This window comes from Papio anubis, chromosome 4 (genome assembly GCF_008728515.1).
Source record: "Papio anubis isolate 15944 chromosome 4, Panubis1.0, whole genome shotgun sequence".
In the NCBI taxonomy this organism is placed as follows: domain Eukaryota; kingdom Metazoa; phylum Chordata; class Mammalia; order Primates; family Cercopithecidae; genus Papio; species Papio anubis.
The window spans coordinates 177,928,286-178,071,379 of record NC_044979.1 but is presented as its reverse complement, the minus strand read 5'-3'; the positions used below and the strand labels follow the sequence as shown (position 1 = coordinate 178,071,379).

The following is a 143,094-nucleotide window of genomic DNA, read 5'->3' as shown; positions in this document are numbered from 1 at the left end:
GCGCGCCCACCGCCGCTGTGTCTCAGGCTGCCTTATCTAGAGGTGGGAATTCCCCAGCGAGGAGCTCCCTATGGGCACGCCCAGCAGAGGCACGGCCAGGGGGCAGGATAGGCAGGGCAGGACAGGCAAGGAGGACGCAGTCTCAGCTGAGGCTCCCCCTCACCCTGGCCCACAGGCAAGCCCCGGAGTGCGGGATGCAGGAGCTGGTCCCTCACTTCGGCTCGGGACTGTCGTCAGTCACTGACTGGGGACATCACCCCGGGGCGGGTGACTCCCTCTCCACGGAGAGTAACCCCTTTGGAGAAGACTGAAGCTTAGCGGGCGCCTTGAGATGTGCACACCGACCTGTGGAAGGGCTGGGGGCGGCGACAGCACCCACCACACTCCGCCCCCCAACCCTGCTGGGATCTCACAACAAGGTCCTCTGGCTCACTGATGGTACCGTCAGATTTTTGTGGGTCACAATTTCTGGGAACACTGAAAAGAACAGAGTTGGAGCGACAGCTATGGCTCTGGGTGGCGGCACCTCCTGGGCCCAGCATGGCTCCCATCACGCTTTCCTCTCCCATGTGCTGCAGGGCCTTGGCCGGCATCTCCACGGGTATGGGCGGCTCCCTGTGGTGCAGCCCAGATGTGTTCTGGGACCGCTGTGCCCTCACTGGGCTGAGCTTGTGCACTTGTTTGTTTACAACCAGAGCTGGCTGTGGGAGAGGCGAGGTGCCCAGGGGTCACAGGGCAGCAGCAGCCCCCACGTCCGTGTGACCGGGAGCCCATCCCTGCCAGGGAGCCCGTGCGCCCCTATGAGGAGTTCAAAGCGCTGCTGCCACTGGCCTCTGTCTCTGGGATCCCATCATCCTATTGTTCCTATGGCTGCTTGGGAGCCCAGGACTGCGAGAGCACCCCCTCCAGCCCCATCCCACAGAGGACCCTGCCAGTCTCAGGTAGAGCCCTTCATGGGTGCATGTCGAGGACATCTGGAAAAAAACATCACCAGTAACTATGATGAAGACTTCGGAACAGGTGCATTACGTGCACACAGAGGCTCATTCAAATCAATGAAAGAGTTCTACAAGGGTGGGGCGGATTCCATGGAGCTGCCAGCGAGCCAGCGAGCGTGGACCTCACTGGAAGTCCCACACATGCAAATGAAAAGAACGATGCGATACCGTCTTTCTCTATCAGGAGCAAAGATTGAAAAGAACTTTGGGTCTCCACAGGTTGCCTGAGGCTCCGGTAGGTCTGCAGACGGTGCCTCTGCACCACATTTTTGTTTTGTGGAGGGCGTTTTCTCGTTTCTTCTTGGTTGTTCTGTTTCTTAATTGCACCCGTTAGTAAGCTTTGCTGCTTTCCGTTCACAAATCACTCCTCACTCCTCCTCTGCACACAGGACGTAGGGTGGCCAATATTGCCACTCCAGACATGATACCTACAGAACAACTTCGAAATAGAAAAATGCAGACGCTCCCCTGATCGGAGCAGTAAATATTGGTAGAACCAGAAAAATTGTTAGTGACCAATGCAAAGCTGGGCTTGGCTAGGGGTCATGTCTGTGTGTGTGTGTGCTTGTCTGTGTAGTGTGTGTAGTTGTGTGTGTGTGTATGTATGTGCAACTGTTTGTATGTATGTATATGTAGTGTGTATGTGTCTGTGTGTGTGTATATGTGTGTGTGTGGTGTGTGTGGTGTCTGTGTATATGGGTGTGTGGTGTGTATGTGTGTATAAGTATGTGTGTGTGGTGTGTGTATGGTGTGATGTGTGTGTGGTGTATGTGTGCTTGCATGGTGTATGTCTGCATGTGTGCATCTATGATACGTTTGTGTGTGTGATGTATGTGTGTTTCTGTGTGGTGTGTGGGTGGTGCATGGTGTGTGTGTCTGCCTGTGTGCATCTGTGGAAGTAAGTTTATGTGGTGTGGTGTGTGGTGGGGGTGTCAAGTTTATTATTGTTATTGGTGTGGTATGTGGTGTGTGTGTAGTATGTGTGGTGTGTGGTGTGTGGGTATTATTATTGTGCAGTGTGTGTTATTATTGGTGTGTGAATTATTATTGTGGTTATTGGTTATTATTATTATTGGTGTGTGAATTATTATTATTGCAGTGTGTGTGTGTGGTGTGTGGTGTGTGTGTGTGTGTGCAGTGTGTTATTATTGGTGTGTGTGGTGTGTGGTGTGTGGTGTGTGGTGTGTGTGGTGTGTATTATTAGTGTGTATTGTGGTGTGGTATGTGGTGTGTGTGTAGTATATGTGTGGTGTGTAGTTAATTATTATTATTATTATTGCAGTGTTATTGTGTGATTATTAATGGGTATTATTGTGGTGTTATTGGTGTTATTATTATTGGCGTTATTATTAGTTATTATTATTGTGTGTGGTGTGTGGTGTGTGGTTATTATTATTATTGAATTATTATTAATGAATTATTATTATTATTGGTGTGTGGTATGTGGTGTATTATTAGTATATTGTGGTCGTAGTCATTATTATTATTGCGATTATTATTAATGATTATTATTCGTGTGTGTGATTATTATTAGTTATTATTATTGATATTGGTCAGTAATGGTGTGTTATTGCAGTGTATTATTATTGGTGTGGTGTGTGGTGTGTGGTCATTATTAGTGTGTCATTATTATTGGTTATTATTATTATTATTATTATTGTGGTGTGGTGTGTGTTATTATTGGTGTGTGGTGTGGCGGTGGTGGTGTGTGTGGTGGTGTGTAGTGTGTGGTGTGTGGTGTGTGTGTGTGTGTGTGTGCAGTGTGTGTGTGGTGTGTGTGGTGTGTGGTGTGTGGTGTGTGGTGTGTGTGGTGTGTGTAGTGTGTGTGTGTGGTGTGGTATGTGGTGTGGTGGTATGTGGTGTGTGTGTGTATTTATATGTGTGGTGTGTGGTGTGTAGTGTGTGTGTGTGTGTGCAGTGTGTGTGTGGTGTGTGGTGTGTGTGTGTGTGTGGTGTGTGGGTGTGTGTGTGCAGTGTGTGTGTGGTGTGTGTGGTGTGTGGTGTGTGGTGTGTGTGTGTGTGTGTGTGTGCAGTGTGTGTGTGGTGTGTGTGGTGTGTGGTGTGTGGTGTGTGTGGTGTGTGGTGTGTGTGTGTGTGGTGTGTGGTGTGTGGTTATTATTATTGTGGTATATTATTGTTATTGGTTATTATTGGTGTGTATTATTGATTGCGGTGTGTTATTATTATTGATTATTATCGTTATTATTGTGGTTATTATTATTGAATTATTATTATTATTGTTATTGATTATGTGGTGTATTATTATTGCAGTGTGTGGTGTGTGGTTGTGTGGTGTGGTGTGTGGTGTGTGTATTATTGTGCAGTGTGTGTGTGGTGTGTGTGGTGGTGTGTGGTGTGTGGTGTGTGATGTGTGTGTGGTGTGTGTGTGTGAATTATTATTGTGGTGTGTGGTGTGTTATTATTATTGCAGTGTGTGTGTGAATTATTATTAGTTATTGTGGTGTGTGGTGTGTGGTGTGTGTGTGTGTGTGTGTGTGCAGTGTGTGTGTGGTGTGTGTGGTGTGTGGTGTGTGGTTATTAGTAATTATTATTATTGGTGTGTGTAGTGTGTGTGTGATGTGTGGTATGTGGTGTGTGTAGTATAATATTAATGAATTATTATTGATGTGTAGTGGTGTGTGAATTATTATTATTATTGGTGTGTGGTGTGTGTGTGTGTGGTGTGTAGTGTGTGTGTGTGCAGTGTGTGTGTGTGGTGTGTGTGGTGTGTGGTGTGTGGTGTGTGTGTGATATTATTGTAGTGTGTGTGTGTGGTGTGTGGTATGTGGTGTGTGTGTGGTATATGTGTGGTGTGTGATGTGTGTGTGGTGTGTGGTGTGTGTGTAGTGTTGGTGTTATTGTTAGCGATTAATTGTTATTGGTGTGTGTGGTTATTGTGGTTATTGTGGTTATTGTTATTATTAATTATTATTGGTTATTGTTATTGGTGTTATTGTTAGTTGGTGTGGTGTGTGGTTATTGGTAATTGTGGTATGTGTGTGGTTATTATTGATGTTATTGATTATTGATATTATTATTGTGATTATTATTGGTGTTATTGTAGTGATTATTGGTGTATTATTGATTGCGGTGTGTTATTGGTGTTATTATTGATTGGTAGTTATTGTGGTTATTGTGGTTATTCGTTATTGTGTGGTGTGGTGGTATGGTTATTATTGGTGTGTGTGGTGTGGTATGTGGTTATTATTGGTATGTGTGAATTTGTGATATTATTGGTAGTGATTGTGTGGTTATTATTATTATTGAAGTGTGTGGTGTGTGTGTGTGTGCAGTGTGTTATTGTGGTGTGTGTGGTGTGTGGTTATTATTGATTGTGGTGTGTGGAGTGTGTGTGGTGTTATTAGCCAGTGTGTGTGTGTGGTGTGTGGTATGTGGTGTGTGGTGTAGTATATGTGTGGTGTGTGATGTGGTGTGTGTGGTGTGTGTGTGGCGTGTGTGGTGGTGTGTGTGTGTGCAGTGTGTGTGTGGTGTGTGTGGTGTGTGGTGTGTGTGGTGTGTGGTGTGTGGTGTGTGTGGTGTGTGTGTGTGGTGTGTGGTATGTGGTGTGTGTGTAGTATATGTGTGGTGTGTGGTGTGTGTGAGGTTATTGTTATTGCGGTGTGTTATTATTGGTGATATCGTTGGTATTGGTGTGTGTGGTGTGAATTATTGTTATTGATTGTGTGGTGTGTTATTATTGCGGTGTTATTATTATTGGTGTGTGGTGTGTGGTGTGGTGTGTGTGGTGTGTGTGTGCAGTGTGTGTGTCGTGTGTGTGGTGTGTGTGTGGTGTGTCGTGTGTGAATTATTATTGGTTATTATTATTATTATTGTGTGGTGGTATTATTGGTGTTATTATTGTGCAGTGTGTGTGGTGTGTGTGGTGTGTGGTGTATTAGTTATTATTGTAGTGTATTATTATTGGTGTGTGTGTGTGGTATTGGTGTGATTATTGTGGTGTGTGGTGTGTGGTGTGTGTAGTGTGTGGTGTGTGGTGTGTGTGTGTGTGTGTGCAGTGTGTGTGTGTGGTATGTGTGGTGTGTGAGGGTGTGTGGTGTGTGTGGTGTGTGTGGTGTGTGTGTGTGTGTGTGGTGTGTGGTATGTGGTGTGTGTGTAGTATATGTGTGGTGTGTGATGTGTGTGTGGTGTGTGGTGTGTGTGTGTACTGCGTGTGATCACGTGCAGCCCCGAGCCCGCAGGCCATGTGACCATCTGCTGGGGCAGGCACGGGCTGCAGGTTGCCTTGCCTGGCTCTGCTCCCAGCGTCCGTGTTCTGAGCTGCTCATTAATCAGCTTCCTCATCTGAAATCGCGAAATCCTCTGAAGCTCAGGTCCTGTGGCCACAGGTACGGGCCAGCACTGGGACAGGCTTTGCCTGTGAGAGGGCTGGTCTGGGGGGACATCTGAACCCAGCTCAGGAACAGCTCACAGGTCCGCCAGCAGGGCTAGACCCTGGGGGAGATCCAGGGCAACAGGGTCCGCCTGGGAGGCTCAGCTCCGGCACTGCCCGGGGCGTCTCTGCCCACACAGGACCATTCCTCTCGCCTGGACGCCTCTTGGGGTTCGCCAAGGTCTGTTCAGAAACTGAGATATGAGGGAGTCGATGCTGCCCAGACCAGCAGTGGGCCGTAAAAGTGTTATTTTGTACCAGAAAAGTCCTTTCTGGGAAAAAAAAAATGTATTCCAAAGTTTGGGTGTGTGAAAATAGCCCCGTGGTGACTGTGGTTTTCCACTAAAGATGCTTTCATCAGACAAACTGTCAACCACGCGAGGGGGGTTATGGAGACACGCAGATAATACCCTAGGCCAGCGTGGCCTGCTGTACTGGCAACCAGGGCCCTGGATGAGCAGCCAGAACCAAAAGCCTCATTTTCTTCGTTTGTAAACTAGAAAACCCTCCATTGACTGTCCCAGGTGGTTGCCAGGATCCAGCCTGGCTAACGATAAGGACCTGTGCGGCTCTGCGGTGTGTTAAGAATCCTTTACCCTCTTATACAGTAGCCTCCCCTTTGTGGTTGCAACAACCTAGGAAGGTTTTCTGTTTTATAGAAAAATTGAGTGCAATGAAATAATCTGTTAAAGTCAAATGTAGGCGGCCGAACCCTGCACCCTGCCAGGAATGAAAACTTGAATGTAATTTATTTTTAAACTGATGATTTAAAGAAAAGAAAAAAAGCAGCAACATTGTAGCCTATAAAATATTTGATTTATCTGAGGCAAAAAAATCTTAAAAATATGACTCCAGAGACTCCCAGGGTTAGGATGCCTAGTTCATAAATTCTCATAAATCCAGTGAGTCCCAGGAGCCTTAGGGCAGCCCCTACACACCCCTATCCCATGTCCCCTGTCACTTGCGGCTCCTTAATACCTCACGGACACCCCCAGAACCACTGGAAGGAAATCCCTGGCTCTGGCCCTGAGAGAATCCTGGGATTTGGAGGGAGAAGGGCTGGAAAAGCAGGACCCCGCTGAGGGAGGCAGCAGTGGAGGTGCCCGCTCCTCAGTGACCTTCTCTCCAACTGTCTGTCGCCTCCACATCAGTCCCCCAACTTTGCCTTCAGGCTTCCTCTCCGCTCTGTTTCCTTGCCTGAAACAATCAATTCACTTGTTACACCTGTTGTAAGAGGAGTCTCTGAAAACTTTTAAGACAAACTGGCAGGGGATTAGTAAGAGTTTGCAGTTTCTTCCCTCCCTCAACTCTGAACGGAGGTGGCCGGCGATGAGAGAATTTGAGGTTTTATTATCGGAGGGAACAGTTGGGTTTGGAAGCATGGGGCACTTTGAGCAGGGAGGACAGGGTGGATGGGGGCCCTTCAGTGGGTCCCAAGCACCGCAGGAAGGACCAGGACGCCTGGAGAGTTGGAATAAGGGAAGCAGTGTGCTCAGAATGCAGAGAGGTGGGCGATGTGGCTCGGCTGTGTGTCCCCACCCAAATCTCATGTTGAATTGTAATTCCGCAGTGTCGGAGGTGGGGCCTGGCAGGAGGTGACTGGATCATGGGGTGGTTTCTAAGGTTTAGTACCATGCCCCGGTGCTGTCTCCCAAGACCTGGTTGTTTAAAAGTGCGTAGCACCACCCGTCCTCAACTTCATTCTCTTCCTCCTGCTCTGCCACGTGAAGAAGGTGCTTGCTTCCCCTTCATTCTTCTGCCATAACTGTAAGTTTCCTGCGGCCGCCCTTCCCAGCCACGCTTCCTGTACAGCCTGCAGAACTATGAGTCCATTCAACCACTTTTCTTCATAAGTTACCCAGTCTCAGGTAGTTCTTTATAGCAGTGCAAGAACAGACTACTAGAGCGGGCACATGCCAACCCCAGGGAAGGCCTGTCTGACATTTTCTCCTGGGGTCCTTCGTGCTTGAGGGGCCCTAGCATGAGAGAGGGCACATTTCTTTCTCCTGTAGTTCTCCTTCCATCTGTACTTCCTGCTTCCATAACACAGAAGTTGGGCCACTGCTGTAGCCCCTGTAGCTCATCCCCACGAGGGGCTCCTGTGGGTTGGCCTGTCACACATGGAAACGTGCGTTCTGAACTCTAGACACCCATGGACACAGAATCTTTGGAATGCAACCTATTCAGACTTTTTGGTTAGTCTGTGCTCAAGCATCCAAACTTTTTTAAAAGTTTGATCAAATTGTTTTTTCCCACTTGTATTCAGTGTATAGAATAACACAACCAGGCTGTCAAAATGAGAAAATACGAAGCTATGATGTACTGGTGTCAGAAGAAGACGAGAGCTATTTTTAAATTTCTACTGAGCATAACAGTATAAAGCTTCTCCTTTCAGTCATGGTGAACTAAGCAATATGGACCAACCCTCTCTTGACAGATAGCTAGAAACTTTTGAAAAAAATACTTAAAAAAAATTTGAATACTGATGGGCTAGTGAGATAGCAAAAATCTACTGGGCCAACATCAGGAAGAAGATAGAAATTCAGACAAATGAACCCAGTATTTGGGGCAATTATTCCTTTGGGAATGATTTTAGTCATGGAAGAGATGGTTAAGAGGTGGAGCCATACATTTTTGCCATTCCGTAGAAATAAAGGACAAAATTTAGAGTCTGAGACACTCCAATTTTGGAGGTGGGGGTCTTAGCAACCCTTCTTCTTTGCATTAGAACTTTATAGAATTACATCTAAGGAAAAAAGATAAGCTGGAAATAGACAAATCATTTCAAGAACTTTTTCAGTTTTCAGATATCTTGATGGTCCAGAAAAATCTCAATTTCTAAAATTAGATTAAGATGATTCCAGATTGTGAATATACCCAGTTGCTTGGTAGTTACCAAAAATTCTCAGAGAAAGAGTGTATCAGCAAATTATTTCTACAAAATTTTTTTTTTTTTTCCCAAATGCAATGTCTAGCATACAATCTAAAATAAGCAAACACACAAAAGGAAAAGACGGTGTGGACAAGAACCCATAGAAACTAGAACAATAAAATTGAACCATCATGGGCTCCAGTTATTGAAATTAACCAGGTAAAGCTTTTATTTTTATTTTATTTTAATTTTTTTTGAGACAGAGTCTCATTTTGTTGCCCATGCTGGAGTGCAGTGGGGTGATCTCGGCTCACTGCAACCTTCGACCCCAGGGTTCAAGTGATTCCCCTACTTCAGTCTCCCAAGTAGGTGGGATTACAGGTATATGCCACCATGCCTGGCTAATTTTCATATTTTTACTGGAGATGGGGTTTTGCCATGTTGGCCAGGCTAGTTTTGAACTCCTGACCTCAAGTGATCCACCTGCCTCGGCCTCCCAAAGTGCTGGGATTACAGGCATGAGCCACTGTGCCCAGCCAACCAGGTAAAGCTTTTAAATAGGCGAGACCGTTAAACTATTTTAGAAACACATGACAGATTTGAAAAAGTTCATATACAAATTTAAGAACTGCAATATATAATTTTGAAATTAAGAACTCAATGGATGGGTTTAACAGAACATTAGGCCAGCTAATAAGAAAATTAGTGAACTTGAAAATGAATTAAAAGAAATTATCCAGGCCTGGCACAATGGCTCACACCTGTAATCCCAGAACTTTGGGAGGCTGAGGTGGGCAGATCACTTCAGGTCAGGAGTTCCAGACTAGCCTGGTCAACATGGTGAAATCCCATCTCTACCAAAAATATGTTTTAAAAAATTAGCCAGGCCGGGCGCGGTGGCTCAAGCCTGTAATCCCAGCACTTTGGGAGGCCGAGACGGGCGGATCACGAGGTCAGGAGATCGAGACCATCCTGGCTAACACGGTGAAACCCCGTCTCTACTAAAAAATACAAAAAACTAGCCGGGCGAGGTGGCGGGCGCCTGTAGTCCCAGCTACTCGGGAGGCTGAGGCAGGAGAATGGCGTGAACCCGGGAGGCGGAGCTTGCAGTGAGCCGAGATCCGGCCACTGCACTCCAGCCTGGGCGAAAAAGAAAAACCCCCCCCCAACCTGTTGAGTAAAAAAAAAAAAAAAAAAAAAAAATTAGCCAGATGTGGTGGCTTGTACTGTAATCCCAGCTACTCAGAATGCTGAGGCAAAAGAATACCTTGAACCTGAGAGGTGGAGGTTGCAGTGAGCCAAGATCGTGCCACTGCACTCCAGCCTGGGTGACTGCGAGACTCTGTCTTAAAAAAACAAAACAAAACAAAAACTATCCAGAATGAAGCATGGATGGGGACATAAAAATTGAACATTCAAAAGAGGTGTTAAAAAACGTAGAAGATACTGTAAGAAGTTTTAAAAAATATTTACTGGAGTCTGAAAAGGAGAGGTGGAAAAGAATACTCAGAAACAATACTTGAAAAAATACTGGTTAAGAAAAAAATTTTATACTGAAGAAAGGCATTTAAGACTCAATATTTCTCTCTAGGCATTGCTTTGCTGCATTCCACAATACCTAAAATGTAAGAATAAAAGTGACTTAAAATAAAATCATGGAAAAAACATAACATGGCAATACTGAGAAAAAGAAAGCTAATGTACATATACTAATATCAGACAAAATTGACTTTAGACATGAAATTATTGGAGACAAATCTATTAGAGACAAAGAAGGATGCTTTGTTCACCAGGAAGATATAACAATTCTAAATTCGTTATATTTTCATTCTATTATACATATACATACATATATAGGTATGTAGGAGGATTGCTTAAACCTGGGAGGTGGTGGCCACAGTAAGCCATGATTGTGCCACTGCATTGCAGCCTGGGCAACAGACCAAGACCTAGTTTCAAAAAAAGAAGTTAGAACAAAAACAAATACAAACAAAGTAGAAGGAAGGAAAAAAAGAACAGAAATAATAGAAAACAAATATACAATAGAAATATACTTACCAAAATTAATAATAAGAAATGAAATGTGAGTAGTTTTACACCATTAAAGACAGGATTAAACCATCTCAGATGAGGAAAAAGGCATGAATAAAATTCAATGTACACTTGTAATTTAAAAAAAAGGACTCTTAGTGAATTAGACTACAATGAAAGTTCTTTAATCTGACTAAATATATGCCCCAAAACCTACAGAAACCATCATAATTAAAAGTGAAATGTTCCTTTGAGGCAATGATGGCTGCTCTTCCTGCTTCTGAGTAAGATTGTACTGGAAGTCCTAGCCAGTGTTGACTTTTTCTGAGACGTCAACCAACCCGGGGGAATTCCTTTCTAAGAAATCCCCTTTGAGTGACTGGCTCTGAAGAAGTTGGTCTTGCTCTCATCCAAGTGCAGCTTTGTGGTTGGGCTGGGTGTGGTTACATGGCTGCTGTGGCCAATAAGCTGTGCAGCTTTGTGGTTGGGTGGGGTCACATGGCTGCTGTGGCCAATGAGCTGTGAGTGCAGGTAATGTGCATCAGAGGTCTCGGTCCCTGAGGCATGGTCTCTTCCAACCTTTAAGGTGGTGGCTGTTTCATTAGGCTGGATCCCAGAGTGAGAGAAAAGCCCCCAAAACTACTGCAGTACACATGGAGCATGAATGAGAAATAACATAAATCTTTCTTATTATACACCAGAGATTACGGCACTGAGACAGAGGGCTGTGGACGCCACGGCAGCTCCAGCCTGGATGCTAATCTGCCATGTTGGTTGATACGTGGCCCACCCAAATCTGTGGCCCACCCAAATCTGATCTCAAATAGTAATCCCCACGTGTTGAGGGAGGGACCTGGTGGGAGGTGATTGGATCATGGGGACAATTTCTCCCATGCTGTTCTCATGATAGTGAGTGAGTTTTCATAAGATCTGATAGTTTATAAGTAGCAGTTCCCCCTTCATTCTCTCTCTTTCCTGCTGCCATGTATGATGTGCCTTACTTCCCCTTCACTTTCCACTATGACTGTAAGTTTCCTGAGGCCTCCGTAGCCATGTGGAACTGTGAGTCAATTAAACCTCCTTTGTCTGTAAATCACCCAGCATCGGGTAGTATCTTTATAGCCGTGTGAGAAAGGACTAATATATTGGTGTTGATGAAGAGTCAAACTCTAAAATATGTGAAGAGATTTATTCTGAACCAAATATGAGTTACCATGGCCTGTGACACAACCTGAGAAGGTTCTGAGAACATGTGTTCAAGGTGGTCTGAGTGCAGCTTGGTTCCATACATTTTAGGGAGACATGAAACATTAATCAAATAAATGAAAGATGTACATTGGTTTGGTCTGCAAAGGTGGAACAATGGGAAGGTGGGGGCTTCCAGGTCATGGGTAGATTCAAAGATTTTCTGAATGGCAATCCGTTCAAAGAGTTAAGTTACTGTTGAAAGACTTAGGAATGTCTAGGTTAAGATAAGGGTTGTGGAAACAAGGGATTTATCATGTAGCCTCCAGGTAGCAGGCTTCAGAGACAGTAGATTGTAAATGTTTCCTATTAGACTTAAAAAGTTTGTTCTGGAAACCAAAAATAAAATTTGAAGGCCCCTTCAACCATCTGAATGGACTTCCTCCTAGGCCATGGCATTCTAAATTTAACCTGAAAGACTGGTTTAGGCCATGACAGGAAGTGGGGGTCAGACATGCCTCATTGTATCCACCAGCATGAACATCAACACAGACCTTAAGTCTGGTAAGAAACATTTAAGTCTATTCTCTCTGAAGCCTGCTACCTGGAGGCTTCATCTGCATGATAAAACTTTGGTTTTCACAACCCCTTATCATACCCAGACATTCCTTTCTATTGCTAACTCTTTCAACCAACTGCCAATCAGAAAATGTTTAATCTACCGATAACCACCCAACCCCTGAGCTTCAAGTTGTTCCACCTTTCCGGACTGAACCAATGTGTTTCTTTTTTTTCTTTCTTCCTTTTTTATGAGATGGAGTTATACTCTGTCACACAGGCTGTACAATGGCGGAATTTCGGCTCACTGCAACCCCCACCTCCCAGGTTCAAGTGATTCTCCTGCCTAAGCCTCCTGAGTAGCTGGGATTACAGGTGCCCGCCACTACACCTGGCTAATTTTTTTTTTTTGTATTTTTAGTAGAGATGGGGTTTCAGCATGTTAGTCAGGCTGGTCTCAAACTCCTGACCTCAAGTGATCCTCCCTCCTTGGCCTCACAAAGTGCTGGGAATACAGGTGTGAGCCACCATGCCCGGCCCCAACTTATTTCTTAACTATATTTGATTGATGTCTCATGTCTCCCTAAAATGTATAAAACCAAGCTGCACCCTGACTCCTTTGGGCACGTGTTCCCAGGATTTCCCTAGGGCTGTGTCACAGATCATTGGTCACTCATATTTGGTTCAGACTAAATCTCTTCAAATATTTTACAGAGTTTGATTCCTTTTGTCACCAGTTGTATCAGTAATGCCAAAAGGGAGGAGGGGATAATGAGGTATGTCTGGCTCCTGCTTCCCATCACAGCCTGAACTAGCCTTTCAAGTTAACTTTGGAATGCCCTTGGCCAAGAGGAGGCATTCATTCAGATTGTTGGGGGGCTTAGAGTTTTATTTTTGGTTTACATTGGCTTATGATTAACATTCTGGGAAGGCCTCTAAGATTTCCAGTTTATCTCCCATTCCCTGTGTAAGAGCAGCTACTCACTGTAAGTCCTGCCCTTAGGTCAAACAACCTTGACATTATCATACTTCAACCATCCGGCACATTCCTTCTGAACCACTCCTCCCTATGCTATATAAGCTCTGCCTCTGGGGCTGAGGGCTAGGGATCCACCATCTCATCTCGCTGCCACCTGAAACACAGATATGGCTTCTCTTTGTAAGTCCCTATGAAACATTTCTTTCTAAGAAACTCAATGTGTCAGCCTCTCAACTTCTTTGGACTTTGGGGCTGGTTGGCATAGACCTGCCCACTGTAAAACGTGGGCTGAGAGACCAAGAAATGTGCAAAGGGAATGAAGCATCTGTGGGAGAAATCCCAGGCAGCATGGGTCACCTTTTAGATGCATGTGTGTGAGTGCAGTGATGCCTCTAAAATGCTGGCATGCTGAAAGCAATCATTAGCTGAGAGCCGCCCATCACCCAGCGGTAAGGAAGGGTGGTGAGCAGCTACTGCTGTGGACGGCTGCTTCTAGGGGGTGCCTCTTTGGTGATGGAGCTCAGCCAGCAGCAGAGGCAAAGTAAAAGGGCTTTGGTAGGAATTACAATTGGGAAAAGGTTTTTAAAAGAGCTTGGCAGTCAAAAGCTAACTTGGTTCAATCTGCCATGTGGGTTGTATATGTGTGCATGCCTATTGCTTACTGCTTTTTTTTTTTTTTTTTGAGTCAGAGTCTTGCTCCGTCACCCAGGCTGGAGTACAGTGGTGACCTCTCGGCTCACTGCACCTCCACCTCCCAAATTCAAGCAATTCTCCTGCCTCAGCCTCCAGGGTAGCTGGGACTACAGGTGCCCGCCACTGTGCCTGTCTAATTTTTGTATTTTTAATAGAGTCAGAGTTTCACCATGTTGACCAGGCTGGTCTTGAACCCCTGACCTCAGGTGATCCACCCACCTCAGCCTCCCAAAGTGCTGGGATTACAGGCTTGCACCACTGTGCCTGGCTCGCTTATTGCTTTAAGGCCTCTGCTTTCTGTAAAACTTCTCAGTCGACTGAACCCTGTTTCTCTGTTTGCTTCTGTCTGTCCCTCTTTCCTCTTGCAACCCCCAATGACACATGAGGGACCTAAACAAGGAAATTTCTGACAGCCTAGGATCCTTGGGGAACTGGGAAAAGGCACCAGTCTCCTCTCTTTGGGAGGAACCTGTTTTTCCTCGTGGCATCCTAAGTTGTAAGCAGACAGGTTCCCCTCAGGTCTAGGACTGTGCTCTCTTGTACTGTGTTACTGGGCTCGTTGACTGTTTGTAGGGCACTAGAGACTGCTTGGCACTGTGAGAGGACTTGACCTCGATGTGTGTGATGGCTGGTGGTTGATGGCGGGTGAAAGCCACAGTGTTGGAGGTGGCTTAGGATAGTCGTGCCCTGGAAACCGTCATTGCTATGGGGGCTACTTGGGTCTTTGCACGTTTGAAAAAGAAAGTCATGGTTTAGGTCCTAAAATCTGCATGCTTTCTTGGTCCTGGTCCTTAAAGGGCTCAACCCTAAAGCCAGTAATCTAATTAAGAAACAAGCTAAATTGAAAAGACCGCCAATCTAACGAATCAGCCTTCAAAACGCTCTGTAAAGGAAATGTACATCTTTAGGGGGAATCTCCATTTGTAAGGGCATCTCTATCTTTGTACTGAAACCACTAGAAACTTTATCTACGGAGAAGACAATGGCTTAACGTTTACATAACAGATCTTGCTTTTGCTTAGATTGAAGTTCTGTTCCTTTCCACCTGTTTCCCCAGAGTCCTGTCTTAGGAGATGCAGATTTAGAATTTTCTCCCTAACATTTGTTTAGGCCATGAAACAGGCAATCGAGATATTAACAGTCTAAAGTGAGGGAGAATATTTAAAAGATGGCAAAAGAAAAATCTTATTAAATGTGTAAGATCTGCTGCTGTGTCTGCTACGTCTACATATGTGTCATGCGTATGTGATACTTCACTACTGTAGAAAGTAAAAAGTTCCTCTTCAAAGTTTCCCTTCTTGTTAAAGAATAAATCATAAGTGTTAGAAATAATAGTTTCTTTTAAAGACTAACTTTCTTCAAGCCTCCTTGCTTTGTGCTAATAACTCTTTGTTAAGCCCTATCCTATGTAGCTGTTGGACATGCTCTCAGGCATGTTCCAGTTCACAGCCTATGCCCCTTCCTTATTTGGAAATGTTATTGCTTCTTTAAATCTTTTGTAAGCAACTTCCTCCTTTCCTTTGCTCTCCCTTGCCTTTACCTAGTTAAGAAAGTTTTAGGTTGTTAGCAAGTGAAGTGTCAGTTTAGGCTGTGAGGTTCAGCTCCAGCCAATGGATGCAGGACACAGCAGTAAGGATGACCAAAATCCGTAAGGGACAAATACATCTGCTTTTCCTTTCTTAGGTGTACTCTTGTGGCAAGACTGCTGGTGAGTGTACCCTTTCTGCAGAAAGTGAAAATTGCCTTGCTGAGAGAATTAAATTTATGTTCAAGTGCTATTTCTTATTTTATTTTATTTACTTTTTGAGACGGAGTCTCGCTCTTTTACCCAGGCTGTAGTGTAGTAGCACGATCTCTGCTCACTGCAAGCTCCATCTCCTGGGCTCACGCCATTCTCCTGTCTCAGCCTCCTGAGTAGCTGGGACTACAGGCTCCCACCACCATGCCCGGTTAATTTTTTGTATTTTTAGTAGAGACGGGGTTTCACTGTGTTGGCCAGGATGGTCTCAATCTCCTGACCTCGTGATCTGCCCACCTCGGCCTCCCAAAGTGCTGGGATTACAGGCATGAGCCACTGGCCCGGCCCTCAAGTGCTATTTCTTTATGGCACCAGGGAACAAGCATTTTGCATTCCTAACACTACCAAAATATATGAAAGAGAACATTTACATGCTTAAATCAAATATTTTATCAGAAAAAAAGATGCTAGCTTGAATGCCTTTTAGCGCACGCGATTTTGGTAATCTTTGGTAAATAAAACCAGTTTCAAAATTCTCTTCAGGAATTTAAGATCTTAAAGTCATGTTATATTAAATTAATCCTAGGGTTTTCAGCAGAAATTGGGATTACTTAGAGGGTGTTTGGTAAAGGTTATAAAAGTGTGATTTTTGCTGAAAGGAAAAGCAATTTTATCTAGAATATTTACAGATTGTTTCAAAATGAAAAGAAGAGAGTGCTGGGTTGGGCCTTGGGGCTGGACCAAGCTCAGATCTGGGTCTGTCTGAGCTCAGATCATCAGCCTCAAAGCTACCCACAAAGGGGAAAATTATGCCAGGAACAAAAGAAATTACCTTTGAGACCTGTAGTTACCAAGAAGACAGTCAATGTGGGGGAAGGGAAAAACCAAGCAACTGTTGAAACTAGAGGGGAGTGTGAAGGAATTGTTCCATTTTGTACGTCTGGATCATCAGCTCCCTGGAGAACCTTTATGAAAATGGATTGTGAGCGTGACTAATTTGGGAGCAGTGTCTCTGGTTTAAAATGCTGCAGAGGGGAAGAGCATGTTTGGGTTGACGCAGGACCCATACTCACCACTGAACAATTGCAGCTGGGTATATACAATCCAGACACACAGGAGGGTATTCCTGAGGGAGCAGCCAGCCTGGGGGACCAGGTAAAAGGCACTGGAAGGTCTGTTTACCCTGAGAAGGGGACAGTCTGATTCCACTATAAATGCCAAGTGCAGCACCTCAGATGAAGCAGCTGGCTTCTTCTCATGGGTCTTACAGATGCTGATAAAACCACAAGGTTAGTTAAGAGCAGGGAAAAGGCAAAAGGAACAGTCAGAATCCATCAAAGGGAAGTGGAAATTTTAAAATGGTTATTTAAAAATAAGGCAAATAGGCCAGGTGCAGTGGTGGCTCACTCCTGTAATTCTAGCACTTTGGGAGGCTGAGGCGGGTGGATCACCTGAGGTCAGGAGTTGGAGACTAGCCTGGCCAACATGGTGAAACCCCGTCTCTACTAAAAAAAAAAAAAAAAAAAAAAATTAGCCAGGCATGGTGGCAGGTGCCTATAATCCCAGCTACTCAGGAGGCTGAGGCAGGGAATCACTTGAACCCAGGGGGACGGAGGTTGCAGGGAGCTGAGATCTCGCCACTTCACTCCAGCGTGGGTGAAAGAGTGAAACTGTCTCAAAAATAAATAAATAAATAAAAATTTAAAAACTAAAATAAAAATAAGGTAAATAAATTTCTAAAAATCGATAGATGAAGCTAAGAGGAAAGAGGAGAGAGTCCTGGGGCTTATCCCAGCAGGGTGGCAATCTTTAGATAATTACTAAGAAATGGAATGAATTGAGGACTAAGTTCTTATCTTTTATCTTGCCCAAACTCCTACTTAAGGGGTCTGGGGAGTCATGTTCTACAAACCATAAATTCTCATCAGATGGGTTTTATTTAACCCTGTATATTGTGACTTACTTTTCAATCTGACTCTGGCATAACATTATGAGACAAGGAAAAAAATATTTAACCCCAAAATACATTTTCTTGCCATCCCTTGAAATTGCCCTGCAAAGTCTCTTGTGGGAAAAATCCACATTCTATAGAGATTCCCCTTCCCACTTTGTTTTCCTTCATTTCTTTCCAGATCCAGGAGATAATCAACTAAGAGCCAGGTACCCTTTTAGGTCCGATATGAAACATTTTACAATCTGCTCTCTCTCTGAAGTCTGCTATCTGAGAGATTCCTCTGCACAATAAAACCTGGTCGCCACAATCCTTTACCTTAATCTCAACATTCCTTGCCATTGATCCCACGTCTTCAGATTAACTCAACCAATTGTCAACCAGAAAATGTTTAAATTTACCTATAGCCTGGAAGGCCCGGCTTTGAGTTGTCCTGCCTCTCTGAACCAAACCAATGTGTTTCTTAAAGGTATTAGATTACTGTCTCTTGCCTCCCTAAAATCTATAAAACCAAGCTGTGCCCCGACCACCTTGGGCACATGTTCTCAGGACCTCCTGAGGGCTGCGTCACGGGCCATTCGTCACTCAGATTTGGCTCAGAATAAATCTCTTCAAATATTTTATAGAGACTGACTCTTTTTGGCACAGAATAAAATGGAAATTGATGGAGTTAAAATAAAGGTCTTTTTTTTTTTTTCTTTTGAGATTTAGTCTTGCTCTGTTGCCCAGACTGGAGTGCAGTGGTACAATCTCGGCTCACTGCAACCTCAGCCTCCTGGGTTCAAGCGATTCTTTTGCCTCAGCCTCCTGAGTAGCTGGGACTACAGGCATGCGGCACCACACCCGGCTAATTTTGTATTTTTGGTAGAGACGGGGTTTCTCCATGTTGGTCAGGCTGATCTCAAACTTCTGACCTTAAGTTATTCACCCACCTTAGCCCTCCAAAGTTCTGGGATTATAGGCGTGAGCCACCACACCCAGCCAAAACAAAGGTCTTAACACTGTCAAAAGTTGGGTGAACCGAAGGAAGCCTCCACTGGCCCCACAATGTTAAAGCGCCCCAAACCAGTTTTCTGTATTTATCCCAGATTGGATAAATTTAAAAAAAAAACATCAGAGGGCAAAGATTGCAATGAGTAAGCTGAGGGCAATGCTGATGCCGGTAAGTCCAGATTAAAGGTTGACAAGAGAGACCCTTGGCTCAACCCCTGTTGGGAACCTAAATCTTTTTTACAAGAGAGGGAAAAATGGCCTGGGGGGTTGAAAAAAGAAGTTTCTGGTGCTGTTACAGGTGTAATTAGACACTCATTAGCAGGGGTAGGAGAGAGCTCTTCTCCCACCCGCTAGGAATGTGGTTTGCCATCACCACAGGTGATGGTTTGACAATGATCACACTGCCTCTCTAAAAGGGCTAAATTGGCAGCCGGCACCAGCGAGAGGCCATTTCCTGATGGTCTACACCTGTTGCACTACCGTGTTCATTCAATGCCGGCGCCAGGGAGAAGCAACTTCCCGGCCGTGTGCATTAAGGGACAAAATGGTGGAATGTGAGCTTCCGGGGCACACTACAGGAAAAGGGAAGAAAGCCTCAGAGGGGCATGCATACAACTTCCTAATCACACTGTGTGTGCTCACCTCCCAAAGGTAAGGAGGGCACTGTGTATGCGGGCAGCCCACCCGAAGGGAAGAACCATGGGAAAGGGGCCAGCCTGGAAAGTCCTAGGATCACGGTTAAATACTGCATTTGACCTTCATGTCAGGACCATGAAGAGACCCACTTGGGTCTCTTCCAAGCATACGTTCCTTTCTTTCTTGTTCTAAAGCCCTTTAAAAGAAACTTCCACTCCTGCTCTGAAAGTTGCCTTGGTCTCTTTCTGCCTTATGCCCCTCAGTCGAATTCGTTCCTCTGAGGAGGCAAGACTTGAGGTTGCTGCAGACCTGTACAGCTTCGCCGTCAGTAACTCGGTTACCTTCCACTGGTGACATATCCGGCACCATGAGACTCGGATATTTTCCACCCCTAACATACTTGGTGGCATGACTTAGATACGTTCCCTGGTGGTGAGAGAGCTCTGTGCCTCACCTTCTTTGGCTGGAGGCATCCGACCCCGGTGCATGGTTTTCCTTCTCCTCACTCTCTCTCCTGCTCACTAACCAAACCCCAGAACAATTCCTCTTGGCCATTAGTGACTCTGCTCCCCTTGGCTGATATCTCAGCTCACTCTGATGGCTGGCTCGCAGGTGTGAGAAGGACTTTAGGGTCTGCACCAAGCAGATTAGAGGCACTCAATGACCCTCCTAGTGAGAGGCTTGTGAGAATGGTGAGGCTAAGGCCTAAAAACCATGCAATATCTGGGGTTTCCTCGACTTTTTCTTTTCAACTAAAATTGGCTCTTTTCCCAAACCCTGCACCCCCCCCCCCCCCCCATTCTCCTGTTTATTCTCTGTGTGTTCTGAAATGGCCTTCAGCACTCACTGGATGTTCCACCTTGGGGCAAGCCTGACTCTTTGCTTTCACTTTGCCTGCTACGTGACTTCTAAACACTTCCTGTTGCCTGCGTGCCCACGGCTCTCTGCGTTTGTGCGGCAGTGAAGACACGGGCTCCCTTGCAGATATCCTGAGGTTTACATTTGTTTCTCCCAGCTCAAATGACCTTCAATCCTTCCCCTGCCTGCTGGCACACGGCTGGGACAGATGCTAATTGGAACTCTGACTCTGCCAGCTTCTTACAACTCACCATGTGCTTTTCGTTCCTGTTATGCCCCAGGACTAGGTTTTCGGATGGCTTTTAAAAGCAGCTTGTCCACCTGTATAGGGCTTTGCTCTGGCCCTTTTAGGATCTTACCCTCTTGCCTTTTAAGCTAGCACCACTTTGGGAGGAGGAGAAATTCTTCCCCCAAGCCCCAAGTCCTCTGGAAGTTAATGCTTTATGTCCACAGGGCGAATAAACGTTGCCTTCTTGAATGCAAGGGCTGCTGTTTTTCTGAGCATATGAAGGCATTCCATGAGTATTCCTCCCGCTTCCTTCCACTTCCTCCCATAGCCTCCATTTCTCTAATTACTTACACACCCTTCTCAATGTGCATCAAGACCTTCAAGGTTGTATTCCAAGGGAAGGGGGAGGAAGTCCAGTCCCTGTGGCAGTTAATGGAGAAACAGGCTTCTAAGAAAAGAGATAATCATTATATTACTAGAATCCTCTGAGTAAGGGTCACTATAATGTCATGGGGACAGGAATACAGGCTGGCCCAAGGCCGAAGAGGCAAGAGATCCACAGGACAGAGATGAAGGGGGGTCCCAGGCTAACAGATTACCATTGGAACAGAGATGAAAGGCTAGGGCATACATGGTGAGGACCAGTACATTCCGGAACCCCATGGATGGACAGGGGCCCACTGTTCACTCCAACATCTCCTCTGTTCTCAAGTGGGTAATTGTGATGAGATGGGACGATGGGTACACGGTAAAGACTGGTCAAGTCCAGAACCCAAGATGATGGGGATGCCCCATTTTGGATGATAAGAAGAAAGGAGAGATGCTTCTTTTTCCTTTTGTCCTCTTTTTCCTTCTCTGTCCTCTGTTTGCACATGGCAGATGGGTAATCATGTCTGCATACCACAGGACATGCCCCTTGGATACATCCCCCCCAAACTTGGAAAAGTTTAATTTCCCCAAACCTTAAAAAACTAATTCTCCTTTGTAATACTGTTTGGCTTAAAAATGAACTGGGAGGAAATTACAAAAGTCAGCCTTGGAACCCAGTACCTGTGTGTAAGAGGTCCTCGGATTAGCCTCTTAAGTCTTTTATAACCAAGAGTAGAGTAAGGAGGACAGGACTAAGCCTGGTGGGTGGGACAAATGGCATCCCCTCCCTCCAAAAGAAAAAATTCACACTTTATATTATTTAAGGACCAATTACCATTCTTCCACTGGTCCCTGGTAACATCTGGATACCCCACACCTCTTTGGGGCAAAAATATACTCTCTAAGATTGGTGCTCGCTTAATATTCACCCAACCTCTGAATTCACCTTTCTCTCTAATAGCCCTATTTATCCCAGGAAAGCTACCTAAATCATTAACCAAAAGCTTCAACCTGGACAGTCCTACCTCAGAGGTATACAAATAGCCCACACTGACTTGAACAAGCCCTAGCATAAATCTAACCAAGTAATCTCTTGATGGGGGATAACTTCTACAGTATGCCCACAACCTCCTCATCTGCTGTCCCTTCACAGGATGCCAGGGTCACTAGGGGTGCCCAGGGAAAGGGAACCTAGAAGCCTGTCCTGCCAGCAAAAGGGTAAAAATTCTTGCCGGCCAGCCTCCTGACTTCCCTCTCTGTGCAAACTGATTGTAGGAATGGTAAAAATCACTGTATTCTCTGCCCCTCCATGACCAACTTCTGACTTTACTTCTTGAATTTTCCTTTCTTGGAGCTACCTTTGTAGACTCTAAATCTTGTAAAAACTGCTTACCACCTTGCTGAAAATACCTCATATACTCGTGGCTAAGTCATAACATTAGTTAAGGCTTATTCGTTTCACCTGTGAGGTTACTGTTGGCAAAGTTCAAAAGCCAGAAATATTGGCCGTTCTTACTACCTGGCTAAAGTTGGGTAATAAGAGACTTAAAGGTTTTGTTTTAAGAGCATTACGGTTAAAATGGGCTTAATTAAAAGCAGATATCCAAGCTATACATATATTTAAAAGGTCTTTGTTTTTTTTTCTCTTCTTGAATCTTATTTTTTTTCTGGAAAAAAAAAAAAGGTTTTTTTCTTCTCAGTCAACTGATTGTTTTTCTCCATTTTGTCTTCTTGCCACTCTTGATGCACACGTGAGAGTACCCAAGATAATTTCTAACAGCTTAGGTCTCCTTGGGAAAAACAGGAGGTGCCACAGACCCCCCTTTTGGGAAAAACCTCTGTTTTCCTCATGGAACCCCAGGAATTGGAAGTGGATAGATCCCTCTCAAAACCTGAGGCTCTGTTTTCTTTGCATTGTGTTACTTGATGTTTTTTGACTTTTGGCAGTAGCAGAAATTACTTCACATTATGAGAGAAGTTTGGTCATAACTAGGTAGCTAATAGAATTTTATGGATGGCTAATGGCAGTTTTGGGGGGAATACTCAGCTCTTTGACGTTTGGATTAGAGAAGCACGCTCTCAGCCACCTGGAAGATATGGAAACGTCCCCCCTCCTCCACTGAGAGATAAAACCTCTCTAGGAAATGGGCTGATTCCCTCTTTCTTGGGATCCAGGATCTGGTATAAAATGGGACTCCTAATTTTGGGGAGCTGTTTTTGCCTTCCAGGTGCGCCTGTTTATTAGGCACTGGAAGCTGCATGCTTTCCCAGCCCTGTTTGTGGAAGAACTCCACCCTGGAGCCAGTAATCCAATTAAGAAACTTAAAAACTACTGGCAAATAAAAAATCTTACAACTACTGAATCTGCTGTTTGTCCATGTATTTATATGTGTTGTGTGTGTGATGTTTATGTAAAAGAACTCTAATTGGTTTAAAAAATAAGGACTTAAATATTGTCAGAAAAATAAAACTAATGCCTCTTAGTTCTTGTAACTTAAATAATCTTTGGGGAATAAAGACAGTTTTAAAGATTATTGGTAAAATAAAAATATCCTCAAAAATTTAGACATTTGGTCTAAATTATGCAAGTCAGATATTAGGTTTGCTAAATGTTTTAAGGTCATAAACTGTGTCTTTGGATTTTGAAAATAGTTTAGCCTGATTTACAGCTAGGTAAGGCTTGGGGACAGGTGGAGTTAGCCACACCCCTAGCTATGCTGGAAAGAATCAGATCTTATCTACACTTCTCTCTGGTGTCCTAGGCTCCAAACCTAGTACATAATTAAAATTACTTACTAACCAGGCTTTTTACCAAAGTTGCTAAGAGTTCTTTCTTTGGTCTGTATTTGTGTAAATATGTCATTGGTATGTTTTCCAAAATTATGGAATTCTGATATAACTTAGTGTATATTATTAATAATTAGAATTGTTATCTAAAATTGTTGTGTGCCACAGAGGTAACACATTTTCTTGTCAATTGTGTCTTTAACTGTGGGTGCCCTAAGACTTTTTGTCATCCACAATTATTATTTTAATCCTCTTTAAATGTCGGTTTTATAATCAGCTACAGAACTCTAATAGGTGTTCTTAAATGCAAGTTTCTGATAACTTTGGAGATTGTGACATTAGAATAAAGCAAAAAAACCTTTCAGGACTCTAATGGAGAGGTAAAATATTCATGAATATCAAACAGAACAGGAGTTAATGGAATGGATTGAACTAAGAAGACTGAAGTAATCCTTTTTGACTTTTTAACTTAAAATGTCACTAATCTTTGTGGTTTTTCAGAGCCAAAAAAAACTTTTCTTTTGAGCTATTTACAGCTTTTAACAATTGAGTAAAATACTTCTGTGAAAAAACTTGGAGCCTATTTGATTCTCTCTATCTGATTTCTCTAGAATTTGGGAACTATTTGTGAGTATTCTAAACTTATGGTAATATAGTTATTTACGTAAGTGCAATAAGAATGGTGTTTTTTGTTTGTTTTTGTTTTCTATTTTTTGGTTTTTTTTTGGCAAGAGGATGCAGTTGGAGAAACTGGTTATTTTACCAAGGCTTTGACTGGAATGGCATGCTTTCCTTTAAGGAATCAAACCTGACTTGTAGAGCCAATAAAATCCCCTTGGGAAAACTGGCCTCATACCTTGTCTACACACTCTCTGTACAGATTTCCTAACCTGCAATGAGTAAAGAATGTCACTTTCTAACAGGCCCAGGAGCCCCAAGTTATTTTGGAACCTCAAGAGGAGAGAAAATTTCCCAACTCACAGGTATTTGAGGGTACAAAATCATAGCTGGGCTTGGCTTTAAAAAAGTCTTATCTGAGATTCCTTATGAAACAGAGTTCCATCAAAGCCAATTTGAAAAGCGTATGTGAAACGTAATTATTCTTGCTGTGCTATATGCAAGTAATCAGGTCAAGAATAATAAGACTGAAGTTTATTCTGCAAACAAATTAGTCCTGTCATATTTGTTTTCAACAAAAATGAGGACTAGAGAGAGAAAAATTATGTTTCAAAAATTATAGTACCTACTATTAGATTCTAGTCTAATAGTACCTACTATCAGATTATAGTCTCCTCAGTTGTTTCTAAGTTTTTGTCTGCATTTTATACTAACCCTGCTTATTCCCATGAGCCAACCAGTGATCTCTGCCTGCAGCTAAGAAGAAACAAAAGGGATTGGCCATCAAGCTCCAGATGATCCTCAGTGAGTGATATCATCCTCTCAATATTCAAGAGATTCCTTTCTACATAGGACCCCTAGACTGCCATCAGTGAGGCAGGAAGGAGGCAAAATCCTGCCCCTGTCTGCCTTGGACTTGGATAGACACTGCTTTCACCAATCCTTGGAGTCACCCTTCTACCCTATCAGCTAGCCAAGACCCAGAGAACCACCACTGCCCCTTTGTCAGTGGGAAGCAGTCACAGAAGACTGACCTTCATCCATTTCTCCCAAAGATTTGCAGTCTTGGGCTGTTGAGGGGGAAAAGGTGACAGGCATGAGTGGGGCAGGAGAGGGCTCTCCCCCATCCCCTAGGAATGTCAGGTGATGGTCCAGCAATTATCACATTGCGTGTCTGAAATGGATAAATTGGCAGCTGGCACCAGGTAGAGTCCATTTCCTGATGCTCCACACCTGTTACAGTAAAGTGTTCATTGAATACAAGCACCAGGGAGAAGCAACTTCCTGGCCATGTGCATTAAGAGACAAAATGGTGGACTGTGACCTTCCAGGGGCACATCACAGGAAAAGGGAAGAAAGTCTCAGAGGGGCATGCCTACAGCTTCCTCATCACACTGTGTGTGCTCACCTCCCAAAGGTAAGGAGGGCACTGTGCATGCAGGCAGCCCACCCGAAGGGAAGAACCATGGGAAAGGAGCCAGCCTGGAAAGTCCTAGGATCACGGTTAAACACTGCACTTGACCTTCATGTGTCTACTTGGGTCTCTTCCAAGTGTATTTTTCTTTCTTTCCTGTTCTAAAGCCTTTTAAAAGAAACTTCCATTCCTGCTCTGAAAGTTGCCTCAGTGTCTTTTTCTGCCTTGCACCCCTCAGTCTAATTCTTTCTTCTGAGGAGGCAGGAATTGAGGTTGCTGCAGACCCGTAAGGACTCACTGCTAGTAACTCGGATACTTCTACTGGTAACATATTTGGTACCAAGAGACTCGGATATTTTCCACCCCTGATAGGACCACAGCATACAAAAGAAAAGTTGATAGGATTGTGTAAGTTGAAATGTTTAAACAGGCTTTATGCAAAGCCGTTGTGACTCCCTTGCCAAAATGTTTTATGAAAGTGGGTCTGGTATCTAACTGTGGGGCATTTCTCCTGCTTAGTACTATAAAACTGAAGGCACGTAGATCCACCCTTTGAGCTATGTTAATTGGAAATGCTAAATGGGAATGTGAAAGGAAAATAATGGGACCCCAAAATCATTAAGCTAAAGGGAAAAGTCAAGCTGGGAACTGCTTAGAGCAAACCTGCCTCCCAATATATTCAAAGTCATCCCTTTGCTCACCGAGATAAGTGCATATCTGATTGCTTCCATTAGAAAGGCTAATCAGAAACTCAAAAGAATGCAACCACTTGTCTCTTATCTACTGATGACCTGGAAGCCCCCTCCCCGCTTCAAGTTGTCCCACCTTTCTGGACTGAACCAATGTACATCTTACATATATTGATTAATGTGTCATGTCTCTCTGAAATGTATAAAACCAAGCTGTGCCCCAACCAGCTTGGGCACATGTTGTCAGGACTTCCTGGGGCTGTGTCATGGGCACATGTCTTTAACTTTGGTAAAATAAACATCCCAAATTGCCTGAGACCCATTTCAGATATTTGGAGTTCACAGGAACTAGTACGATTGCTGGAACCCACAGAGTGTAGAGTAGAAGTTGGAGTGCTGGTTGAGACACATTCTCCATTTGACAGCCCTTTGTGTAGTGTTTACAGGGGTTTATGGCAAAAGCCTGTGAGCACCTCCCAACTACAGCTACAAGTTTCTGGACTAGAGAATTCCACCTAAGGGCATTTATTGCCTTGCTATGGGACGTTAACTGAAGATACCCCATTCTAATGAAATAATGGTGCCTAAGAGTTCCATGGCAAGATGAAAATGGTTTACATAAAATCTTGCTACCTGGGGAGTATGAGGAGGAGATACTCACAGACAGTAGGCCTCTTCTTTTCCCTAGGACTGACTCTGGAACTGCATGAGGAGCTGCTGGATTCAACAGTGACTGACGAACAGCTCTCACCTGATGCACAAAGACCTGCTTGGCTTGCAGATGGCAGCTCCAAGGTGAGCAAAAAGACATATTGTTTGGAAAGCTGCTCTGATTGAAGAAGAGTCAAGAAAACTTTTCTCTTTTGAGCTATTGATAGCTTACAATGATTGAGTAAAGTGTATTTTTTTTAAAGACTGAGTCTTGCTCTATTGCCCAGGCTGGAGTGCAGTGGTGAAATCTCAGCTCACTGCAACTTCTGCTTCCCGGGTTCAAGTGATTCTCATGCCTCAGCCTCCTGAGTAGCTGGGATTACAGGCATCTGCCACCACACCTGGCTAAATTTTGTATTTCTAGTAGAGATGGGGTTTCACCATGTTGGCCAGGCTGGTCTCGAACTCCTGACCTCAAATGATTCACCTGCCTTGGCCTCCAAAGTGCTGGAATTAAAGGCATAAGCCACCATGCCTGGCTGAGTAAAGTGTATTTTTGTGAGCAAAATTTATCCCTCTCTCTGTTTTAGTTATCCAAAACTTGAAAATCATTTGTGAGTATTCCTATTTTATGGCAACATAGTTATTTGCATAAGTTCAGTAAGAATCTGCTTTCTTACTGAACAGGACACAATTAGAGACACTGGTCATTTTATTAAGGCTTTGGTTGGAATAGCATATTTTGAGACATGACAGGACTGAGAAACTGAGGTTGACTTTGGAGCCAACAAAAAGGCCCTTGGAAGGACTGCCGTGGTGCCTTTGTCTAACCTTCCCTTACAAGGTTTCCCACCTATGGTAAGTAAAGAATGTCACTTTCTAACAGGTCCAGGAAACTCAAGCTATCTTGGGACCTCAAGAAGAGGGTAATTTGCACAGGGATTCTAAGCACAGTGTGATGTCAAATCCTCAGCTCGGCTTCTGGCCTCAAGACTTTTAAAAAGTTGAATCCACAATTCCTTATAAAAGTTCCAGCAAAACAAACTTAAAAGTAACTTATAGAGTTGGTCATTTGCTACATTTTATGCAAATAACCAGGCCAAGTATTGTTGCAGGAATCAGGAGGATGAGAGAGACCTCAGGGTAAAGCAGGAGGATGTTTATTGAGTGCACTCAGACCTAGCGGACTTAACATCTGGAAAACTGGGCCCAGAACAAAGACAGCACTTGACTTTTGTACACGCTTCATGAAAGGGGGTGGGCTAGCTTGAAGCAGGCTCACAGCAGTGTGAAAGCAGGGATACAGAGGCAGGACAAAGTCAGTTAATCAAATTGTACAAATTGTAACAGGTTCATAACTCAGGATTACACATGACCGTTGCCAAACAACCTAGATGTCTGTTATCCAGGTTTTGCTCCAAAGAGTCTTACACTGGTTTATCTCATAACCTTCAGTATGGTGCCCAGACAGCTGTAGTTCAGGCCTGCTCAGGCTTCTCATGACCTTCACTGTACTTCTTAGATAAAACAGAATACTTGAAGTTACTAGTTACAGAGAACAAGAATTTATAAACTCATACTATAAAAGAAAGGAAAATGTGTTTTTCTCCTCCTTATGTTGAGGGAGTTCTGGGAGAGTCTCCAGAGCACATTCCTTTGTGTCCTAGCTTCTCAGATAGTGTTTATCAAGACTTTTCCTGGGTCTGGGTCTTGCCTGCTACTGCCTTTGGGATGAGTCAGCCTAATACAGGAAAGCTTAATTCTCTTTCTTTTAATTTTATTTTTCTTTCTTTCTTTAATTTCCCACCTCAGTATAATGTGGCCAAAGTTTATTATGCAAATAAATTGGTCCTAATATAATTTATTCTTGATAGAGATGAGGAAACTGGAGAGAGAATATTTATTTATTTATTTATTTATTTATTTATTTATTTATGGGATGGAGTCTTGCTCTGTTGGACAGGCTGGAGTGCTGTGGTGCAATCTTGGCTCACTGCAACCTCTGCCTCCCAGGTTCAAGCTACTGGAGAGAGAAAAATTTAGATTCTAGCCCTGACCATTCATTGTGTTTGAGTTTTTATTATTTGTCTACAACCTGGGCTAATCCTGGATTATTTCTTGGCCACAAGAAGTCTTTGAGAAAGAACCAGATTTTGGCTGGGTGTGGTGGCTCACACTTGTAATCCCAGCACTTTGGGAAGCCGAGGCGGGTGGATCACGTGAGATCATGAGTTTGAGACCAGCTTGGCCAACATGGTGAAAACCTGTCTCTACTAAAAATACAGAAATTAGCCAGGCATGGTGGTACATGCCTGTAATCCCAACTACTTGGGAGGCTGAGGTAGGAGAATCGCTGGAACCCAGGGGGCGGAGGTTGCAGTGAGCTGAGATCGTGTCATTGCACTCCAGCCTGTGCAACAAGAGCAAAACTCCATCTCAAAACAAGCAAGCAAACAAACAAAAACAGACAAAAAAACCCAGGTTTTAATTTTCTTCATGATGCTTTTAGTTGGCTCCTTAGTGGGATAAGTTCTTTTTCATTGTTCTGGCACACAAATTCTTATTTGATTGTAAATCCTGTGTGCAAATTATTAATGTTATGTATTTCTCATTGACTTCTTCTGAGAAAACCAAGGTCTTGGTATTCTGAAGACTAGAGATGATTCAGCAGGTCCTGTGAATCCCCCCCATTTAGAATCCTGCTGGGCTGTTTTCTGTTGCCAGTGCACTGCTATTAAAACAATACCATACCAAGCACCCTCCCTCAAGGCTCAGGGACCATCGTGGAAGAGGAGGGCACCTTAGATTGTAAGAGCTGGATTGGGGGGCGGAGTATGGAGGCCACGGCAACTCCATCGTGGAAGATAATCAGCCATGCTGGCTTCTGATTAACCACAGTTCCAGGAAGGCCTCTAAGATTTCCCATTTATCTACTGTTCCTTGCCTAAGAGCAGGTGCCATAAATCCTGCCCTTAGGTCAGACAACGTGGATGTTATCATACTTCAGTTGTCTCATACATCCCTTCTGAATCACATATACTCCTCCTCTATGGTATATAAGCCCTGGGTAAGGGGGTGATGGGTGGATCCAGGGGGAATCCACCATCTAGTCTCACCACCTGAGACACAAACATGAAGCCACCTTTGCAAAAATTATAACAGAAAATTATGGCAGTGAAGGAAATCTGATCTGGCCAACCCCCATCTTGCCTTTTGACTTCAAGCTGCCTTTAATTATTCCTGGGCTTGGGTCAAGCTCACTCTGGGAGACATTTATAGTTTAAGTGATAATAGCCTCTTCTCAAAACTCAGTTGTCTTTGTAAAGCTAATGAGAGACCACCAGGTTAGGCCAGGATAGTCAGAAGCTTCTGGTACGACAAGAGATCTGCCCCATTGGCCAGCCACTAGTTCTGGAGGTCACAGGTATGAGCCACTGCAACTGTCTCCAAATTACTCTCTGCAGATAGCATCACTACTTGCAGATACCCAGAGATTGGCCTGTTGTAGGTAATCATTTCACGCGGTCTTCTGCTTAGCATGCTCTAACACTGTATAACTCTCGATCTGCAATGCCCCTGACTCGACTGATTGGCTCTACCTGAACACCAGGCACAATCCACTCACTGGGTGGTCCCACCCATGAGTTGCAATTCATGCGTGTTCCTATTAAATGTTTCTTTCTGAGAAACTGGATTTGGCAACCTGTTTCTTCTGCCTCTCAGCTTCCTTGGATTCTGGGGTAGGTTTGCATAGACCTGCCCACCACAGAACAATGGCTCAATAAGGTCTTGCACTAGTAATTAAGTTTTCCAGAAATTAAATGTTCTTCCTTATCTTCCTATGTCTCAGTCCCCTTGATGAAGCCCTTTCAGAGGGCAGTCCTGTATGCACAGAATTGTCAGGCAGATGGCAGAGAGGAAGCAATCTCTTCTTCCAAGGCTTTAGAAGGGGGCTTCCTGGCGTGGGTATACTATGCGAGGCCCCAGACCGACCAGATGGTTACAGTCTATGGGAAGTCCTGGAGGTCTCACCGTGGACCAAAGGCACATGACATGCATTGGCAAGAAAAGCACCAGCTTCACTGTCAGTGGTGGTCTCCTGGGTAGGCCAGGGCTCACTGTAGGAAAGTCCATCAGAACAGCTCACCGAGGGCAATAGAGATAAAAGGACACCAGAACAATAGAGGCCAGGTGCTGTGAAAGCACGCTTGTGCCGCTCCAAATTCTCATGTTGAAACGCTAACCCCTAAGGTAGTGGCATTAGGACCAGGGGCCTTTGGGAGGTGATTAGGTCATGGGAGTGGAGCCCTCAAGAATGGCATTAGAGGCCCCACAGAGAGACCCCTCACCCTCTTTCTACCATGTGAGGCCACAGCAAGAAGGCACCATCTTTGAGCCAGAAAGTGGGCCTTCACCAAATCTGCTTTGATCTTGCCAGAACTGTGAGGCATAGACTTGTGTGGGTTTTTGTGTTTTGTTTTGTTTTGAGACGGAGTCTCACTCTGTCACCAGGCTAGAGGACAATGCTGTGATCTCGGATCACTGTAACCTCCACCTTCCAGGTTCAAGTGATTCTCCTGCCTCAGCCTCCCGAGTAGCTGGGATTACAGGTGCCTGCCACCATGCCCAGCTAATTTTTGTATTTTTAGTAGAGACAGGGTTTCACCATGTTGGCCAGGCTTGTCTCGAACTCCTGACCTCAGGTGATCCCCTTGCCTTGGCCTCCCAAAGTGGTGGGATTACAGGCATGAGCCACCGTGCCTGGCCCACTTGTGTTGTTTATAAGCCTACAGTATTCTGTCATAGCAGCCCACGGCGACTAAGACACCTGGGGTCAGTGCTTAACTGTCAGAAGACCAATGGGTGTAGTTATCGCAGGGAGCAGAAAGGTCAGAGTGGCAGCCAAATGGGCCCAACCTACAGAGTTTATGAAGATAGTTAATAGAATGTAGCACCCTTAGAGGCAAAATATATGTGGAGGCAACAAGGGTGCTACTCAGTTGGACCCATCAGAAGCAAACAAGGACAGATGACCTAGGAGATAAGGACAGAGACCCTATTAAAAAGTCACAACCTCTGCTCAGTTTCTGGACCTGAGCCAGTTTCCAGGCCTGATCTATTGACTAAAGAGAAGGCTGAGTGCTTGGGAGAAAGGACCACACAACACTACAGCAAGTGAACTTGATAACAATTTTCCCATTCCTTCCTCAAAAAGAACTACAGCCATTTGTATGGGCAATTTATATATCAGGGAGAGGGGAATATCCAAATATTTTAAGGACAGCTAGATATGGTTAGAGTTGACAATGATATCTAAAGACTCAAAATGTCATCACTGCCCCCCTTTTGAAGATGGGGTACAGCGGAGACAAGTAATAGAGTCTTGGCAAGGACTGTCTTGCAATGGGCTCACTGGGTCTAGGACTCTCACTCCCTGCATGGCCGTGTCCCTGGTTCCCATGTTATAATTAAGGTAGACAAACTTGACAGTTGGTACTTTGAGTCTCGGCCTATGGGGTAAGAACAGTCATCGTGGGAAATGGCAAACGGAAGCCTCTGAAAATGCCCCCACCTCTGGCTAAGATAGTAAATGAGAAACAATATTGCATCTCCAGGTGGGGGGAGTGATGGAAATCAGTTTTACTCTTTTTTTTTTTTTTTTTTTGAGATGGAGTCTTGCTCCTCACCCAGGCTGGTGTGCAGTGGCGAGGTCTTGGCTCACTGCAACCTGCAACTTCTGCCTCCTAGGTTCAAGAGATTCTCCTGCTTCAGACTGCCGAGTAGCTGGGATTACAGGTGCCTGCCACCACGCCCAGCTAATTTTTACATTTTTAGTAGAGACAGCTCTCACCATGTTGGACCAGGCTGGTCCCCAACTCCTGACCTCAGGCAATCCGCCTGCCTCAGCCTGCCGAAGTGCTGGAATTACAGGTGTGAGCCACCATGCACAGCCCTCAGTTTTACTCTTAAGGAGCTGAAGGATGGGGGTGGTGGTCTTCGATATGTCTCTATTTAATTTACCAGGCTGGCTTCTGCAGAAACAGAAGACTCCTGGAGGAAGAGAGTGAACTTCAGCAAGTTGCCCCAAGGAGAATCCACAGCGGCAGCTGCCCTGCCAGGCACGGGATCTCAGTCAAGGTGGGTCAACACAGCCTCAGGTGTGTGCTCTGCCCCACTGAGATGGCGAGTGCATTCTTTTCTATTCTTATGAGGAAAGAGCATCAGAAAGAGCCTGCATTCGCATAGGATGAATAACAGTGGACCCTGGCTTTGCTTCAGGGTTACGTGCTAATAACCCATGTGTTCTATGCCCTAAGGAAGCCCAGAGAGAGCTGGACAAGCTGGACATCCCAAAAAGCATGACACTGGCCCACCACATTGATTACATTGCGCTGGTCGGGTGCTAACCAAGAAGTGGCTAACATACTGGGAGTCTTGGTAAGATGCCTGAGTGCCTGCAGCTGGCAGACAAATCCTACGAACATTCTGGGAACTGCCACTAATAACACTCTTGCCGGGGAGGTCCCATAACCAGGAGCATACGGGACCTCCCATCCACAGCAAAGAGCCAATTATTGTATCTTGCATCTCCCCCGACCAAGAGAGACAGAAAATGCCAGTATGCCTTCTGTAGGCAGCACATCCCACACCCGTGAAGACCACTCTAGTCTATGTACCATTGATACGAGAAGCTGTCGGCCTTCACTGAGCCTGTAGCAGGTCGAGGCTGCAGTGTGGGCAGCCCTGTGACTCAGGCCCTGCAGCTGGTCAGACCCTGTGTTATGAGAGGTATCAGACGTGGGAAAGCAATGCTGTGTGTTCATGGCAAGCCCCTATGCCAGAATCGCAGTGCAGGCCCCTGGGATGCGGGAACAAAGCCATGCCATCTGCGGGAGAGGATTCTGCAAAACATTCTGAAAAGTCCCTGCTGATGTGCTCCTGGGGCCTGGGGGAACGGAATACCTGATTGTGCATGTGGACCTGCTCAGATGAGCTGGATTCTGTCACGCCCCTGGGTCATGAGGTTGGGGACTCAGAAATAACCCATTACAGGTGGGAGGGTGCGTGTGGCAGCAGCAGAAGCAGGAGCAGGAGGCCAAGCAGTGGCGGTCGCCCAGTACCCTGCCACGCTCCACAGCAGTCCTCAGAGCCCCAGTGGAGGAACCTTCCGGTGAACTGAGGAGGGAGGGACAAGCCTGGCCTTAGTTCATGGAGGTGTCTGCTCTGCCTGTTGGACCAGCCCAAATCACCCGGCTGCCATACTCCAGTCTCACCAGGCTGCCCTTTCAAGAGCGTGATATGGTTTGGCTCTGTGTCCCCACCCAAATCTCATCTTGAACTGTGATCCCCAGGTGAGGAGGGTAAGACCTGGTGGGAAGTGATTGGATCACGGGGGCGGTTTCCCCCACGCTGTTCTGGTGATAGTGAGGGAGTTCTCATGAGATCTGATGGTTTTATAAGTGCCTGGCAATTCCCCTGCTTGCACTTGTCTCTCTCACCCACCACTACGTAAGACGTACCTGCTTCCCCTTCCTCCATGATTGTAAGTTTCCTGAGGCGTCACCAGCCATGCAGAACTGTGAGTCAAGGAAACCTCTTTTCTTTATAAATTACCCAGTCTTGGGTAGTATCTTTATAGCAATGTGAGAACGGACTAACACAAAGGGTGATGAAGGAACGTTCTCCCAGTGGTCATCCCCTCTGTGTAAGTGGCTGTGAGGTTAGAAGATCTCTGAATCCATGGGCAATGGCCAATAACTTTGCCAGCTGAGCCCAGAACGGGAGTGATGTGGAGAGTGGGGATGGGCAGTCGGGGCTGAGGCATGGGGTGGACATGGAGGAGTGGGCAGAAGGTGCAAAGATCTGTGTGTAACAGGCAGCTGCTCCCAGAAAGCACCTGCCACAGAGGAGGCCTCAACAACCCCTAGGGAAGGTCAGGCATGGCTGTCTGGGCCAAGTGTGATGGGCTGGTTGTCTCTCTCCATGGGGCCCCAAGGCTGCCATCCTCTCTCCCTGTGCCATCCTCTGCTGCCTCTTTCCCATGGCCCTTGACCCCAAGGGAACTTCCCGATGAGCCTCCTGCCTACTAGGCTCTGAATCAGTCTGTTTGCTGGGGATCTGCCTGCTGTACTGCCACCCTTCCAGAGTAGAGAAACCAGAAGTAACTGAGCAGCGCTGACGTCATATGGCCATCCCAAGGTCAAGCTTCTTCCCCTCACGTATGAAGTTCATTCTTTCCCTCCCACCTGAAGTTCCTTCCAGTTCTGCCCGTAGTACTACGGCTGCCCTGGTGATCTAGGTGGTCTCTCCATTGTGGGTGGTGCCCAGTGGTCCTCAGTGGGTCTGGACAGTCCCTTTCTAGACTGAAGACCTATGAAATGGAAAGACAAGTAATTTACTTCTCCTGCCCGTTTACTATGAAATGTGGGAGCAGAGAGAATAGCAACCAGCCCCATTCAGAGAGAGGCAGAGTGGCAAGCACATGGCAATCGTGGAGTGCAGCCAGCCTGAGGTCCCAGTGTGGTGGAGGATGCTCCTTGATGTGGCCCCAGCTCTCCTCCCTAGGCAGGCCCCAGTCCATGTTCTCAGTGGCAGTGGCTGGCCCTTCCTTTGCTCTGTCCCCTGGGCCACCTGCATCTCAGGCACTGGAGAGTTCCCACTTTCTCAGTCTCTCTGCCACTCCTCAACGAATGGGAGCCCCGAGTTATTCTTAAGTTCTCAAACAATCACAAATACAGTCTGTGAATTCACCCACTGGGGAAAATGTATTTGTAACCCCCACATCAATACTCAGGGCACTCCAGGTCACTGGACACACACAGGGGGGTGAAGTTTCAGACATGGGATGTGCATGTTCCAGCTGAGGCTGGACACAGTGATGTTCTGCCTTCTTGTTCTAGCTCATCCTGTAAACATGGGTCTTTCCGTGGTCTCCTTAGTGACATTCTTTTTTTTTTTTTTGGTGGTTTTGCTAAGTTGGCCCAAGCATAGTGCTGAAGTGGTCCTAAGCACAGGGAAGCTGGCTGCCATGCGCCAGACAGAGAAAAAAGGCATCTTAGAGAAAGCTTCGATGTTAGTGCGTCAACAATATTACACAGGTGTCTTTAAACAGAAACACATAAAACAGGATTGGGTGTGGATTGATGAAAATTTAGTGACCAGAGCTCTCAGGAACCTTAACCCTGTCTTTCTCCTAGGAGCATGACTCATTCATCTCTAATTCCATGTTTACAGTGGCTTTTCAGAACATGAACTGCTGCAGACAATGATAATTGATGGTTTTCTTCTAGGTTTATAGGTTCTTGGGTGTTACCATCCTCTTAAAAATGCTGTTTGTTCAGCTTCTTCTGAAATTATGGAGAGAGACGATGGCAGGCCTCTCGAGGCGATAGAGCTTACATGGGAACACCATACCCTTTATCTGTTTTTCCCAAGCCATTGTGTTCACCTGACATGATTCACTTCTGTCCACTCAGACACTGTAATATTATTTTATATATTAAAAAAATATATAAAAATGTGGACAACACTCCATATATATGTATATACATATATGTATATGTATAATATGTACACATATGGCTTACATATATGCATATATGTATGTATGTACATATATATATGGGGTTTGTCCACAGTTCCTGGGTCATAACTCCCACAGCCCTTGTTACAACAAACAGTCTCTCTCCCTGACCTTCTTCTGCCCTCTTTTTGCCTGCTTTGGGCAGGTGGAACCCTAACCTGCAGTGGGTCATAAGCTCCTCATTCCAGAGGGGGTCCCGCCCCACACCCTGGAGGAGGGAACGCTGCCCAGAAAAGCCAAGAAGAATGTGGCCAGACAGCCTTGCTGGGTTTAGACCATATCCCTTTGGGCCAGTCACATTTCTACATGGTTGTCAATCACGCCCACCCCATGAGTCTCCATGAAAGACCCAAGAGAACAGGGCTCTTCAGGATGGCTGAACACTGACCATGCGGAGGTTCCTGGAGGGTGGCCCCTGGGGAGGGCATGGAAGCTCCGCACCCCTTCCCCCATACTTTGCCCTATGTGTTTCTTCATCTGTATCTTTTGCAATGTCCTTAATAACAAACTGGCAAACACAGGTGTTTCCCTGAGTTGTATAAGCTGCCCCAGCAAATTAATCGAACCCAAAGAGGGGTTGTGGGACCCTGATTTATAGCCATTTGGTCAGAAGTTCCAGAGGCCCAGGCTTGCAACTGGTGTCTGAGGTGGGAGAGGGGCAGTCTTGGGGACGGAGCCCTCATCCTGTGGGATACGAGCTCTCTCCAGGTAGGCAGAGTCAGGATGGAATTACAGGACACCCAGCCAGTGTCTGCTGTAGCGCTGACTGCTTGCTTGCTGGTGAGGATAAATCTCCACATATTTTGGTGTCACAGAAGCCTTCTGTGTTGATTGTTGTAGTTGTGTGAGAGCAGAGAAAAAAAGATTTGAGTTTTTTCTTAAGAGGCGTGGTGGAAGTGGACGTGAGGCTATGCCTTGATTTCCCTCTTGAAGATGCTGAGCTTTCGTGGCAGCTGTTGCTTCAGGCATCTTTCTATTTTACCATTTTGCTGTTGGTATATGAGGAGCTTCTGTCTAGTCCTTCACGTTCCTGAACTGAACTCTCCATTCCCTTTCATCCTGGCTTACAAACCACATAATTACTTTCTGTGTGCCTCGTTTCCTTATAATATCTTTCTAATGCAATCCAAAGGCAACCAACACTCATTACTACTAACATCGTTTCCAGGCCCCTCCTCCGGAGCTGCGATTTTGTTAGGTGTAAGGTCGGCTTCCCACAGCGTCACAGGCACAGTGTTGTACATGAGCCACCTCTGCCCACCAAGCACCACCCCTGCCTCCCCATGGCCATCCTGTCACATTGGTTACCCAGTTACTGGGGGGCTACTGGGCTGGGGGACTGCCTCATGCCTCACACTGCCACGCCTGGACCAGGCTCACTGAGCAGCCGATGTGTTGGACGTTGCTAGTCCCCATGGCCGAGGGGAAAGGGCTCTGCCACATGACCCATGCCCAGCCCAGAAGGTTCACGTGTCAAAATGTTGGCCAGCATAGTAGGAGGCTGGGAGTGGAATAGCTGCAGGAACCTAGAAGGGTCGAGAATTGGAAATACTTGGCAGAAAGCATTAGTTACTGTTACAGAGGATGACAGAGATGGGGCATTCTTAGAGGACTTGAGGGGACAGGCCTGCTTGATCCGTGCCCCAGGGTGAGGGAGACTGAGCCCCGCAGCACAGGCCAGCAAGGTGGTCTGGAGGGCAAACACCGTCCCTCTGTCCTGCCCTGCCCCACTCCGCTGTGCAGGGTGGTGTCTGGATGGTGGCAACTCTCAGCTCATGGGCTGCAGCAAGCCTTGGCATGGACACGGTCATCGACCTGAGAGGCCTCAGCGTTCCCTCCAGCACCCCGCTCCAACGATCCCAATTCACGCGGGAGTCCTGGATCTCGGCTCCAGCGTAGTTTGGGAGCCCTGGACGTGCTCAGCCCGGCCTGCTTCCCACGCTTTGCTTGCAAACGGCTGGGGAGGCTTCGGAAGAGAGCTGGATCTTTCCTGCAGGGTGACAGCGGTGCCATCAACTTGCCGCCGAGTTGAAGGCCCTCCAGGAGTTCCCTCTCCTAACCGAATCCCACCCCAGCTCCTCTGAGTCATTGGCACTGGGTGGTTTTCTTGCATTTCGTATAATTTGGAGGCATGGATTTATCATTTCCCCCACTCGGCAGTCTGGAGACATTCATTTTTTTTTCATTTCATACTGCAGTTTCTAAAAATAACGTTAGTGGTAACTTCAATTTCTTACTCATTTCTCTCCTTCAGTATGAGGCGAGGGGATTTATAGAGGCCTGCTGCTGAGGGGACCCCAGGGGACAGAGCACCCGTGGCTTGTTCCTCTCACAAGAGTCCACCCTCCTGCCTCATCCCCGTGGCATGCATGTGATCACCTGGGAACAGTCCAGGCGGGGCTCGCTCCCTCCTGCAATGCCACCAGGCACAACCAGCATCCCCAGGGCTCTGATCGGGCCCTGATCCCTGGCGCTGCGCTGTGCGAAGTCACATGGCCTGTCGGGGCGTCAGTGGCTTTGTTTGTCTGGAAAGTGGAGAAACTGGCGATCTTCGTCCATAGAACAGGAGGCTGGACAAGTGGCTGTGTAACACAGCAGCATTGTTTGGGTGTGATGGTATGATGCAATAATTTGCTTAAAAACACATAACAAGGCTGGGCGTGGTGGCTCATGCCTGTAATCCCAGCACTTTGGGAAGCCGAGGCGGGCAGATTACTTGAGGCCAGGAGTTCGAGACCAGCCTGGCCAACATTGTGAGACCAACATTGTGAAACCCTATGTCTACAAAAATTAGCCAGACATGGCGGTGTGAGCCTGTAATTCCAGCTGCTCGGGAGGCTGAGGCAGGAGCATCTCTTGAACCTGGGAGGCAAATGTTGCAGTGAGCCGAGATGGCGCCACCACACTCCAGCCTGGCTGACAGAGTGAGACACTGGCTCAAAAAAAAAAAAAAAAAAAAAAAAAGCAAACCATATGAGATAAAATGACGGCTTCCCTGGGGGGCTAGATTTGAGGCAGGAAAGGCAGCCTGTTGATAACTGTCGAGGCTGGGGATGGGATGTGGAGCTTATTAAGCTGTCTATTTTTATGTACCCATGAGAACTCCCGTAGTAAGAAAACGTGAAAAGAAAATCATAAAACGAAATCACAAGGAAGGCTGGTTTGTTGCAGCCTTTTTTGGGTTGGAGTTGGGTGAGTCTGGGCTTCCCAGCAAGCTCGAGGAAAGGACAAAGGTCGGACTTGCGGCCTGGGTCCTGGCCCTGAGTGTGGACTCTAGTGAGGCTTGGCTCCCACCCCTGAGCCGTGGATGTGGCGGCTGGGTCCTGACCCTGGTCAGCCACAGCATGGCGTGGGGAGCTGAAGCAGGTCATCCTCTGTGAGGCTGTTTCTCCACTTTTTACTAAAAGGCGGGGACAGCGAGGCCTCACAAGAAGTGCTGGGAGGAGTGGGTGGCAGATGGGTGGGGAGAGGGTGCTCCATGAATGTCCTCTTGCCCCCATCCTCCCTCCTCAGCCAGCCCCTGTCCCCGGAGCCCCCACTCCTGCCCTCCCCTTCTATCCTAAAGCCCAGGCTGGCTCTGGATACATTTGATTTCTGGTTCCTCGTTAAATGTGACAAGTGAAGCCAGAGGACCCTCTGACACCCAGGACTGAGTGCAGCGCCGGGAGGGGCTTGCCGGGTGTGATGGAGGGGGCAGTGTGGGGCACGGGGCCAGGGTCTCCTGAGCTCTGGATATTTGAGCTGCGGACCGGACAGGATACCCTCCTCCACGGGAAGGCCTCAGTGAGCCGGGGCTGGGGGGCCCTCTTGTGGCAACAGAGGGCCTGGGTTCTATGTACAAAAGCAAAACCAAAACGTGGGAGCAGCCTTTCACGAGCCCAGGCAGACGCAGCTCACCGGTCCCCCGAGGCCACCAGCCCAGCAGGCTTCAGGGAGCCTGGATCTGCAGGCGGTGGCCGAGGCCGTGGTACAGCCCACCCAGCGTCCACCCTGCGGTCTGTCGCGATGGCCAAGGTCTTGGAGTACTGATGAGAGGTGCCCTCCCAGGTGCCAAAAGGAACTTCTGCAGATACTGTTCCTGGCAATTGCAGGGCTCCTGGCAATCGAAGCACAGGTGAGTGCAGACATAGGCTGCCTTTACGAAAGGCACAGAGCCATGGCCAGAACCCCTCGGTCTGGTCTCCACGGCCACTTTTGGGGCCTTGGGTTCCTTATCTGTCACGTGGCCTCTGAAGCTGCTGTCGGCTCTAAATTGTGATTATTGGCCCAAAGTTGAACCCGTTACTGTTCTCTGAGAAGTGGCTTTCCTTCTGGTCCTCCTATTTCTGTCTCTTCTCACTTACTACAATTTTCCAGTGGCACCTCCGTCCAACCCCTTCAGTGCCCATTGTCAGAGTCACACCCTAGGGCTCATCATTGGCCACGCCCGCCCTGTCTCCAGAACCTCGGCTCCCAGGACCTCACCCACCTCCCATCTGTACAGATCAGCCCCCAGCGAGCCTTCCAGCCACGGGGCCCACTGATTCCCCACTCGCACCATCATCCACCTCTTCACCAGCCTGAGACCAGGCTTGGGTTTCCTGGGTCACTAGCCTCGCCTCTCCTTTCACGGTCCTGTCCCTTGTCTCTACAGCCTGACTAGTATGGAAAACCCTGATCCTGGTGAAATCAGCGAAATCAGTGACCCTCTGTGGCCTGTGCTGCTGAACTTCCTTCCTGGACCTCCTCCAGGGTCTGGAATGGCCTTCCCGAGATCTGCAGGGTTCACTCCATCACGCCCTTATCCCGTCCTCGAAGACGACCGTCAATACACAATCATACAGCCCCCGCTCCTGCCCCCAGACTGTTTACTGTTCCTTTGTTAGTCGTCTATTGCTCCCCTCAGACGACTCCACGGGGCCGATTTGGCTTTCCCTGTTTATTACTGTGTGTGTCCCTGCGCTTATTCTCAGGGCTTGGCGATACGAGTGTGCTGAATGAATGGACGAGCAAATGAGTGCCGCTCTTCTACCATCAGGTTTGGAATCACGGCTCTGGATTTGGGTAAATTTTACAACACCAGGCACCCGAGAGGTGTCTTCATGGGGCTGGCTGCAGAGTGGGCCGTTCTGAAGGCAGAGCTTCTAGAGCTGGTGACCTTGCTGTCCCTAAGGCTGTGGTAGGATGCGGGGCTCACACAGAGTGGCAGCAGCAACTCTTGGGAAAATGTGCTCAAAATACAACTGTCCCAGGAAGAAACAGCCCCGGAATAGAGTGTTTACGTTCTTTCTGTACTCGCCTTGATTTTTAAAATAACTTAATTACTTCTGATTTTAAAGATAAGACAGGTCCCTGTAAAACAGGTAGACGATGCAGAAAGATGATGCATCCTCCAGGTTCAGCCAGAGCAACAGTACCAGTCGGAGATCTCACACACACACACACACACACACACACGTGCACGCACAGCTACGCATGCACACACAATGCACACACACACCTATGCATGCACACACACGCATGCACACGGATGCACACACATGCATGCACATACACACGCACGCACGCATGCACACACACGTGCACATGGATGCACACAGGCACACACGTGTGCACACACACACGCACACACATGCATGGACACACACACGCACACACACACATGCACGTGTGCACACACATTCATTTCAAGGAACTGCCTTATGCAACTGTGGCGGTTGGCTGGGCAGGTCTGAAATCCAGGGCAGGCATCAGGCTGGAAACTCTCAGGCCGGAGCCGAGGCTGAGTCCACCAGTGGAATTTCTCCTTCCTGGGGGAAGCCTCAGTTTTGCTCTCAAGCCCTTCAACGGACTGGACCAGGCCCACCCAAGTTATGGAGGATAAATCTCCATTAGTTAAAGTTGATGGATTCACGGTGTTAAGCACATTTATGAAATGCCTTCAGGACAACACCCTAAGTCGTGTTCACTTGAATAACTGGGTCCTAAGGCCTGGCCATGAGGATGCACGAAACTAACCCTCACAGACGTGAATGGAGCTCAGAAGGTACTGACACAAATTAGTTAGAAAGAGACAAATGGCCCAGTAGGACAGTGGGCAAAGGCTGTAGAGAGGAGAGACATAGCGGAGGGGATCCACATGGCCCACCTGCAGAGAGGTGCTTAGCACACCAGGTAAAGTCAGTTAAAACCCCCGGGCTAGAATGCCGTTTCCTCAAAAGGGCTGTTTCCGGAGTGCTGGTGACATTTAATTTCCTGCCCGGGAGAGCGGGTGCACGGGTGTACAGTCACAGTTATTAAACTGTGTGTCAAGGCTCTCAGGACCCTGGGGGCAGGCTCTGGGTTCTCAGTAAGCGAGTAGGGGGACCACAGTGCTGGCGCTGGACCCTTGGGGTCTGACCACACAGACTGTGGAGGCATCCTGCAGCCTCACCCCCCTGAGCAGGCTGCCTGCCTCTCAGGTGTCCACCAAAGTACCCCATGCTTGTGATGCGGCACCTTCAAGTCACACTGGTGATTGCTGCTGCTGCCCAAATCCGCTAGCCAGGCCAGAGGCACCTTTGGCAAGGCACGTCTGGGCCAGGATGAGCGGCAAGTTTCAGGCCATACGCTTATTTTGCCTCAAAGCAGTCATATTAGTCTAAGGCAGTCCGTCTGAATTCCTGCACACTCACACACACGTGAGTGCCTCAGCCCTAGGGGAGCCATTTGGTGCTATCAGGAAGCATCAATAAAATACCCAAAGAGAAGACAAGGAGAAAGAATGACTAGGCCAAGGCTAGTGAGGCCTCTGGATTGAAAAGGCAAGAGGAAAATGCAGGTGTAGATATAAATAGGGCGGCAAGCTTGATGCAGGTAAGAGGAAATGCATGTGTGGATATAAACGGGACAGGAGGCTTGATGCAAGTAAGAGGAAAACATGCATGCGTAGGTATAAACAGGACAGGAGGCTTGATGCAGGTAAAGGGAAACAGATGCGTAGGTATAAACAGGGCAGGAGGCTTGATGCAGGTAAGAGGAAACAGATGGGTAGGTATAAACAGGGCACGAGGCTTGATGCAGGTAAGAGGAAAACGCATGCGTGGATATAAACAGGGCGGCAGGCTTGATGCAGGTACCTACTTCTCAGTTCTGTCCTGTGGCTACTCGGCCCTGACACTGGTCAACGTGCTGAGCTCAGCACTGCTTTTCCCCACGGCTTCTCCTCAGATGCTGACTGCAAGGGGCAGAACGAGTAAGGTCCTTCCCACGGGGTCCCCTTCCCTTCCTGCGTCTCGGGCCTGTTTCCCGGAAAGCTGTTTATTCCCCCCGCTGACTAAGTGGTGCCGAAAGCGTCTGAGGGACTAAACTCCTCTTGGGGCTTATTGTGAGCTGGTGGAGACGAGGCGTTTCCACCCTTTACCCATCCCTTCTACTCATGGGACTTTCCCAGCAGCTCCAAGGGCAGCCAAGGCCCCGGCTAAGGTTTCTGTTCTTACCAGAAGTAAATACAAAGAAATGCTGGTAACTTGCTGAGACACAGAAAGTGTGATGAGAGTCAGACATGCTGCACCCTCCTGCCCCAGGAGGCTGGGGTGACTCCTTCCCGTCTGTGGACGTGTGGGGACACACTGTGAGAGTCCCAAGTCTTTGCTGCCAATAGCAGGTGGACGAGGAAGGGGTTGTGGGGATGTGGAAAAAGTGGAGGAAGAAAGATTTATTGAAAGCTGGTGCAAAAGGGGAAGAGAGGCCAATGTAGACCCAACCGTGCCCTGCCTGCCGGGGCCCCTGCTCTGGCCTGGTGGCTTCTGGACGTGACAACCCAGCCATGGTCCTGCTGGACCTTTGTTTCCTGGGAGACTTCTTGGAGGCCTGGTCCCTGGTCCATAAGGACGCATAATTCTCAAGCCATGTTTCCATTTGAGAGATGCTAATGGTGAGTGTGGGCTCCTTCCTTTTCTTTCTTTCCTTTCTTTCTTTTTTTGAGATGGACTCTTGCTCTGTCACCCAGGCTGGAGTGCAGTGGCGCGAACCTCTGCCTCCCAGGTTCAAGCAATTCTCCTGCCTCAGCCTCCCAAGTAGCTGGGACTACAGGTGCCTGCCACCACGCCCGACTAATTTTTACTATTTTTTAGTAGAGACAGGATTTCGCACTGTTAGCCAGGATGGTCTCGATCTCCTGACCTAGTGATCCACCTGCTCTGGCCTCCCAAAGTGCTGGGATTGCAGACATGAACCACTGCACCTGGTCCCTTGTGTCTTTTTAATGAATGAATGGATTAGCATGGAAGGAGAAGTAGGGTCTATTTTTCACCTGGCTCTAGAATTTTAGTGCTCACAGGCACCCTGGAGCCAGTTTCCTTGAAAACTCTCATTTTAAATGGAGGGGAAGGGGAGCAATCACTTACCAGTTTCGAGTGATCTTCTGGGGTGATAAGACGTGTTGACCTGGAGAGAGCTGGTGGCTGCACAACACTGTGAATGCCCCAAATGCCACCAACTGTATGCTTTGAAATGATTAGTTGTATGTTATGTGAATGTCACCTCAGTTCCAAAAAAATAATAATAATGCCCTTGAGACCAGGAGAGTCTGCTCCCCCAGAGCCACTAGCTCCTCCTGTTGGGCTCCAGGACGTCTGGGTGTGGCTGCTGCTGCACCGCGGGGTGCAGGGACTCCTTAAACGCACATGCCGTTTTTCTGCATCTCCACTCCAAGTTCCTTTTAGAGGCAGGCAGGGTGTGGATTTTAACAGTAACAGAATGTCCAGTGCCTGCCTCATTTTAGAATTTCAAAGAGACAGAACCGTCTTGGTTATTACCAAGTTGAGGAAGGAAGGGAATGGAATATTCAGGATCAAGATGCCTTCAAAGTCCATGTTCACTGTTGGCCCAAATGACACATGACATCCACTCACCGATCCTGTTTTGGTCAAAAATTGGCCTGGCTGGTTGGGTGTGGTGGTTGATGTCTGTAATCCCATCACTTTGGGAGGTCAAGGCAGGCGGATCATGAGGTCAGGAGTTCGAGATCAGCCTGGCCGACATGGTGAAATCCTGTCTCTTCTTAAAATACAAAAATTAGCTGGGAGTGGTGGCAGGTGCCTGTAATCCCAGCTACATGGGAGGCTGAGGGATGAGAACTGCTTGAACCCAGGAGGCGGAGGTTGCGGTGAGCTGAGATCGTGCCACTGCACTCCAGCCTGGTGACAGAGCGAGACTCCGTCTCAAAAAAAAAAAAAGTGGTTGAGGGCGTGTAAAGAAACATAAAAATCACAGGATGCCCACACTTCTTATGCCAAAGGGAAGGGTAAGCCTGGAGTCTGGGTCATGCAACACTGCGTCCATATGGACAGCTGTCACTAGCAGGATGCATCAGCCAGGTCCCCACAGAAAGGTGGAGCCCACAGCCATCTCCAAGGGCCCCCACAGATCTTTCATCAGTATATTCTTTGCTGGCCTCCCATAAACAAGGACATGCCAATCATAACTTTAGGTGTGCAATCTAAGTCCAGCTCCTAAAACGAGAGTCTGTTCCATTCCATGCTGATAATGTCCTCTAAGGGCTTGTCCTCCCAGTGGCAGGCCAAAGGCAAGACGAGATAAAGCGTTCCTCCACCTCCCCAGAGAAGTCTGCAAAATGGATTCCTCCTTTACTCCCTTTTCCTCTTCAAACATTTACCTTATGTGAAATGCAGATTTACTGGGTGCTCACAAGAATGTCACCATTCACCTTACCTCAATGTCTAAATACCACACCTCTTGAAAGCCTCTTTAGAAAAACAGCCACAGATGTGTCTGTGGCTTGTATTTTTCCTGGACATGCCCTAAAGCTGGCAGAATAGACCTCGGTTGACTGAGATATTTGCCTCGATCGCCTCTTTCAGTTTCCAGGCCTGACCATTGTTAAGTGTGTCCCGGAGGGTGTCAGGGACCCATTCCAAAGATCAAGAAATTCTCAACTGGCAAGGGCTCCCCTGCCTTCCACCCTACCCCACTGTCCTTCCCAGCAGCCCAGGGTGCCGCCCACCCTGACTGTCTCTGACGATGGCACATGCCCCTGCCCTCCGTGGACTTTCCCAGCTGCCTGGGATGTGCCCTGCTGTGCCCCTGCATCCCACTTGCTGCCCAGGGATGATGCTTCAGGGTGGCCTGCGACTGGCTCAGCAATGATGGACTCTCCTGGGAGGGTCAGGCCCTGGCGTCCTGCCCTGGGTGCTAGAGACACTGCCTGTGTTCAGCAGCTGGAGTTAAATTCCGGCTCCCAAGCGGTGTGACGGGGAACATGCTGCACTTGGCCACCGCTACAGGTGACCCATGCCCCACATCATCCCCATGTCCGGAGCTCACAGGCCCCCTTGGGAAGGGGCCAGCAACAAGAGCTGGCTTCAGAATGAGCAAGCAGCTCAGGACTGCATTCTCCAGAGGCCCTTGGATCTGTTCTCAGGGGTAGGGCACGTTGGAACGTATGGGACAGGGAAGCCTGCGTGGTGGCAGTTAACCCAGACTCAGTGAGGGGCACCACCAGATTCCAGATGCACCATTGCTCCTCCCGACTCAGGCCCCTGGGGTCTCTCAGCCAGGCCTTCAGTTCCCACTTCCATCCTGGATGAGGTGTCATTCTGTGGGGCCACAGGGCATGTGGCCAGTGCAGTCACCAGGCACCTGTGCCCCGAAGGGTCACGTGGGTTGAGTGCCCCACCGTGGCTGTGTGGAGATTCTGAGAAGTGCTCTTTTTGCGTCTGTGGTTTGTAAGGGAAGTCCAGAGGACAATGGAGCCGGCACTGAGGGACTGGAACCTTGGCTCTTACGTGATTCTGACTCCACCACCTCCCCAGGCTGGGCCTAGGTTGTGCTCCCACTCTGGGAAGTGACCTGCCTACGGCCTGTGGTCTCTGGTGGCCCTGACAGCTGCCCCTGCCTTGGCAGCCAGTGCTATAGCCTCTTCTATTGCCCTCCAGGGACCTGGGGTGTCCTGTGCAGAGACTGTGGGTCAATGCAGAGCCTTGGGAAGGGAGGTGGCCTGGTGCATCGGAGCCCCGTGGGGGACAGCCTGGGTGCCTTGTGGGCACAGCCTGAAAGGAACACAGTGCCGTTGCACCTGCTTCTCACCTGGCCCAGCTGTGCTTTGCTGAGGTGAGACCGGAGTGGTCCTGTGGCCATTTAGCAGAGTGGTTTTTATGTCTTGTTGAATTGAATGATAAAAAATCAGGGCTCATTTTTTTTCAGTTCATAGTTTATCAAGCAACTTAGTTTTCTTGGATTTTACAAGCTGGTGATAGGAAGGCTGGCTCTGGTCTGACTGAGACGCACAGTACAGGAGCCACCAGGCACCTGTACTCCTGGCAGCTCTTGGACTGTGAGGTGCGTTCACTGAAGTGAGCTTCCAGGAGTAGTTTTTCCTGCCTACAGACAGGCTGGAGAGCTGGAGTCCCACCTTGAGCTCTTTCACTGGCCCTGTAGCCAGCTTGTGTTTCCATCATCTGGCATTTTTCGTCAACATGAATAGGAGAGTCTTAGTGATGTGCACTAAGTGCACACGTGCATGACGGGCAGAGCCACGCCTCCACACGACGGCAGGTACACGTGTGACGGGCAGAGCCACGCCTCCACACGGTGGCAGGTACACGTGTGACGGGCAGAGCCACGCCTCCACACGACAGCGGGTGCACACGTGTGTGACAGGCAGAGCCACGCCTCCACACGATGGCAGGTGTGTGTGTGTCTCAGAGCTGGCTGTTTGCAGATGGAGAAGACCCCAGCTATGCTCAAATGAGGATGTATTTTTATATTGAAATCATGTACTTTTTTTCTTAAGTCATGATGGAAATCTTCCATTGATGAATCAAGGTGAATTTCCGCTAAATTGCTTTAAAAAAATAGCTGTGTGTATACTCTTCATTTTAAAAAAAGGATCGACTCTCCATTTCCAAAGGCATTCTCGGGGTTTAGTTTAGAGGGTTCAGAAATGGGAAATTGCTTTTCCTTTGTGAGTTGTGGGAGATTTTCTTCCAGTACTTTAGTTCACTGAGATGGGGAAACAGCGATGGCCACCTCAAGGCTGCTGTGCTGAACACTGGCTGGTGGCTATGGGGTGAGGAGGGTCTGCTCCGGCCCACCCGCCCTGGGCCTCTGACTAGGTGAGGCCTCAGAGGGCACAGTTCTGGGGAGGCAGGGGGCAGTGAACGCAAAGCATTTTGTTTATGGAAAAAGCCCTCTGTGCATTCTGTAATGACACTGTGCCATCTGCCTCGTCCCTCGCTTGTTCAGCCCATGGATACCAGCACTGCATACCGGGAGGGAGGAGGTGCCCTGTGGCAAGCACGGGGCTGGTGCCCACCCTCAGGGATGGCAGCCGGCAGGGGCTCAGGGTGGCCCAGGCCACTGTGACGCCAGCGGGAGAGGGCTGGACTGGTGCCTGGAGCCAGGTCACGGACAGAGGGAAAGCGGGAGGCTCCTAGGAACCTGTGTCCAGGCGGGGGGAAGCACTGGGGGGCCGGGAAAGGCCAGCGCACTGCGTGTGTGGGAAACGCACTCCATCCATTTGGTGTTTAGAGAATTTTTTTTAGCAGAAAGTTTTTAAATGTATAAATAACTTGCCATTAAAAAGAGAGTGAGCCAATCAGGTGGGGCAGTGGCACGCAGAAGCCCCCACAGCCAGGTCTGCTGCTCCTGTGGGCTTCTCTGCAGAGCTTGGGCAGGAGGCCCCTGAGAACCGCGGGACACCCAGTGTGTTGTTTCTGACCTTTGCCCTGCTGCTGTGAGGGGTCCCCAGATGAACTCCCACAGCACTCCATCCAGGGAAAGCCCGCACCATGCACATCTGGCCGGTCAGGGTTCTAAGAAGGTCGTTTGAAAGCCTGGACCCCACCATGCAGTTCCCAAGTGCACCATCTTTCCCCACCGCCACTGGGTGTGACATCTCCTAGTCAAGGACAAATCCTAGGATATTCTTTAAACTGTGTGATTTAGAAAACATCCAGATGGCTGCTTACTGGGGCCTCAGCTTGGCCTTCTGTGCAAACAAGGGCCCCAGAGGTAGCCCCTTTCCTGCTGGAAATGGATTTTTAGTCGCAAAATCCTGAATGTCCAAACCTGAGAAAACCCAAAACACACAACACGACTTGGAAATTCCCTTTTGCAGCGTAATGGAAATGTGAGCAGAAATCATCAACATTCTCTGAGTGTTCTGAGATTTTTTTAACAAAAACATTTTATTTCAAAGGGCAGATAAGTATTTTGCTAGACACGACTGAAAAAAACGGCCAGAGAACAATTGGAGTTTGTCTTAATAAATAACAAAATGCCATTTATGTTTCTTAAACTTCATATGACACAATACACATCTTAAATAAATAACCCACTCTGTTGCTATGTATTAAAAACAGTCCCAGGTGTGGTGTGTCGTGGAGTGAAGCCAGTTGCTGGGCTTGGACCCGCCAATCCCAGTGCCGGTGGGGAGGCCGCTTCCCAAGCCTCTGCCATGCCTCTGTGCCCCGAGCTGAACAGCAGCACCGAGGCCTCGGAGGGCAGCAGGAATGCCAGGGGCTGGGATGACGGTGACTTCAGGGCGTTCTGTGGCTGGCACGCCTGGGTGCCTCCAAGTGGAGGTGCTTCCTGCTTCCTCACCCTTGGCTTCTCAACAATTAGTTTTCAGGTCAGTCCAGAACATCAGGGGTGCTAGAAAAGCCTCTGGGGTGATGTAGGTCTGAGCTCCGTCTTGGTTTCCGATCAGGTTGTCGGCCTTCCTGCTGTCATGTGGCGCCGGCTCTCTGCTTCTCTGCTGGCCGGCGCTGTCTGGTGGGCTCTGGTGTCCTGTTTTTCCACATGGCACATTCAGGTTCTCTGAAGCCACAGCCAGCGTGGCACTCGCTCACTTTGATGTTCTGTGGCTGACACGCCTGAGAGGGTCGATGCTGCCTGTGCACCCCACACCCACCCGGCCTGGCTGTCACGTGTGCATTTAGGTGGTTGCATGGGCACATGCCTTCAAGGCCAGGGTTGGCCGGGTCTTCGGTTCTCTGGCTCGGCTCAGGCAGCAGTTCCCGCAGACTCTTCTCACTGCTGTTCAGCTCTACGTCTCGTTTAAAATAGCACCAGGAGTTCTCAGGTTGGCTTCTGTGTCTTTTCCAGGTGCGTGTGCAAAAGGCAAAGGGAAGTCACTCTTTCTGTGCAGGGCCCTTTATCTAAACTGTCCTTGAAAGGCAGTTGTGAAGGGTGGGCCCAGACCCCCTCCACGGGACCGGGGGTGGGGTGTCACTGTTCCTTAAATCTGAAAGAAAGGATGAAAGAACACCTGCTCTAACAGCCAGCAGTGGCTCAGCAAGAGATGCTGAACCTTACACACCACACGCAAATCCCCTGGGGAGCCGGCTGCCCTCCAGGCCCAGCAGGGATTTGTCTCCTATGGGGCACTGGATGCTAGATAAACCCTTGCACCTTTCCCACAACCTCCTGGGGGCCAGGAAGGAGAGAGAAGGGAGGGAGGGAGGACCAAGGAGGGAGGGAAAAGAGGAGGGAGAAGGGGGAGAGCAGGAAGGCAAGGAGAGCTCGGGGGGCTGCACCTCCAACAGAATGCCAAAGACGGCAATTCCCTCTCATTTTCCAACCAGGTTTTGAGGAGAGATTACCACCAACCCATCCAAACAGAGGTATTTATTAGAAAAGAAAAAGCAAGAGTGAAGGTGGCATGCCGTGAAAAGATTAGCCATGTGTTTTCTTTCTTTTAGGGAAAGCCAGATGTGGAAGGCAGACAGGACAGAAGGCGCCTTGGAGCTGGCTTTCACGCACGGGGACAGGGCCCGAGCTGGGACTTACGGAACTTGGTCCCCCGTCGCTGACCCTGGGCAGCTCAGCTCCTTGTGTATGAGGCGGATCAGGAACTGCACCAAAACAAAGGTGAGCCCACCCGTCACTGGGGCAGGCACAGGCACAGGGCAGCCCGCGCTGTGGGCACCGTGAGGACCTAGCCCGCAAGACCCAGGTGAGTGGTTCTCTCCCCACAGCACCTTCCCTGGGGTCACCTCCCTGCAAGAGCAGTGGGGCCTGCATACTCAGCCCGAGGCCTTGGTTCCTGTGGGCAGGGCTGTCTGATGAGGGCCCACGAAGAACCAGGAGGTGCCCTGAAAACAAGGCTTTTGGGAAAGATGCAGCCTGAACCAGTTCTGGGGTCAAGTCATGTTTAGAATAAAATCAGTCCAATCATAAAATGTCCACAGTGGGAAAAAGAAAGATAAGAGGACCACAATGCTGGTGGCCCAGGGGGTGGACTTGCGAGTTTCTCAGGCGACTCTAAAGCCAGGTGAGCATCTCCTCCGACGCCAGTCCTGGGGTCTGAAGAGGCTGCCACAGGACAGCTGCACCCCACTGGGAGCCCCTTGGAGGCCAGGCCTGGCCGGGGGTCAGGGCTGTTCCACCAATATTGCTGCCTCAGCTTGAGCTCCTCTCCAGACCCAGGGCTTTAACTCTGTGCCTTTCACATGTTCGAGGGCTCAACATCAGCTTCCAAATCCAGACAAATGACTGTGCTATCCCCAATTTAACTAGTGTGTCTGCATTTTCCAGTGTGGATCCAGTCTCTCTCCCAGTGTGATATCAGCCCACAGGAGGGCTCTCCCTGGACGTGGCTCCTCACTCTTAGAGGGCCACAGATGCCCTCAGACCCAGGGTGGATCACTGGGCCAGGGGAGGCGGGGAAGGGGTGCTGGAGGACGGTCTCCAGGGGCTGCTTAAAAACCAAACCCACGGCCCCACCCCCAAGCCTCAGGCCACAGCTCTAGAAGGCAGAAACTCTTCTATTTTCTTAGATGCTTATGGTTTGAGTGGGAACTTAGAAGTCCCCCACATGAGGTGAGTTCAAGCTGGAGAGAACAGGAGCCCCTTCTACAGATAAGATGCATCCAGCTGCTCTGCTTGGTACATGAAAGGTGTTTGCGATAATTAGTTGGTAAAGGTCGTGGGAACATGGCAGGTACTAACAATAGTGCTGGTGGCAAGAGCAAGGCTATTGTTAAATAAATCCATCTGTGTGTATCTGAACCGCTAGCTCCAATTACTGGCACAGGCTTGTTGTGTTTGAGCTGGTACCTTACCCACATCTACATCCTATCAAGTGTGATGTGTGAAAAGTGCTAGCCTGAAGAGTCCTATGATTATGAAAAGCCGATCATTAAGACAGAGAAAAAAAGATGAAGAATGTAGTAGCAAGTGTTATCTGTGGGTATGGGATGAACTGTAAATAGTGACAGCTCTGAAGAACAGAGATCCGATTTCAAAACATGCCGTGTGCTTGGCTCACGCATGCAAGAATGACCAACAAGGAGGGGCCCTGCCAACTTTAAGAGCCCAGTGCGTACTGGAGACCTGAGGACTTTGGCTGTGTGCCCAGGCAGTCCTGCAGGCCCTGGAGCTGGCCATCAGTGTGCGCGGTGAGGCAGGAAGCATGGTGTCCTCTGGCCCCCCAGGACACCTGCTCAGATCATGGAGGTTCTCAGCCTCAGACTTGGGAGGAAACACTTGTCTATTTTGGTGAAAAGATACCAGAAAGCATGTTGATCAGGGAAGAGAAAAAGGTGTCTATTTCTTAGGTTTGAAAGGCTCAACTCAAGCTCACTGGCCTGCTGCACATCCTGGTTCAGTTTCTTCTCCACTACAAGACCCCATCTCCCAAGTGCTTCTGCTTTAGGTCTCTTTCTTCCAGTGCAACAAATCCACCCTCCTCTGGTTATTATTTACCTGTCGTGTACTTTCCCATTCTTTTACTTTCGTCTTTTCGGAATTCCAGTGTAGCAGGTGTGTTTCTTGTAAATAACCAGTGCCTGTATTTTTAAAAGCAACTTGACAGTCTCTGCTTCTAACTGATGAGTTTAGTCCGTTTATAGTTACTGTGTTGCTGGTATGCTGGGATCATTTTCATCCATGTCGCTATGTATTTCTGTATTTACCCTGCTTTTTCTATGCTTCCCCTGACCCTAGGTTCTCTTGAATAAATCTTCATTTCCCTGTATTGCCTTGAAGGTTACACATTCTATTGCTATTGACTTGACAATATAAGAACTGCGGTGTGCTGGAACTCTGATTGTCCCGCTTGTACTTTACATTTTCAGTATTTCAGTTCTTTTTTATATTGCCCAAATTAGTCGTCATTGCTGTTGTTTTAAACTAAGAGTCAGAAAGCTTCTTCTGTAAAGGTCTAGATAGTAAATATTTCAGGCTTTGCAGCCATATGGTCTCTGTTGCGCATTCTTTTGTTGATTTTTTTAAAGAAATCTTTAAAAATATAAACCATTCCCAGCTGGAGGATCATACAAAAATAGGCCACAGTTAGCTGGCCCCTATTTTATATGGTCAATACTTAGATTCATCCTTAGGAATATTGCTTTTTTGCTTGCATTTCTCCTTGCATCTCAGACTTTCCTTCTGGATCTATCTTCCTTCTTTGAATACACTGTTTAGCAATTTTTGCTGGGAGCATCTTTGGTTAAAAATGTTTTCACTTCACCCTTACTCTTGCATGCAAGTTTATCTAGGTACAGAATTCTAAGTCGTTTGATTTCTGAATCTAAGAATGTTTGTCTTTCATGTATGTGGAAAATTCTCAGCTATTTTCTCTTAAAATATTGCTTCAAACCCAGTCTATTATCTTCCTCTGGAATTACTTTCAGATATTAGGCCATCTCATTTGGTCCTCCATTTTATATTTCATTTCTCTTTAATATTTTCCATCTCTCTTTTTGTGCTGAATTCTGGATAATTTCTTCATGTCTATATTTCATTTCAGTAATCTCTTCAGCTGTATCTAATTTACTTTTCTAACCCATCCATTGAGGTTTTTTTTTCAGGCTAAAGATCACATTTTTTATTTCTATAACTCCTGTTTGGTTGTTTTTGAAGCCTGCTCTGTCTTTTTGATAGTGTCTTATTCTTTCTTTCATGAGGTCAGTTCCTTTTCTTTACATCATTAGTAACATTGCATATATTTATTTTTAGTTTATATAACTCTTTTATCTGCAGTTTTGGGGGAGTCCAATTCCACCATTTTTTATGTCTGTTACTGTCATTCAAAGTGGACTGCTTATGTTTCATAATTTTGTATTGTGAGCTCATCTTTAGTAGGGTGAAGAAACCTAAGTAGGTTAGCTACAGAAATCCTGTGCTGCAGGGTTGAGATTTGTCCCTATTTGCTTCTGCATTATCACTACCTAAGGACCAACTTTGTTCATTTTAAACATATTTGTATGAGCTCAAAGATTAAAGCTGACTGTGGGGAGGTCTATGGCTAAAAATTTTCAAGGGATATTTTTTCCCTTAATCTGGCTAAGATGGGCAGATTCCCATTGTCTTCCTGTGCCAGTGTGCAGATATCATCTAATACACTCTTTCACTGCCAGCATGGCTCTTCGAGGGTCCTGGTTCTATGAGGAAGTCTCCAGTTCCAAATCCTCATCTTGTGCCAGCCTAACACCTTGTCTCTTACCCAGTGTGGGCACAACCACCCCAACCCCTTGACTCCTGAGCTTGTGTATTTATATTGCCTTTACAATTCTGGCTCCTGGGGAATTCCTTTACTTTCTTATGAGTTTGGCTATGCATCAAAACAATTTTCAATATATATTACTGAATATTTCTGAAGAAGATATTTCAGATTCTCTGAACAGTTGTAATGACAGGAATTTTACTGCTACTTAGTGGAAATACATCTGGAGGCTTCACTAGAACATTTAGGCATTAAGAAAACCCACAGATGATCCAAAGAACAGCCATTTAAACCTAGTAAATTCATAGGTTGAGAGTTGGTATTTGATTTTGTATGTGGTGGGGAAGTTGAGTTTTATAATTTCCTGGAATTAAGATATAAGACTTTCATTTAGTTGAGTGAGTTGATATTTCTAAAATTCTCAACTCATTTTTATTGGGATCAGCCTAAGGTTTTGTCTGGTGAAGCAAGAGGAGAGGCATGACTGTGGGTCTGGCAACTTTGTGGCCAGGTGACTTGTAAAGATAAGTGTATGTGCCCCTCACAAGTGCACATCTGTGTGACTGTGACATCATCACTGGTCTTCCCTACCCAGAGGAAAACCTCAAGCTTTCTCAACACAGGAGGGCACAGAAGCAGGAGCCCAGAGAAAAGGGGGCAGAAGCCAGAAGGCAACTTGGTGTGTCTGCATTGACAGCCTCTTTGCCCCTTTATTCTCTCCCATCCCTTCAGGTGAAAGAAGTTGGGGCTGCTCCCGCCATCTGACAAGCATGGCTGCAGGAGGGACACCAGGACACTGATGACCAGTGGGAGGCCGGGCTCTGTGTATCATCTGCTTTAATTCCCACAGCAGTCTTGTCACTGGGCGCCATTATCATGCCCATTTTAAAGCTGTGGAGCAGAGGTTACGAAACCTGCCCAAGGCACACACGTGACAATGACGGGCAGGATCCAGAGCCATGGAGCTCCATGCTCCTGGCCTCTGTGCCATCCTGCCCAAGACTGCAGACCAAAGACTGTCCTGCTTCTGTTTCTGATTTTTTCTAACCAGAGAGAGAAAGGGCTTTAGACTATGCATATTTAGAAAAGATGGGAAGACCCAAATCTGTCTGATAACTCAGGAATGCACGGGAGAAAGTTCCACCAGTGTTTGGCCACAACCACAGAGATCCGCATTCAAGGTGGATTGGACTAAAAATAGGCCGACTTACCAGTAAGGCACAGGCATCTGCAAACATCAGCATGTAAAACACATTGCTCCAGCCGGACGGGGAGAGGAGCCCAGCCAGCAGGGGGCCCAGGGCTGCTCCTGAAATCGGGCAAATGGACACACATGGTGCTGTTTAGAGAAAATCCCAGCACATGACCAGCAGTCACACAGAATGGGGCTCAACACCTCACTCACAATGAAAGGAACACATACGGAACTACACTACCTCATCCTGGCCTATCAGACTGGGAGCAGGTAAAAGGTCTAGTATAGGTTGAGCTTTCCAAATCTGAAAACCTGAAATCCCAAATGCTCCAGAATTCTTAACTTTTTGAGTGCTGACACTCAAAGGAAATGCTCACTGGGGCATTTCAGAATTGGGATTTGAGATGCTCAACCAGTATAATGCAAATATTCCACAATCTGAAAAAATAAAAAGACGTAACCACTTCTGGTCCCAAGCACTTCAGATAAGGATAGTCCACCGGTACGCCTTACTACTGAGAAGGCAAAGCTGGCACAGCCTCTTCCCAGAACCATCCTAAAAATGTGTGTTGGCCTTGTAATGTTTGTTCTTTTCATCCAACACTCCCATGATGTTCCTGAATACACTGTAAGGAAATCTGAATTCAATGCACAATCTTAGATATTCTTATGCTATAAAAATGTAACTGGGTAAAATTGGAATAAGATTTGTAGATACTAATACTCTTCAATGCTCACTTTCTAATTCTGACCATTGCACTGTGGTCTGTCATGGAATTCCTTGCTTTTAGGAAGTACATGCTGAATAGTTACGCGTAAAGGGGCAACATGTGTGCATTTTACTCAAGTGGTTCAGAAAAATGCATGTGTGTGCATATATATGTGTGTAAACATACATGAGGGGTGCATGATGAACCACATGTACTAAAATGTCTGAATTCTTTGTACTATTTCTGCAACTTTCTCAAAGTCTGAAATTATGTCAAAATGTTTTTTTAAATGATGAAAACAAAATAAAGTATCCCCCTAAATGCCCAGGGGCTGCCGTTTAAGAATGTGTTCTATAGCAGCTGGTGCATTTAACCAAGAGGGACTGAAATGAATCCTGATAACATGTAGGATGGCCTGTTTTGGTAGACGCATGGGAAAAAGCATGAAGAATTTCCACCAAGCTATGAACTGACATTCAATCTCTGAGAGAGAAAAGATAACTAGGGTATTTCATGCCCTAGACACTCGTTTTTTTCAAGTGTTCACAAAGTGCACTTACTATTTTATAATCCCAGGAGCAATTGTATTTTTTTTTTTTTAATTCTCAGAACTTCCAGGTAAACATGGTCGGCTACTCATGTGTTATCTCCACATCTCTCAAGCAACACGAACTGCGCCATCACTGACTTTTAAAAATGATAAATCCTCCCACCGAAGGGCACGTGGTTTTGGAAGACAGACGTAGAAGGGCTGACAGCTAACACAGCCTCCAGTGTTCCCTGCTGCACTGAGCACCCTCAGAGGGAGATGGCACAGGGACACCTGGAGCAGAGTCAGGCCCAGCGGAGCACACGAGACAGGGGAGGGGAGGGCAAGGAAGGGGGGTCAGCAAGAGAAAAAGGGAGCATGGGTTGAGTCTTTTATCACAAACTGTTAGCTACATTCCCTCTGCCACACCTCGGATCCCAGGTCTCTCTTCTCATCCTCGCTGATAGAGACTCCTGATGCCCCCATGCAGGAGAGCGCAGCTTAACCTGTGGGGGCACTAAGCCCAGCTCAGGACAGGGATGCCACCTAACAGGCAACAGGGGATCTGGGGAAAGACACCAGCTTCCACTAAGCAGCCACCCATGGTCCCACGCCACGGCAAGGATGTTGGCAGCTGGACCCAGGCTCTCCTGGGCACTGAAGGAGTCACCTCCTCCAGGTTCCACAGGGTCCCTCTGGAGGACCAGCAGCCAGCACACTGTTCCCACAGAAAGACTTCAAACCACTGTGCAGGACCCCTTCTTCCATGGGAAGTGATGAAGGGGCAACCAAGGTCTGCCCTGTGTCTCGGGAATACCCCAACGCGAAAGCAAGCAAGCTGGTAGGAGGGATCCTGGAGGAGAATATTCCCAGAGCTCACAGCACCCCCAGAGAGCCAACAGAAGACTAAGTTGAACCTCATGACACTCCCATTTTTTTTTTGTGGCTGAAAACCTGTCATCAATTTCACATGATTCAATCTAACAAGAAATAAAACAGGATACCCTGAAAGGGCAGAAAAACATCAGTGAACACTGAAAATATGGCAGGAAAAGTAAAATGTTCGATATAAAGGTGGAAAATACAGTCAAGAATCTCCTTGAGAAAGTAGAGAACAGGGAGATGGGCAGGAAGGGAAAGAGCGAAAGGAAAGTTGAAGGATTAATCCAGAAAAGCCTACATCTACATATGTTTTCCAGAACGAAAAAACAACTCAGAAAATGGTAGGAAAACTTATCAAACCAATAGAGGCCCAATTCCCCTAAAGCGAAGGGCAGGTGTTTCCAGACTGAAGGGGCCACCAGGTGCCCAGAACGGTGGATGAAGAAAGGCTCCAGGGGTAAGGAAGGGAACCTGGAGATTTCTAAGAGAAAAAAGAGAAGGTCAGAAAGCAAGGGCTGGGGTCAGAATAATGGGGGCTGGAAGACAGGGGTTCTGAAGAGAAGGTGTTTCCACGTCCGCATGCCTCAGGCGAGAGCAGAATCCAGACACCACTGTGCACTTGTAAGCTTGCAGAATGCACCTCCCCTAACTCAGGAAGCTAAGAGACAGTTTCCACCACAGGAGTGGTAAACAGGGGTCTAGACTGCTAGGGCTGTGTTGAGGGCAAGAGAGGAGGGGGACTCCCAGCACCGTGGTAAAGCTGCGCAGTGGGCGGCGTGAGGCTGATGGTGTGAAGAAAGGGGTGGGGCGGGGCAGGATGCCGACCACAGTGCAGGGAAGGAAGAACTTTGTCGGAAATGTAGAAAAGAGGAAGAGATGAGATGTGTTTACTCACCCGGGAAAAAACAAGATGTTTCTATTGAGGGTGCATAATTAAAGTTTCTTTCTTGGCTGGAAAGTGAAGGGCAGGAGTGTGGCCAGTATAACTGAGGGGGAGGAGGGTGGGCAATGTCGGGGTGGGAGGGAGCCAGGTCCCCTCTTCCGTAAGAGGAGCACAGTTGAGATGTTAAGATGATGAACCAAGAAACATGAACATACACAGGTAAGCAGAGAGAGGCAGCTGAAATTGCTGCTTCTAGACAAAGAGGGCTGGGGAGGGGGATGGAACGCCACTGTACAACATAATAAGTTTGTAGGACTGCCTGGCTTCTAAGGTACATTATGTTTTACTTTAATAAATAAAAATTAACTTGAAAAAATGCAGCGCTCTATTTAATTGCTCTGCATGAAATGCACAGAAACGGCAACCTTTGTGATTCTAAGGACTGCAGACGCCCCAGGCGCACACTGAGTCAACCAACCATATGGCACTTGGGAGAAGGCAGGGGTGACTTACAATTAGTCATGCTTTGCCTCCACCCGAGTCAGTGCCAAGGAGTGGACGGTGACACTAAGTAAGCATGCGGGCAGCTCCCTCGGGAAGGGCCGTGGCTGACATGGTGGCCTTCCCACTGGAGCCTGTACTTTGTCTCGCTGGGCAGCACTCAAGGAATAATGGAAGGAATAATGGAAGGAATAATGACTGAGGTGTGGTGGTGGGGGTGGGCAGGCCTGAGTGCCATTTCCATGGTGACCATTTACTGAGCAGGCAGCAGGCACTGATGGGCGGTAGCGCCTGGAGGAATTGGGTCCTGGTCCCGCCTCTGGTGTAACGTAGCAGCCATCAAGGTGGGCGCAGCAGCTCCGCGGACAGTCAGGACTTGGTGCAGGTTAACAGAAGGCCAGAGAGGGTCCGGTGTGCGTGCCACCTTCCTTGTGAGTGGGCCAAAGGCATTCAGAACTGCGCCTCCCTTCCACCCGCTCGGGGGCAGTGGCCTCTGTTCACAGAGGCAGAGTCCCTACCCATAGCCACAGACTTCTGCTTCCCTCTCATTTTGAGAAGAATATGAAGAAAAATGTGTTTTTTCACCTAGTTCATGATTTCCCTCTTTTTTTACACTGATGCTCTGCTTTAAAGCGGCAGTCGGGGTTTTGCCAGTGGAGTGCCAAGTCAGCTTTTAGAACAGGGTTTCACAGCAGAGTCAGACCGAATCGCAGGCCGCAGGCCACTGGGGCACAAGGCCAAGAGAAGGCCGCGCAGTCACAACGTCAATCAGAACCGAGCTCAGCCCTGCAGTCCCCCGACTTCCTACTGAGATGCCCAAGAGAGAAGATCAGAGGGGTGACCACCGCCACCACCCAATACACTCAAAGCCCCTCTGGATCCAGTGAAATGAAGGAACCAACATTAAGGGCAGAGACAAACCTGGTCTGGTCTCACTTTGGTGAACAGCAAAAGCCAAAGCGTGGCTTTCTGAGCAACGGCCACCCTGCCCACTGCTTCTCAGAACAAGGCAGTGGGTCACATGAAGCCAGCCCTGCCCCAGAAACAGCAGCAGCAGCAGCGTGGAGCTGGGGTTCCTGCCAGCCAGGGGTGGGTGGGGCGCCTGGGGCCTGTCCGGCCTGGCTCCTCACTGTGCACTCAGCGGCGTGGGCCCTGGCTGTGATTCTAACTGGGAGCAGCCCGTTCAGTTCACTGGGATACAGCAAAAACCCAAGCAAATCCCATCCTCCTGGAGCTTCCGTTCCAGTGGTGGGAGACAGAGGAGACGAAGCAGAGGAGCGCACCAAATCCCACTGCGGATGGGGAGAGTGCTCCAGAGAACAGACCAGGGAGAGGCGGCCTGGCGGCCAGGCCAGAAGGGTTCCCGTGTTCTCAGCAGGGTGGTCCCAGGAGGTCTCGCTGACAGGATGACATCTGAGCAAAGACTCAAGGCATGAGGGAGTGTGGCACGAGGTCACCTCTGGGGACCTTCCCAGACACAGGGCATGGCCAGAGCAAAGAGCCCGCACAGGGGCCAGCCTGGCCTCTGGAGGAGCAGCAGGGAGGCCATGCGGTGGGAGGGCTTTGCCTTCTGCCATCACTGAGACAGCAGTGGACACCCAGAAACGTGCTGTGGTTTCCAGCCTGCTGACGCCAAGGCCACGGGCAGCCAAGAGCAACATTGGCTCTCTGCACGAGCCCGCGGGAAGGCTCCAGCACCAGGTTCTGGCTGACCTGGGTTTACCGAGCCACCTTCGTCTAGCAAACACTGGGCTTTACTGCTTTGAGAACCCCACGCAGCAAGTGACTCACCAGGTTGGCACCCCAGGTCATTAGCTGTGAGAGCCACACCTGGCAGCCCCCCGTCACCTCCCACATGTAGGAAGGACCCTCCTGATCTTCACCTGGCAGGTGTGGCAGCTCCTGATCTTCACCCGCCAGCACAGCCACTGCGTGTGCTGCCCGCACAAGGGCTCAGGGAAGGCCATGGCCGTGCTGTCAGGCTGCACATGGGTGAGGAGACTGGTGCTCTGCCAGTTCCCACCTGCCTGCTCCCTAAGGGAATGGTTGCTTTTTCTGCCACCTTTTTAAATTCCAGAATATGCCACTGAATTCTCTTCAAGAGCTTCGATGATGCTGGTAACACTCAGAACCCTGTATGCTTTTGGACCAATTAGTTTTTCTGTAATTTAATAAGACTCTGCCTTTCTTGAGATGAGGGCAATAAATAATGAGTGGACCTGAGTTAGCCCATGGGCTGTAGTCTGCCAACCACTGCCTCGGGTGAAAACCTGGACACACACAGCGAGTCACACGCGCATCTCCCTGAAGCCACCCAGGCATGCACGACCATCTCTGCACCGTGTCCCCTGCGCCGTGTCCCCTGCTATCTGCTCGTACTGTAAGAAGCCGGCCCACCCGATGTTAGCGGTGCAGTTGGAACCCTGGGTACCTGTTCACAAGCATGTGACAGTGTGATTTCCACTAAGACACCAAACCTCCCAGAGCCAAAACTGTCTGCGCACCTACAGAGCCGGTCCCGTCGATGATGGCGGTCACGGTGGACAGGGCGTGTGCGTTGCCTTTCAGACTTTTATGAGTCCCCTAGAAGAGAGGAAAAACAGATGTGGAGCTTGTCTCCGTAGCATGAGAAGTAAACCTAAGCCTCTGTATGACCATTTACTCGAACTGCTCTGCAGAACAACTCAGCGTGAGGTATTTCCCATTATTTAAACTCCACCCCAAGTTTGCCTTGGAGAGTTAAAACTTCAAGGGTTTTTAAGAGTCAAAAATCATCAGAAATGTTTCGTTCCAGTTACAAGAACCTTAGGATTCTCTTCAAATAAAAAAACATTTGTTCAGCACAGTCCTGCTCCTCCCTGAGGCCCCAGAGCAGCCAGCGTGAGGTGTGAAGATGTGTGACACGCGCCCCTGCCCTGAGCTGCACCGGCCTTCCTTCCCAGCACCCGCCTTCCTTCCCAGCCCCGTCCACATGTCTGCTGGATTCCTCAACAGCCAGGGCCTTCCTGGGACCCCTGTCAGACATCTCTGCAGGACCTGAAATTCAACCTGATTGATAGCAAACGCCAGGGGAAGAAGGGAGGAGGGGACAGCCGAGAAACCAAGGCCGGCACGGGTCCTCGGTGAGCAGTCGCCAGGAGCTCCGGTTTTGAAAATGTTGCATAGATAACGGGCAAAAAGCACAAATTGAGGACAATAGGAGGGGGAAAAGATCAGGGGAAACAATGCCTGAAAGCCTAAAACTATAAAAATGAACCAGCGTTCAAAAAAATAAATGCTTGTATATGCATGTAATACGTATATAAAATAAAGAACAGAACACACAATATGAAAATCATCCAGAACCTGTGTATTTTGAAGTCTAAAAAATAAGTGAAAGTCTCTCCTCTGCCTCTATCCCATGAAGGCCGACCACTGCTAATGGTCTGATGTGGATCCTTCCAGAACTTTCCATGCCCATGCAGACACAAGTCTGCATGCTCACACACACTCAGGCAGTTTCAGGACATGCCCAACACAAAGGTGACCAAGGTGGGGCGTGGTACCTGGATGAGGAGGGCCGAATCCCCCAGCACCTCTTCCCGGCCCGGCCCCTCTCTCTCTGCAGAGGTCTCCAGGACAGGACCCCTCCCCTGCCCCCTTGGAGTGAAAAGGTGCCTGAGTCATGAGGATGGCGCCCAAGAGCCTTTTGTTGTGCTGAGCGGTGAGTTTCGAGCCAACCTGCCCGTGATTCTAGAAGCGTGAGGAGGGGGGCAGGTGCAGGAAGGCTGGAGACCACAGATGTAGGTGAGCTGCCAAAAACGTGCTTCTGCAAATACGGTTTTACTAACGGTAATGGAGGCCACTTTTGTCATGAATGGCAAATGGGGTGCCCACAGGGCCAGCGTCTCTCCCAGCTCCACTCACCAGGTCGGCAGAGACGGCGGTGGTGATGAGCGCGTAGGGCCCACTGACCAGGGCTCCGCTGAGCAGCAGCATGGCTGTGGGAGGCAGAGGGGCAGAGAATGGAAGTGTGTCCTCTGGAGAGCCCCACATGCATGGGAGCAGCCCGAGGTGGGCGCCTCGGGAGCACAGGGAGGGGGTGCAGCAGAAACAGCTTCCTCTAAACTTGTCTAGTAAGGCGCTAAAGCATATCGTACCCTCCCTAGGACTCAGGCTCATTCACCCTTGAAGGGCAGCAGCTGCCGCCACGAGGGAGTGAGCACAGGCCAGACCCTGGGCCTGACCCCGGGCCTGGGCTGGCCCCTGCTTCATCTTCGGCAGAAAGGCCTGCCTCTCGTGACCCACAGCTGCTGTGGTGCTCGCTGAGGGCAGACTCTCACCCTCTCCCTGGACCACGTCGCTTCCTAAACTCTCCTCTAGGCTCACACTCAGGTCAGGAAGCTTCTGGCCTGAGGGGTCACAGGAAACTCCGCTTCCTCTCCTGGGGGCAAGGTGCCTTTTGGATAATGTTTAAGGGGACCACACACATCCCCACTGCTGGCTCGTTAGGACAGAAAGCATACTTTTAAGTGCTGGAGGCATAATTTGATAGCATGGCCTACAGGGTGTTCAAGATAGTCCTCCAAGGTTATGCAACCACTCCTGGAGGGCAGCTGGGAAAGCTGGGAGGAGGTGGCTGGGGGGGCCACTTGCCGTGGCTCCTGGCCTGACCCTGCTCAGGTCACACTGCCAGGTTCCTGGCTACCTGACGTGGCCCAAGGGCTAGACTGGGTTGCTCTCACCACCAGGGGTGCAGGTTGCAGGTCGCAGGCTGCTGCAGCCCCGCCGAGCCCTCAGGAGGGGCTGACCTCAAGGTCACCTCTGGCTTCTCCACTGAGCGCCCAGGGCCACTGCCCCAGACCAGGCTCGCACTCTCCTGGCTCACACTGAAACCCGCAGACTGGCAAGCCTTGCACTGGGGAGAGGAGACCCTGGCCTCTCCAGATGGCTTCACCCAAAGGAGGACACGGGACAATTTTAGCCACACCATGTGCTCCAGTTAAACCAACTCAATGCACCTGTTGATGTTAATATTTCATCTTGCCAGTTGTGTGAACTTTAAAAACGTATGTGAAAGAAAAGCAGGAAGGCCTCCATACTCACCAATGGTGGCCTCGAGCCCCATCTTGCTGATGGTGGAGAAGATGTACAGCTGTGGACATCAAGACACAAGGTCAAAGCTATGGCTGGCTGCAGGCAGCACGAGATGGCTGGAAACCTACTTCTCAAAAGCCCGGCGGGTGATTCTCAGGCAGCCATCCCAAGGGTGGAAACCCCTGAAAAAGAGTGACGCCACGCCCCCTCCCGTCTCAGGCATTGGGCCTTGTCCCCACCATGAGGGCTTTGGACCAAGCACTCTGGGCGACCTGGGGAAATCTGCAGGGTGCTCCCACTCTACATCCCCAGCCAAGGGCAGCCTTCCGGAGCTCCTGATTTGAGAGTCTGACTGCCAAGTCCTTAGGCTTCCCACCCCCGGTGGCAGCAAGGGGCCCACCCAGACATTTCTTCACTCAGCATTCTTTCAGGGTCTGTGTTGGGCCATGTCCAGGACCCCAAGATGGCTGAAAGTCAGCCCTTGTTCTGGGGTTACTGGAGAGGCAGACATGCAGAGCTACAGCGTCCACTGACAAGCCTGTTACCTCTAATGTTACGATGATAAAAACAGTAAGGATGTGCATTGTTTCTAACCCACGTCAAGATGGTGCTACTGACATCCCATTTTCCAGATCAGGGAACTGGGGCACAGAGGGGGATGTCACCGCCCAAGGTCAGGAGCTACGAAATGCTTGAAAAGTACTATGCACCATGTGTCACAACGAGAGGGGTCAACGATGCCTAAGAGGTGGTGGAGGTATCACGGATCCCAAAGGATGGGCAGGAGCTTGTCTGGGGCAAGGGGGCACCCCAAAGCGAGGAGCAGCTTGCGCACAGCCCATGCTGGACCAGCAGCAGCTGTGCATGTGGGGGAGGGAGCCTGGTGGAGGCCCGCAGGTGCAGAGGGAGGGGTCAGGGGACAGGAGGCACGAGAGGGAATGAAGTGGGCTTGTCAGGAAAGTGGAGCATGGGACAGATAGGAGAGGATGCTGGCTGGTGGGGAGGACAGTGGAGAACTGTCTGCAGGCTTTGGGGCCCAGGGAAGGCAGCAGGGCTGACCGTGGGGGCTGCGAGCAGCAGCATCAGGCCGCAGGTGGAGGCCCTCTTCTCCAGTCGGTCTGAGATCACACCTGCCAGGATCCCACCTGCAATGGAGAGGCGGGCTTCAGGCGCTGACGTCCCAGGGCATGAGCCCACGGGGAGGAAGCAGAACTGCAGGAGCCCGGAGAACGGCCTCCTCCTTTCTCAAGCCCCTCTCTCCATGCATCACGGGCAGGCAGCCTTCTCACAGGCCTGACCTCCCCACAGGCCTCCACTGGTTGTGGTCAGATGTGAGAGTCTAGGAGACATCTGTGAGTTCAGGTTTTAGACCAGTCTTGAAGCCCCTTTACCTATCAAGGTACTAAGGTGGGCAGTCTGTCACCTGCCCAGGAGGCATGCTGCTGCTTTTTTGTTTGTTTTAGTTTTGAGATGGGGTCTCACTCTGTCACCCAGGCTGGAGTGCAATGGCATGATCATGGCTCACTGCAGCCTCAACCTCCTAGGCTCAAGCCATTCTCCCATCCCAGCCTCCCAAGGCTGGAACCATACACTCGAGCCACCACGCCCAGTTATTATTATTTTTTGTAGAGAGGGGTCTTGTTATGTTGCCCAGGTTGGTCTTCATAACAAGAAGAGCTCAAGTGATCCTCCCAACTCGGCATCCCACAGTGCTGGGATAACAGGCATGAGCCCCTGAGCCCAGCTGGCATGCTGTTTCTGAGGGAAGCTGTTCAAGTGCAGAGTCAGGGCCCTGGGGAGGGAGGGGAGACCATAAGACAGGTGATGGCCTGACCCTCCTGGGCTGGGTCCACTCAGGGGATACGAGACCTTGGGGAACCCTGCTCCCTCTGAGCAGCGAATCAGCTCAGGGATCATGTGCCTTGTGAAATTATTGCTGCAGCAGAACAGGTCTTAATGAACTCACCAAAGATTCCGCCCACGTCAAACAGGGTGGAGAGCTCCCCAGCTTTCTTGGCATCAAGGTGATCTATTAAAATGACAAGGGAGTGTGAAACAATGAGGATCTCTTTCATGCATCACAGTGACACACCATGGCAGAACAGGATCCATGCACGAGACTCCGGTTCCATAAGCTTGATTGACACCAAGGAGCAATTAGCAGTTAACTCAGATTTAAAAAACAAGTAACATAGAAAGGATGAAAATACTCTTAACCAAAAACCGTGGCTTTCCTCTGCTCAGTCTAATTATCCCACCTTTGGTTCAGAGGCCCCCCAGGGGCCCCTCTGCCATGAAGCTAGATTAACACAGGACAGAAGTGGGGGTGTGGAAGGAGCCTGGATGCTTGAGCGTCCTGTCACATGTGCTGTCTGACCACATGACTTTAGAGCTGCAGATGAGGACACAGAGGCCTCCCAGCACCAGCTCAGGGTGCCCTCCACTAGATTTTGTACAAGTTCTGGGCTTTAAGGTGGACTGAGCCAGCCGTGCGTGAGAAAGGAGACTGGGCGGCGTCTGGGGCTGCGGGTCAAACCCGGCCTTTCCGAATCATCAATGGCATGGACAGGAAACTGCTTCTTTCAAACAAACTGGAAATGCCAGCAGTTCAAGACTCAAGTCCTGAGAATGTCGCCCCTTTTGCAACCACAGGGGAAGAAGGGAGAAAGAAGGCCCAGGCTGTGTGCAGCTCACTGGCCGAAGTGAGGCGGGGGTCACGAGGCAGGGAAAGAACCTCAGGATCCGAGGGCGCTCCTTGCTGCCTCCCCACTCACTGGCCCTTGGGCAGGCCCTGTCCCTGCTAGGCTGTGGGACAGTCCCCACACCACCTCCTCAACTTCTCTCCTGGGGTATTCAGCCTCCAGCCTCATGCTGCCAGCATTCTCCGCTGGTGGGATCTGCATCCCCAGAAAAGGTGGTCTGCACTCCTCGGCCTGCCCCATTCTCAAAGGCCTCCTCTTTGAGACATCGCCGGATCCTGCCCCTTCCTGACGGCCTGGTGTCTTCTTGTCTTCTCCTTCCTCTCACTCACTCTGGCTCCCTGGGCGAAGAGCCCTCCACGTGCTCCTGGCCCATCCCCACTTCCTCTCAGCCAGTGTTCTGGTTTCCCCACTCAATAGCCCCTTCCCTTAAGCACTCTTCATCCCCTCGTCTGTCCTGTGGTCACATATGACACGGGGGAGCATGTTACTATTTCACTGGCACGTTTTCTCATAATCTAGAGCTGCAGCCACCGCGGGGCTTCCGAAACGTAAAGCAAACTGTTGGCCCTGCCAAAAATGAGAAGTTATCTCCCAGAAGCCATTTCCAGGTCAGAGTATCAGGGAATTCTTCTCTCAGGTCCCCAGAGGTCTTGCTTCTGCTCACTGGCTGCTATGATCCAAAGTTCAGTGTAGCCCACATTTAAACGCAGGCGGCCCCAGAGCAGGAAGTACCTCATGAACTGGTAGCCCTAGCTGGGATAGAACATGTCAACCGTTAAGCCCCATAAAGGTGACCATTATGGCAATACAGTTTGCATATCTGAATTCTTTTTAGCCTATGTTTCATCATAGTACTTGATTCAAAAGTGTGCCTCTCAAATCACCCTTCGTGACCTTGTGTTTCCAAGACTCTAGAAACCAGCAGATAGAAGAGAGTCCAGACCCCAGTCAGTGTGCGGAACTTAGTGTGTTCTAGCAGCGGACACTCACCCACATTCGTGATGTACAGGGGCAGCCAGAAGAGGAAAGTGTAGCTGACCAGCTTGGCGAACAGCAGACACAGCGAGAACTCTATCACGCCCTGAAAGAGAGAGCGGTCGGGCGTCTTCTCCAAATGTGGAGCCAGCAGGTGTGTGTAAATATGCAACAGAGTTAAATATGACTTCGCTCCCATAAAGACATCCTGTCTTTGGTCTGGCTTTAGCACCTCCAGACACGTAGTGGGGAGGGTGCTGCACTGCTGTGTGGTGCAGTGAGGATGCGGGAACTGTGGGGCACTCACCCCAGCAGATGCACCAGGGAGGGGCAGGACCCCTGACAGGGGCGGGGCCACAGCTGCAGCTACTCTACTGTCACATGGGGTGCAGGCCCAGTGTGGCCAGATTTTCTGCTTTTCAATTGAAGACAGAAAGCCCTATTTATCTATGAAATTTCTGAATTTTGAAATGGAGACTACCTTTTTTTTTTTTTTTTTTTTTTGAGACGAGACGGAGTCTTCCTCTGTTGCCTGGGCTGGAGTGCAGTGGCCGGATCTCAGCTCACTGCAAGCTCCGCCTCCCGGGTTTACGCCATTCTCCTGCCTCAGCCTCCCGAGTAGCTGGGACTACAGGCGCCCGCCACCTCGCCCGGCTAGTTTTTTGTATTTTTTAGTAGAGACGGGGTTTCACCATGTTAGCCAGGATGGTCTCGATCTCCTGACCTCGTGATCCGCCCGTCTCAGCCTCCCAAAGTGCTGGGATTACAGGCTTGAGCCACCGCGCCCGGCCAATGGAGACTACCTTTTAGGATCAAAACCCAGTGTCTTTACATCAGAGTAGAGTCAATGAAAACATGTACGGGTTTGATTTTCATACGACATCGGCTGGAAAACTTAGCTATTAAAGAAGTTCTCGTATAGCCGGGCGCAGTGGACTGAGTACTGAATGGCTCCTTCTTCTTCCCTGGAACTGAAATCACTGTAAATTATAAAGCCATCTGGAAACACACAGATCAAACAATTCCGACCATTCTGTCAGCACACAGGCATACAGGCTACTGCATCCCGCCTGTGAGTACTACAAACCAGTCCGCACCAGGGAAAACAACGAAGAGAGACACGTAGGTACGAGTGAGGAAATCGAGTGGTGGGTTCTGTCAAATGCCTGTTTGTGTTTGTTTTATGTCTACTTTCAGAAAGAGGTGGCACTTGTGAGATAAAAATTCCAGAGGCCATCTGAAAATTCAGAGTGAGAAATCCAGTAACACTGGTGCTGAATCCCCCGGCTGTCTGTGCACTGAAAATCAACCAAAACGGTGGCCGGGGGAACCCAGCGCTCCACCTCGCCAAATCATTCTAAAATGAAATGAGTTGATGTCTTCACAATTGATGAGGATGTGTGCGTGTAATTTACCGTATGCCTTTCACGGGCCTGGCATTGTGCTTAGCAGTCGTTAAATGACCTCACTTCATCCTCAGAACAACGTACGGTATTACCCCAGGGATGGAGCCCATGTGACAGATGAGGACATGGAGGCTCACAGTGTGCCACACTTGCCGGGAACACTCAGCTTGGTGGTGGCAGGGGGAGGCTTGAGTTGGGCCTCTGAAGCCCATACTGTCTATAGCTCCACTATATAAAAACCTGTATTTTTATAACTAGTGTGCACCCTACTTTAGTACAAGTATTTGGGGGTAGCTACAGAGGAGGGTATAGCAGAAAAGGTCACTAGTTGTTATTAAGGACACAATTAAAAACAAATCTTTTGACTTAAACCTAGCAGCTTCCACAGGCCGGCATGCACAGCCCTTTCCCCATGAACTGGTGTCCAGCCTGGGCTGGGACGTTCTCCTCTGGCTGAACACCGGCCCAGGGTCTGCCTCTGCAGGCCCAGTTTCTCCTGGGCACTGGAATCCTTTCTGTTCTGAAGTCCAGGTTCTCCCCAGTCTTTAATTTCTGTGATATGATTTTGAGGTCTGGATTGCACTGCTTGTGCTTCCAGCCCTGACCTGCTGAGGGACCTCGGGCCTGTGCCCCTGACCCTCTGCCTTTCTCTAGGTCGTGTCAGCAAGTGAGAGCTGTGTCTGCTCCGTAGTGCTCTGGCTATCAGTGCTGGAGGGCACGGCCTGGACAGTCCCCCCCAGACAGCCTGCCCAGCCCACATGGCAGGGTCTGGTCTCCCTCCCGTGCCCCTGCTCTCGGCTCTCTGCCCCCATCGGAAGAACACAGCCTCTCCACACCCTGCGCACGGCTCCTTAGATTCTCTGCTGAGGGAGTCCATGAATGTAATAAAAACTGAAAAAGCAGCAAGAAATCTCCTTACCGTGCCCGTCCCGCTCATCTGCTCCAAGTCAGCTCGTCCTCAAGACTGATCACCCACTGCGGGGCACGGTGGCGCCCTTCTAGTCTGGAGGCAAGGCCAGCAGTGCCAGCGAGGACCAGCCCGGTCCAGATTCTGACTCCAAGGTTTCTCCCGCCTGTGCTGCTTGTTCTTCCCTTGGTCCCTGCATCCTCCCTCTCACTCTTGGCATCCTCTGCTCACCACGCACGGGCAATCAGGCACTGAAGGCACCTTTTTTTTTTTTTTTTTTTGAGACAGAGTCTTACTCTGTCGCCCAGGCTGGAGTGCAGTGGTGTGATCTTGGCTCACCACAACCTCCGCCTCCTGGGTTCAAGCGATTCTCCTGTCTCAGCCTCCCAAGTAGCTGGGATTACAGGCGCCTGTCACCATGCCTGGCTAATTTTTGTGTTTTTAGTAGATACGGGGTTTTGCCATGTTGACCAGCCTGGTTTTGAATTCCCGACCTCAGGTGATCCGCCTGCCTCGGCCTCCCGAAGTGCTGGGATGACAGGCGTGAGCCACCGTGCCCAGCCCAAAGGCACTTGAAAGGGAAACAGAATCCAGCCAGGCTTGTGAAGGCCACGGCACTCAGTGACAGTGCCTCCCATGGGCTCACGCTCAAGGCCTGTGGGAGGGCAAGTGTACTGGGGAGGGAGGGGCAGGGCCACAGGGGCCAGGTAGTCAGGGACTACCACAGTAGTCAGGGCCTCAGTTCCCCAACCTGTCACGTGGGGGCAGGCCCAGGGCGCCAGGCTTTCCGTTTTTCCAGTGAAGGCAGGGAGCCCCATTTTTCTACGAACCTTCTGAATTTCTAAATGAAGAAAACGAATTTCAAAAAAAATTTCAACATGGTATGAGGCAAACCAAGTATCACTGCAGACATATTCAGTCCTGAAGCTACCAGTGTGCAGCGTCCGGCTTCGGCGATTTGAATCCCCGGGTTCCATAACCACAGATCTCTTTGTAAGCTTAATCATCAACTGACCAGACTTCCCACAGCCAGCGCAGCAGCCCTTTCTGAAACTGCTGAAACTCCTCCTGGGCATGTTACTTACTGGAATTTTCAAGGCTCCTGTGAAGCTGATGGCGGCTGTGCCACTCCCGCTGTCCCCGGGGAGAATGACGACGTGGTTCGGGTGGATGGAGCCCTTCCCATCTGAGAGCAGCAGGCACTGCATCTCGGGGTCCTGGAGGCAAATCCATTGGGAACAAAAGGGAAAGGTGTTACCAGCCGGGCAGTCTGGGTGAAGTGGGGCCAGGCTTCCTAATGACGAGGGTGCCTGGCGGCTCTCTCTTCCACTGCCTTGGAGACATCCTGGGTGACATTCCCACGTGGCCACTGCGTTACAATGATTAGCATTCATGCATTTTCATGAACAGCTAGGTACACACATCCTTGGAACCAGAAATTCTAGGAATCTATTTGCAAAAAATAATTTGAAAAGTAAAAAAATACGTATAAAGTAAAATGGATGTCACATCGAGAAAAATTAGAAAATTCAAATACATCCATACAAATGACATCTTGCAAAAAAAAAGGTTGGGAGATTTTAATGACAGGAAAATGCTTATGACACATTAAATAACACATCATTCAAAACTGCATGTCATTATAACCTCAAATAATGTTTAAATATCTACATATATAACTAGGCAACTATAGGATCTATTTCTAGAAAGAAAGCAGCTAAAATCTAAGCCAACAATGCTTGTCACTGAGTGGTAGAATTATGTGTAATTTTTATCAAAATGCTAATAAGAAATTCTTTACATGATCGTGTATTTTTTAGGAGCTCACAATGGCCATATATGACCAGAAACATTATTTTAAAATACACCAACATTATTTTAAAATACACCTATTCTGATACTTATGAATTCTGATCGTCTAGATGTTCCTAAAGGACAAAGTGTACATTCATTAAAGCAAAGAAGAGTGATCCCCAACCAACAGTGGGATTTCAAGTCAGAGCAAGGATAACATAAAAATAATGTTAGCCTGGGCCACACATAAGACCTCATCTCTAGGGAAAAAAAAATAGTGGAATGTGGTGGTATGCGCTTATAGTCCTAACTGCTCTGGAGGCTGAGGCAGGAGGATCACTTGAGCCCAGGAGGTTGAGGCTGCAGTAAGCTGTGATTGTGGGGCTGTACTTCAGCCTGGGCAAGACCCTGTCTCAAAAAAGAATGAAAATAAAATAAAAATGTTCTTCATGAATGAACTATGAGGTTCAAGGTCTTACAAAGAAATGCTTCTATGTATCTCAGACCTTTCACAAAATCAAACAGCCTTGTGGTACTTATCTCACTATAACCTGTTTTAAGTTGGACTAAAAATGTAGTTTAATTAAAAAAAAAAAAGAAAGAAAATGGTAATGTATTCCACATTCCCCTGTCCCTTGATATTTATAATTTTCTTCCAGTGGAAAAAAGAAATTTGGAAACCGGGTGGCAGGTGGGACTGAGTGCAGCCCAGTGTGGGCACCCAGCGGGTGGCCTCGGGGGCAGCTCAGTATCTACGTCCCCCAGGAAGCCCGGCTTCACGGCTAGGACTCTGGCATGGACAGCGGGTCTCTGATGAAGATACTCACATGTGGCCACATAGTCAGGTGCTCTGGAATGAAGATGACAAGCCTGAGTGCAAATGCCTAACATGCTTCCGATGATAATTCCATCACGGCATGTGAAAACAAAGAATGGCGACTGAGTTTCAGAATAAACTTTTCTCTCATGAGTTCTGCTAATCGTCCAGTTTAGGAAACTGAATCAGTAATGCTCTACTGTGGCTAAACACTGGAATCTTCTGTGGGGGGCTTTGAGAAGCCCCGAATTCCCCCAGCCCAGCTGAAGCAGCCCCTGGGGCAGCCCCAGGCGAGTTCCACTCATAGTAAGTTGAGGGCTACAGGACTTCGCAGGCTGTTCTGTAGGAAACAGGCTAAGCAGTGGGTGAAATGCAACCAGCTGGAGAAAAGTCAAATGGAAAGAGGCCGCTTAGGCAGGAGAAGCGCACCCTCTGACCCACTGAGAAGTGACTGCAGGTCGACACAGAAGATCTACCTGGCCTCAGGTAGGACCCAGATGCCCAAGGGCCACCCACGGCCCTTGCAGGATTTGTGAAGTGCTCCAGGGTCCACTTGCTGGGCTGGTTTAAAGCCACAGACACAGACCCTCTGCTCCTTATCTAAGCAGCAAGGAGCCCCCTAGACAGACAGAAGGCTCTGTTTCTGCTGGGAACAGGCCCTGTGCTCACACCCACTCATCTTAAACAGGACTCGAAGCCACCACGCCCCAGTTGTTTGCTTCTGGAGGAGATGGGAAAGAAAGTGTGGGGCCATGGCTGGTTTTCCAAAACAAACAGGGGGGCTGCTGCTGCCTCCTCCTTACATAGCAAACAAGAAGCCACCGGTGGACCAAGACAAGGCTGGAGGCCAAGAGGCACCTCTGCCTCTAAATAAGCAGTTTCCAGTCTGTGTCCCAAGAGCCCCAGATGGGATCTGTGGAGCCCCCGGCGGGTGTGGGGGCTTCTGTGGCCAGTGCACTCCACGCTTAGGGCTTACACTTTCAAAGAGAAAAGGGCTCCCTCTACTAAAACACACACACACACGCACACACATGCACAACAAAAATCCACACAGATGCACGTGGGGGGACTGTGTAATAATGACCGCTCTATCCAAAAATGCTAAGCTCACCCCGCTACCCGATGCTGTCTGCAGCTTCCCTTAGGAAAGGCCATCGCAGAGAGATTTGTGGAATCCCCACTTGGCGTGCAAAGTGCATGGCGGAGTCACATTCAACCTCCAAATACCCACTCCGCACTCATGCTGTGTTTGGTGGGCCCAACAGTTCTTGAGCCACAGTCAATCAGAAGGATCCTCAGAGACGTCAAGGAGGAAAAGTGACAAGTGACTACAGGGACGGCAAGTGCGACTGTCCCCAAAACAATCCTCTAAAATGCCCACGGGGACTTGTGGGCTCGCCACGTGGCCAAGTGACAGCAGAGCCTCGTTCTCTTTCCCACATTTGCTCCCCACCCCGCAGCTTTCTTTACACGTCTCTTCACGAGGCCACGGAGAAAGTGCCTGCCATGTGACATAATTTAGCAGTTGTCTGAAAAGGAGTGGAGGTCAGGGGCCCAGTGGTCACTCTGGGAAAGGGGACATCCAGGGTGTCCAGCCAAACTCACGGGGCACACTCCCAGCTGACCCTGACCCAAATGCAACGGCAGGCCTGCCGAAAGGGGGCGCCATGTAAGCGCGGCCAGCACGCGCCCGGTCGTGGTCATCTGAAGCATCACCCTCAGCCTGAAACAAGGCCTGCCAGTGCCTTTACTTACGTAACTGGCTCCTTGACAGCAAGTTCGTAAACAGCCTTTCTTAGAAGGGCCGGAAAAGGAAAGAGAGAAGCTATACTCAGAAGCCAGGGCTAGTTTTATGGGTCAGTTACTGCACCAGAAGAAAGGGCCTGTGGTCTTGATTCAGAGCAGGTGGCCGGCTTCAGTATCATCAGAGAGGGGCCACAGTCTTTTGGACACTGATTGGGACATGATTTGTTTAAATGTGAATTCAGTAGTACAGATTTTAAAGCATTTTGGTTAAATTAGTCACTGCCTGCGATCTCCTTAAAATCCAAGAACCCAGATGCATGAGACATAATTTTTCCCTTTTCTAATATTTCAGCCACCACAAATAAATTTCCCCAGTCAATAAAAAAGTGAGACGCATGTTTAGTACATTAATCCTTTAAGCCATTTGATTTAAAAGGTAGGGAGAGCAGCCCCTCACACATGCCGGAGGGGGCCCTCTCCCAGAGGAGGCCCTGTGTCTGTAGAAGGTTAAACCTGATTTAGAGGCCGGGCATGGTGGCTCACGCCTGTAATCCCAGCACTTTGGGAGGCCGAGGTGGGTGGATCACCTGAGGTCAGGAGTTCAAGATCAGCCTGGCCAACATGGTGAAACCCTGTCTCTACTAAAAAATATAAAATTCAGCCAGAGGTAGTGGTGGGTGCCTGTAATCCCAGCTACTCGGGAGGCTGAGGCAGGAGAATCGCTTGAACCCAGGAGGCGGAGGTTGCAGTGAGCTGAGATCGTGCCACTGCACTCCAGACTGGGTGACAGAGTAAGACCTTGTCTCAAAACAAAACAAAAAACCAAACCAAACCAAACCAAACCAAAACAAAAACCCTGATTTAGAAAGAGAACAGCTTATAACTTCAATGATTAAACTCAAATTTAAAATGCCTGCTGTGTCTTGGTGTGGTCAGCTAAGCAGCAGCAATGTGAGGAGCTTCTACGAGGATCGAGGATGGGAAGGGTAGGGGACAGGAGGCTCAGGTGCCAGCGGTGGCAGAGCCTGCACTGAGGGCTCCCCACTGCAGATGACAAGGCAGATTAACTTAGCATTTCTGTGTCCCGAATTCCTCATCTGTGACACGGGGGAAGGGGAGATGCCTCTTTCTGTTACCTGCTTCTCCTTTACCTTTTCTTGGTCGCATAATGTCAGTTTTCTGTGTGCACCTCATGTGGCCAACCCACCATGTGCCCCTCACCCTGACACCCTCTGTGCTCAGGCACCTGCAGACTCTCCCTCCAGTCTCTCACAGCTCTGTTCCAACACTGTCTGCCTAGGGAAGCCTACCCCAAGGCCCACTGAAAATAGAGCCTGCTCAGTCTGTCTTCCTTGTACTTGGCACCGCTTGGGGGATGTCTCTGCTTGCTTTCCGTCTGCACCAGCACTACCCCCCACACCTGGAATAGTGCCTGGGACATTGAAAGCTGCGGAGCTGCTGAATGAATGAATTGGTTAAGTGTAAAATCCAAAGAAAGCCAATAAGGGCAAACTCAAATTTTACTGAAGAAATTCAATGAGACCTAATTTTTTTAAGACCTGGATGTTTGTGACACACGTCACATAGGCAGAGGGACAGAGAGAGCTGACGAGGCTCAAAGGAGTTTTCCTGCAGCTCCGACATTCTAGGAAGTGTGTGTGACTTACCAGAGGCCTGTTCTTTTCGGTCTTCAAGATTTGCTTCTGGAGTCTCAATCTGTTTGTACCATTCTCAGAGCCTTTTGAGTGCTGGGGAAAAAAAAAAAGTTTCATTAGAGCAATACTGATTCAACAGCTAGAAATTAAACCTGGCTTTACTGTAGCAAGGATACTTACTATTGTCCCAAAAAAGCTACCAAGAGGACATAAGACAACTGATTTAAACAGAGTAATGGTTGGTCTCAACACTCCAGACTCTCAGATAATAGAATGTGAAAATCAAATCCTCTCTTGAAGAAAGGGCTAAGACAGAGGTGTAACCAAATGTAAAAATATCCATTAACTTTTCTTAATGGCTGTGAAATTGTTTCAACGGTTTTGAAATGAAAAGGCACAGAACCATCTTTCCGTTTAACATGTGAGGAACACCTGCCCTCCCTAGGCCAGCCGATTGCTTCTGCAGGAAGAAAACCCTCCCTACGGGAGGAGAGTGTGGAAGCCCAGAACGCGCTCAACAGCCCCAGAATGCGCACCTGCCGCTAGGGGGTAGGGATGTGGAAGGACTGCGCTGAGAGCGCCAAACCTCAAAATCATTTCCGAATTATCTCCTGTTACCAAGTGAAAAGTGAAGAAATGAAGGCAGTTTCTTGGGCACTAGAATAAACGTACCATTTCCTAATCATTATTTCTTTAGGGCTCTATGTAGAACCCCTTTTGAAGATAATTAATGGTATAAAAATAATTGTTGAAATTCTCTAATGGTAAAATTTCATTTTCTTTAAGAAATAGTCTAAGCAAACTTCCTTTAAAATAAGGAATTAGTCTGTACTTAGAAAGATGTTATTCATTCACTCTAGTATAAATCATAACAACACAATTTCTCAGGCTTAGAGAGGCCCAGGCGATTTAGGTTTCTGGCACTGGTGCTGGATCCATTTGAGGAGAAAAAACCACCAGGCTCGCACGCCACCTGTGAGATCTGCAAGTAGAGGTCTGCGAGGCCTCCAAACGGCGGGAAACACGGGGAAGACAGAGCATGGGTTAAACTTCGTTCAGATGCACAGTGAGATCCCACCCTTTACATTTCGAGGCATTTCCCCTGAAAAGGTTTCTGAAGGTTAAGAAAAACTACTGATTTTATTACCTGAAAATGTAACAAACTATCTTTAAAAATACGTTTGTTTTGTGCTCAGATGGAGTGCAAAGCCTGCCAGGCTAGGGGTGATGATCTGGCCGGTTCATCCTCCGACCGTTCCAGGCAGAAGCAGAGATGGGCTCCTGCTCCCCAGCATTTGGGCCCCCCACAGTATGCAGAGGCCGCCAGCATTACCTGGGCCCTCTTCTTTCTGCTTTTCAGCCGGGAACGTGGGTGCTCAGGCAAAGCCTATCTTACAATTCCTTTTCAGTTTGATGTGGTCAGCTAAGCAGAAATAATGTTAGGAAATGCTAGGAAGTCTCCTGAAAGGGAAGGGGGCCTGTCCCTAATTTCCTTTCCCTCCTTCCTGCTGGCTGGAATACAGATGTAATGGCTAGAGCTCCAGCAGCCACTGACCAATCATTCACTCATTCATTCAGCAAATAATTATTAAGCATCAACTTTGTGCCAGGCACTATTCTAACTGGTTGGAATATATCACCTTTGGCATGAAGCCATGCACAGGGGAAGAACGAAAAGACAAGAGGTATCTGTGTCCCTGACACTGAACACACACACCCCACACCATCCTGGGCTGGCTCGCTCTAGATTTCTTGAATAGAGTAGGGAAATACTTTCCAATCTTGTTTTAGTCACTGCCTGTGGGCTTTTCTATTGCTTGCTGCTGAACATAACCCCAACTAATATGAAGATATTAATAAAAAGCATTAATTTTGGCACAACTGATACAGGGTTTTGGACCCAATGAGGTCCTAGATTAGGGCACAAAATAGATATTCTAAACCTAAGTAACCTAGAAATCAAATATAAATCAAAAGAACAAGTCCCTATGGCTCTTCAATAGCACAGGGCAGAAGCATAAAGAGACACATTCTTATTAGCACCCTCAGACTCAAGGCAAATGGTAAAGGATTGAATACTCTCTTTCATATTAATTGTGATTCATTTGAAACAAAAACTAATTAGAAAAATCAAATCTGGATCCGATCAAGGTTTCCAGTTTACAGGAGATACAGGGGATAGAGGGAAATGTGAAACACACCCCAGGCACAAGGTCAGCAAAGCCTCAAATGTGGGAAACTTGGCAGAAAAAAATGACCATTTTTTATTTTGACAAAAATAATTCAAAGGAAAATAACACTAAACCAAAAAACCAAACATTGAGGTCTCATAAATTAGAAGAGGTTTAAGAGGTATATTAAATTCACCAATCACAAGAAGTGGACCTTGCCTAGGCCTTGCTTAAACACAGTGCAAAATCATTTATGAGACAATCAGCAGATCTGACCACTGAGTAGTTGTGTGATAACAGAAAGGATTATAGATTTAAAAAATTTATAATAGCATTGTTGAGACAGAATTCACATACTGTACCATTCACTTATTTAATGTTCACAATTCAGTTGTTTTTAATTCAGAGTTTTGCAACCATCACTAAAATCTGAGAACATTTTCATCACCTTCAAAAAACCCCATACCCATTAGCAGTCATCCTCCCTTTCTTTCCACCCTAGTGCCTGACAACCACTCATCTGCTTTCTGTCTCTAGGTTTGCCTATTCTGGACATTTCGTATGAATGAAATCATATAATATGTGACCTTTTGTGACTAGCTTCTTCTGCTTAGCATCATGTTTTTTGATGCTATTGTAAATGAAATGGCCTTAGTTTCATCTTTGGATTGTTGATTGCTAGTTTATAGAAATATAACTGATTTTTGTATACTGGTCTTGTTTCCTGCAACCTTGCTAACTTGTTAATTCACTCTAACCATTTTTTTTGAGGACTCCTTATGATTTTCTGTATAAAAGATCACGTCATCTGCAAAGAGAAGTAGCCTTACTTCTTGTCCAATCTGCATGCCGTTTATCCTTTTCTCGTCTAACTGTCCTGCTTGCAGTACGATGGTAAATAGAAGTGGCAAGAGCAGGCCTCCTCGTCTTGCTCCTGATCTCGGGGGAAAGCACCCGCTTCACCATTAAGCTCCGGGGTGTGGGTTTCATTAGATGCCTTTTGTCAGGTTCGGGAAGTTGCTTTCTGTTCCTAGTTTGTTGAGTGTTTTCACATGAAAGGGTGTTGGGTTTTGTCCAATGTTTTTCCTGCTTATACTGAGATGATCATGCAGCTTTTGTCCTTTATCCATTCATATGGAGTATTACATTAACATTACCTGTTAAACCAACTGTGTATTCCTGGGATAAATCCCACTTGATCATGGTATATAATCCTTTTGTAGGTGGCTGAATTCAGGTTGCTGGTATTGAGTTTTGCATCTACACTCATAAAAGATACTGGTGTACAGTTTTCTTAAGAGGTTTTAGTCTTTTGTTATTACGATAATACCTCATAGAATGAATTAGGAAGTTTCCCCCTACTTTTATTTTTTGAAAAAGTTTGTGAGCAATTAGTATTAACTCTTCTTTCAACGTTTGGCAGAATTTACTAGTAAAGCCATCTGGTCCTGGGCTTTTCTTTGAGTGAAATTTTAAAATTAACAATTCAACTTCTTTACTTGTTTTAGATCTATTCAGATTTCCTCTCTCTCGAGTCAGTTTTGGTAGTTTCTGTCCTTCTATGAATTTTTCTATTTATTCTAAGTTTTCTAATTTGTTGGCATATAGTTCCCTCATAATCTATTTTATTTTGGTAAAGGTGGCAGAAATGCCACCTTTCCTGGTCCTGATTTTGGTTATTTGAGTCTTCCTTTATTATTGCTCAGTCTAGGTGCAGAATGATCAATTTTGTTGATCTTTCCAAAGAACCAACTTTCGGTTTCATTGATTTTTTTTCTACTATTTTTCTATTCTTTGCCATTGGTTTTTAAGTGTGATAATGGTATATCACATTTTGTTTCACATAAAAGGGTCCTTATATTTTGGAAACATACTGAAGTAGTCAGAGACAAAATATTAAGATGATTGCTATTTGTTTGCAAAATACATCAGCAGGAGGTGGGAAGGGGCAGTATTAGAAGGAGCGTTTGAATCAGATTGGCCAACTGTTGGAAACCTGGGTGATGGGGTACAGAGGGGTTCATTATACTGTTATTTTTACCTTTTTATATGTTTAAAGTCTCCATAACAAAAACTTTGAAATATTGGAAAAAATTAGAACTTTATCCTAAAAATAACACTTCCACATGGGAACTTCCCAGAACAAGTCAGCATATCTGAAATCTCTTACAAATGCATTTTGCGCCCATATGTGATAAAGGGAAGATACTACAGAAGGACAGCAGCTATTGGGACATTGGCCAAACTGCCCTCAGCTCCCTCGGGAAGGCCTGTGACAAGGGTCTTGTCAGTGTTCTGCACAGAGCAGGTAACATTCCTGCAGGAAAAAGAACTTTGGGGCTGTTGGCAGAAGCTGATGAAATATCCCCAGATATCAGTCATCTCTCCCTCTGCGACCAGCCAACACGGAGAGGAAAGGGGACGAGAAGCTGTTTCTCTGGACCACCTGCCCCATGGCACGTCGGGGACACCTGGGCACCATGGGATCTCAGTGAACTGCTCGGAGAGGATTTGAACAAAAAGAATGAAACACAGGCTTCAGCCCCAAACTCACACACACAAAAGAGCAGAAGCAGAGCCCCTCACTTAGATCTCAGTGAACTGCTTGGAGAGGATTTGAACGGGGAGAATGAAACACAGGCTTCAGCCCCAAACTCGTACGTACAAGGAGCAGAAGCAAGGCCTCTCGCTTAGATGCGTTCTCATATTCCTAAAAGCTGTGTGTGAGGAAGACCCGCCCTCCCCCAAACCCCCTGCACGCCTGCTTCCTATCCTCAGGCCTGGCTGCCCCTGGTGGGAAAAGCTCTTCTTAGAGGGCAGAAGATGTTCCAGGGCGGAAGGTGTGCGCCGAAGTTCTCCCCAGTCTCGAGATGGGTGATCCAGGCAGCTTTAAGCTACTTCACAGCACAACTGTACAAGCTTGGAAATTGAAATTCATGCTCGTGGCAGGAACACGGCTTTTAAAAACATTTTAAAATATCAACTATAGTTTTAAAAACATCATATGGTGTTTGACCTTCCTGAAGGCACTGGTTTGCAACTTTCATTTTGTTTCTTTGTTTTTGTCATCAAGTATCAGAACCCTTCTTTCCGTATGGATCATACCCAGGAGCCCGATGTATTAAAAGACAGAAAGAGGACTCTGGCTCCCTCTCCTGCACGAGGCCCGGTGGCGCTCTGGGCGCCGGGACCCAGAGATGATCCAGGCCGGAGGGGCTCACACCTTTCTGTGAGGGTGACAGAGATCGACCAGATGAACTGGTGAGGATTTCACATGGGGTGACATGGAGCCACTGGACTGTGTTATGCAGGGGCTGATGTGCTCTGACGTCTGTTTCAAGACAGTCTCTGCAAGTGAGGTGTGAAGAAGAGATTCTGGGGAGCAAAGTGCATCGTTCTAGGAAGCTGATGAGCAGTGGCTCGGAGGAGAGCTGACGGTGGAGACGGGGACCAGGGTGTGATGAGCAGTGGCTCAGGGGAGAGCTGACGGTGGTGATGGGGACCAGGGTGTGATGAGCAGTGGCTCGGGGGAGAGCTGACGGTGGTGATGGGGACCAGGGTGGTAGAGGTGGAGGAGGTGAGTGTGTTTCCATTCCACACCCCCTCACAGAGCAGAACTGACAGAACATGGCCAAGGATGGGGTGCGGGGCTGAAGGGGCATTGGGCTGGCTTCTCGGGTCTGGCCTGTCCACAGGGTGGACAGCAGCTTCCTGACTGAGACGGGGGATGCTGGGGGATCGGTGTGTTCAGGGGTAAAATCAAGAGATCTCTGGTCGTGTTGTCTGAAGGACACCCAGACATCTCCGTGGGAAGGTTGAGTGGCGGTGAAATCTCAGATTGTGGAGTTCAGGGGAGGGGTCACTCTGGGGACAGCATGGGGACTCGACATCAACGCACCTGGGGGCACTAAAAAGCCTGGGCGCACTCTCCTGCAGTGAGTGGGCAGACAAGGAGAGAGGAGGCCATGAAGCAGCCTGGGGGCACCCCCACATCTGGGGTCTGACACTTGGCACAGATGTGACTAGCATGTTAGCCCTGGGAGGGGAGCCTTTCCCAGAGGGAGGGAAGCATCAGGTCAGATGCAGGTGACAGGTCCAGCAGGGTGAGGCCGGAGAGCTGACCTCCCCATGTGGCCAGGTGATGTTGCTGGGACCTGGATGGGCTGTTACCATGGGGTGGCGGTGGCCTGCAGAGAGGAGGGGTGTCATGCCAGTGGAGATGGGGAGTGGGGCAGCTGGGAGCAGGCATGAGAGCCAGAGGGGCTTCCTTCCAAGACAGCCATCAGTACTACATGAGTGTGCCGGGAATGATATTTGGGGCAGGGGGTGTGTCTGCAGGAGACAAGTCCTGGGCCATGAGAGGGAGGGGACTGGTACCATGGGAGGGCTGGCCTTAGCCAGGTGGGAAAGTGGCCAGTGGTGACTGGCCGTGGGCAGAGGCAGCTAGGGCAGGGCTCGTCCACGGCAGCTGACACGATTAGCAATCTTGCCTGCAGGGCCTACGCTGGCTGAGCTGGGCAAGGGTATAGAAGGGAAGGAATGGCGTGCTGGGCAGACCTCTCAGCCACCTGAGATGTGTAGCCACCAACTTAAGTGATGGCAGCCAGCTGACACATGCATTTTTCCTCAGTCACGCTGAGGCCCCCGGGGAAACCAGGAGGTCTCCACCCCTCAGGAGGCCTGGCCAGGACCCAGCCTTTGGTTTCCCTTAGCATGAAGCCCTCCATCTGGACGGCATCGAACCTCTTGTCTGGGTTTTGTTGATAAGGTTATTATCAGCAAAGCCCAGAACAGAGTATTCTCTATTCCTAGAACTGCCAATATTTTGAGGGTGGGACTTCTGTCTACCCTGTGTGTTTCTGTCTGACACCACAAAGGCAGGAGCAGGCTGGGGAAGTGGTCAGAACACTTGGCGAACTGCACACTGTTCTAGAAGAGGACAAGAAAATAGGGTCCTTACCGTCAGCAGGGTGGAGGAGCATCTGACGTCCTTCGGATCTGAAAGAGTAAACATGAGTCCAGGCTGAGCAGGTCCACCACCATGGCAATGCCAAGTAAGCTACGGGACCCCAGGGCAGGGCAACACGGGAGCACCGGTGGTGAAACTGGACCGTATGTGGGATTCACGTTAAATGAGTGGATTTGAGCTGCTCGTGCCACAAAAACAAGAGCGGACAGCTGTGAGTTGCGATGGCTATGTTAACTTGCTTCGCTTTACTAGTAACCTTTTTACTATCTCTATGTATCTGTAACACCATGTTATATACCTTAAATATACACAATAAAATTTAATAAAACACAAGATGCCATCTGATACCTTTACTAAATTGGCATTCATTTCAGAAAAAAGCCATTGCCATAGCATGGCAGGTGAGGGCAAGGGCACAGCTTGGCTGGCCCACCAGCGACCCCACACATGCCCTGCCTGTCCCCAGTCACCCGGCCTGGCAGCCCACTTGTGTGCAAGGTGGGTACGGCAGATCACCGCCAGCCAATGCCAACACTGTGAACATGAACACTACTTTAAATATGGAAAATACTTCCCAGCGTGGCCAATAATCACAAGCAGAGCATGCAGACGCCGTGTGGACAAGCCCCAGAAGGAAAGCAAAGCCAGGAAAAGCACAGCAGGAGAGCGAGGCTGGAAGAATGTCTGTAATGAGGTACTTCATGTTATGAAATTCATTAGAAATAAAAATGAGTGGAGATAAAACATCTATCTTGATACGGAACAAACATCTTTATGTCAACACCAGGAAGGGAGGAAACTTGAAAAGGAACAGAACCAGAAGTGAGGCTTCAGCTTGTCCTTCACAGACGCCAGCGACCTGCCCTGAGCAAGGTGGGAACCCAGAGTCAGACCCCAGGGCTCTAGGTGCCACGGGAAACCAGCCCTACTGCTTCTCGCTCCATCTCTGCAGCCCCCCTGACTACCCAGCACCTTTATCACCTTGGATGAAACTGGTTACTGGCTTGCAACCCGAACTGAGCTCCAGGGCTGCAGGCTTCCCACGGCCAAGTCCATTCCCACACAACACAGGGGGACGTCATGGAGAGGCATGCAGCCGCCGAGCACACTCCTGCTGGCCTCGAGGCCCCGCCCATGCCATAGGGCCAGGTGGGTCTGCACCCAGAGGTCCGCGGCTGGCTGCGGGGTATGCTGCCCTCCTGTCCTGGGCACAGCCCACAGGGCGAGGCCACTGACCAAGGACACGTGGTCGGCATGCTGGGCAGTTCCAATGGTCCACCTGTGATGTGTGGTCACCAATTTAAAGGACATCAGCCAACTCACCCCATTTGTATCCACTCACAGTGTGATGCCCCCAGGGGCAAGCCAGGGGGTCCCCCTGATATGGCTCTTCCAGGACTTTCACCTTGAGAGACTTGAGCACACATGTCCCTTGGCTGGGACACATCTGAGAACAGCTTCATAAAGGAGACTTAGAGAGGCCTGAGAAGGGAGCAGGGGATGCCCTGTCCTTTGGGGCTCACCCTGGGCAGGAGACAGGAGTGAAGGCGTAGCAGAGAAAGCCATATCCTCTGTTGATCGCAAGAATGGCGCGTCTGATGCCTTTAGTACCTACCCAGGGTCGGTGATTCGGGACCAGGAGGGGCAGAAACAAACCAAGGGGTGCTTGATGTTTTCTCCCTATCTGCAAAGAGCTCCCGTTCTCAGACTCAGCATCCAGCCACTGTTGTCACAGCTGGGTCTCATCATTCAGACACAGTGTACCTCCCAGGCACGAGGGGAAAGAGTGTCAGACAGATTCCCTGGGCACGAGGTTCTGGTAGCTTGGTTTTGTTTGGCTAGAGATGAAGCATGCAGCCCTCCTGTAGGTGAGCGGGCCTGTGGCCAGAGAGGACCCAGCGACAGGGGGCATCTGGCTCATTGCTATCTGCCCAAGTTGGATCAGGGAGGCTTATTCACAAGAGCCGAGTTCGCTCCGCTTACAGAGACAAGCATCAACACAGCGCCCTGAATGCCTGGAGCGGGCGCTGAGGTCCCGGCCATTGAGCAAGCTCCTTTCCCTTCCACACGTCCTCTCCTCCCCAGAGCCAGCCCCTTTCCAGTTGAGGAAGAGAATAGAAGGCTCCGTGGACTCTACCCTCAGGCAGGAGACAGCCAGGGGCCCCTGTGCGCTAACAGAGAGGCACATTATTCTCCGGGTGGCTGGTGTCTCAAACACCTGGACAGCAGGGGCACAGAACTCCAGGTTCTAGGAATCAGAGCGGAAAACCAGTGGCGGAAACGGCCTTTCTCAGAACTGCAGTGACACACCAGACAGAGCTGAAAGCCACAAGTTGGCCCACTGGTGAGGGAGCCAGAGCCCCACCCATCCCACAAGGTCCCTGCTCAGGCTGTCCAGGGTGTGGCCAAAGGCTTACTCAGCCTCTGCAGAAGGGGGGAAAGGGGAGCTGAGTGCAGACCGGGGCCCCCACTTTCTGCTCACAGCAATGGGTGTGTGTCTGAACATTCCTCATCTGAATGTTTATTTCCATTTTCACCAACAGAGAAGCATGAGGTGAGAGTCTCTGAACTCGCAGAGCGGCCGGATGATGGTTATCTTAAAAATTAAAAGGTTAGCTTTTGCAAGACACAAAAAGTGAGCAACTAAATGGAATATGGATTAACTTCTGCATGCAGAGTTGAAGTGATACGCAATGCCCAGCATGGCTGCAGGGAGCTGGCTCTGAGTGTCCCTACCGGGCAGGCAGCAGGAGGGAGCTGTCTCCTGCCGTATGGTTTCACGGTGCTTTAAACTCAATCGAAGAACTAAGGGTTGAGTACAGCTTATCAGAGTGGCTGGCAGGAGTCGAGCCTCTGTCATGTGACCGCTGGGGCCACCTGGGGGTCTCTATTCTTGCTGTAACTGTCCCGAGTCTTCTCAGCACCAGAGCCTGGCGGATCTCTACTTCAAAAATGAATTTCAAATTCAGTTAAATCAAAAGTTTGCTACTGAATCTGAAATGGAATAAGGGATTTGATTTTCCAAGAGATACCTTTTACCCAGTTAAGATATTAAGTAAGTCTTTTATAACACTGTCCAAGATATATCTTATCAGAAGGCAAAGAGCTGACCGGGTCCAATTCAGGTTTCGGTGGCAAGATGGGCGTGAGAGGGAACAGCCTGTGGGGAAATGGAAGACTCCCAGGCACGAACGCCTGATGCTGAGGCAAGGGAGGGCAGGAGGACGGGAGGAAGGAATGTAGACATGGGTCACTCCAGAAATCGGGGGAGAGTAGAAAATCCAGCAAGACCAGGAGAGAACCGGCTCCCCAAGGAAGTCTCCCTGACAAGAAGAGCGCTGAGGTAGCCACAGGCAAACAGGGCGCTAGGCCACGCAGCTCTCACACTCGTCCCTGAGGCCCACCCGAGCAGGGAAACCCGAGGCCTCCCTTGGTGGGTGGTCTCCAAGGCCACGTGCACTTACGTTCAATGAGGAAGAGAAAGCACACTATCCCCATGGCTGCCACGATGGCCCCAGGCACAACGAAGGACAGGCCCCAGCACGTGGACACCCAGTAGCCAGCGATCAACGACCCCAAGATGTTGCCTACGGAGGTGTGGGAGTTCCAGACCCCCATAATCAAACCTCTCCTGCAACACAACAAAACAGAAGACAGAAGATGGAGCTGAGAAGCTGAAACGAGTCCAGCAGTGCAGGGCGCAGCAGTGCCTGTAAAGCAGGCAGTCAGTGCAGAATCAATGAGGACCGTGCAGACTCTGCTTCCGTGGCATGCAGGACTCGCGATGCTCACGAGAGCTGATCTGTTTACGTGGCCTCAGGCTGTGCCATCACCCATTCCACCTCTTGCTCTGAACGCTTTGTGTACTCAAGAAGAAAGAGGCCTTTCCCTGAAAGTCTTGGAAGGCCTGAAATTAAAATTTGTGCCTCTACAATCAATTAATACATAGTCACTTGATGAACTGTCATTTGAACAAAACTCATGGAGGCACACACCAGGTGAACGAGGCACAGTACCTAAGACTTAAGACCTGATGACGCCGGTGTTCCCGTTTTAGCTTCTGCATCTTGTTTGGTATCTTCCACCACAAATAAGCCTTTGGCCTGGCTGAGCTGAATTTTACACAGCCATTTACAAATAAATCTGGACTCGCCAGAGGCTGGGTCCCAGCTCTGCTACTTTGGTGCTGTGTGCTGGGTGACGCAGGTTGGGAATTCCCAAACTCCCATGTTAACATGTAGCTTCGGCTTCAAAAGGCCTGGGGCAGGGTCCTGGACTCTGCATCTCCCACAACACCCGGGAGGCCAGATGCAGCTGTCAGAGGAGCCGTCGAGTGACACAGACTCCACCGGGCCTACAGTGGGAGGGAGGAGCTCCCGTCTCGTGGGATACAGGCCATCTGAATTTCAGCAATTCAAGCCCCAGAGGTTTCAGCCATCTTATTTTAAAGAGGATACTAAAGTGTTTTTGCTGTAATCAGTCTACAAAAAAACTCAAAGTAAAATGGTCTAGTTTTCATCTGCTATTGGAAACAGGGCTGCTTTTCCTCACCTTCCTTTTCCAAACCAGTTGCCGAGGCAGGTGACGACGCTGGGCCAGCCGGTGGTCTGCACCAGCCCGTTGATGACCTGCGGGAGAAGCCAAAGGAGAGACTGACCCATGGGAAGCAGGCCTGGGAGAGCGCCGCAGGGAGGCACACAGGGCTTGCCCCGCTCACACAAAGAAGGGGGTATGACAGCCAGAGATGGACTGTCAATTGTATATTTATATACAGTTTAAACTACGTATGTATTTTTAAACCATGTACACAGGTATCCATATATTTTTCAAAATAAAAGTAATGCATGTCTGTTGTGGAAATTTTAGAATAAGTAGAGAAAAGCAAGGAAAGAAAACCCAGGCAGAACCCCACCACCAAGAGATCACACCTCATAACAGTGTGGGGCCAAGCTTTACAGTCTCTTTTGAATCTAAAAACTTCATAGAAAGAGGCTAGGTGCAGTGGCTCATGCCTGTAATCCTAGCACTTTGGGAGGTCGAGGCGAGAGGATCTCTTGAGTTCAGGAATTTGAGACCGGCCTGGGCAATATAGAGACCCCCTTGTCTACAAAAAATTAAAAATTAGCCAGGTGTAGTGGTGCACATCTGTGGTCCAAACTACTCAAGAAGCTGAGGTGGGAGGATTGCTTGAGCCTGGGACCACTGCACTCCAGCCTGGGCAACACAGTAAGGCCCCATCTCAAAAAATAAATAAATGCAAACTTTTTAAAGAGAGAAAAGCTTTCTTCTCTTTATAGAACTGTTCATAGAATTGTACGATAAACATGGCTTGTGAATTGCATGTTTTCCCTCACCAGGCCATGGAGAAGGTACTGTTGTTCATCATTCTCTGGAATGAACACAGCCTTGACTTCACGCCTGGACAAAGTACCTCCTTCTAAAGAATCCCTGACTTGAGTTTCACGAAGGGACTTGGGGAATGTATTGCTGAGGACGCTCTAGCATCCTGAGACTCGGGGGTGGCTCTACAAGACTGCAGGAAACCAGGGCCAGCCTGGCACCGCCAACCACCTCACTGCAGTAAGCCAGCTCTCTAGAGCAGGGTCCCCAACCCCGGGCACAGACTAGTCCTGATCCGTGGCCTGTTAGGAGCCAGGCCACACTGCAGGAGGTGAGTGGTGGGAGAGCGAGTATTGCCACCTGAGCTCCACCTCCCATCAGATCAGTGGGGGCCATTAGATTCTTATAGGAGCGTGACCCTGTTGTGAACTGCACATGCCAGGGATCTAGGTTATGTGCTCCTTATGAGAATCGAATGCCTGATGACCTGAGAGGGAACAGTTTCATCCCCAAACCATCCTCCTCTCCCCAACCTTGGTCCCGGGTGGAAAGATTGTCTTAAACAAAACTGGTCCCTGATGCCAAAAAGGTTGGGAACTATTGCTCTAGAAGACGCCTGGGAGCCGCTGGTCTACCTGTTGCTGCCTCTGGGCTGACCTGGCTGGGCCTTCACTCCACATGCTGGGACTCTGGAAAATTGTTTTCTCCTCCCTTCTAATTTTCTATATTACTACACAAGTGTGAACTGCTTTTGTAATTAAAATAGCCAAACTTTTCAAGTGTTATGGCAAAATCTTCAAAGCAAAATTAAATAGTTTGCCTTGATGGTTTTAAGCATTCCCCTGAGCTATCTGGGAGCCCTGGAAGCATCACAAAGCCTGAGATGAGCATCGTTATTTCCCACTGTTTTCCTCGGCTGCTGAATACTGATCCACAGCACTGCTGGGAAGGGCAGAAGCCAGGAGACTCCGGAAGGGCTCCAGCTCCAAGGGCAAGCCAGTATGGGCTGCCCTCAGGCCTCCTCCCCTTCTAGCACCTTCGTGATCTCTCCTGTTCTCTCCACTGACTGCCTCATACCCCCTCCTGCTGCCTGACTCCAAAGTCGGCCCTTCCTTCCACCCTTGCATCCCTCTGTAGAGTCCTCAGGTCTCCCCCCTTTTTCTCTCACTGCGACCCGACCAGCTGCAGGTTTTCCTTTGTAGGCTGGGACCCAAGTTGGCCCCTGAACACTCCTAGGCACTGACAAAGGTGTTTCAGTTGCTGACCCAAAACATGGAAAGAAAGTAGCCCTGGCCCTGGGCCAAATTCCTTACACCCTCATACAAACTCCATACACCAATCCCTCGCTGCAGACAGACCTGCGTGGAACGCCCTGTCCCGCTGCGTGTCAAGACTATATACTACAGCCCTCGGTACGTAAGTTCCCCTAATACACGCTTTAAACTGATCACCCAGCAGTTAGTGCTGTGTTCTTTGGAATCCCAACCAGCCCCGTCTTGGGATGGTTTGGGGCACTCCCTGGTGGGAACTCCCTGCCACCGCTGTTAGGCTGACTCCAGCTAGGGCTTCAGCTGGAGGACACACCCTCCAACCCCAGTGGTCAAATCTTTAGCAAGATGAAACATCTCAAACTTATCCACATGAAGACAGGGTGACTCCTAAGGGCTCTGCACATCAGTCTCCCTGCCAGGGCACCGACAGGCGCGTTCTTTATGAGGCAACTCCTGAAACTAAGAAACACCTCCGGGCGGCCGGAATTTCCGAGCAGAAGAGAAAGGCAGGACTTATTACGTCAGCTGACCCTGACTTCGGACAGGATGTACTTCTGCCCCTTCCCAACATCTTGACAGAGGTGACATGTGACATAAACACCCCACCCTATTCACCAAGGAAACCCCATATGTGGTGAGCCATGGACCCAAACCCTTACCTGAGTTACCACGTAGAATCCGAAACTGTGGATGTTGTAGAAATACCCTAAGCCGAACAGGGCGGTGAAGGCTCCACTGGCGAGCATCCCAAAAGTTAGGTAATACCTAATCGGCAGGCGTTCCCCAATTATGCCACTGAGGCGGAGAGAAGGAAAGACAAATAGGAATAACAAACACACCCGAATGTTAACAACCCGGCGGCTGTTTCGTGCCCGATGCTTTCGTGCTGTTCTCTGAGCTTGGGGAACTCCCAAGCCTTACAATTTCCAGGAAGACTTCTTACACCTATTTCCCTATGGAGTGTTTACTCACCAGAAACCAGAGACTGGCAACATCTTAGAAGATTTTATTTCTAGTCAATGTCACTATCTGTCAAATAATAAAATTCAAACGCTATGACTTATTTATGATAGTTGCCAATGAAAGGAAACAGGAACTTGTCTTGCTAGTTAATCCTGCTTTCACATAAACCATATCCAGTAAATGTATACAATGTCTTAAAATTCCAACTGTTGAACTACACCAAATGTCATGAAAAGAGATCACTTATGACCCAGAGCAAGTCACTCGGCCCCACGAGCTGTAATGAAGTCACCTGTGTTAATACACCTGGCTGGCTGGGCTCAGTGGGGAAGTGGCTTGCAGCTGTTTGCCACTACCACCTCCTGCCACACCACTTTGACCTGATTTAAAGGCAGAAGATTTGTTCCATGGTAAGGTCTGAAATGCTGGGGTGGCATCTCTCTCATCCTTCTGAACAGCAATGCAACTCACTAATCAGCTACCCTTTTTGGTGTCTTATCTTCTAGAGCTGTCTGGAGACTTGGTGGCATAAAGGATGCTTAGCCTCACTAAAACAGCCTCGATGGGGGTGGTAAAGCACGTCTCCAGCTTCACAGCAGGGCACAGACTTAACAGTCTTTAGCTGCCATCACAGCACACTACCTAATGTTATCCAAAACATCCCTCACTGTTTTACGGGAAATGTCACTATGGACCAACTTAACATTGTGACTGATTAAGTAAATAGAAAAGCTGTAGAGTGTCATGGATGGACGTGAGCCCTTCGCAAGCATCAGAGACTCTATGGGTCTTGCTTTCTTCTGTAGGGTCACTCTAGGAGTCAGATAAGCAGGAAACCTAACACACAGTGACACCTGCCTGCCGTGAACCCCACTGCCGGAGTCAGCTCCAATGTTCTCAGCTTTCATCTCAAGAACCCACACCAGGGAGCTTTTCCTTCCGAATCCACCAAGTGAAAAAGATCTACCTCGGATCCAGGAAATGACCTTTTAAACACTAAAGCAGAAGAAAGTCACTTAAAATTATGACAACATCCAGGTAAAAATTTCAGCTAAAACCTCACCACACACAGACTCAAGAGCATTCCAGAGCTAGAGAGTTACCGACTTCAACCTGCCCACCCCAGAGACCAGGAGCTAGGTCCCTGAGAGGCTGGCTGACCTGCCCAGGTCACAGCACAGCTGGCAGAACCAGATGGGCTCCTGAGAGCTGGTGCTGCTGGCTAGGCTTAGAAGTGTTCTCTAATCTTGCTGTATGATTTGGGCCCACTTTGATCTCTACTGAAAACTTTTAAAGAAAAGGTCTAACTGAACAAACACCATTTCACATTATATGGGACTCATACAGGGATTCAAGTCCACGCTGCACCTGCTTGAACCCTCCAGGCAGTACCTGGGCTGAATGACTGTACCCTCTCATATCTGATTTCATCTGGCGCAGCGAGCAACCACCCATTGCTGAGACCTCAGGTAGGGACTCACACAAAAAGGCCCTTCAATGCAGCAGCGTGTGCCCTTGTTTCAGTCATGAGTTCACTGTGTAGATGTCACATTAGACTAAATTTTGTTTTAATAACCTTACTGACAAGGTGCATAAGAATTATCTTTACCGATAAATAAGCAACAAGAAACCAGTTTATTTACGTAAAGCAGGCTTTCTGAACCTCAGCACTATTGATATTTTGGCTCCGGTAATTCTGTGGCATTAGGGGCTGTCCTGCATGTTGTAGGATGTTTAGCAACACCCTGGTTTCTAGCCACTAGATGCCAGCAACATCCCTTCCCTGGCTGTGACACCCACAAACGTCGTTAGACATTACTAAATGTCCCCTAGGAGACAAAACTGCCCCCAGTTGAGAACCAGATTTAAATACAGTTTTCTAGTAACTGAGAAAAACACACTCCCACTTTGGGTCTTTTTATACCACAGATTATTTGTGTTCAGTAAGACTGCAGTCTGGGGAATATAAACATTTGACCTCAAAATGGAGAAGGTCTGGCAGCCTGGCTGAGACCCAGGCCCGAAGGAAGCCCAAGGTACACACCACTCTCTCCAGCTAGGCTCATGTTCGGCTGCGCATCACACACTCTGAGCTTCCAAATCTTTATTATTCATTTGCTCACTCAGACAAGTTCTGCAGCAGGAGGCAAATGCACACGTTCAATAAAGGGAGAGCTATGCGCTCTCCTCCGACAGCAGACACTGCCTCCCTGGGCACCACCCACCCACCAGGGCTCTGAGCGGGGGAGGGGCCAGGTCTTGATGATCCCACACTGAGCGGGTCTCAGGGAAGCAGCTAAACATTTATGGGGATCCCTGGGGTTCTCCAGGATGTAAAGACCTCTGTCTCTGAACAAAAGCCTCTTGGGACTACATGCCTCCGTCCCTGGCTGTGGTTTCGCTATGGCTGGTCTCCATCAAAACTTGTGTTGAGGCTTGGCTCCCAGTATAACTGCGTTGAGAGGTGCAGGGAGCTTTGAAGGGCATTTGGGTCATGAGGGATCCGCCTTGACAAAGGAATGAATGTGCAGGAGTAAGTGGCCGCGCTCTCAGGACTGATGAGCTATTGTGAGAGGTGAGAGCGGGCTGCTATGAAGCAAGGTCACCCCTGTGCTGTGTGTTTTGTATGCCCTGCTCACTGCTAACCCATCTCACGGGGCCTCTGCCAGGCGACGCCCTCCATTACATTACAGTGTGGCGCGAGGCTCTTGCCAGATGCAGCTGCCCAATCCTGAACTTCCCAGTTAGCTAAATACACCTTTTCTCATTATAAATTACTCAATCTCAGATATTGTGCTACTAGCAACAGAAAATGGGCTAGAACATCCCTATACTGCCTTAAAAAAAAACCTGGCTGGACTGCCACAATAGCAGTTTTCAATCAGTCAGTCACATGTTCTATGACCCATATAACATTTGCCACCTGCCTTGGTCAGTTCAAAGTGGGATGAAGAATGGGCTGGGCTGGCAGCACAGGCCAGGCACCATTCTGAGCTTCTACATACATTAACTCAATTTTTGCCACAATCCTGTGACATAAGAACTATTATTTCTCCCATGTTGCAAAGGGGAAACTGAGGCCCAAAGAGGTATAGTAACTTGCCCAAGACCACATCCTAGCAGGTGGTAGAGCCGGGATTCAGATCCCAGCGGGTCTCTCTCTGGAGCTCCCCGCCCGCCACGCAGGGCTGCCTCTGCTGCGCTCAGCTCTGGGGCCAAGCTGGGCATCCAGGTAGAGCTGTTCCACACATCCTGTGTCAACTGCTCCGATCATCAGGTGAAATTCGTTATTTGGGGCATGTAAACAGATGGCAGCCCCTGAACCACAGGAGAGGTCGGGCTCTGCTAAACAGGAAGCTAGTCCCCTTGTTCCTGAATGACCACGTCCCAGGATCGGCAGGATTCATGGTAGGTCCTAAACCCCAGGGCCAGGAAAGCTGAGGGCAGCCTGTGTCAGTTGGCACAGTGCCTGGGACACGGAAATCCTCGGCCTTGAGGTCCCGTGTTGTGGGCACAGCACAAGCGCTTGCTCTCTCCTAAGCTTGGCCTCATCTTTGGGAAGGGAACAGCAGGGAAGCCACTGGCAAGCGGGGGCCTCACTCCCGCGCGCCTGTGCACTTCAGCATAGCGGACGCCTTCTCTGCACGGAGGGGCCAGATAACCAGGAAGGGTCTGGAAAACCAAAGAGCTATGAGCTATCGTGAGAGGTGAGAGCAGGCTGCTACAAAGCAAGGCCACCCCTGTACTATGTCTGCTTTGTACGTACCTGAGGTACATCCCCACGGCATAGGCGCACAGGAAGGAGTAGTCCAGGGCCCCAAGCAGCTGCTGATAGTTGTTCTTATCTACACGAATTTGAAAATCAACAGGAAAAGCTCAGTATTGTTTAGTGTATGTTCTAGAGCACGGCTATAAAACACAAAGCATCTGTTCTCTAAATCTGGGTGTACTTAGTGAAACGCGTGGTTTTCCACACAGAAAACAAGGCGGTGCATTTTCCGTTCAGTTTCTCGCAAAGGAAAATGAAGTCACCGCAGTTTCAAATAATCACTAAATATAATGCAGGCATCATTCAGATGGGATAAAATCCCCATTGTGCATGGTGGCTGCACATTTGATTGATGCCTTTTGTTTTACGTGTCCACTGGCTTTTCTGCAGCACGCCTGCCTAGGCCAGCACCCACACCAGCCCCTCGTGTCTCTCTCTTCTTCCCGCCCACGGAACTATGCCCTGCAAGTCTGAAATACAAAATGCAAATGATCTGCAGCACATCTCCCTATTAAGAGAACCTTCTTTCAGGAGGAACAGCTCCGCACACAGGTGCTACGGACACAGTGGCGGTGAAGTCACGTGCTCTTGGGTAGGAGAGAGGGCTGACATGGAAATGCAGTTTCATCTGGGAACGGCATTACTGTTGCTAAAGTTATTAACAGCGAGGCTGGAAGAACCTTGGAAGGACAGCCGCTTCAGCTCCTGGACGGACCGATGATCGACTTACCAAATGGTGCCCAGCCACAGTCGGTCTCATTGTCAGGGAGCTGGCGGGGGGCAATGGACCCAGACTTGCCGCTCTGGCTGCTGAATCTGCCGTCAGCTTCATCCCAAGCAGTGCAATACTTGTGGAGCTCACCCTGGGATGTGATGGGAGGGCAGAAGCAAGGAGAGGAAGTGCCTTCAGTGAGGCTCAGCACGGGGCACAGAGAGGAACAGTCACCCCTCCTCTCCCAGCAGCCTGCCCAGGACACCTGCACCCTGCATTCTAACGGAAACACAAGGCGCCGCTGGCAGTGTGTCTGCAGGACCCACAAGAATGCCTGCTGGTGACGTTTCAGCAGGACTCTCCAGCAACCGCACTCCTGAGCGCACAACGAACATAAGCCATCTTCATATGCCACTGGAAGACAAGCCTCAGGAGCAGTTTTAGTCCTAAAGCTCCAAGCTGAAAGCCGACCGCCTGTCATCCTTGACCACCTGTCCACAAGGCAGAAGGGGTATATTTTCCTAGATTCACACAACTGAATGCTACACACCAACGAAAAAGAACAAGTCACAGGTCCAAGCAACAATGAGGATGAACCTCACAAACATAACATGAAGCAGAAGCCAGACACGAAAGAGTACGGACTGCAGCATTCCACTCATACGAAGTCCAAGGATGGACAACGAATCCACGCGGCTAGAGGTGACAGTCACGGTTACCTAAAGGGGGACAATGCGGGACAGGGGATGGGGAGCTGTCTGGGAGCTAGAAAGGGTCCATCCCTTAACCTAGGGGATGGCTACCCCTATGGGCATGTACAGATCTGCCAAGCTGGACACTGAAGATCTGTATACTTTACTAAGTGTAAATCATACTTCAATTTAAAAATATCCCTGGGGCAGGGCACCACCCGCCCCCCAAACTAGCCACAGAACCAGCAAGCAGGGCCAGGGTTGGAGGCACTTGTCTGGGAGGTGGGAGGAAGGGAAAGCCGTGGCCCTGGGGTTTGGTTACCGGCTGTGTGAACATGTTACTTGCCGCCCCTGCCTCGGTCTCCCCCTCTGCAGACGAGGCTGCTGCCCAGTTACAGAAGTCACTGGGACCTGTGACGTTGAACTCCAGGCTTTTGCACAGAGCTTAAGATGGCATGGCCCTTGTGAAACAAACCCTGGGGAGAGAGGAAAGCTCATCTGTCGGGAGGCAGAGGGGCCTGAGTGGGCTTTTCCTCAGTGCACTCCTTGGGAAGAGGAACAACACCTACAAGACAGCGCCACATGTGGCAGGGGCCCGTCTCGTTGTGGGGGAAGCTGAGGAAGACAGAATGTGCTCTGTGACTGTGTGTCCCTCCCTGGTGGCCTCTGTCACTCCCATGCCTCTCTTCTCGGGGGTCTCTGTAGTGATCACTCTGCACTAGTCAAGACTCAAAGGAGCTGGCCCATCAGGCATGAGTGATGGCGGAAAGTGGGGTCCTTGTGGTCAGAGGGGTGTCCCTTAGGGGGACTGAGTACCCGTTCAGTGCCCATAATACCAGAGGGGTGTCCTCGTCAGCTGGAACCTGAGAGAGGCCAGGGGTCCGGAGGGCAGTGCACAAAGCTGGCTCCAGGTCAGGGCACAGAACGCTGGGCAGGGAGCCACCCCAGTGACCAGGCAGGCAGCAGTCGGAAGTCCTGTCCCCCTCTCTTCAGGAGGGAGTGGCCGACAAGGCTAGCCACCTTCAAAAGGCCAGGGCTTTTGAATCGAGGCTACACACCCTGATTTATAGCTGGCAGCATGTGGGCCACGTCACTGAGTCCTGGCATGGCACACGGGATGCAGCTGCTCCACCGTCATGTGACTCTGTCGTCATCACTGGGCTGTTCTGCTATAATTAAACACTGTCCCAAAAAAGTAGCCAAGGGCCCTACTGTACAATGCAAAGTCATCATCTGCCCAGCAGCTCCCTTGGCAGAGCTGGTCCTCCCTGGAGGCGCCATGCTGACCTCCTGGCATGTCGGGAAGAGTGCTTTCATTTGCTCCCCGACTGCTCGGGGACCCCTGGCTGCTCCTGCTTGTGTTTTAAATTCTCCACCCAAGGTAGATGTGAGGGGCTGTGAGTGTGATCGTGAGACCCGGGGCGGGTGCCTGCAGCCCTTCCTCTCTGTATCAAGCTGGTATCTGCGGCCTTTCTCCATTCACCTGCCGCCTTGTTGGACACTTTTCCTCCTCAGTGCTTTCAGAAGTCAGGTGTTTCTGCCCACCTTTCCCTGCTGCCTCTCACGGAAGCCAATCTGGCCACACCCAAAGGCCGAAGCATCGCCACAATTCACCTCTCACTGAAGAAAGCCACGGCTAGGACAGGAGTACAGGACACTCCCCAGCCAAGGAGAACCCAGGGATAAGCTGAAGTTTCTAACATTAACCTGGCACAGAAGAAAGGAAAAAGAGATTCTGCAGGCCGCCGCTTAAAACAGAATTTTATATCCTTTGTGATTTCATATTTCTGGGAGGAACCACCTGCCGAAAACATATCTGATTAGAAATGCTCCTTTTTTTCCATAAATAAGCAGTAAAGTTTTTCTAGTTTTGTTATGTAATGAGTGGGGGCCTCACATCCTGGTTAGGGATACAGGCTTCGGCGGCAGACAGGCCTGAGCTGGGATCTTGGTGCCTCTCTGTGGCTTCTGACCTTGGTGACGTCACTTACACTCCCTGGTCATCAGTTATGGAGTTGGCATGACAATGCCTGTGTCCCAGGGTTGCTATAAAGATGAACCATAAATGGAGCGCACCTCTCTGGCCCTCCACCCCTGGGAAGGGCTCAGGAAAGGGCTGCTGTGAGTCCAGGTGCCTCTCCGGCCCTTCTCCTTCGTTGTTGGAAAGGTCACCTCCACCTGCACCCTGCAGCCCCGTTGGAAGGCTGCTGCCAAAGCAATCGAGATTTCATATAACTCCAGCACAAAGGGTTCTGAGGATATTTACATAACCACAGGTTTTCAACAACGTTGCTATATTTCAGTATTTCTATGAGTTTTACCCCCCAAACCTGGTGTTTGAGGGACAATGCAAACTTAATTAGGTTAAGATGAATTGTTAAGCAAACCCCTCGCCAGGTGAACAAATTCTCACCAAAGTGCTTCATGGAGGCACCCTCACCTCTGCACAGCCACACCATCCCTGCAGAAATACTTGGGGAGGGGGTCAAGTCCTTTGGGAAACATCTGCTTTCATAAAGGCAGCTTTCTTCACACGTTTTTACACAAGTGCCTTTCAACAAGTTCCAAACTCAATCAACCCGCGACATCAGGTAGATATTAAAAACTGATCCGGCAAAAGGCTCTGCGGCAACTGAACTCCACACTTACGATATGTGAGGCGGGGAGGCTGAGTGGGCCCTGTGAACACGTAGGCGTCGCGGCTGCTAAAGCGTCCATGCAACACGCAGAGCAGCAACAAAAATAAACAGCAGATGGGTGGAGGGTGGGGGTGGGAGAAGAAAGGTGCCAATCTTGTGGAAGAACACAGGGAACCGCCAGGAGTCTCAGCGCTACAAGTGTGCGGGGAAGGCGGCGGGGCCGGGAGTCACAGCGCCACGAGTGTGCGGGGAAGGCGGCTATACCGATCACAGCAGCGTCAGTGCTGGCTACAGCGCCGGCATGTAATACCGATCAAGAGGCGTCACAAGGCCATGTAAAGGGAAGGCAGGGTCAGGATCTGGAGCCACTCACCATACAAAAGGGCTGGCCACAATAACAAGATCACAGCCCAACGAAAGGTAAGGGCATGGGGTCGGATCGGCATACGCACACGAGCGGCGAAGGACAAGGGCTGGATTCACAGCCGTTCACTGAGCGTACAAGGGGAAGGTTTACTATACTGATGTCAAGAAAATTAACGAGCAAGGGGGCAAGGTCGGTTATAATCGGGGATATCACAGTGCCTTAACGAGGTACACAGTAAATGAGTTCACAGGCTGCTGGGCGGTATGGGGCTGGTATCGGGATCACAGAGTACATAAGGCGTGGAAGGCTGCCAGGAGGTCATGGTCCTGTCCAGATCCCCAACACCTGAGTCCCCTGTCCCACCATAAAGCAGCGAGGAGGAACCTGTCCAGGGCAGGTATTGCAGCGGAATTCCCATGGGCACGAAAAGACTGGACTCCTCATCCTGCACCTGCAGAGACCCCACGCGCGGGGTCAGTTTGTAGGCAGTACAAATATCTACTGCATTAGCCTGCATTCCACCAAGGCTCCATTCTTTCCACGCTGAATTTGAGCCACTTCGCAAAGAGAAACCACTCGTTCCGCCCTGGGTTCTCAGCCCCACCATTGCCTAAGGCTACAGCCACAGGGCACATTCTCTGCAGGAGGTACGTGGCCTCCAATAGAGGAGATTACCCGGTGGTCTGGGGTGCGGGAGACACTGAAAGGCAACAGTGAGAGGACAGGACAAGAGCAGGGGATTCGGGCCTCACTGAATCCCCCTGGAGGACAGTGGGGTTAGGCCAGTTTCACTCCACCTTTAGCCAACACAGAGGGTGTATGTGTGTGCGTGTGTGTATACATATCTGCATTTGATGATCTGTCTAGTCAACTTTACGTGGCTCGTTAGGCTGTGTGGGTGCACTGATTCTAACTAGTCCTTCACATTCCTTTTATAAGGCTACAAGAATTCTCCAAAGCATTATCTAAGCCCTGGAAGAGCAATTAAAGTTTTGGTACCAAAAGTAGGAGTGACCAGACAGGCTCTCCCCCACGGACGACAGCACCTGCCCACAGCCAGCCTCCCGCGATGAGTCACAGTTGCCACGTGAAATGCATTATACACACTCGGGCACAGGCACGCAAACGCTCCACGCATGAAGGATACAGAAATAGATGGAGGAGCTTCTTGGTCATTGTTTACTTCTCAAAAATGGAATCATTCTATACATCCTTATGCACATGTTAACTTCTTACTCAAAATGCCTCCTGGAAATGTTTCTGAGTCAACTGGTTTGCCTCTTGATAAATTCTTTTCATAATATGGACTTGTCACCATTTATTCAAACTTTTACCTGCTTATTGGGTTCCCTCGATACCCAGCATTGGTTTTTTCCTTTTTCCTTTTTTTGGTCACTACAAACAAAGCTGCCATAAAGACGCTTATGAAGACATTCCCAAGTAAGGTGCTTTTATTTTTAGGGTGAAATTCCCAGAAGCATGTCTGAAGGCTGTAGTATTTTTTATTTCACTGGGTGTCACCAAAAGGTGCTAACACTCGACATCCCATCAAGAAAGCATGAAAAGTCCTCTCCCCTCACGGCCAGTGAACAGGGCTTACTGCTCTGGGCAATGCTGTGCCAGCCATTGAGCACACTGTTGCCTTAATCTGCATTTGGAATACCAGCAGACTTGAACACCATTCACACATTTCCTGGCAATCTGAATTCCATGTCTGTGAACTGCCTGTTCATCCCCCTTGCCCGTTGTTTCTTTGGGTTTCCTAACTTCACACTTACTCCTACGATAAACATAATTTTCTTCTTGGATTTTTACTTTTTGTGTTTTACATTCATATCTTTAATCCATTTGTTTTTATTTTATTTTTTTGAGATGGAGTCTCACTCATGTCGCCCAGGCTGGAGTGCAGTGGTGTGGTCTCAGCTCACTGCAACCTTCACCTCCCGGGTTCAAGCGATTCTCCTGCCTCAGCCTCCCCAGTAGCTGGGATTATAGGCGCCCATCACCATGCCCGGCTAATTTGTTTTTGTATTTTTAGTAGACATAGGGTTTCACTATGTTGGCCAGGCTGGTCTCGAACTCCTGACCTCAGGTGATCCACCCACCTTGGCCTCCCAAAGTGCTGAGATTACAGGCGTGAGCCACTGCGCCCGGCCAGTTTTCTCCTTTTAAGTCCTGTGTGTCCAGAGAGGGGTGGGCACCCTCACATTCAAATCAATGCTGCCATCCCCCTGGCTCCAGGGACCCCTGCAGTTTAGGCTTCTCTGGGAAGCCTCTGCTTTCAGGTTTCTGCTCTGGGCCAGCCCAGGAGAAAAGAGCTCCCACTAAGATCTCTGCTGGGAGAGTGTAGTACCACCTGTCTACCAGCTTGGGCAGATGCTTGCCTTGAGTCCTGAGGCTGGGCCACAGCTGGAGCAGCAGGTAGAATGGACAGGATTGCACTTATAACACCACTATCCTCCCAACCCTGGTTTTATCATCATCATCGAGAAAAATACAATTCATCAGCAGTGATCAAAGGTAATCTAAACATTCCAGACTAACTTAAATGTGACCTGCTGTGCCATGTCATTCTATAAATGACGTAATAGAATGAGAATCACTTTCTAATTCACAGCTCCTGGTTCGATTTCAGGTAAGCAAATGTATTTTGCTTTTGTTTTGTTTGCAATGTTCTAGGAAATGCGGCTGTAAATAATCACTCAACTGTTTTGTGGGTCAACAGAATCACTGCCACTTTCCGTTTCATTGACGCCTTTCATATCATGGGCTCAAGCACATGGGTGCTTCATAAGGCACTGCAAAGTTTAGTTTTGATGTGGTGTGATGTTCTGATCTATCTTCAAAGGTGAAGAAACGCATGGGATTCAGCGTCAAGCCAATCCATGCCCAGGCACATCACAGCTGCTAGTTCGGGAAATCTGTGAGTTTAGGAGGCTCGAGTGTGATGCTGGGAGTGTACTCAGGTAATTACACCCGGACAGACCCTGAGGCACAGAGAAGAAGAGCGGGGGCCCTGGAGGCAGCCTGACCCACAGGGAATTCTCCAGTGCATAGCAGCCCTGCCTGGGGGAACGAGGCCCTGAGCCTCAGTTTCCTCACAGGGGCACTCACAGGGTTGCTGTGAAGGTCACGGGGTAATGTGTGTGGCACTTCGTCATACCCCGGGGCTCTGTAAGCGGCAGTTATTTATACTGGTACTTATGACACTGAACTAAGAGCTGACCCTGACGCTGCCTCCTCAGAAGCCCTAAGCCCTGAGTGGCTTGGACAGCACCACACACAAGAGTTGGGGCAGGGGCTTTAAGATAGACCACCAGGGAAGCCGCGAGAGGGACCGGGACAGGGCTCCCACTTGCTCCTGGCTCACAGGGGCCCTCGTGGTCATCAGGTGGACCCCAACAGCTTTGACCGCTGACAAAGATCCCCCCAAGGGCCAGCCCATCTTACGCGCTACATTTGCCCCCCCCAGCCCGTCAGGTGGTGGCTTCATGGGGACACCCACCCCTGCACATAGTACTCAAGGCAGTTCTCCCACCTGCAAAGCTGTTTTTCTTCCCCTACAATCCACACCCAACCTTTCCAGGCCAATCCTGAAACCCCACGCAGGCTCCCCGACTACACCAGATCCTTCAACTCCAATGCGCTCACCAAGTCTCTTCAATAGGTACTTCCATCTTTATAATTTACCATTTTCTTGAGCTGTTTGTGTATTTCTCTACCAGAAAGACAAGTAGCAGCAATATTCAGATTTATAATGACTGGTTATTGGCACTGATTTATAATGACTAGTTATCGGTACTGTTTTATAGTGACTGGTTATCGGTACTGATTTGAGAGTCTCTTGTCAAGCAGATGAGTGTTTCTTAAGGCCCACTGCCTCTTTTCATATTCTTCTCTTAAAACCCACATTTTTTAAGGTCTGCAAACGTTTTCCACAGTCAACAACTTGAAAGGCATGGAAGTTTCTTGCTTACCAGGGGCCAAGGGGGAATTTTAGAATCTTTTGGGTAAATGAATGTTTAACATCCCCTGAAAGCTGCTGGAGAGTGGGAAACCTAGGACTGTCACAAAAGAACCAGCCTCTGCGTTGCCTCTGCCGACCGGGGCTGCGGAGGGCAGCCACCCAGGGCTCAGCCACTGGCAGGAGTGGAGGAAGCACAGCTCCAAAGGTTACAGAATTGCAGTCCTGGATCTGGGTCCCTGCCAACTCCTGGAGAGTGAGCGAGGGGCCGTCGGGCTGTGAATGCGCTGTCTCTGGCAGTGGATGCCTGGGAGAAAATCCAAGAAACGCCCACAGGTGTGGAGGGGCAGGCCACCCCTTCAGTGGATGATTTCCTCATTCCTTCTACGATAGAGACTCAAATGCCTCTCAGGCCCCTGATGGTCTACAGGCAGGGTGACGTAATCCCAACGAGGGTAAGAAAATTATTCCTGCTTTTCTCCAGGTTATAACTGGTGTTTATGTAGTCTTGTCTGCTTTAATCTTCTTTTCTCAAAGTCTAGTGGAACACCTGTTTAACAACTTCCTGCGCACCCATCACTCAGACAAAAACACAGCGTTCCAAGAACAACGGAGAGCCACCTCCGCAGCCAGACCCGGGGTCGGATCAAAACAAAAACACAGCTTTCCAAGAATAACGGAGAGCCACCTCCGCGGCCAGACCTGGGGTCGAATCAAAACAAAAACACAGCTTTCCAAGAATAACGGAGAGCCACCTCCGCGGCCAGACCTGGGGTCGGATAGCACGAAGAGTTGGAATTTGGGGAACCAATTAAGGTTGGATACATTTGGAAGGAACAGTCACACAAGATAAAATAAATATTTAGCTAAGCTTTCAGATTCTGGAACTGTCAACTAATATAACTAAAAGTCTACGACCTCTGAAAGTATAAATCCAAAAAGCATTTAACAAATGTCAATTTTAGGAAAGGGAAACTGCGAAGCCAAAGCAGCAGAAGAACTTGTTTCTAAATCATCTGTTTTCCCGCATATCTGCTGCCATCCCCACCCTCTGCCCCACACGCCCTTCAAGTGACCAACTCCTTACAGAGGCGACAGGCAGTGCTTTCATGATTCTTACCTTAACTATGCTGATAGGCTTTCGAGATAAGTGAAAACTTGCATACAGCAGAAATGTCAAAATAAAAATGAAGGCTCTGTACCTGAAACACAAAACAGTGGGAGAAGATGACATGAAATAACAGAAGTTATGTTAGGAATACATGTCACTGTGTTCTGAAATGTTCTTATGCTGTGTATTATTCATTCAGTTCCACAGCAACTATCAATATTACTTATGTCACTATAATATTGGAACATTCAAAAATATTGCCACTTTTGCTTTGTCCACATGGAAACTAAACACCGTAAGAGACAGGAAAAACCAGACTGCTTTTCCTACCCTCATGCACACCACACCACACACACTTCTCACACTATATGTGTAGGGGTTTGCCCCATATACAAAGCAATTCTCCAGCTGACACTAGGTGTCCTCTAACTGAATTCAATTCTGACGCTGTCCTTCAGGAGTCAGCATCAGCCCCCACAGGGCGGGGCTCTGGCTGAGGCTGCCCTGGCTCACATGCCAACGGCGAGCCCCAGGTTGTGGCCTGCTCCTCCGACCAACTGGCTCTCAGCATGGTTCCCAAGAACCCCTCCTCAGGTTTGATTAATTTGCCAGAGCAGCTCACAGGACTCAGGGAGACACATTTATTGGTTTTTATAAAGGATGTCACAAAGAATACACACAGATGAAGAGATGCACAGGGCGAGGGATGGGGCAGGGAGCTTGGAGCTGCTGTGCCCTCCCCAGGACTCCACCCTCCGGGAACCTCCCCGTGCTCGGCAGCCTGCAAGCCCCCCAAACCCTGTCCTTGAGGAAGTCTGTAGAGGCCTCATTACACAGGCACGATCCAGCAGATCACCGGCCACCGGTGATCCACTCCACCTCTGCGGGCTCCCTCCCCTCCCCAGAGGTCCATGGGTGGAGTTCCAACCTCTAATCACGTGATCGGTTGCCCTGGCAACCCGTCCCCCAAGAGGCTGTCCTGGAGCCCCAGCCATAGTCACCTCATTAGCAAACAAAAAGATACTCAGCACTCAGGAGCTGTGTGCTATGAGCCAGGGCCAGAGATCAAACGCATGTTTCTTATTACGTCACAACATCAAAAACATTCATTTATTTAAAAAAACCATAACCAAAGGGAAACCTGGGACTCAAGATGCACACTTGAGTTTACAAAGCAATAACAAGGACGATGAAATGTTTAGTTTACAACAAAACTAACCACGAGTTTCTTGCGTAGCCTGCTATCCTGGGCAATTAAGATCATATTTATTTTTGGCTCTTTGGTTTCTATGCAACTTTTCAGAAGCACACAAGCAAGGCAGACATATAAATATTTCACAGCCCTCAAAGAGAAAAAGTCAGGGACGCTGGCAGGCTCTCAATAGGCCAATGACAGAAACACTGGCACAAAGCGCCTCACTCAGTTTGGCTGGGAGAAAAGCAGCCAAAAGAGTAAGCATGAGTGTGAGGAAGAAGAAGAAAAGAAGGTGCCTTAGAGAGAAGACAAAGGGCAACTTCAGTCTAAGAGTCTTAACCACCGCATAGAAAAATACTTTTTGGGGCAACAAAATGTGTTGGGAGAAAGAAGTATTTGACAGGAGCGGAAGGCGAGTGGCAGCTCTTCTGTGTCCTAGGCACACCTCCCTCCCCTGGAGAACCTGTCCTGTTTGTGGCCTGGGAAGACCAATGACTTCAAATGGTGCCACCAACAACCTGAATCAATAATTACCTAAGGCCGCGTCCTACACAGGACAAAGACAGGCAGCGTTTCCGGGAGGCCCTGGGATAAGGGGTCGCTTCTCCCAGCTGCGCATCTACATTTTTAAGGTTGTGATTTACTCCGAGGGAGGCTTTCCACGAGTAACTAAAATCCTAGGATCCCAGAGCTGCCTTCTTCTCTGGTTACCAGCTAAAGTAGAGTTCAAATAGATACTTCCAGATTTTTCTTTAAAAAAAAAGACCATATTTCAGGTGGGAAAGAAAGGTTGGTGGCTCTGTGGGACTCAAAACCACCACCTTTGGAATGCCTGTGCCTTAGGGGAAGGCACCGAACCAAACCAAACCAACTTGCAGAATACCTGCTGACTGAAGACAGAAATTCCCCAGCGCTCTCTTCTTCATCAGGGAACCATCTTCCAATGGCCTTTCTTCAATTCTTCCTCTCCAAGCCCATGGCAAGGGCCAAATGGGAAAAAAGTGAAACTCTAAAAGACGAGCATGTCGTTTATCCCAAAGCCCAAAGAACAAAGGCTACGTGGGTACAGTGGATTTGCTCCAGAAGCCCAGGCCTCTGTCCTCGTGTTTCTGAAAACCATCCTTTCTGACAAGGAAAGAAAGTCTCAGCGCTTCGGATGAAGCTCTCTGTTAGGCCACCGCTGCTTCTCGTGCCTCCAACTGCCGGTGCAGGAAGATTCCAGGCCACTGGGCTTTACTGGCCCTCAATGCTCACTTGTCCAGCCCACAGCCTGACAAACTGGTCACTTCCACCCCACCTGCTTCAGCTGACTAGGGCAAGTAAGGCTGATGGGTGACCCTGATCAGCCCTCATTGGAGTACAGGGTTTCCTTCTCCAATGTCCTCAAAACGTGTGAACAAAGTTCTCAGGCCAAGTTCCCTCCAGTACCTCCCCAGTCAGTCTCAGACAAGTCCATGGAGCATCTCTCCTGCGCCCTTGAGGATTCTCCATCCACAGCGCCAGTTCTATAGGTGCTATCACCCAGCTAGGAAGGATTTTGAGAAGAGCAGTTCTGCCCTATGGGCTGTGGGCTCACATCTCCACTCACCACCCAGACAGCCCAGAAGGAAGGCTGTCTCCCTTTGTCGGGCTGAGGTCTGAAGAGTGCTGGGGCCCCGACACCCACCGCACTCCCGATGGTCAGGGCTGCTTGGGTGATCAGGCCCTGGGGATGTGCTCTGGGCCCCTGCTTTCCTCTGCGGGATGACTCCTGGCTGGTGCTCACAGCACACACCCAGAGATGCCCTGAGAACACTGAGGAGCACACAGGGGGCAGCACATGCCTCTGGAACCTTCAGTTCAGCCTTGTGTGGAGGGAGACGCCTTAATGAGTGAGCCCCTTTGGGAAGAGTCACTGTCACAGTATAGCCGGCCTGAGAAGCCGTCCTGTAGAATTGGGTAAAGGGTTCATTTACACAGGAAACTGGAATGTTCCTAAAGACTGAAGAGGAAAACTCTGTATTTATTTAGCTGGTGTCAGGCCAACTCTGCTTCTATTTGCAAATTCGTCTTTCCTCCTTCATTTTCTTATCTTCTGTATTTAGGACTTGGGGCTTGGGGATGGAGGAGGAAGTGGCTAGAAGCTGGACTTTCCTCTTTGAAAGGTCTGACTTCAGGTCCCATGGCCACTGCTATACCGCGGCAGCCACACTCGGGCCGCTGCCTTGCTGGTGGTCACCCCGACACGCCTGGCCTCTGGGTAGGCAGATGCTTCACTCTGCAGCATGGATGGACTCAAACCCCCAGAAGCCAAATAGCCCTCCCGAAGTCCTTTCTTATTTTGTAATTCTATCTACATTTTCTTTATCGTTTATAAAGCAGATGTTTTGGATGATATTTGTTTCCTTTTATTCATTTTGTACTGGGTTGAATATCGTCCCCCATAATTTCATGTCCACCCAAAACCTCAGAATGTGACCTTATTTGGAAACAGGGTCATGTAGACATGATTAGCTAAGGTGAGGGCATATTAGATAGAGTGAACCCTAATTCCAATGACTGGTGCCCTCACCAGAAGGTCACGCAAAGACTCAGAGACGGACAGAAAGGGAGGCCATGTGGCCACATAGGCAGAGACTGGCACAATGCAGCCACCAGCCAAGGACTGCGGCAGCAGCAGGAGCTGGAAGAGGCAAGGAGGGTCTGTCCCCGGAGCCTGCAGAGGAAGGGTGGCCCTGCTGACGCTTTGACTTTGGACTTCTGACCTCCAGGGATGTGAGAGGGTAAATTCCTGTTGTTTCAAGACACCCAACTTGTGGTCCCTTGTTACAGCCGCCCCAGGAGGCTAATATAATCCTTTCATTTTTGTTTTGTGTTACGTTTAGACTTATGAATATAAAACAAATACAATAAAAAAATGATCTAATCGATCTGCTCCTCAGTGTTCGGCTTACTTTTTGCAGTTATGACTACTTACAGCATGCCTGGCTTCCACCAATACAAAAAATCCCACGTTTCTAGCAAGAAAGCAGGTCTCAGCAACGACAGCCCCAGATGGGGGCGCCCCTCTGAGCCTCCTCAGAGATGTTTTCGAAGACCACGTGTTCTCAGGTGGACAGCAGCCTGCTTAGGGTGAGAGGCTTCCTGCAAAATATCTGTCACCTTGTTTGAGTGCTATTACCTCAATCATACGCAAATAAGGAATAAAGAAACGCTTCTGAGAATTACTGAGTGATATTTGGTGCAGAAATTAGTCCAAAGACATCCTCACTTCAGAAACAAGGAAACCAGACAGAGAAGCGATGCCATGTCCTGTTCAGAGTATCCTGTCAGGAGGCGCAGGACGGCAGTGACACTGACGTTGGTCCTTGGTTAAAGTGCTGTCTGCCTCATCGTTCCTCAGTGAAACCACTACGCTTCCCTCTAAGTAATGAATATGGAATTTCTGGAAACCTGCTCTGAGATGATGCAGATATCCTGTTCCTCAAGCTGCTGCCCCACGGAGTGCATCCACTGGCGTTCTGTCCCTGCGCTGGGCACCCTGCAGTGGCTCCACATCCCCGCTCCACCTAGCAGCCAGTGTCCACTGTACAGAGAGCATGCATTTCTCCTACTTATTCAGTTACATCAGTAGGACTCGCCAGAGTCTTATGCTATTCAATGGGCTATCATTCACAATGAGTCTCATTTATTGTAAATCTCAGATTGTCCTAGATTTGACAAGTCAGAGTACCTTTGTAAGCACTTCCTTATTTTCTGGCACAAGATGTTCCTGGCTCATCTTTTCCTTGCCCTACCCCAGTCCTGGCATTGGCCAGGTCTCTGAGGACTCCTGACTCCTTTTAGTGGGAGATGCCATGCAGAAACCAAGATCCCAGACCAAAGTGTGCTCACTTTAGTGCTATTAATGTTCCCAGGACCTCCCAGCAGGGTGCATTTTACACACACACACGCATTCACACACACATGCACACACACACCTTTCTCTATTTCTATATCGACCGTCACCAGTTTATCCCGAGACCTTTCATTCCAATCCAGCCCCACTCAGTTCCTTCCAGTTCCCCTCCCTCTTCCCATGTCTGTAACTCCTTCTCCAGTAAAGAGAAAGCTGCCTCATTTCTATGGGATTTCTGTAAAAAACACATAATCTGAATCTAATCATGAGGATGAGGAAATAACAGACAAAGTCAAAATGTGGCACATTCTATAAAATAAATGGCTTGAACTCTTGAAACATAACAAGGCCATTGTCTCAGAAGAAGGAAAAAAAGTCAAGGTCAGAAAAGATGAAAAAAGGCCGAGGAACAGTGCCAGATGAAGAGACTAGACCCATAGGATAATTAAATGCAATGTATGAACCTGACTAGATCCTGAACAGAAGAAGAAATGCTATCACAGATATTTGACGATATTTGATATCATTTTTAACATGGACCGTGGATTAGATAACAGTATCTTATCAGTGTTAAATTTCCTGATTTTGATCTTTTTGCTGTGGTTTTGTGGTTTTATAAGAGAATGTCTTCTTTATAGGAAATACACACGGAAGTATTTACAAATAAAAGGGTATGATGTCTGCAACTTACTCTCAAGTGGTTCAGCAAAAGTGTGTGTGTACAAACGTACATCTACACACATGCACACACACATACACACACACTGTGGAGGGGCAGGGAGAGAAGCAGATGAGGCTAAATGTTAATCTTTGACATACAGTGGTTCTACAGGAACTTCTTACAGATGTTAGTAAGTTACATGAGTTTGAAATTATATAAAAATAAACTTACAAAATGAAGAAGCTAAACACTCACTAAATAAAACCAAATTGTTCAGGCACTTGTGGCTAGACTCACAGCAGACACGAAATGAGTCAAGAAGAGAAGCAATCTGGTTGAAGAACACAGATGCCCTCAAGTCAAACCTGAGACACCCTGTGGATGCTCCACCAACCAGCAGGGCTGAGAAGCTGCGCAGGGCTGGGGGCCGCCAGGAGGTTGGCGCGGAGGAGATGAATAGGCCCAGAATCCGCCGCGGTGGCATCAAAATCATTTGGAGCAGAAGGCATTTGCGTTCCTGAATTCTCTTAGCTACTGAAAAGCAGAGTTCCCCAAAAGAATTCAAAAGAATCCACCTGCTATAAATTCTGTCCCAAGAAGCAGCCAGGGAAGCTGGACTCTTACCACTGGAGATGAGAAGCCTCCACACTGCACTGAAACAGGAATGGTCACAAAACTATCACATCGCCCATCTGTTCTCTTGAGGGCCCACTTGTCTTTCCAAAAAGCCATTTGTTTGCCCACAAGTGCCCTTCTCCCACTCCCGTTCCCCTGTGAAGGACGGCGCATAAGCCCAGAATTCTAAATGCCCCTTTGAGGGACACTTTTCTATGACCTCTTGTATGTAAGTGGTGAAATCTGTCTTTTCTCTTGCTAGTCTGTCTTTTGTCAGTTTAATTCCCAGTTCCCCCAAAACAGAACCTACGAGGGTAGAAACAAAGTTTTTCCTCTCCCAGAAGAGTTCAGCAGGACAGGGAGGCCAGCTTCAGACTCTGGGCTTGTCAACTGTTTTCTTCAAGGAGAATGGAATTAATGAGGCCACCTAAGAGGAGGATTCTCACAATATGCAAGGGGAGGTGCTCTCTGAACAGAAAGCGGCATTCTGAGCTGCACCGGAACATTTCATTTTCTCTCTGAAAGTTCTGCCCCAGCGAGGCCACTCATCTGAGCTCAGAGTTGTGTAACTTACATACAAGTTAGGTGCTTATTTCACCACAGTCGTTTGCTAACCCTGCTGGTAGTCTGTGGTCACTTTTCTGTAGGGACCATGATTCTTCCAGAAACCACTGGAGACCACGCAGAAGCCCAAACACTATCTGACAATGCCAGTACCAAGGGCAAAGGACACCTCAGCGCTGTTCTGGGTCATGGCTTCCACTGCCAGTAAGCAATTCAACGGTTATGGGCAAGGTCAGTGATTCAAGTTTTATGTGTTTTATAATGAAACTGGGGCAACACAACTACCTGCACAGTAGCCCTCACTTATACACAGCTCCATGCCAAGGGCCTGCCCCGCCAGGACTCACCACTGATCCCTGGAGAACGAGATGATGAAGCGAATGCCAGCGGGGAGTTGAGCCATTTATGTTGCCACTGACCACACAGCCTCGGTCGCAGAATAAGATGCTTCATAAATGGGTCATTAATCCCGGCTCCAGGTTCCCTCTCTGCTGCCCCTGCTGCTCCCACAGGCTGGAAAGCGTGGAAAGAAGGTGTCCTGCTGGGTCTTGTCCCCTTCCTTCTGGCAGTGGCTCTGCTCTCTACGAGGAGGAGGACAGGCATTCAGAGTCCAGTGTCCTGACATTCACACATTCAGCATTACTGGCAGAAGTAACCCACACACATGTACAGTAGCAGTACCCCATCCTGATCAAAGCTGGACATCTGATACAAGCAGGGGTCCCCACCACGAGTGTTACTAGGAAGAGGTGGAGTGAGGTGGAGTATCTGCCCTCGAGGCGGTTTGTTCTGAGAACCCTGAAATGAATTTCAAACAACGTTCTGATGGTGGATAAAAAGGAACCAAGAAACTCATCTCTATCTGGGAGGCATCTAGAGATCAACCCATTCACAAAACCAAATATGTGTCCAGCATCCACGCTATGTGCCCAGATACCAGGGCATGCCAGGGCACTGGACTGGCTCAGTTCCACCCCTGTGGGCCAGGTCACCTTTGAACTATAGTGACAGAGAAACGTCGGCCTAGACAAGAGGGCAGATCAAACCAATTATTTAATTGTGACTTTGCCATTTGAATCCAAAGGAGGAATGAATTTGCTTCTGTCTGCCTCTTCAATTTTCATCTTTTGTGGTCACCTCAGAGGTCATAGAAAATGACCTGATTATGAACTCAGGGCTGAAGGCAGAGCAATATAGGAAGGAATGGGGAAGGAGGCCTGAGAACTGAGAGGGGGCCCAGCACAGCAGGCAGGCCCGGTCTCCCATGCCAACATCAAACTCATGACATTCCTGAGTCACTGTGTCCTCCAAAGCCAATCAGTTCCCCACATTCACTTTTGCCTCCATCGAGAGTGAGCTTCCAAAAATGCACATTCTCCAAGGATTTTCCCTTATACCACCTTTTACAAAAAGATTCAAAATCCCCGCTGAGCTTTCGTCCCAGGAGCCGCCCCTCATCTCTTCTGTCTGCTCCAGTCAGAACTACACCTTTCTCCTAGGTAGGTCCTCCAGGGCCTGAACAGGTGGGATTCACCCCACTTCAATACCTCCTGTTCCAAGGCTGACCCTGGGCTGTGTAAGCTGAGGCAAGTCACTTAACTTTTCTGCTCCCTCTCCTTCCAGGCTAAACAATGGGGATGATGGCATCTATGTTGTTATAAACACGCAATGAGATAACCTATGGGAAGCACTTGATAAGTGGCCCGGTATGTAGTAAATGCCCAACAAACACTAGCTGATATTATCCTCACTGTAAATTCAAAAGAGGAAGGCCCAGGACTGCAGGGCAAGGTCCTACTTCCATCTCCTTGTCCAGAACCCAGCACAGACCATGTGCTCAAGAAACTCATGTTGAATGAACAGCCACAAAGACTTCAAAACTATGTCTGCTCAAACCTCTAGATTTAAGCAATCTTTTGCTCCAAATGGGTGGGCTCCAGTCTGGGTCTGGATCTACTCTGGGAAATGACTTTGTGATGACAGCTTCAGAGTAAAGAATTGGGTTCACCAGTGTCTGGAAACAGATGGTCAGAAGCAAACACCTTCCCCTCAAGTGCCGCTTCTCCATGTCCAGCGTGTCTGGAAACATTCCACTGCCATCTACGAAATAAATCAAAAACCTCCAACTCTGATAACACCTGAGACAACAACATCAAAGGCCCAGAAAGCACTGACAAGTCAAGAGGGAAAAAAAAAACCTCTTTGATTTCTTTTTAAAACAAGGATGAATTCTTTTCCCTGTAAAATGGGTGAAAAAAGAGTGCTATAAATTCTCATAGTGAGTGCAGTTAAGATGTGCAAAGACAGTGATTTTACATTTGGGATGTTAAAGAGCTCAACTAATGAGGCCCTTCCTCCCTAGCCTGTGCAGCACCACAGAAAACCACTTCATTTCCAGTGGGTCAAGACCTCTGGAAGCACGAACCATGACTGACACGCTCTCATTTGAGCCCCGTGACCACCCTGAAGAGGCAGGGCGTTCATTTCACAAGGGAGAAAAATGAGGCTAGGCGGCTCGCCTGGGTCAGCTGGATAAGTGGGGCAGATTCCAGTTTGTCCTGTTTCTCTGAGCCACCTCCTCCCTCCAGCCACTCTTCCTCCTGCCCATCCCCTGCAGAGAAAGGGCAGCAGAATGGGAACAAATCACTTGGTTTAAACCCAGTTTTTGGCACACAGCCCAAGTACATAAAAAGAAGAGATACTTTTTTTAAAAAGTCACTCTCTACAGGTGCCCCTGGAACTTACCATTCCAGGGAGGAAAAGCGGCAGAATGTCCAGTTTCATTGCACTGTCAAAGATAGCAACTTAGGCTGGGCACGGTGGCTCACACCTGCAATCCCAGCACTTTGGGAGGCAGAGGCAGGCAGATCACTTGAGGCCAGGAGTTCGAGACCAGTGTGGTCAACATGGCGAAACCCCGTATCTACCAAAAATACACAAATGAGCTGGGCATGGTGGTGCACACCTGTAATCCCAGCTACTCGGGTGGCTGAGGCATGAAAATCACTTGAACCCAGGAGGTGGAGGTTGCAGTGAGCTGAGATTGCACCACCACACTCCAGCCTGGGCAACACAGCGAGACCCTGTCTTAAAAAAATAAAAAAGATAGTAACTGAGGAAACAGCCCATTAGAGCATCTTTATTACAACCTGTAAAACCTGTACATGTACCCCTGAAACTGAAAGTTAAAAAAAAAAAAGAAAAAACCCTGAAAGACACATGGTTTTATACCCATCTCTTGAAAAAACAAACCCACCCTAGGCAACTGTAAAACAGAATGAGCTGAGGGAAAGATACATTCACAAGCTCCACTCCCAGACCCACCCACTTGTGATCTGTGCAGCCTAGAAGGTTCCAAGTAATCTGAAGAGGCTCAAATAATGGGGATAGGAAGTGAGCAATAGCAGGAGTAAGGTTCAACAGTCTTTTTAGGGCTGAGGTGCCATTACACGTAATCAAAGTGGCCCTATAGATACTTTAAATAATCTACTTCGTGACTTTTTTTTTAAACTGGGTCTCACTTTACAGGCAAAGATGGGTGAGAAATGCAAAACAAAAGTTTTCATGCATTTTTCTTTTACTTTTTTTAAATTAAGAGATAGAATACAACTTCCTGTGCAGAGTGTGCTCTTTCTATGGCTTTTTGCTTTTAAAGGCGCTTTCCATATTAAAGATGAATGAAATGGTCACTATCTCTTTCCCCTTGGCTGAAGTACAAGGAACCTGAATTCCATTTGCACCACCTGCCCCCAACCCCCAACAAACAGAACAACACAGGTGGGCTGCATGAAACAGAACGTGTAAATGCAGTTTCAAAATGACTTGGTGAATCACAGGTCTGGAGCCAGAGGTTTTCAAGCTTGCTCTAAAAGGGGATTAATAAAGAAACACCGGGGGGAGTCTAAAATATGTATTCACTTACACAACTTCAGACAATTTAAGTTCAAAGGCCGGCAGGCAGGCAGGCACCTTCCAGGCAAAAAGCTAAGGGAGACCAGGAAAGCGCAGGTTTTAGCAATTCCTCCTTTGGAGATTCAAAACTGGGGCCGCGGGCTGGGGTGTTGGCGGGGAGTGGGGGTGGTAAGGGGCTTGGCCAGTACCCTTCGTTCAAATGCAAATCCTTAGACTGTACGTACCTTCTCGGTCACCAGGATCACAGCGTGGGCCGTGAGGGCTGGAAGGCTGGTGGCCAGCGGCTAGGGGACTTTGCGGCGCGTCAAGCCCTTTATTATAAACCCAGAAGGTCGCTGTCACTCGCATTGGCCAGGAGGCCCACGGGCTCCGGGAACCAGCTGCTCAGCCGACAGACAACGCAAAGGCCCAGGGTGCCGGCGCTCCGAGCCAGCGTTCTGTGCCGGCTCCTCCCTGGGCGGCTGGTCCCCGGAGGAGGTGAATTCCGCGGGCACGCCCACGTCCCCATCGCGGCAGACAATGCGCGGGGTCCCCTCCTGCCGGCTCTCTGGACCCTCAGCTGTCACCGCGGCCCGGGCCGGGGTGGGCAGGGGACCCGGCAGGACAGCTAAGCTCGCCCCTGCCGGGGACTCCGTGGAGCGGCTACTGGCCCCGTGCCCGCTCCCTCTGCCTCCACTTCCCCGGAATCCCAGCGTTGCCCCGGTCCGGGAACGCCCGGCATTGTCGCCTAGGGCTACTCTTCTAGATGTCGTATTTCAAAGACTTCCCTCCGCGAAAACAGCTTGAGACCGTCCCTGGCTCTCCGAAAACATCCAAACCAGCCCCGACTTACCCCCCAAAAAAAGAAAAGGAAGGAGGAAAGGAGCCGAGCTCCGAGTGCGCAGGGCCCCGCGCCCGGCTCCCTGCGGCAGCTGCAGGTGCTGAGCGGCTGCGGCGCCCGAGCGCCGATGGCCCCGCAGGTGCGGGCGGTGGGGCTGAGGGTCCCCGCCTCCCGGCCCGGCCCCGGCCCCGCGCCTCACCTGCGCCGCCGAGGCCCGCGCACCGCAGCCGGGCCCGGCCGCCTCGGGCGCTTCCTGCTCGCGACTTCCTGGAGCGGCGCGCGGGAGGCCCCGCCGCCCTTTCACTTTCCCTGGCTCGCGGGGCGCCGGCGGGGCCGCGCGGCTCCTCCCCCTCTCCGGCCGCCGCGACCCCCGGCTCCGGCCCCGGCCCCGGCCCCGGCGTGCCCAGGGTCGCACCAGCCCCGGAGCCACCGGGCGGGGGCGCCCCCACGCCTCGCAGCGCTGCCCGGCCTCTGCAGGCGAACCCGGGTCATGACCCGCGCCTTCCCCGGCTCTGAGGGCGCACGGGCTTTCGCTGGCCCGCTCCCCACCGGCCTCCGGGCAGTCCCAGGCGGCCTCTGCACCGCTGGCGCTCCGTCCTGAAGGCAGGTCTTCCCCACAGCGGCGAGGGTCACATGCCGCCGCGCCCCCACCCCCAAAGAGGGCCTTTCCTTGGCCTCCCGGCTTTTATTCCTATTGTGTCATGTCAAGGGGCATAATCATGAAGACCAGCACTCTATAGCGTGGAAATGTGGCACGCGGATTTGGCTATGTCGAACCAACTTGTAAGCCAGCTTGTGTCCCACCTCGCAGGCACGTGACAGAGGCGGCTCCCTGTTAGGCTGGGGGAGCCCGCCGGGTTCTTACCCTTGCTGGCCAGTGACCTGGCACACAGGCTCTACGTCACCCCAGAAACAACTCTTCTCCCTAGGCAGCCCCAGGGAGGCGCCTGGCCAGTCCCCTAGAAGCTACTGCCGAACACCCACGGAGTGGACCCCCGGCATGGCTTCAGAGCAGAGGGGGCTCCCAGCCCACTCCTGGGGAAGAGCAAAGTGAGGCAGAGGGGAAATTTTCCGGGAAAAGGCCTGCCCCTGGATAAAACAATGCTTAAGGATAAAACCAACCCCAGGCCTGGCTGTAAATGTCCCAACAGGCCAGTGCCCCTTGGACCTCCCCCAGGCCCGTTGAGCTTCCCTCTGGAGAAAGGAGAAGGCATTCTTCCCTGTGTTCGGCTTCCCTGCCCTGCTAGGCCTCGCAGTTTCCCCCTGGGGCCCTGCTTTGTTTCTAGAACACTCTGATATGTGTCTCTCTTGGCTGAGCTGGGCTGCGTGAAATCCATGACTTTGTTAGGCATTTGAGAAGCCTTCTGCAGGCAGAAAGAAGACCTGCCCACCTCTCTGCCACGCAGGGTTCAGCCACAGGAAGCCTGCGGCCCCTCATTCCACAAGCCAGATGGCCCAGGGCTCCAGCCTTCTCTTTTTGGCTAGGTTTTCTTCGGACCTTTCTCTCCGCTGGCCCCCTCTGCCAGTTCTTTCTCCTCTCTAGCTCTCCATTCCCGGTGATAGCCCAGTGTGGCTCCCATCCCTCTCTCCAATGGTCTCCGCAGCCCAGGCCCTTGCCACTGGTTCCGCTCCAGGCTACTCCTCTCTCACTGCACTTGTGCGAGGGTGTTCTCACCTCCAAGTTCTATCTCCTGCAATCCACTCTTTAAGCTGCCTCAAATTGCCCTCCTAAAGCAAAATCTGATCTTGACATTCCTGATTTTAAAACCTTTGGGACATCCCATCACCTACAGCTTTTACATTTGAAAGGCAATAATATGAGCTCAGGATATATAGGACACCTCGGCCACCACATCGAGACAGCTTCTTCCCACCCCTCCCCTCCCCCACCTAGCTTTACTGACATATAACAAACAAATAAAAATTACATAATTTATAGTCTATGATGTGATGTTTTGATATATGAATACATTATAAAATTATTGCGACAGTCAAGCTAGTATATCAAATCACCTCACATTATTTTTGTTTTGGTGGTGAGAATATTTAAGATCTATTCTTCTTGCAAATTTCAAGTATACAATGTATTATTACTAACTATACATTAGAGCTGTACATTAACTCTCTAGAACTTACTCATCTTTCCTAAGTGAAACTTTGTACTCTTTGGCCAGCAACTCCCCATTTCTCCCACCCTACTATACCCCTGGTAACCACCATTATTATATGCTCTACTTCTCTGAGTTCAAGTTTTTCAGATTCCACAAATAAGTGAGGTCATGCATATTCTTCTTTTTTTGTTAGTTTTTTTGTTGGCTGGTTTGTTTTGAGACAGGGTCTTGTTCTGTTGCCCAGGTTGGAGGGCAGTGACTGAGTGCAGTGGTCAAGGCTCACTGCAGCCTTGATCTCCCAGGCCCAAGTGATCCTCCCACCTCAGCCTCCTGAGTATCTGAGACTACAGGCCCATGCCACCATGCCCAGCTAATTTTTTAAATTTTGTAGAGATGGGGTCTTGATATGTTGCCAAGGCTGGTCTTGAACTCCCAGGCTCAAGAAATCTTCCTGCCTTAGCCTCCCAAAGTGCTGGCAGTAGAGACGTGATCTACCATGCCTGGCCTATATTTTTCTGTACCTGGCTTATTTCACTTAGCGTAATGTACTCCAGGTTCATCCATGTTGTTGCACATGACACGAAATCCTTCTTTTTAAAGGCTAAATAGTATTCCATTGTGTACATATAGATATACACCACATTTTCTTTATAAACTTCCCTCTAGTACTGCTTTTGCTGCATCCCATAAGTGTTGGTATGTTGTTTCCATTTTCATTTGTCTCGAGGAATTTTCTGATTTCCCTTTTGATATCTTCTTTGACCCCACTGGTTGTTCAGGTATGTATTTAATTTCTGCATATTTGTGAATTTTCCAATTTTCCTCCTGTTACTGATTTCTAGTTCATACTATTGTGGTCAGAAAAGATACTTGATATTTTAATCTTCTTAAATTTGTTAAAACTTGTTTTGTGGCCTAACATATGATCTAGCCTAGAGAATGTTCTGTGTACATGTAAATGTGCATTCAGCTGCTGGTGGAAGGAGTGTTCTATATGTCTGCTAGGTCCATTTGCTCTAAAGTGTTGTTCAGGTTCAGTGTTTCCTTATTCGTCTTCTGTCTGGGTCATCTATTCATTGTTGAAAATGGGGTACTGAAGTACCCTGCTATTACTGTATTGCTATTTCTTGAGTTATGTTAATAAATATTTAGGTACTCTGATGTTGGGTGCATATACATTTATAATTGTTATATCCTCTTGATGAATTTATCTCTTTCTCACTATATAGTGACTCTTATGAAGTTGTTGACTTAAAGTCTGTTTTGTCTGATATAAGTATCTTTTTTGCTCTTTATTTGGTTACCATTTGCATGGAATATCTTTTCCCATGCCTTTACTTTCAGCCTATGTATATCCTTAAAGCTAAGATGAGTCTCCTGCAGGCAGCACATAGATTTTTTTTAATATCCATTCAGACACTTCTGTCTTTTGATTGCAGAATTTAATTCATTTACATGAAAGTAATTATTGATAGATTACTACTGCCATTTAAAAAATTGCTTTCTGGCTGTTTGTAGTTCCTTTATTGTTTTCTTACTCCCTTACTATCTTCCTTTCTGATCTGATGATTTTTGTAATGGTATGCTTTCATTCCTTTCTCTTTACATTTTGTAACTCTACTACAGGTTTTTGTTTTGTGGTCACTATGATGCTTATATAAAACATTTTAGGCCAGGCGCTGTGGCTCTTGCCTGTAATCTCAGCACTTTGGGAGGCCGAGGCGGGCAGATCATGTGGTCAGGAGATCGAGACCATCCTGGCCAACGTGGTGAAACCCCGTCTCTACTAAAATACAAAAAATTAGCTGGGCGTGGTGGCATGTGCCTGTAGTCCCAGCTACTTGGGAGGCTGAGGCAGGGGAATTGCTTGAACCCAGGAGGCAGAGGTTGCAGTGAGCTGAGGTCACACCACTGCACTCCAGTAATAAAACGTTAGCTGCCTACAGAAATCCTACACTTCAATTTCTCCCCACCTCAACATATTTTATGTTACTGATATCACAATTTACATGTTTTATGTATTGTGTATCCACTTACAAATTATTGTAGCTACAATTATTTTTAATACCTTTGTCTTTTAACTTTTATACTAGAGTTAAAAGTGATTTACACACCACCACTGTAGTATTATTCTGAATTTGACTACATTTTTACTTTTACAGCGAGTTTTCTACTTTTATATGTTTTCATAATGTTAGCGTCCTTTCATTTCAACTGGAATAACTCCTTCTAGCAGATCTTGTAAGGTGGCCTAGTGGTGATGAACTGCCAGAGCTTTTGTCTGGGAAAGTCTTTCTCTCTCCATTTCTATAGGAGAGCCTTGCCTGGTATAATATTCTTGGTTGGTTGTTTTCTTTCAACACTCTGAATATATCATCCCACTCCCTCCTGGCCTTCAAGGGCTATGCGGAGAAACCTATTGACAGTCTTATGGGTTTTCTATGTGTGACAAGTTGCTTTTCTCCTGCTGCTTTCAAAATTGCTTCTTTAAGTTTTGAGAATTTGATTATAATGTATCTTGGTGAAATCTCTTTATATTTAGTCTATTTGTGGCTCTTTGGGACTCATGGATCTGGACATTCATTTCCCTTTACAGATTTCGGAAGTTTCTGTCATTATTTATTTAAATAAGCTTTCTCTTCCTTTTCTTTCTTTGCTCCTTCTAGGATTCCCGTAATGCTTATCCTAGATTGCTTGATGATCTTCCTAAGTTGCATAGGCTCTCTTCACTCTGTTTCACCAAGAGCATAGTATGTATACCATCAACTTAAGGAGCAGACATTCTCCCAGAGAAGGCCAAGGCAAAGCCAGTGACAGGCCTTGACTGACAAGGAACTGAGGTTTCCCTGAAGGGGGCTTTGAGGATACTAGGCTTCAGAGCTCAGGAAAATGCCTCATGCTTAGAAAGCATTAGAGCATTAAACACTATCAGAGAGAAAGAAAAGGGAAAATCAGAACCTGATTACTTAACATGGAGAAAAGAAATTCATTTTATCTCCACTGATCAAAAAGCAAGAATTCTAGCTGTATAGTGCACTGACCGGCGAGGAAGGGTGATTTATGTTCAGTTACGAGTGTTGTTGATAAGAAATACAATGAAAAGCCTCTCATCATTAAGCATGCTCTGTATTCCAGGCATCGTGCCCGGCCTACAGATATAAAACTGACAAAAGTCCACACACTGAAGAACTATAACGCAATCCAGCAAACATAATTAGGTGTGAAGGCGTAGGCGTTCCCAGTCCTATAGGACCCCAGCGAGGAGACTGGCCACACTCCCCACCCCATGCCATACTTCCAGGAGCCCAGAGAGGAGACTGGCCATGCTCCCTACCCCATGCCACACTTTCAGTTGCAGTACTTTTGACTCACTTCCTATTAACGTATGAAAGCTCTGTTTCCTCCAAAGCATTCTCCTCCTTGATCATAAAGAACAGGCAGTGGCCATGAAAAACAATGACTGAGTCACCCTGGCTGGGATAGACCTGTCAGTCCTACAGCGTCAGGGGAAGTGGCAAGGGATGTAAGATAACTAGATGTCGTCTCTAAAAGAAGAGGTCCATAGAAAACCTTTAAAACTGGACATAAAAATCATACTTTACTTATATTATTTAGAAATATAGGGAACTACCAAAAGAAATGGGTAAAAGAGTAGAAAACGGTTGGGGAATGAGACAGAGGAGTTGAAGGGATAAAGCCAGGTTCAGCTGTTTGTTGTTATATACCTTTAGTATCATTTCATTTTAAAACTATAGGCATGATATTTAAAGAAATATCAACATAAAAACAGAAGGCTGTGCTTAATTTAGGTAATGGCATTTTACTGGTAGAATTTTAGACACTGTGATATTTGAATTAGAGACATATTTGGAGGAGAGGAGCTTTGCAAGTATCCTGAAATAATAAGGGGACAAACACCCATTTATAAGGGTGGTTCTCTTTAAACTACCTGTATGAAATAGGCAAATTTTCTTGCTTCTAAGACCCCTTGGCAGTGTTTCCCAGCAGAGTAACTTTCTTGCTTTTCTTCTATACGTGTGGCAAAGGAAATAGTAACTGAGAGAGTACTCATGGGTCTTTGGGGAGTAAACTGGATCCTAACTGAAGTAGGACTTGATAAAGTCTTGAATCGAATTCAGGGACTTACAGTTCTTTCAGTGAAGCATTCCTCTGTAGCTGAGCTCCACTCTGGGGCTAACTTGTTGCCTGAGCCCATCTGTTGTAAATTCCTCTTGATTTTATGCCTATAGGTAGAATGAGGTCAGGTATGTGGGAACAGGAAACTGACCCATCAACTCAGAAGTCATTCTCGCAATTGAGCTAGTGCAGATACAGGAGATAAGCAAGTTGGAAAATTTTTATGGGGTCTTTAAAAAGGCATACTCTTAGGCTGGGCATGGTGGCTCACGCCTGTAATCCCAGCACTTTGGGAGGCCGAGGCAGGGGGATCATCTGAGGTCAGGAATTCGAGACCAGCCTGGCCAACAGGGTGAAACCCTGTCTCTACTAAAAATACAAAAATTAGCCAGGTGTGGTGGTGGGCACCTGTAATCATAGCTACTAGGGAGGCTGAGGCAGAATAATTGCTTGAACCGGGGAGGCGGAGTTTGCAGAGAGCTGAGATGGCACCATTGCACTCCAGCCTGGGTGACAGTGAGACTCCACCTCAAAAAAAAAAAAAAAAAAAAAAAAAAAAAAAGGCATGGTCTCCAGTCCAGCTCTAGTTTGGTAAACTACGTGGCTGAAATTAAGGGGCTGTTCTTTAAAGTTCCCTCTGGGCCAGCATTTGATGATTTATGGACATGGTACTTTTCAACACTGATGGAAGAATGAAATTACTCATATCCTCTTTATCAAACTGATATTGTTTGGGTATTTGTCCCCTCCAAATCTCATGTCGAAACTTGACCCCCACTGTTGGAAGTGGGACCTAGTGGGAGGTATCTGGGTCATGGGGGAAGATCCCTCAGGAATGGTTTGGTGCTATCCTCTCAGTAGTGAGTTCTCACTGTATCGGTCCCTGTGAGAACTGATTAGAAGGAGCCTGGCACCTCTCTCCATGCTCTCTCTCTTCCTTCCCCTCTCACTGTGTGAGGCCTGCTCCACTTTGCCTTTCACCAAGAATGGAAGCTTCCTGAGGCCTTCGTAAGAAATAGGTGCTGGTGCCATGCTTCTTGTTCAGCGTGCAGAAACATGAACTAAATAAACCTCTCTTCTTTATAAATTACCCAGCCTCGAGGATTCCTTTATAGCAACCCAAATGGACTAAGACACACACTTCAGTAGTCTTTCATGGATTGCCTATCTATTCCCACCAGACATGGAGTCTGGGAAAGGATGGCTTTGGATGGTGAGACTTTCTGCTCCATCAGCTTAATCTACCCTCCTCACCAGTGGCTGGCAGTTTAGGCAGCCAGTCCCCTCACAGCCTACACTGAAGACCTCAGCACTCACTGTGGCCATCAGAAGGCACATGCCCTGGGTTCCTCCAGGCAGCTGCTCCTTTCCAGTTAATTTATAGTTTTAACTCTTATGATTAAGACCATTAGTATTTAATTCTTATAACTGAAATCATTTCTAAAAAAGACTTACGCAACTCAATAATAAAAGCAACTTATTGAGCTGGGTGTGGTGGCTCGCGCCAGTAATCCTAGCACTTTGGGAGGCCAAGGCAGGTGGATTGCCTGAGCTCAGGAGTTCAAGACCAGTCTGGCCAACACAATGAAACCCTGTCTCTACTGAAATACAAAAAATTAGCTGGGTGTGGCAGAATGTGCCTGTAATCCCAGCTACTTGGGAGGCTGAAACAGGAGAATTGTTTGAACCCAGGAGGCAGAGGTGGCAGTGAGCTGAGACTGTGCCACTGCACTCCAGCCTGGGTGACAGAGTGACAGTCTGTCTCAAAAAAAAAAAAAAAAGCAACTTATTGAATATGATATTCTCTCCTGACTATTACTCGAGATTATCTTTTTGAGCATCAGCTAAGATTCCACAGTGAATACTGAGCTAGCAAAAAAAAAAAAAAAGCATGAGACTTGGAATCTGGAGTGACGGGTTAAAGTTCTGACCCCAAACTTACTCTTTTGGGACCCTGTGAAAGTCAATTTACTCTCCTGAACTCCAGTTTTCCTAGTGTGACTCTGTGGGGTTGATGTATGGATGAACGGGGAAAGTAAGGTGTTAGAATGTAGGCACCATGAAAGCAGACATTTTTAAACTGGTTTTATTCATCAGTGAATCCTTATCATGTATAGAATCATGCCTGGCACACAGGAGACATTCAATAAACATTTATGCTAATATTCCTAAGGATGGTTTAGGAACTCTAAATTAGTGTACAAATGCTTATGGCTGCTCTAATTATTGGAAAGCACAGCTAATCAGTATGAATATGTAATCAATCTAGGACTCATATCAGGAGCTGAAGGAAGGAGAGAGCCACAAAGTCCCTTGCATCAGTTTGTTTTGATTTGCTATTTTTCTCTAAAAATGAAGTTTGATTCCCTCCCACCATCTTTAATATACATCCTGTTAAGCTTTGATTATTTGACACAAAGTTAATAGAGGTTTAAAAATAAAATATGCCTCCAAAGTTACTATATATCACTTCGCAGCTATCTTTCTGATGGCAAATGAAGGAACATCTGTAAGAGTACACAGAAATGCCACTTTCAATTCAGGGGTATCAACATTGAACCAGGCCTGGGATGCCAGAGCTCATGTTCACCTTCCAAGTAGACAAGGGAATCCTCTTACTGCCTGTGCAGCCTCCACTTCACCAACATTAGCCTTATTAAATCTGTCACATGGGGAACATTCAATCAATTTGTGTTCCAGTTTCTTCTCCTCTAATGTAGGGTCATTGAATGTTTTCATCTGCAAGACACTGTCCCTATTACAAAGATGAATAGGAGAGGTCCTCATTCTTAGGAAGTGAACAATCTAGTTGGTACAAAACTACAGAGAGCCTCACATCACATAACTGAAAAATCCCCTTAAATCCTTAACCTGTCACAAATTTTCTGGTTTTAACTTTCAGAAAACAAAATTTAAAAAGCTCTTTTAGAAAAAAATCACGTTTTGGATACTGTAATTTTCACAAGTCAATATTTTGCACACACCAGTAGCCTTGTCTGTGTCTCTGCTCTAGAGCTGAAGCTTAGTGGGCTCCCTACCTGCTGGGGGCTGAAACCACAAGGATCTAGGTTGACTCTGGGGGATCGTGCCTCTCCAGCCTTCCAACTGCCCGACAGTGATGGAGTGTGGAGGGTTACTTCAGGGGCTACCCACCTGGGAGACACAGTCACCTGGAGGACGCTGCAGACAAGGGTTGGGGATAAGCCTGTCTATGGGGTTGTGTAAGTGACAGCTGAGGTGAGACCTGGAGAAGGCATCGAGTTACCCAAAAGAAGAGTGGAAGGTGTTCCAAGCAGAGAACAGCGTGGGCAAAGGCCCAGCAATCCTAGAGAAAGTTAGGTTTGGGGAACTGAAAGTCATTATGGCCAGAGCAGAGAGTGCAGTGTGTGAACATAAGGCAAGAGAAGAGGCTGGGGAGGGACTTGGTGGCCACGTCATTCGGAGCCTAATAATCGAATGAGGGAGTCTGGACTTTACTACTGAAAGATTTTAAACTGAAGAACAACATGATTAGATGTATGGTTTTAAAAGATTATTCCGGTCAGTGTGACAAATAGATTAGAAGAGAGTGAGACTAAGGCAGGGAGACCACCTGGGCTGTTGGTGTCTTCTTGGCAGAAGATGATGGTGTCCTGACTAAGGAAGAAGCAGTGGGAATGGAAAAAAGTAGATGGATTTGGAACAATTTGGAAGGAAGAATCTCCAGGATTTGGAGATTGGTTGGGGAAGAGGGAAGGAAAGAACTGGTCCCAGACATTGATGATGTTCAGATTCTGGCTTCGGAAACCAGTAGCAAGTGGGCCCTTCATTAAGATAAGGAAATAAAGAAAAGAGAAGGTTTGGGCAACTGGTGTGTGTAGGAAAGAAGTTCAGTTTTGCCCTTGTTGAGTTTGAGATGGATGATAAAAAGGTCAGCCCAAGAAGTGGCTTTTTTGTGGGATCTGGAATATAGGGGAGGAAGCATAAGCAATAATAACTTGAAACTGTTCTCAAAACCCTTTTAGAGTCAATTAATTCATTTATTCTGGTAGTGAACTTGGGAGCGAGATGCCTGTCTTGCAGGGTAATGCTGGGCACAGGCAGAGGCTGATGAGTTCTTGATCTCTAGGTCCTTTTTCTCCCTTTACTGTATAAATTTTACTTCTTCTACTACATTACAATACATATCATATATGTGCATGACTTAAAATAGTAACAAAAGAAAATATCATGACACACATAGAGAAGTTTCTAGAACTAAACACATACCTCGATGTCCAGCTTGCTGCCAGTTAGCTTGAAAAGGTGTTCAGGATTAAGGTGAAGAAAACAACCTAATAAAGCCAAGCTGCTTCTTCACTCCAGAGAGTTTCCTAAGCTATCACCCCTATTCTTTCTTCCGACACATCCTTGGAACTGAGACCAGGGCCAAGATGACCCAAAATGACCAGGCCATCTCCCCATTTCTAGCCATCCTAAAGCCTGGTGCACTTCTGGGACCCTCGTTAAATGTATTAATATAAAGAACTGCTAAAAAGAAAGCTACAATATTCTGAACATACCAAGATAACTAAGTAATCAAAGAAATACATTAGTGAATCACATTCTAAATGAAACAATCTTATCTTGTTTAATAAATACATATTTTCACATTTCCATTCTTGTTCAATGGGGAAAGTCTTTTAGGGCCCCTGAACTGAGACTTTGTTCTGAGGTCATAGATAACAGCACTGAGCTGTTCTAGTACCACCCGGATGTGGTTGCCAGAGGCCCCGTCTCGTTCCTCCCAGTGCAGGGCCTCAGTGATTAGATAGCACAAAGCCAGCTCTGGGAAACCTAAAATTGCCAGTCCAATTTAAAATCTTTCTGGCTTTCCTCTTTGTAGAGGGAGAGGGAAATGGTTCATTTAGCTCTTCTGATAACTATATTTGCTCCACAACTATTTAGAGGCTTGTCCTAGTAACTAGATAATTAAAAATGGGCTTGAGGAGAGGAGAAAGGCAGTTCAAACAAGCAGGTATGCCAGCGCCACAAGAGGAGGACAGCAACAGTATCCAGAGCTGAGGAAATTCTGGTAGTCACCCAAGAAACACGAGTGAATGAGATACTGAGAAAAGACACCCGACACATTGTTTTCTTAAAAACAAAATGCAGACTGGGTGTGGTGGTTCACACCTGTAATTCTAGCACTTTGGGAGGCTGAGGCGAGTGGATCTCTTGAGCTCAGGAGTTTGAGCCTGTGCAACATGGCAAAACCCTGTCTGTATAAAAAAAACCCAAAAAATCAGCCAGGTGTGGTGGCAGGCTCCTGTATTCCCAGGTACTCGGGAGGCTGAGGCAGGAGGATCACCTGAGCCTGGGAGGTTGAGGCTGCAGTGAGCTGTGATCATGCCACTGAACTCCAGCCTGGATGACAGAGCCAGACCTTGTCTCAGAAAAAAAAAAAAAAAAAAAAAAGGAGCATAATTTCCTTAAGTAATACCCCCTACCTTGTTCAATTTTATATTAAACATTTTCATTCATTCTCTTATCCAACATTTGTGACATAATAATTTTGGTATATCCTTAAGGTGAAATACTATTGTCTTTAAAACACTTTGGAAAAATTTTTTTGACATGTTCACCATATAATGACATGTGATAATGTAAATGACAAATAGAATGATTTCAATTAAATAGACATACATATGCATTTTAAAAGCGTGAAAGGATTCACACCAAAATGGCAGTAGTTATTATCTTTGGGAAGTGAGATTATTGGTTATCTTTATTTTCTTCATTATACTTTACTGTATGTTCCCAATTTTCTAAAAGTATTCAGTAATATTTAATAAGTTGAGTATCTGGTATGTGTCAAGTTCTGTGCCAGACTGTGGGGTGGAGGCCTTGGGAGGTGCTTAGGGAGGCTGACCTGGAAACACGTTACAACTGTGTAGGAAATGCATCAGAAGCACAACCAGAGAGATGGTAAGAAGGGGCTGGCAGCAGTTAGAAACAGCATCCCTAGGAAAGTTACATCTGGTAAAGTATTAAAGTTGACAAATTGTTCACCGGGTAGAGAAACATGGGCACCACATTTCAGAAAGAGAAAATAACATATACAGATATATGAAGGTGGCCTGCAAAAAACTAATCTAAATAATTAACAGGGGTTATCATAGGTGAAGAATCAGCATTTGGGGAAAAATGCTTATCTTCTCAAAGAATCGAGGAAATATTAATACAAACTAAAGTCACTACGAGACACTGCCTTGTCCATCAGATTAGCAGAGAAGAAAAATGACTTACAGTAGGCGAGGGAGCAGTGAGTCACACACTCTGTTCTGGTGAGAATGAGGATAGGTCTGGCCATTCTTGGAGGCAATGCAGCAACATATATTTAGGCTCAGCAATTTCTTGATTCTATAAAGCTGCAATCCAAAGAGCTGAATTTGAGATGTAGACAAAGATCTATGCATTCAGATGTTCATATTGATTTCATTCACTCATTCATCTATTTACTTTGGGCAGGGGGTTCACAGGTGTTCACTGTATTATTTTGCTGGCATATGTGAATATGTGTTCTTTTGTATGCATCAAATATTAAATAATTAAAAGATTTTAAAACCTGAGCTAAATATACATGTTACATTTCTATAGCACTTCCAAATCATTTCATCCTCATTATCTTATTTGATTATGACCTTTCTAAAAGTTGGGCAGGGGGAGCCTTATTCTGGGAAAATCATAAGCATGTGGTTCAGCATGCCACCTCTTTCCCTGTCCCTTTTCTAGAAAATCTGATCCACCCTTAGATCTTGAAAACTACAGCCCCATGTAGCACAGGATCTCCCACCACAACTGCTGGTTAGAGTGAGGCTATCTGCAATATCAAAACTAGAACCAACCTTGCATATCCACCAGTAGGAAAGTGTGACCTCCACTTTGGAATGAAGGATTAACATGTAGCCAGAAGGCATAATAGTTTTGGGTTTTGTTTTGTTTTGTTTTTTTGAAATAGAGTTTCGCTCTTGTTGCCCAGGCTGGAGTGCAATGGTACGATCTCGGCTCACTGCAACCTCTGCCTCCCAGGTTCAAGCGATTCTCCTGCCTCAACCTCCAGAGTAGCTGGGATTACAGGCGCCTGCTACCACGCCCAGCTAATTTTTTGTATTTTTAGTAGAGACAGCGTTTCACCACGTTGGGCAAGCTGGTCTTGAACTCCTGAGCTCAGGCAATCCACCCACCTTGGCCTCCCAAAGTGCTGGGATTACAGGCGTGAGCCACCACACCCAGCCCTGGTAATTTTTTTTAAACAGTGTAGATTTATGTAGAATTTGCCCCCAAATGGGTCTGTGATTTCTCATTTCTTTGTAATCCACTAGTACTCTACCTAGAAGACACTTAGATGTAGTTAAGCAACTGATATCCTGAGCAAGCCCTAGGAAAATGGAGTGTGTTAAGAAGAATTAAAAAAACAAGAAAAAGAAAAAAAAAATTCACATCACTTTTTTCTCTTTTCCTAATGCTGCATAAAGCACAGCTCTGTTGCAAGATAATATCTAACACTCAATTTGATAAACCTGTGTTAGTTGAGCACTTACTATGTGCCAAGCACTGAGCTATGTCCTTGAGTTGCTACCCAACGTGAAATTTGAGTCTATCCAATTTTCTGACATCTCTTGTCTCCACACAGGTGTCCACTAAACTATTTCCCCTACTGGTTATGATACATTATGGAATAATCTCACTTCCTGGGTGAAAAATAATTTACATTTCTCTCTTGACAGCTGTGTTTCAATAGCCTTCCACTGACCTACATACCTCAGGAATGGGCGTGTGTGTATCTGGCATTTTCCTCCTTGCTGGGTGCCAACTTTATGAGACATAATCCACAAACAGTTCAAATACCTACTTACACTTAAGAATCTACCTGTCTATATATATCCAGAAGCTTCAGTCTCTCCCCACCCTTATGTATATTAGTGCTAATGAACATGAGCATTAAAACTAAACTGTTCATCACAGACTAACTTCTGATTGTCACAAACAACTATCTGACTGAATCATCTTTGGCAGTTTGATTCTTTTCAAGAAAAAACCTCTACTGAAAACGATTAAGACAAACGAGTTAAAATTCTCCCCCAAACATACTGATAGCCAAAAGGTGCTTAACCTATTATAAGATTAACAACAGTACAATTAATAGTAATAGCTCCCATTTACTAAGTGCTTTACTGTGTGCTAGGCACTGTGCTACTCTCATTATGAATATCTAATTTTGACCTCACAACAGCCCATTTTACATATGAGTAGACTGACTTCAGAAAGAAGTATATGGAGCTAGGGCTCCAATCCCGGGTCTGTCTCTATCCTCTAAATGCTAATATGTGATACTACTAACACTGTTTTAAAAAGTTTTCAATTGTACATGTAGATAGAACTTTTTCTATCTATATACGCTAATATATTTGTTTATTAATATGCATATATATGAAATTGGTAAATTTACCAGAGTACAATTATTCTAATAAACAACCTCATAGTTCTATAGTTAAAATAGGCCTGAACTCATTTTGTTGAAAGTCCCTGCTTTTTATCTGAACAGTGCCTACAAAACTTCAAAAAAAATCTGTTTGCATTTTACCGAAGCCCCTCAGTTCTTAAGGCCTTTTCTCCACACTGTCCAGGAGAGCTCAGAAGAGACACTCTTAGGGACTCAGTCGCCATGGCAACTGCCAAGCTGCAGGGCCTCCAGCTGGGAGGTGGGCCTGGAAGGTTGTGGAAAATACAGAAGGCAGCCCCAGGGTGGTTTCAACAGTTTCCCTGGCCTTGGCCATCCCACCAGGAAGCAGAAGGCACCCTGACCAGCCCCTCTGCAGAGATCAACCATGGCCGGCCTGGGACTGTTTTTCTTCTTTTTGAAGGGGTTAATGGGTAAAAGGAAATGGATCGCTCCATTTCTACGTAAGAAGGACAAGAAGATCATTTCTTACTGAAGAAACGAAGTGCAGAGGAACCGCGGCCACTGCTGCCCTCCACTCTCCTGAGGGCGTTCCCCTAGGCCCTCACTCCTCCCTGCAGAGCGGCACTTGCACGAACTTCCCGCTTGGGGGTTATGGGAAGGGCCTCTGTGGATGATGGGAAAGCCCCGCAGGGGATAATGGGAAGGCCTCGCGGGGGATGATGGGAGACCCCTGCCAGAGGAAGATGGGCAGCCCCTTTTGATTTTTAAGCGGTGGAAGAGGATTTCCTCTCATTTTCCAGTAAGGAAAAACCTTCTGATGATGTCCTCGTCTTTCTGCCTCTCATCTTCCCACCACTCCCACGCCCCAGGAAAGGAGGAAGATGGGCTGAGCAAGCATTTTGAGGGCCTTCAGAATTGGAAAGCGCTGCTTCTGGCATTACCCGGCATTTCCAGGTCACTGTGGGGTCAGGGGTCAGGGATCCTGGGGCTCTGAGTGAGGCATCCGCTTGGCTTGATGAAGTCCTCCTTGGGTTTCCTGGGTGCGCAGAGAGGTGCCCAGCGCTCCGACTGCCTCTTGGCAGCTGTGGCTTTCAGCTGAATCTGGGCTGGGGTGCAGCTTCTTTCTGGAAAGAGGAATTTAGAATCCAGTCCAGGTGCTGCTGCAGGAGGTGCTGGGAGGCCCATCCTGTTGTTCACCCCTTCTTGCCTTTGTCAATTATTTGGATAATTGCTAAACCTACAGTGTAGTGAAATTACTATAGATTGAAAGATTTGGGAGGGAAGACCCTGGCAAATTTGTACGGGATAGAGATCAAATTGTAAACCTTAGGATTTAATAGCTGTAGCTAGATGTCTAGTTGCTAAGGATGTGATCCAGAGCAGGGTTTGCTTAACCATGTAGTTTGCTTAAGCCACTCCCTGGTGTTTGCAATCCAAGGCATTTGAACCAGTGGTCCTCTGCTTGGTAGATGCTTTACAGTCACTGCCAGAAAACTAGTTATTTCTTTATCACAGATCTGGGAGGCAGTATAGTGATGAGCAACAGTTGCTCTTGGGTCTGATGGCTCGATTTGAATCCCACTGGCTGTATGATCTTGGGCAATGATCTTAACTGCTGTGGGCCAAAGTTAAGGCTGTTGAGGCAGAAATTGATAAAGGCTTATTGAAAGTCAAATTTGAAGATTGAATGGGGAAGGCACAGCAACAAAGTTGAGTGTGTTCCAAAGTCTGTTACAAGTTGCAATGGTTTTATAAGAAAGTTGAGGAATGGGAAGGGGACTCCTCATATTGGAGTTGTCTTTTTTCATTGGAGGGACGATATAGAGGTTACAATCAATGGCTACGGATAACAACATACAGGCTAAAATGTTTTCTGCGTATGCACAAGACAATCAGTGAAATGTCATGATTTAGAAACAAATCAGTATCCTTTTCAGTGTCAGTCGTTACGTATTAATTAGTACATCAACAGTCTGAGGAACTCATGATAAGATTTGAGAGATTCACAGTAAGATTTTTTACTCAAGTGCAAAATGTGAAACATGAATCATAAGACCTTTTCCAAGTAGTTAAAATATAGTTTATTCTTTTAAGTATAGGGGTGCATGACTTAACTCATGCCTGGCATGGCCTTAGGTTCTGTTTATAAGTTGGTATCTTACTGCCACAGAGTCCATTCTGTCAGTCTTATGATCTCTAGTTTAACATTAATGCTGGTTAGTTGTTGTGTCTAAACGGCAAAAGGGTATTAGTGAGGCATTTCTGACCTCCCTTCCCATCATGGCTGATAACTCAGTTTTTAAGGTTTCTGGGGTCCCCTTGGTCAAGAGGGGGTCCATTCAGTTGGCTGTAGTGGGGCTTAGGAGGTTATTTTTAGTTTATACCCCTCTATAACTCCCTTTCCTTAGATTTACAATGGAGAAATGATAGTGAGGATTTAATAAGATAACTCATAAAATTCTTAAAACAGCGCCCACATGCAGTGTCAGAACTTAGTAAACATTGGTTACTGTCATTGTTAGGACAAATTTGAAAGTTGAATTTCTGACATTTTAAATGTAAAAAATGACTATTTATTTGCATATACTTGATTATGTTACCATTCTACATTTTTAACATTTAAAATACTTTTGGCATTTTATTATAAAAATAAGACATGCTCAATTGTAGTAACTTTGCCAATATGTAGAGAAGAAAATAATAATCATTTATTATCCCCAACTCCCCACTTTTCCCCATAAGAAAAGCTGTTAAATTTTGGTGTTTACAACATTTTTATCTTTGCAACTAAAAAACGACATAATTTTGGATTCTTGTGTGTTGCTTGTAACTTGTGTATTTATTCAGTAAGTAATATATTTGGGCCTGATGATGGGTTATGGTTGTAAACTTTCATATTAGCATTGGGAAGATTCTCCAGGGGATGTGTGCTCTGAAAGATCAGCAGCTTATTCACCACGTGGATTTGGCTTCTGGGATTCTGCCATCAAGACTAAATCCTGTGGTTATTCAGTCACTCCTCCCCAGCTCCTGCAGCAACAACAAATAACACAGCTTTTTGTCTGGGATGATGGCAGAGGAAATGGGAGATCGTGAGGGGCCTTGGGCAGGCGGAGTGCGTCAGGTGAAGCAGAGTGCCAAGCCTGCACGTGTACGTGCGTGTGCGCCTGTGATTTTTGTGGGTGTGTGTGAGTGGAGGGGAGCCAGGAGCGAGGGGAGAGGAGCGGAGATCCTTACGGAACCCCTGAGAGTCAGAGGCCCGAGGGGGCTGGGACTCCTGTCGGGGTCGGGGAATGATGTCAAACCCGGACGGACATCAGTGTAGGCCGCACCTGCTGAGAGGCCAGAGCTGCCTCCTTGAGAGTGAAGTTGTTTACGGACCAAAGAAGAGATCTTGGCGGACACATCTCTGCGATCCGCGAACCCCGAAGGGTCCGAAGAGCCTAGAAAGTAAGTGGGGATGGGCAGCACCCCCGGAGGGGCCTGCGAGGCCCGGGGACGGAAGGGAGCGTGCAGTGCCCGCACTGGGCAGGGGTGAAACCCACTCGAGAGTTGGCCCGGACGCGCTTCCCGCGTCCCTCCTCTTGAAGGCCCAGTACCCAGGTGGCTCCTTGTTGCGGCGTCACAGAACAGCCGACTAAAGTGATGGATTTCAGGGGCCAGCGACAGCGAGGTCCAGGTCAGAGACCCGGTGGGCAGCCAGGCACGGAACCCGCCCAGGCCCTGCCCAGTCCCCGCCCCCCTCCCTTCCCGAGCAGTGATTGGCCAAGGCGGCCCCTCGTTGCTATGACTGCACCCCAGTGCTGCCACTGGCTCCACCTCGTCCCTTCCGCCCCGCCTCTCTCTATTCCCGGGCGGTGATTGGTCGAGGCGCCCTTCCCGTTGCTATGACAGTACGCAAAGGCTGCCAGTGGCTCCTCCCGCGCCGTCCGCCTTGCCAGTCCCAGCTCCCCATCTTTCCGGCCGGGAGGGAGGCGGGGCCGGCCGCGTCTCCATGGCGACGCAGGACGCAGCGGTGGAGGCCGTTGCTACCCACCTGCTAGAGGCGTTGCGGCTGGGATCCAGGCTGGGGCGAGACCATGTCGGACCTGGGCTCGGAGGAGTTGGAGGAGGAGGGAGAGAATGATATTGGGGTGAGAGCTTCTGATGAGAAGGGGCTTCCCGGGGTGCGCAGCGGTGGGGGAACCTCGAGGTTGGGTTTGGAGAGTGAGGAGGGGCAGAAGCCAGAGGTCTGAGCCACAGCTCCCCAGGAGGCCCTGGCAGGGACGAGGACCACGCCAGACACACCTACGTGCATCCTGGAAGCTGGTGGTGAAAGGTGAAATGACATCTGGTTACCACATCCCGCCTCGTTCTTCCCCCACCCCCATCCTGCCTCCCATTAAAGGCAAAGATTTCCCAGCAGAAGGCTTTGGAAGTTTCCTCCTCCCTGTGTTAATTCCCATCGAGGCAGTTTTCTTAGATGAGCAGATCATCCCACGCTGCCATACTGCCCTTGAACAAGTCATTTCTGTAGCTGAGATTTGCTCCCTCGGCATTTGGATGCATGGAGGAAAGTTGCTTCCTGGCAGACTCCAAGAAATGCTGAGGAGGCCCTGGGCTCAGAAGAGGGTTCCTGAAGGTATTACCTTATAGGTGTATCCTCACATGTGCTTTCTTCAGTCCCTTCTGAACTGACCCAGGTCTTTGGAGTTATTTCCTGGCTTAGGCAGCAGAGAGGAGAAAGAGCAGCACACCCAGCCTGTGAGCTGGGTTCTGTGTGGGAATATTTCTACCACCTAGAAAGTAGTTCCTCCCTACTCCATAGGGTGACCTCTCCATGGCTGACAGGTAGGGAACCTCAGCCGCTATGGTCTGCATGCACAGTACAGAGTTGAGGTACTTTCAGAATTAACTGAAAAATCTAGCCACTCTGCAGTGGTGCTGTCAGTGCCTGCCCAGACCTTTTTGCTAGCTCTGGGCACTCATCTCCCAGCTTCTGCCTGATTTGCTGCTCAGCTACCACTTCTGTGCACTGGAACTACCTGCCCAGTATGGAGAGCCAGAAGTGCCTGAAATTCACATCCAGCCAGACAGCCAGTAGCTAGTGCAAGAAGCAGGACAAAGTCTGCAGTGCAATTGATGCCCCTAGAGTGCCTGCTGGATTAGGCCAAGTCTGGGACTTCACCTGCAATGGCATCCTTCCTTAGCTGCCTGCCCTTTCATGTCTTCTTCCCTGCCCTCTTTACTACTTTCTCCCAGGAGAGCACTGAAAAAAATGAGGCCAGGCGCAGTGGCTCACGCCTGTAATCCTAGCACTCTGGGAGGTCGAGGTGGGCGGATTGCCTGAGCTCAGGAGTTCGAAACCAGCCTGGGCAACACGGTGAAACCCTGTGTCTACTAAAATACAAAAAATTAGCTGGACGTGGTGGCAGGCACCTGTAATCCCAGCTACTTGGGAGGCTGAGGCAGGAGAATGGCTTGAACCCGGGAGGCATAGGTTGCAGTGAGCCGAGATCACGCCACTGCACTCCAGCCTCGGTGACAGAGCGAGACTCCGTCTCAAAAAAAAAAAAAAAAAAAAAAAAAAATCGCTTGTTCAAGGTCTGCCTCTAGGTGAGCCCAACCTGTAACACTTGCACAGACAAACAAGCTTTCTAGTTTATCTCCTCAAATGACCCCACTGAATTTGTAACTTTTTACTGCCTATAATTTTTAGGTTCAGATCACATTTGGGGTCATTTTAAAGGATTTCTCTCTCGTTCAGCCACCCCAGCGGCTCAGTGTTGGATGTATTGGGAAGCCTCTTGGATGGAAGGAGGGGACTTTTATACATTTTGATGTAAACTAACCCTGAAACAAATCTGTAAGGTCACCAATTTTTATCTTATATTCTAGGCAGGAATTAGTGGGCCAAACAGTGCTAGAAAAGGGAAAGAATTGAACAGACATTTATTTCTAAAGTCCTCATTGTAGTGTGTCAGTACTTGTGTTATAATAAGATTATATGCATCCAATTCCATTTTTAATTTTAATTTTTAATAAATTTTATTATGTATATTTAAGAAACACAGTGTGATATGAGATACCTGTGTTAAATCATTACTGGATGCTTTCAGCATGTTATTATTTACTACATTCACTCTATACCCATGTATTAGGTGGTAAGGAATTTATTTTCTGAAGGATAGGAAAATTGCAAGCTTTGGTTACATTTTTTATTGATTTACTTTTAAGATAGACACATAATTGAGCTGGCATGGTGACTCATACCTGTAATTCCAGAACTTTGGAAGGCCAAAGTGGGAGGATCGCTTGAGTCCAGGAGTTTGAGACCAGCCAGGGCAATATAGTGAGACCTTGTCTCTACAAAAAAAAATTAAAAATTAGCTGGGAATGGTGGTGCATGCCTGTAGTCCCAGCTCTCAGGAGGCTGAGGTGGGAGGATCACTTGAGCCTGGGAGGCAGAGGTTGCAGTGAGCTGAGATTGTGCCAACTCCAGCCTTGGCAACAGAGTGAGGCCCTGTCTCAACAAAAACAAAAACAAAAACAAAAACAAACCATAGATAGATGTAATTATTGCAGCATTGGGTCATGAGTGTTTGAACCTTAAGTCTCTCGCTAGGGATTTTAAAAATAAGATAAACTTAATCGACAAGAGAGCCCTGTGTACTCCTCAGTGCACTCCTACCTGTCCCTTCCATCAGATATTCCTCGCAGGGCAAAGGTCTCTTCAGGCCACACCCCACCCCAGGGATCATTTGAGGGAAGAGTGGCTTCTCTCAGGGCATTTGCCTTTGAAATCATGGATTACTGAAGGAAGCAAATGGGGAGGTATTTTTGTGTGGAACTATTCTACCTGCAAGTGCTATTTCAAGCATGTTCCTCCTAAAAACACAGCTTAGAGTATCTAGCATTTTTCACAAATTGGTTAACCTTGTTTACAGGGTAAAGGATTATCACAGTGATTGCAAGCTCCTTGCTGGAGGGAGGGAATGAGGCTTCCGCCCTGGACATGTGCTGGGGTGTGGCTTTGGACCAGTGCCTCACCTAGCCCAGGCGTGGTTACCTACCTCAGCTGTAAGGTGGGAAAGGTGGGACAACTGACTATAGTGCCAAGGATTTAGTATAGTGGGATGATTCAAGGGTATGATATTTATAAAATGCTTAGCATCTGGTTAGCGCATAATGAATGGTAGCTGTAATAGTGTCAATTTTCATTACCCAGGAATATGAGGGGGCTCGGAATGAGGCAGGCGAAAGGCACGGACGCGGGAAGGCGCGGCTACCTAATGGGGACACCTATGAAGGGAGCTACGAATTCGGTAAAAGACATGGCCAGGTCAGAACCGTTGACTTGACTGGATGGTTTTCTCAGTTTAATGCTCTGTTAGTAAATGCTACATTCAGCAATGACATGAATGATATAATCAATGTGTTTCAGGGGACCTACAAATTTAAAAATGGTGCTCGATATATCGGAGAATATTTTAGAAATAAAAAGCACGGTCAAGGCACTTTTATATATCCAGATGGATCCAGATATGAAGGTAAAATGTTATCACTAAGCAGATTTTTGTGTTGCAGAAGTTTGTTTTTGTTTCTTTATGATTGAACTTATCTGTGAATACTGACATGTATGAGAAAGCTGAAAGTGCTCCAGATTAGTCATTCAACGAACAGATTGTGTTACTATATTCACAGGATTGACGCAGAAACATGAAAGCCTTGTAATTAATTAACTCACTAATGAATCTGTAGTGGGAAATCTGTCCCTGTGGCCAGCATGTCCATGTTCTGGGAGCAGACAAAAGGGAGGCTGCTGGGTGGATGCAGGCCTCGGAGCTGGTGGACCCACGGCTTCAGCTGCTCTGCGGCATTCATCTTCCTGAACCTGTCTTTGCATTTTCCATTTCTGACCAACCCCGCATCTGACGGATGTGTTATTTCTTTAACTCGAGTGTTTCCTTACATCAGGGCTTCCTGTCTGGGAGTCGTCCTGCCTTGTTAAACTGACTTTTCCTATCTGTGCCGTAATTCCTTACAGGCCAACGTTATGTTTGAGGAGGATTCTTTTTCCTTTATTTCCAAGAGCCTCCCTGCTGCCCCTTGTGCCATTGTCACCTGGTGTGATCACACATTAGTGATATCCCAAACCTGGGAAGGGGGACAGGCAGGGAACGTGCTGTGAGTCTTCAGAAAGTGTATGCAAAATTCTGTGTTCTGGGCTTTTTGTTTTTTCCCTAGGAAGAAGGAAATTGTATAGTTTTCTTCAGATTTCCAGAAAGATCTGTGGCCCTGTCCTTGTACTCTGGTGACAATAGGTGTGACCTTGCCTCAGCTTTCTCCTCTGTAGCATGGTGAGGCATCTGCAACCATGCCTGATCCATAGTGAGCGCTCAGTAACAGGCTAGGACTGTGAGGTACCACGTGTGACAGCATCACTTCTTAGTGAGGAGGACATATTCTTAGAAAGTGCAAGCTATAGTTGCTTGCTTTGCTCCTAGATAAAATAAGAACCAGTAGGTGGTTCTTATTTTAATAGATGTCAGTGATGATTCTGTCCAATTCTGAAACCACGATGGAGGGTGTTAATATCGTCCCTGTTAGACAGAATTTGTTTTGTTTTGTTTCATAAATTCCAGAAGGCTTGCTCTATAAGAAGCACCATCTGCTTTTTAAATCAACTTTAAACAATTTAATTTGGGGCTTAATTTAACTCTTTCCAAATTCTTATGCACCTAATCTCATTCTTGTCCCTTTTGATTTTAGTGTAGATATCGATATAATTTGAACAACACACACACACAAAGATATTTAGAATAAGGGATTTAAGGAATTTTGAATATGAAGGTTTAAAAGGGGTAACTGTTTCTCTGACACCAAATGCATGGATTTTCCATGCTATGTACTTCTCCAGTCTTCTGTGTACACCAACTGAGTTTCCAATGATGCAACTCCATTCTGACACCACCCAGAGTTAGCACAGACCCCACAGGTTAAGGGCTCAGTTTCCAAGACTGCCCCACTTCAGATGTCAACATCAAGTTGTGGATCCCTAGGGTACCCATGCTTCTATCTGACTCAGCTACAAATTGGGGGTTCCTACAACACCCTACTCAGGTTTGATATGTGCCATAGTGGCTCATAGGACTAAGGAAAACACTTTACTTAGGTTTACTGGTTTACTGTAAAGAATACTATAAAGAATATGGACGAACAGCCAGATGCAGAGGTACACAGGGAAAGGCCTCGAAGGTTCCCAAGCATAGGAGCTTCTGTCCTTGTGGAGGTGGCATGCACCATCCTCCTGGCTCATGATACGTTTACCACCCCAGAAGCTCATCAAATCTTGCTCAAGAGTTTTTATAGAGCTTAATCTCCAGCGCCTTCCTTCTTCTTTCCCAGAGTTGGTGGGTGGGGCTGGAGGTTCCAACCTTCTTATCACTTGGTCTTTCTGGTGTTCAGTCCCATCTTCAGGCCATCCTGAGCCTCATTTGCATAAGTTCAGGTGTGGTCAAAAAAGTCTCATTTTGACTGACAAAAACATTTCTATCAGTCAGGAAATTTCAAGGGTTTTAGGAGCTCTGTGCTGGGAACCATGAATAAAGACCAATATTTCTTTATTATGCCACGCTAACACATAAAGCTCATCTGGTAACAGTTGGGATTTTTGATTCTCCAGATGGCTTTGTATCTTAAAGGGTGCAAGGTATAGCCACTACCCAGAGACTTACTCTTTGACAAAAGCTTAAATAAGTATCTTACTTCATTAAGGCAGTAATGGAAACTGAGGTCAGCTTGTAACATAGTAAGCCAATACTCTTCCAATCACAAAATCTCAGTTAATGTGTGACTGAGTTATTCATAACAGTGTATCTTGGCTGGCTGCCATCACAATGGGCCACAATGGTTTTGTGCAGGTCAGTGTGTTCAACGTCAGAACCCTGCGGCCTAAAGCCCAGTACCCTACCTGTCTCCCAGATGGTCAGACAAGTCCAATTAGGGAATCCAGGAACCAGCAGAGGCTACAGTGCTGCAGGAGAGGAGCGGGGAGACAGTCCTGGGTGGCGGGTGACTTGGATACAGGCAGGAAGGCAGAGGTTTTTAGGGGTAGTGGGAGATGAGATAGAGGGGAGAGTGGGTGCCAGATGTTGGGGAGGCCTGGACCCCATGTACTGATTCTGAGGGTTGGGGGTTTAGGGCCAGCTGAGGACTCTGAGGTTAAGGAGGAGAAAGAGCATCGCTGTTCCCCCCTGGCCTTGTTACCTGTCAAACAGAACTCATCAAAACACAGAAGTTTAATAAAGACATTGTGGAGAAACGAGAATGATATGATAACTTGAAGCTGGGTTTTTCGGAAGCTCTTAAATGGCAGGAGCTGGAAAAATGAGCACTTGACTCTTGGGATGCTTGTGGAGAAGAGAGCACGGTGTTAGAATCAGACAGACTCCAATTTTCATTTCAGTCTTGCTACCCACCAGCTGTGGGACGTTGGGCAATGCATACAGTCTCTCTGCTTTTCAGGTTCTGCATCTGTAAAACCGTATTTCAGCTATTACACATACCAAATGCTGTGGCAAGTGCACGGAACCCTGCCCAGGGTCTGACACTGCGTGTTTCCCCATAAGTGTGGGCTTCTTCTCTCCTGTGTTTGACTTACCCAGCAGTGTAGGGAGCCAGCTTGGCAAGACCATGGGCCAGCATGGCACACCAGTGATCAACCAGCATTTGAAGTGGGAGGAGCATCTTGGAGAGCTTCTCATTTTAAATTGTCTTCAATCCCAAGTGCCAGACACACTGCTCTACCCGAGGAGCACCCAGCTCCACACCAACCAACTGACCCACCAACCAGCCAATCAAACAGCCAACCAGTCACCCAACCAGTCAACTGACTAGCCAACCAACCAACCAGCCAACCAACCAATTAACCAATGAACCATCTAACCAACCAACCAACTAGCCAGCCAGCCAACCAACCAACCAACCAACCAGCCAAGCAAACAGCCAACAAACCAACCAACCAGCCAACTGACTAGCCAACCACCCAGCCAACCAATTAACTACCCAATCAGCCAGTTAACCAACCAACCAACCAACCAATCGGTTAATCAACTAACCAACCAACCAGCCAGCCAGCCAACCAACCAGCCAACCAGTTAGCCAACCAACCAGCCAACCAGTTAACCAACCAACCAACCAATCAGTTAACCAACTAACCAATCAACCAACCGGCCAGCCAACCAACCAGCCAACCAGTTAACCAACCAATCAACCGACCAACCAACCAGTTAACCAATCAACCAACCAACCAACCAACTGTGGGAGTTACTCCTGAAGAGAAATATAGTTGGAAAAAACCTCAGTTGACAAGGTTAAGAATGATCAGAAAGTATAGGATTGGGGTAGAAAGACTTAAAAAAAAAAATTAAGTGCAAATTTAAAGCCACGATAATAAAGTTTATAAATGTCATTCACCTCAAAAAAGGAAACTTGACTCATAGCTGTTAGAGATGTGCCTCAGCAGGTGACTTTTCTCTGAATTACCTTCTCCTTTTGTGCAAGGTCCCTGTGGTGGCATTACAAAATGCTGGGCAGAGCCTCTTAACAGGTTTTTTAAGTAGATTGGGACTTTAAAAAATTTTGCTCACAGTCCTCATGGTGCAAAACTTAGTGTCTTTTGCAACATTATTGTTCTCTTTCATTTTTGAAAATTTTCTGCAAAATATATAATATATTTTTCTTGCAATGACCCTGGAGACGCTCTGACATGGCCAAGAGAGGAGGGATATAATAATGTTGTCATGATCTTTTGTTGGGAAGAAACCAAATGATGTACCTGTTTCAGCTGAGGTCTCTGTGCCCCAGGGCTGTGCTGGAACCACTTCATAATAGCTCACAAAAACCCATTCTATGCATCTCTTCCCAGCTCCATGTGTAGCTTGAAATTGGCCACAGTGTGAGTATTTACACCACAGAAACTGGCAAATGCTACAAATCCAGGCACATCACTGCCCCTTAAGATCCAGACAAATCCCTCTAGGTATTTGCACATCCTCGTGGTTACTTTAGGTTCAGGGACCTAAAGTATTTTTTACCGAATTATTTCAATTTGGAGATCTTCATCTCTCTTGTTCATGTTGTTCCTGTCACACATCACATCATGGGGCCTAGTCCTCTTCCTTAATTGTTAGCGGTTGCCACCTTCCCTCTATGAATTTTTGGTAAGTCTGCTCTTTTCTGAATGACTACCCACTTTTTGAAGTTGTGCCATGTAGCTTTTTGTGCTGCCTTCCCTGTCCTCGGCTGCTGCTCAGGTGCCAACCTCCCATCCCCAGGCTGGTGCTGGCACCCTGGGGACATGCACTGTCCTTTGTACAGCTGTTTGTTCATCTCACAA

General features: G+C 48.0%; 2 protein-coding genes and 1 long non-coding RNA gene across 17 annotated transcripts in view; 2 read left to right on the top strand and 1 right to left on the bottom strand.

Moving 5' to 3' along the window:
* Positions 1–49,367: 49,367 nt before the first annotated feature.
* On the bottom strand, positions 49,368–131,384 carry SLC37A1 (solute carrier family 37 member 1). 15 transcript variants are annotated; one of them, XM_003895443.4, is made up of 21 exons: positions 131,245–131,382; positions 128,558–128,679; positions 111,658–111,891; positions 104,408–104,489; positions 95,644–95,776; positions 94,911–94,989; positions 90,841–90,976; positions 88,122–88,198; positions 87,035–87,201; positions 83,562–83,599; positions 76,443–76,523; positions 71,504–71,635; positions 68,121–68,211; positions 66,395–66,457; positions 65,488–65,573; positions 64,438–64,486; positions 63,259–63,332; positions 61,857–61,935; positions 55,864–55,961; positions 50,995–51,059; positions 49,368–50,449 (listed from the first exon to the last, which is right to left on the bottom strand). In XM_003895443.4, exons 3-21 carry the CDS (start codon positions 111,711–111,713, stop codon positions 50,434–50,436), a joined length of 1,602 nt encoding a protein of 533 aa, XP_003895492.1. In that variant the 5' UTR covers positions 111,714–111,891; positions 128,558–128,679; positions 131,245–131,382; the 3' UTR covers positions 49,368–50,433. The 15 variants fall into 15 exon arrangements, with proteins under 15 accessions (XP_003895492.1, XP_003895491.1, XP_021791159.2 ...); XM_003895442.5 differs by lacking the exons at positions 128,558–128,679; positions 131,245–131,382 and adding an exon at positions 115,447–116,405; XM_009202199.4 differs by lacking the exons at positions 49,368–50,449; positions 50,995–51,059 and having other exon boundaries at positions 54,105–55,961; positions 131,245–131,384.
* Positions 96,230–100,626, top strand: LOC103882566. The gene is made up of 2 exons (XR_002520794.2): positions 96,230–96,327; positions 100,263–100,626. It is a non-coding gene; the product is annotated as an uncharacterized LOC103882566 (long non-coding RNA).
* A 3,319-nt stretch (positions 131,385–134,703) lies between the features above and the next one.
* The window catches only part of RSPH1 (radial spoke head component 1), a 22,893-nt gene continuing 14,502 nt past the window's right edge, over positions 134,704–143,094 (top strand). The window contains 3 exon segments of the mRNA XM_031665770.1: positions 134,704–134,848; positions 137,923–138,036; positions 138,139–138,244. Coding sequence (XP_031521630.1) covers positions 134,795–134,848; positions 137,923–138,036; positions 138,139–138,244 — 274 coding nt within the window. The 5' untranslated portion in view covers positions 134,704–134,794.

What these genes read in the sequence shown, in the direction of transcription:
- SLC37A1 (XM_021935465.2), bottom strand. Translation starts at nt 96,106, where the DNA reads ATGACAGGCGGTCGGCTTTCAGCTTGGAGCTTTAGGACTAAAACTGCT. An exon ending in CAGGAGCCTTGAAAATTCCA is followed by an intron (nt 68,212 to 71,503) that starts GTAAGTAACATG and finishes TCTCTCTTTCAG; the next exon opens with GGCGTGATAGAGTTCTCGCT. An exon ending in CCGCCGTCTCTGCCGACCTG is followed by an intron (nt 61,936 to 63,258) that starts GTGAGTGGAGCT and finishes CCTCTCTTCTAG; the next exon opens with GGGACTCATAAAAGTCTGAA.